This window comes from Mauremys mutica, chromosome 24, assembly GCF_020497125.1.
Source record: "Mauremys mutica isolate MM-2020 ecotype Southern chromosome 24, ASM2049712v1, whole genome shotgun sequence".
Lineage (NCBI taxonomy): Eukaryota > Metazoa > Chordata > Testudines > Geoemydidae > Mauremys > Mauremys mutica.
Window position 1 is genome coordinate 8,895,513 of NC_059095.1, and position 143,431 is coordinate 9,038,943.

General features: G+C 51.8%; 1 protein-coding gene across 4 annotated transcripts; it reads right to left on the reverse strand.

Annotated features, from left to right (window-relative positions):
* Positions 1-19,514: 19,514 nt before the first annotated feature.
* On the reverse strand, positions 19,515-106,375 carry NRTN (neurturin). 4 transcript variants are annotated; one of them, XM_044998861.1, is made up of 3 exons: positions 105,588-106,375; positions 32,814-33,048; positions 19,515-20,723 (listed from the first exon to the last, which is right to left on the reverse strand). In XM_044998861.1, exons 2-3 carry the CDS (start codon positions 33,019-33,021, stop codon positions 20,275-20,277), a joined length of 657 nt encoding a protein of 218 aa, XP_044854796.1. In that variant the 5' UTR covers positions 33,022-33,048; positions 105,588-106,375; the 3' UTR covers positions 19,515-20,274. The 4 variants fall into 4 exon arrangements, with proteins under 4 accessions (XP_044854796.1, XP_044854799.1, XP_044854798.1 ...); XM_044998864.1 differs by lacking the exon at positions 105,588-106,375 and adding an exon at positions 98,391-98,643 and having other exon boundaries at positions 32,814-32,957; XM_044998863.1 differs by lacking the exon at positions 105,588-106,375 and adding an exon at positions 68,932-68,993.
* Positions 106,376-143,431: the final 37,056 nt, after the last annotated feature.

The following is a 143,431-nucleotide window of genomic DNA, read 5'->3' on the forward strand; positions in this document are numbered from 1 at the left end:
TAAACAAGAGCGCAGGATCGGGGGAGCATTGCTAGGAAGCAGCATGCTTGCTTCCTCTTTTTAAGTGCCCAATTTCTCCAGAGGCTTAGCTCCCTGCCTCCTTTCAAACAGGCCTTGTTTTACAAAACTGTGGTCCAGGGAAGCAAAAAGAAAAACACACCCAAGTGCAATCACAGGGTGTATGCAAACAGTGCCACGAGCTTGAGAGAAAAGTCTCCTCCCAAATTTGGTTCCTTCTGTAGATCTCCCGGATGGTGCACAAGGTTTTTAATCAAGGGCTGTTTTGATGGGTGTTGACAAAGACACCTTAGAACATATGGAACTAGGCCGAACAGCATCATCCAAATTGCAACATGCAGGGAGGTGCAGTTTCGCAGCCTCGGGGGCGGGGACTGTCTTTTTGAGATGTACTATTAGCTAGATTGGATGGCGAGGCTGTGTCTGGTGGGACTTGCCCTATGTGGGAGGGGATTGGTGGTATTTGAGGCTAGGGAGTATGGGCTAGTGGGTGCAGCATGGGGCTGGGAGTCAGACATTCCAGAGCATATGTTACTGACACAATAGCCTTTCCTCAAGCAACCAGAATAGATGGTTCATCTGTATCAATCGCCCCAGCGTCCTCATTTTCTCTGCATGGCCCTGGAGCACATGAGGAGCAATCATACACCCGTGGGAAGGAGGGTCCTGGCCTTCCCATATAAAGGGAAACATGGAATGGACATTGTGGGGGAAGGAGGACCAGCCTCGCACTTGCCGCCTTTGACAGCCATGCTGCAGGACCCCTCAGATACTGCACTGATGGGAGCCAGGTAACAGAGAGACACAATAACGCAGGCCACCCGTTTTCCCAGCAAACTGACTGGAGAGATAATGAGGGCTCCTTCCAGCAGTCAGGAAATTGAATAAATTCTGGAAGTGGGAAACTGAGGCAGGGCGCTGATTCTCGGTCGCCCGGCATGCTATGCCGTCATTTGCACTAGCGCAAAGTGCTACCATTTGGATCCGGAGGAAGAGCCGTCAACAAAGTCCTTTGTCTGCTTTCATGTTCCACAATAGTTTGTCTAGCGCCGATGGGCCTTCCTAGTTGGCCAGAACATAAAACCTTCTGTTGGAGATCAGCACCCTACACTAGTGAATGTCTCTCTCCTGTCTGGTGACTTTACACTGTCACAGAGGCTTATAATATGTCCGTTGAAATATGACCTTACGCTATGGGATACAAATGTTGTAAACGAGATTAATGCAGGGAGCAACTTCCAAGCGTTCAATAAGGTCTAAATGCTAAATGCATTTTTATAATCTTAATCCCTATTTCAACAATACTAACATGCAGGTGAGCCAGACCGTTTCCAGATACGCACGTGTCAGTGTCCCACCAAGGCATAGGGACCTTGGCATGAGCTGGCACCTGGTTCGCCAGCATCGCAGCTACAACTGTAGGGGCTTTGGGGCAGGAAGCAGCTTTATGTCCTGTGTTCGGACAGTGCCTAGCGCAATGGAGGCCCGGTCCGTAAAGGGAGGCTCCTAAGTGCTACTGCAGTATCGATAATGAATGATCATCATCAGTGGCAAGTGGGAAGCTCCCCGTGGTGAGTGAAGGTGCCTAAACCAAGCCCCTGTAAGGACCAAGGCCCCATTGTGCTCCGTCCGGTACAAACACAGAAGAAAGATGGTCCCAAGTTCTGCAGAATTAAAGAGTTCTTTTTATAAACAAATTAAGTTTCGAGCCCTCCGCGATAGGACGAAACGCTTCCACACGTGATCCCTGTGCAAACCAATACAGTGCGCTCGGCCGGAGCTGGCAGTCAGGCAGCTCGCCTGGTTAGATTGCGGCTCGTCGCTTTGCCAAACAGTGCAAGACACCAGTCAGTGTCACTGCTGCTATCCAGCACCACTAAGTTTCACTCTTCCACTGCTTGGGAAGTCTCGGAGCCGCTTGGTAACTACTGTCCCTGGACCTATCTGATAACCCTCTCCACATCTCTTGGGTCAGACTTTGGCTGGTAGGTGTAGTCCTCTTGCTAGAGGCTGGTCGCCTCCAGAATGCCCCACCCTGGCCTCAGGGTGGGCCTGCAAGCAGCCCCCTGCCTCAGTTTCCCTCTTGCAGAAGCCGCAGTAACAACACAAAGCCAGTTTTTGCAGTATAAATAGCCCTTTGTGGGGTTAACTTATTACAGAAGTCCCACCACCACAACTGAGATTTCCCCAGCACAGTCCAGACAGTACAGTCCATCTTCAAGTCCCAGTAGCCCCCCCGCCAAGTACAGATCTGGCATTTCTCACCCCGCTCACCTTTCAGGTCTGGATCTGGAGTCTCTCACTGTGCCTCACCCCAGCCCCTCTCCCTGGGATGCTTCTCTGCCCTGCTCATGCTCAGGTTACCATCTAGCTCTGTCGTGAGACACCAGCGGGGTCACTCCTCAATCATTCCCCAGTCTTTAGCTCTCTCAGGCCCTCCGGCTTCAGCGCTCAGAGAGCCAGCAGGCATCTCCCTCTGCAGCTGTCGGCCTTCAGCTCTCTCTGGCCTGGGGAAGTCTATAGGTGACCCACCCCTGACTGCCTGCCGCTTTCACCAGCCTGATCTGGCTCCACTACTCACTAGGGAACTCTGACCGCTCCCTCCTCCGAGGGCGTCCCTTCCTTGAAGCGCTAAGACCATCTCTCCTGGTCTCTACTTCTCTAGACACCCCCAGCCCTTCACTCTGGAATCCCCGCTTGCCTTTGGGCTGTCTCCCATTGATAACTCCCGGGTGCAGCCCCACCCGCTCGTGACACCAAACTGGGGTGCACCTGGACTGCAGCAGGAGCGCTGGGCCCGATTTCATTTACGGGGCCAGCTCCCCTGTTACACAGCTCCTCAGCAATAGTTCAACTCCTCTCCCTTGGGATGTGCCACATACACCACAGACAGCCCAGATACTGGAACGCGGGACACCTGGGTCTGCCAGTGACCTTGGGCGAGGCGTTTCTGTCTGTCGCTGTTTCCTCCTCCACACCCTTTGCTGTCTTGCCTATTTAGATTGTAAGCTCTGTGGTGCAGGGACTCTCTCATCTGTATCTGTTCAGAGTCTAGCACACTGATCTAGGATCTAGGGCCCTGATCTAGGATGGGATAGCTCAGTGGTTTGAGCATTGGCCTGCTAAACCCAGGGTTGTGAGTTCAATCCTTGAGGGGGCCATTTAGGGATCTGGGGCAAAGATCTGTCTGGGGATTGGTCCTGCTTTGAGCAGGGGGTGGGACTAGATGACCCCCTGAGGTCCCTTCCAACCCTGCGATTCTATGATTATAGGATGAAGCTCCACGGTGCTATCATCATAAACATAAACCTGGCGTGATGTGGCTGGGAACAAACCAAACCCAGAGGTGTCCAAGACCCGCTGCAGTTTGATTAATCCCGGGAATCCAGCGCCAACTATGTGAAACAGACAACAGCAGCATTTCAGTGACTGAGCCACCAGCCCTTCAATAGCATCAGCGTTTCTGGCCGAGCAGCGTCTGAGGCAATAAAAGGCTTTTGCAGTTGGTTAAATGCCAGGATGAGGTTGAGCCTCCATTGCTGGAACAGAATCTAGATGGTGCAAGTGGAGGAGGAAAATCCAGCAAAACATCACACTCAAAAGAAAAATGAGGTGTCCCTGGCCTCATGGAGACAGCAACTTGTCGCTCGTTTGTGCTTTCGAACCTTCTACTGACACCTCTTTGGGGTGGGTCTCGTTTGATTTCATTTGCCTCAATGTTTAAGGCCAGAAGGACCATCATGATTGTCCGGTCTTGGTGCTACGAACCCCAAGTGTTTAAAAACCATGAGGCCAGGAAAAATTGTGAGATTGGCTTGAAAAATCACAACATTTTTCAAAATAAACTCTGGGGGACTTTTTATTTATCACCCAGTGCCAGCGCTTACGGAGTTCAAGTTTTCAAGCTTTTCTCTCCAACCATGAGGATTAAAAACTTACTTTGTATTTAAATGACAGCTGAGATTCTCAGCTAATCACATGCTGCCAGGAGCTGGGGCTTTAGGAAAGCACCAGCTGTCAAGAGACTCGTGATAAAATTGCAAGCGCTGGCAATACTGCAATCCAACCTCCTGCATAATACAGGCCAGACAGTTTCATCCAGTGGTTCCGACATTAAGCCCGACAACTTGTGATTGAGCTGAAGCACCAGAAAGAACCACCCAATCTGAATGTAAAGCCTTGATGTGACAGTGAATGTGCCACCTCCCTTTGTGGATCTACCATATCCAATGGCGAATTACCCGCATTTTGCACATCATTTGAATTTTTCTGCCTTCAACTTCCAACCATTGGCTCTTTGCCTGTTAGCTTATAGCGCTTCTAGTGTCAGATATGTTTTAGTGGACTTGTTTTTATGTATCAGCTGGGAGAGTTGCACAGGATCAACATGGCACGACTAGGCGGAGGTGAGCTCAGAAGGCATTTTGAAGGCTCAGCACCTGCTGGAAAACAAGGCCCAAGGACAAGGTAACGTCATTGCCAAAGAATGTCCCTGAAAGGAAAAAGCTAGTGAAGAAAGGGAGGCCCCAGTGATCAGAACTCTCATCACATGACTAAAAGGCTGGGTGGGGCCTGCCCCCCGAGGGACTCCAGCTGACGTCTTTGGGCAGGACTCTGTAGCTGAGATCCTTGCAACAAGACGGCTCGGCTGTGTCTCTGAGCTGCAGAGCAAGAACAGCTTTGGCTGTTAGCACTTACCTTGGATGAGCGGAGGAGGATGTGCAGCCACTCACATGCCTTGGGCATACAGTAGTAATTATGAGTGAATGGCTCCCTTCTTTCCCATTGCATAGACAGTGCTCCCAAGTAGGGTGGCTGACACATCTCCATCTAAACAGCTTTTTGATGGAAAATTGGGCTTTTTTGCAACTTCATGAAATTTTTCACAGCAAAGTGGCCGCTTTCCACACAAAATTTAGATTTTTCATCAAAAACCGGAATGCCCCAAAACAGAAATATTTGTATTTGCAAATGATGATGCAGTGCTTCATGGGAGATGTAGTCTGGTTGCCTCATATCCTCATTTTCCTCGATGGGCCGGGTTTCCCACCTGGACTAAATCTCCCATGATGCACTGCCTCCCTGCTTCAAGATGGGAGACAGCCATGCATCATGGGAAATGTAGTCCAACCAGTGAATCCAGCCCATAGAAAAGAATGGGAGCATGGGGCACCTGAACTACAACTCCCATGAGGCACCACAGCAGCACTTCCAAAGCAAAATATTGTTGTAATCCAATTTTCACTGCAAAAAAATCAAAATTTTGTGCAAAAACACCCCCTTCCTTCATTTTTCCTCACCAATTCAACTCCCCTGGCAGAGCTTAGTACAGGCCCAGGATCCTGTGGTCATAGCTGCTGACGGTGGTGAGGAAGGTGACAGTGATGAGGAAGGCCAACCCCCAGCTCTGCTTCCTCTGGCTCCTAATTGGTAGGAGATGAGGAAGGGATGATGCGTCTGTGCAGGAGTTTCCAGATCTCAGCTCCATCCCCTTCCTTACCTTGAAACGGGGCAGAGCCGGCAGCCAGCCTCTCACCCCTCAGACAGCCATGTTGGCAGTTGGCTCCATGAGCCCTGGCAGCACAGAGATGGCCGTGGTGTGGAGGCCTCCACCCTCCGAGGCAGCCCCCACGGCCCATCAAGGGGGCTGCAGCCTGGGAATTACTGCCTGAGCCTCTCACATCAACTGTCATTTCTTTAAACTGTTGCGCACGTCAGATTTTCCAGGCAGCCTTTTCCAATTTGATCATTAAAAATCAAATCCTCCCCTACGGTTTTTGACACAGGCTGGCAGTGAGAGCGCAGACTTTTTCTGCTTCAGGCATGCACACACACACACAAAGAGATTTATGAGTCTCCGAAGATGGTGCCTAAAATATTTACAGAGTGTAGCTTCGAATGTGAGTGATGGAATCCCTCACAAGCCAGCCGCCGCTGTCAGGAATCTGGGTGGCAAGTGGGGAAACGTAAACAGACCTTTTTTCCATTCCCCCAAACGCTATAAATCTTCTGGGCCAACAGCTTTTCCTATTTTTCATCTAAAATCCATTCCCCCACCTCACCCACCTCCCGGCCAAAGAGCACAGATTCGCTGCAAGCTGCGGGGAGGATCAGGCTCTTTCGTTTAGCTTGGGCGGTCGGCAAACAAGCCCCAAGGTGCTTAGCTACCGTCGCCCACAAGGCGCTGGCTATTTTTAGAGCAGCAGTAAATTAAATCACCTTTGCAGGAAAGCGTTAGGACTTGTCTAGGCTAGAAATTTTTTTTGCTAGCATAGCTGTACCAGCAACCCCTCCTAGTGTACATGCCGTTTATACCAGCATAAAAGTACTTCTGCCAGCCTACTTTAAGCCAGTTCCCCAAGAGACATGGGTTATGGCTACACTTCAAATGCGACAGTGGCCCAGCTTCCGCACTGTTGTGCATCCACCTCCCCAGGAGGCGGGAACGAGGCTAATGGAAGAATTATTCCGTCAACCTCACGCGAGCTACACAGGGACTTCGGTCAGCTCATCTACGGCGCTCAGGGGTGTGGGTTTTTCACAGCCCCGGGCGACGGAGTTGGGTCAATCTAATTTCCTGGTGTAGACCAGCCCTCAGACTCATAGACTTTAAGGACAGAAGGGACCATTATGATCATCTAGTCTGACCTCCTGCACAATGCAGGCCACAGGCTCTCACCCACCCACTCCTGTAACAAACCCCTAACCTATGTCTGAGTTATTGAAGTCCTCAAATCGTGCTTTGAGGACCTCAAGCTGCAGAGAATCCTCCAGCAAGTGACCCGTGCCCCAAGCTGCAGAGGAAGGCGAAAAATGCCATAATAGCAGAGTCACAGTCATGGGCGGCAGGTATCGTAGGCAAGGGGAGGCTGTGTCTCTCCAAATGGCCTCCCCGGGCCCCGCCCCCAGGCCAGCAGGCCTCCTGCAGAGGCTCGGGGCCACTGGGGCAGCTGGTGCTGTGCTGCCTGCCCAGCACTGGCCGCCCGAGCACCGGGCCTGGGGGCCGCCTGCAGCCCTGGGGCTGGGGGCACGGCTGTGGGCGCTGAGGCTGGGGGGATGCTACGGGCTCCTGAGGGGGAAGGGGAGATACAAGGGGAGGGAGAGGGAGAAGAAGGGGAAGGGTGGGGCCTTGGGCACAAGGGGCAGGGCCAAGGGTTAGCCTCCCCCAGCGGCCGGGTCGCTGGCTGCCCATGCGCACAGTATATGCCAGTATAACTGCATCTGCACTAGGGCTTATACGGGCATGGCTACACTACAAAAGCCGCTTGTGCGTGTCTACACTTTGCTCCTTGGGTCGGCGGTGCACGGCCTCACCAGGGGCACAGCACCGGTTGAATTCTGGGGCATTGCGGGGCGGCTTCTGAAAGCCGGCAACAGTCGCCGTCAGCAGCGCAGTGTCTACGCGAACAGTGCATCAAGCTAACTACATCCACTCTACGCCTCTGGGGGAGGCGGAGTTATTAAGTCAGGGTAGCGGCAGGGCCGCCCAGAGGATTCAGGGGGCCTGGGGCAAAGCGGGGGAGCTGCGTCGCTTGTACTCACCCGGCGGCAGTTTGGGTCTTCGGCGGCAGGGGGGCCTTCAGTCACTCCGCGTATTCGGCAGCACTGAAGGGCCCCCCACCGCCGAAGACCCGGACCGCCACTGCATTTTCAGCTCCGAACGATCAGGCATATTCAGCCTCAGCTCCACTGCACCTTGTGCAGCTGTTTCTATCAATGCAAACTACGACTGATATGGGAGCATTTTACGGCCACTCTTGCACTTGCGTTGCGGAGGTGTAAATGACTGCACGGGGCGTAGGGCGGCAGAGACGCAGAGCTGGGCTTGCTCCTTGATATAAACAACAGAGTAACAGAGCACATAATGCTCTCCGCAGCCACCTTGAGGCTTCAGAGCTGGTTTCCCTCAGTTCTGCTCCGGCAGGACTAAGTCTTATGGAACTAAAGGTTTCCTGGTTTGTTTCCAGCTGTAGTTTCGTTGATCTTCGTGCCAAACACAGCCAGTAGGGCATGATCTTTGGCCAGTGACTTGTTTGGCTTAGAAACGAGTCCATCATCAAAAGGAAAACTCCAGTGTAGCAGAAACGCTAGTGTAGCAACTCCATCAGAACATAAGGCAGGTTTTTTTCCCTCGCTCATGAGCATCTTGACCATCACCAACAAGAACAACTCACACGCAAACGGGAGTTTGGCGACATTTGGCTTGAAAATACGCCTCTCCCCCTGAAGCTGCCGGGAGGTCAGGTCTCAAACTCTTGCTAATTTCAGTTTAACAGCTTGGGTGATGAATCACTTTCAAACCAGAGATTTTTTCCCCCCTAAATGCTGAGCCCTCACGCATCCCCTTGCCTTCAGTGCGAGCTGCAGCTGCTTGGCAAACCACGACACTTCTATTTAGGTACCTAAGTGTGGATTCAGGAGCCTAGTTAGCACTCTCTGAAATATGGCGAGCTCGGCCCTGGAATTTAGCTGACAAGCAGAGCTTGGTGAAATATTCTGGATGACTAGATTAGGCACCAAAAAATGCAGTTTTGGGGTTGGCTGAAATTATTTGTGAATTCAGGTCGAATTTGCATAATAGTTTCAGCCAAAAAAAAATAGGGGTGCGGGAAAGAGCTTCAGAAGGGAATTTAAGTGCCATTCACCAAAGCACCAGAGGCGGTGCTCCCTTTGTACCACTAGCCCAGAGGTTTGGGCACACCCCTGAGATGTCAGAGAGACCCAGGTTTAGGTCCCGATTCTGGAGCAGGCGTGCAGGTCTCCCCTCACAGGAGGGTGCCCTAAGCACTGGGCATTTAGCTATTCGGGGAGCTCACTTGATCTCGCTTGTTGAAGCTGTCTGACTTTGGGCCAGAAAGAGAGGGTAAGAATCACTCGGCAGCTGGGGTGGGGGACTCTCCCGACGTGGGGATGCCTGGTCCATCCCCGCTCCAGGGACTAGTTAATTATTTTAGTCACGAGGGTATTCTGTGCCAAAACAACAAAAATTCTGGGGGAGGGATAGCTCAGTGGTTTGAGCATTGGCCTGCTAAACCCAGGGTTGTGAGTTCAATCCTTGAGGGGGCCACTTAGGGAACTGGGGTAAAAATCTGTCTGGGGATTAGTCCTGCTTTGAACAGCAGGATGGATTAAATGACCGCCTGAGGTCCCTTCCAACCTTGATATTCTATGAAAATGCTGCAAATTTTATTTGTCAATAAATAAATGTGGAGGCCTCAGCACGGCAGTGGGGAGCACAGGCCCCTGGCTGCACAGAGGTGGGAAATCACCGTACGGCTCCCCCTTTGGGGTACGGACTCAGCAGTGAGGCTGCACCCAACCCTGACACAGCGTAAGGACCGGGCCTGCCCCAGAAACACCCCAGGGCCCTGCCCCTCTGTGCCAGGTGCACCAGGTGTGGGGCAGGCAGGATCAGCAAGGCAGGGTCCAACAGTGGAGGGGCTTAGTGTGGGCGAGATCCAGGTGTGGGTTGAGAGGGTTCTGTGTGGAGCAATCTGGATGCAGGTGGCTCAGTGGGGGATCTTGATGCACAACGGCTTGTTGGGGGGTTCTGGGTCCAATGGAAACGGGACTCTGGAAGGGGGTCCAGGTGAAGGTGGTTGGGGCTCAGCATGGAGGGATCAGGGTGTGTGGAGGGATAGAGCTCGGCAGGGTGGATGAGGCTCAGCAGGAGGGTCTGGATGTGAGGGGGTCTGGATGCACAGGGGTTGGGCAGATGGGGGAAGAACTCCCTGTACAGAGATCCCTCCCCCTGCAGCTGAGGAGCACTGAGTGCAGGAAGTGCAGGGGTGGGGGAGAAGGGAAGAGAGTGTGCAGAGCTTCCTACAGCTGGGGGAAAAATCTAGGGGTGAGTCTGATATGCTGATATGGCCCCGGATGCCGTGCAGGGGAAGAGGAAGTCCCGTCCTCCCCAGCCCAGCCAGGACTAGCAGCTGAGCCAGGCGCAGGGTAGGAGCCACCAGCCGGGTCTTCCCCAGTCCCGCCCCCTGTCCACAGTGATTTACATCTCTGCTGGCTGCCTTGGGCACTCAAAACATACTGCTGGGGAGGCTCATGTGACTGCTCTTGTAGATTCCCTTTGTTCCCCTGTCAGAAAGTCATTTTTCTGTGGGGAAGCAAAGAAATCTGCGGGGGACATAAATTCTGTGCGTGCACATTGGTGCAGAATTTCCCTAGGAGTATTATTTATACTAAGTTGAACAGCGTCAGCAGGAAAGTTTGACAACAACCTGGCTTGGACTAGCCTAGTGGTGAGTGTTGCCTCCTCAGAGGAGAGAAATCCTCATGCCAAGTCCCTGCTCAAAGGAGGTGTTCAAGTCCCAGTCCCCACGGTAGTGCTCTAGCTATTGGGTAGAAGTGGGCCGCCCCGTCCGGTCCTTCTCCTTGGTTTTGTGACCTAGCCCTTCATTTCCTTTGCTTTTATTTCAAAGGAGGCTAAAATGCCCGAAAATTAAATGAACCATTTCATTCCAGGTTGAATAAAATGTTCCATTTGACCCCAAAACAAAACTGTTTCGACTTTTTCAATTTGCTAAAAATTGAGAAAAAAGTTTGGTTTCGATTCGACAGGAATCAACCTTTTTTCTAATATTTCAAAACCTCCAGCAAACTGAAAAATCCGCTCCGCTGCCAACAACGCCAAAACTCCAGTGCTGCCAAATAGTGAAGCGGATTCTTTCAACGCTTGCTGAAAAGTATCCTGAATAATATTGTCATACGTGGGAATTTTCATCTATAGATCTCCAAGAGCTTTACACAGAAGGGTCAGTATTATTATCCTCATTTTACAGATGGGGAAAGGGCAGGGCCGAGAGCTTAAATGACTGGACGTGTTGTGTAACCTTAGGCAAGTCAGTGGCAGAGTCAGAAATGGACCCCAGGAGTTCTAGCTCGTACTTTGTAGCTGTGCCGCTGTCGAGCCATAATGTAGACAATTCCTACATCGATGGAAGGGCTATTTGCTGTCAATGTAGTTAATCCATCTCTCTCAAAGGCGGTAGCCAGGTCAGTGGACGAATTCTTCCATCAACGTACCTGCATCGACAGAGTTAGGTTGATTTATACATGTAGCTCAGGGCAAAAAATTTTCACAGCCCTGTGCAAGGAAGCTAATTTTTAAGTGCAGACCTGGCCTTAGCTTTATGTGCTGTCCTCTGGAAGATGCAGCCAGAGAGATAACAAAGGGAACGGCTTGCTGCACTGAGACTGAACAAATGAAAGCACTTCTTAAATACTATTGCAAATTAGGACCAGGTTCTCTCCCGCTCTGAAACCTTTGCCCAGGGCCGGCTCTAACTTTTTTGCTGCCCCAAAAAAGAAGAGCGCCGCGCCGCCCGAAGCCCCGGCCCCCCGAGTGCCACGCCGCCCAAAGCCCCACCTCCCCGAACGCTGTGCCACCGAAACACGCCCCCCCCTCTGAGCGCCACCTGGCGGAAACAAAAACAAAAGAAAAAACCCTCCAGCGCTGCCCTGATGAACCAAAAAAAACCCCAACAACCGAGCGCCGCCCTGCCCCAAGGTGCCGCCCCAAGCATGTGCTTGGTCGGCTGGTGCCTGGAGCCGGCCCTGCCTTTGCCCAATGGGCCTAGTGAGGTCCATGTGACTAAAGCCAACAGGGAGGGCTACCATATGGGCAGCCTTGTTTCTCTTTATACCCAGCTCTCGAAGTTGCAAAGTTAATAGCAAAATAAAATGAATGCAGCATCCCGTTGCTGTTGATTAGACAGAGACAGAAGTGAAAGAAAATAACTGGACAGAAATCAATACAATCCTCACTTTATTTTCACCTTGTCTTAAGTATGTAACAGCATCACAGCTGGCTTTAGGTTGTTTAAAAAAATATTTCATACTGCATTTTACTCAATGTTCAGAATAAATGGTAAAATGTAATAAATGTAAACTGCACTGGCACCATTTTTGCTCAATAAATAAAAAAAAAGAAAGAAAGAAAGAATGCTTTATGTAGACTGCACACTACAGTATCTAAATAAATAACATAAGTTACTTTGAATAAATAGAGATCATCTCACATACAGATGCATTGCATCAACTTCTTGCAGTTGGTCATTCGAGCCAACAATGCGGGAATGGAAGTGACTGAACAGATGAAATTGACCAGCACTGAAGAATGGACCGTGGTTACTAGGAAGAACCCTGTAAAATAACTTGATCCTGTGTAATTTACAAAAAGAGAAATGAAATATTGTTTCCCATTCCCATTGTGTTTCTTTCAATTAATTTGAAACTACTCTCCTCTTTGAAATGGGGACTATGCCATAACCGTATTCCTTGCTCAACCAATATTGAAAGTATTCAGTAACCCTGTTTATTAAGAAAACAGATTTTTTTTCCTCCCTAAAAATAATTTGTCTTCATAAATTAGGCAAACCGATTTAACACAAAGTTTCTGGAACTATTTAAGTAAGGAATGGCCCGTTTGCCAATGGTTTCACTCAAATGAAAACAATGAAATTGGGCTGCTGCTCACACATACATCAATACAAATCAGAAGTGACTCCAATGCAGCCAGTGGAGTTGCAACTGGTCTAAATGACAGAAGGATCAGTCTCCTAAACACCTCTGTACTTCACAATCCTTCTTGCACTGGCCAATGCTATGGATATATAGTAAAAACACAATGAATTGTGCTTGTAGCTCATTAGCAGACAGAAGAGGGTAAAATAATCTACCACCTCTCATGGCTTGATCACAACTGCCAGAATTTTTTTTTTAAATGCGTCGTGTCTGGAAAACTTGTCATTTTTCAAACGCTATGAAATATCTTTGCCCTTTATTGGTGGGTATATTTAAAGCTAATGGCCGATCTGCAGCATACAGATATGCAAGTTGCAGAGGAAAAAAAAACCATAACAGATGTTATTGTTATTAACAATAAATAATTCATGGGATGGTGAAGAAAGAGCCAGGCGGCAGATTTGGATGTCGCTTTCACGTAGAGGATTTTCCATCCTTTCGCCCTTTCTGCATTTTAGACATTCTTTGGGAGGCGTAAAATCTCTTACTGCAGCCGAGAAGGAGATGCAGAAGCATTTGTCAAATAATAGAGAGAGAGCCTATTAAAAACAGATTTCAGTGAATAAGCAATGGAGGAGCACCCAGAATGTGACCGATTGAGCAACATTATTACATAACACAAACAGAGGGACTTACAGTTCCTCTGTGTAATGGCCCCAAATACAGCCCTGGACAGGACACACACACATCAAAATCCTTTGGCGAGAGGGAGGGAGCTTGGCATTCGGAAACCCAAACGTTAACACTCACATTCAAACAAGAAATCAAACCAAACCAATTCAGCCGGCCACATTTGTGGTACAGCACCGCAGAGATCAGGCATTCGAGTGCCCTCTGCTGTGCTACTGAATCATTTCCTTGGTACGTCACTAATAATGGGGCTCTGATTTTTGGAAAGGAGTTTTACTAACCGACGCCCTGCCTGCAAACGCCAGGCAGAATCACCTTGGGCTGGAGCAGGTTGGTAGCCAGAATGACACGGCAGTCAGCAAGGCTTTCAACGGCTTTATTGGGCATTCAGGTAGATCAGAACATTTTCATCAGCTTGAAGATGAGAAAAAGCAGGCTCAGCCGTCGGCTGGAAAACCGAGGCGAACAGGGCAGCTGTAGCGCTGAGTTAATGGATGGCCTCAACACTCCATATAATGAAACTTCAGTTTCCCTTGGCAACCCCTCCTGTCACAACAATTCGGTGCCGGCCAATCCAGACAGATCTCAAAGCACTTCACGAACCCATCGTACAAACGGTGGCCAAATTCTGCCCTGGGACACATACAAGTGACATGCAGGTATCTGAGGATGGGACTTGGCCCAAGGAGTCACTCCCACTCCACCCCCCAAAAATGCAGCCTCCTCTGGGATGCAACACACCAGCTGTTTAGCAACACCACAGACAGGAAATGGCTACAGCTCTTATCCTGAAGATACTGAGATCGGCTCAGGAGAAGTCATTCCACAGTCCCTCCTTCTGGGACATCTTTGCGACAACAGTGCTGAGATCTGACCATTTCTCTCCAGGGCTCGCTCCTGTTTCCATGCCTCTCACTACAGCTGCAAGTCTCCCACCTGTCTATTCATCACGTCCTCTTCTAGAGTGATGTGATAGCTGCCACCTTGGCTGGCACCCTGGGGACTGAAGCAGGGAACCTCAGAGGCTAAAAGCACAAGCTGCTAAAATTCCCTACCCCAGTACGTCAACCCACAGAATCCCTGTTCCCTGTCTGCTGCATTCTGGCCCCAGCCACCGATCAGCTTTTCTTTCTAAACCGGAGACTCTGCAAACGAAACCAGGTTCACTTTTAGAGTGGAGTGGGCTGGGAACCAAATGTTCAAGAGGCCATTTGCTCTTCTTCAGTTTTTTTAGAAGTCAGAAGAGCGCGTCTCTCATCTCTTGAAAATAGAACATCCCGTGATCCCAGCTCCCAAGCTGAATGCTATTGCATCTGCTAGCCAGGCCCATGGCCTGAGGCGGTATGAAGGGATTTTTTTCATTCAGAACTGTTGCTGTGACACAAGCCATGCTCGGAAAGAATAATTGAAATAGCAATTGTGTAGGCAGTGCTGGTCAGACTGTTTGCTGGGAATAAATCCATTGAATATTTGTCAGCTTTCGCCCCCCCTTTTCCCCTTCCCCACAATGAATCAATCCAGATTTCTGCACCTGCATTCATTACTTACAAGCCTTTACCTTTCACAGTACTTAGCTCTGTAATTGATCGAGCACCCACTGAATCCATGGGAAAATTCCCATTGTTCACAAGCGAATGCAGGGTGGTGCATGAAGAAGAGACATTCCCCAACCAAACCCTTGTTCCTACCAATAGCCAGGACTAGCAGATGTAACAGGAAGGGGATAAGAACAAAGGAAAACAAGGAGCTATTTGGGTTCTGAACGACTGCACCCAAACACTATGGCCACCTCTCATATTGCATCAATTCTTCCATTCCCTGACATCTTTCATGATGGCTTATTTTTCTGCATGCCTAAAGGAACTGAAAACCATGAAGAAATTAGCATTGATCTTCCCTAGGGCTCTGCCACGGACCACATGGATTACCGAAGTGCTTTCTTGTCTCCAAAAGTGACATTCAGTTTACGCACACATGGAATCTCTTGACTGATGCTAGCAGATCACATTTCCTCCGGATGTAAATATCACCCTACACTGATTCTGACCAAGGGCTAATCTTCGTCACACTTGTCTACAGTGAATAGTCATAAAAAAATCACACGTGTCTTTGATTTATCTATCACCTCGGTGACATTCTGATCTGATTTATACCTCGGGCAATTCTCCATGAAGCCAGTAAACTGGATTCTCCAGTCACTAATGCCAATTTCGCACTGATGCAACTCCTCTGACTTCAACACAGTTACTCTTGTGAATGGAGAATCTTAGCTCCTTGGAGTTGCATAAGGAGGTGGCGGGAGCTGGCATAAGTCATCACAGAATTTGGCACATCAAATAAAATGAAAAGCAAAGGCCCGAGACACAGGTGGAATGGATTCAAGGGACCAATTCGCCTCCCATGTACCACAGTGCAAATCAGCAGCAATCCCACTAAACAACAGACTTGCAGTGGAGTAAAAAAATGGTGTAAGTGACCGTAGAATCAATCCCAAATAGGGGAATTCCACCACACAGCCTCAGGCTGAATTCTCGTGCGCAGCCTGCATTAGGAGGTGGAACGTCTTGTGCTATGTTCGCTGTATTTTTTAGAAAATATACACATTGGCTTTTGTCACTTCTGAACTAGCAGGAGCCTGGGTTAGCCAAACTTGCTGCTGAAGAGACTTTAAGTACACCATGTTCGCATTCCCAGTAGGGCATTAGACATGGTTTGTAAAGCTGGGTATATGGGAACCCGGCAGAAGCAAAGCATTGCGGTAAACAGCTGCCGTTTGCAAACTGACCGGCGGTTTCCCATGTGTGTACAAAGCCAACAGATGGACTCTATTCCCCTCTCCTCCTGCCAGTTTCTACATCTGGGCTCCTCTTTCAAAGGTGAGGGTAAAGATTAGGATTCCAGAGCCCAGCAGCCTGCTTTTATATGGAAGCAGGGTGCAAGTGAGTCAAAGCCTGCTGAATGATGATGTTTATATTGCTTTGATACATCTTGGCTCCGTTCAGCTAAGAGCAGCTTTTGGATCCAATGCAAAAAAGCCTGATCTTTGGCAGGGGTCAGAAATCTATGCTATTCACGCGCCACGTTACATTTTGCATGTCTTGCAGGAGATACGCACAAGAAGTACGTGGGTTCCCATTCACATTATAGGCCGGGATTTTCAAAGTCAGGCTCCCAACTCCCCCTTGACATTTTTTTTTGGAGTTGGGTGCCTAACTCCCTTTGTCTCCTTTGCAAATCCCAGCCGCAGCTGCTCATTATCTATGCGAACAGGAAGGAAGAAACACGTTTTCCCCTGACTGCTGTGAAAAAGAAACAAGAGGGACAGATTCCGACCTCCGCCACTTTCACGTGGGGCGTCTTCCGATTTATATCGGTTGTAGCTGGGATCAGAGCCTGGCCCACAGTTGGGCAAAAGACGGGGACGTCAATAACAATCAGAGAATTCCAGGCCTGTTAATTTTCCATTGCCTTGGTGAATGCCCAGGACATGACACCAATATTCGCCTTCTGTTTACCATTTGCATTAGCTGGGAAAGGAGCCAGGAGGAGAAAACCAGCTACTCCACGCGACAAATATAGCCTGTTCAGAGACTGCAAAAGTCTGGAGTCTCATTTATTTCCCCACATAGTAAACAACACTGACCCGGCTGTAAACGCTAACCATAGACAGAAAGGGCCTGGTTCTTCTCTCACCCATGATACAAGCGACTCTACGCTAGTGAAGTCAATGGGAAGCACTTGTGTACGTGCCGTGGGAAGAACGGGGCCTGGGTTCTTTGGAGACAAGGAACTGACGAAGCAGCAGACCAGCACACACAGCTCACCACCCTCTCGTACATTCAGCCAACTGGGTGGGAAGTGCTAAATCCGAGTCCTTCTAGGGTTCGGGCTCAGGTGATTGCGCTGAGTGTTTCCTGTTGCATTCAAAGGCTGCTGTAAGTTGGGTTCTTAAGATTCCTATGGATTTCAGCCCCATCTTATCTGTAGAGGTGCAAGCTCTAGGGTGGCCAGGTGCCTGGTTTTCGACTGGAAAGTCCGGTCGAAAAGGGGACCTGAGAGTGTTCGGTCAGATCTATTGACTGGACACTCAAAGTCCAGTTACTGGGAGTAGGGGAGGCGGGGATGCGCCGAGTCATCACCCACTCCAGCTCCTACTCAGCCGGGCCCGCCTCCTACCTGTGTTGGGCAGCAGCAGCTCCCAGGCCTGGCTCTGCAGGTGAGTCCCGCCTGACACAGGTGGGGGGGGGGGATTGGAGGGGAAAAGCAGCAAGCAACAGGGGGGAGGGGGAAGAGGAGGGGCAGGGGTGGGGCCTTGGGGGGAACGGGCGGGGCAGGGGAGCTGCCGGCACGCCTGCTGGAGTGTCTGGTTTTTAAATATTACGAAGTTGGCAACCTGACATGCGGCTCCTGATGGACTTGTTGATTTCAACTGCTTCTGGATTGGGATCTGGCCCTTCTGATCTGCCACTGAACTTCTGTTACAGCTCCAGCTAGGATGTTATTGCTGATATGTATCCGAATTTTATCGCTCTGGTCTTCCACTGTATCACCACCCAATGCATGCCTAGCCCTCAGACTAAAACGCCATCCTATGGAAACACCCATCTCTCATCCTCCAGAGTGTTTCTAAACCATTTTACACTGAGGACAACCTGGTCATGTGAGCCGACAACAGCAACGGTGGAGGAAATGGAGAGTTGATCCAGTTACCGTAGGTTGGCATGAGCCTTAACACAAAAAGCTGATGAGAGGGAAGATGGGAAAGAGATCGTTCCAGTGAGCGGGCAAACAAGAGGTGACTAGAATGGATCTGAAGGCCTACACCAGCTCTTGTGAGATGGGAGGCTTTCTGCTGATCTCAGCGGGAATCGGATCAGGCCCTAAGGGGGGTGGAAACACCAAACGTTTGTCCATTAAAAAGCCACATTTGAAGTAAAGTTGTGTATAAATGCTAGGGAACTCCTTTTCCTTTCACAGGACGGCCCAGGCTGGAGCAGCCCCCCCAGTTTTTTGCACAGCCAAGTGGAAGGCTGGGTTCAACAGTCACCCCAGTCTTTGGGAAAACAGAGCCCGCGCCTGGTATTTTCAAAGGCGTTTGATGCCCAAATCCCAATCAAAATGAACGGGAAGCCCCAAGGCAGCGTCAACACTCAGCCTTACTGGCTAATGATTCCCACTGCACGGAACTCAATGGAATTTGGGTGCCTAACTCCCTTAGGCATGGCCTACACACAGATTTTGTACTGGTATAACTATTTGGGTTAGGAGTGTGATTTTTGACCAGTACAGTTATACCAGTAGAGCTCCTAGTGTGGACACAGTTATACTAGGATAAAAGTTGCTTTATAGTTTATTCTCCTTCCCTATACTAATATGAGCACCTTTATACCAATATAAGCATGTCCACACTAGGGAAGTTGGACCGTTTTAATTACACCAGTATAGTCAAAGCGATATGACCTTGAAGTGTAGACGAGGCCTTAGGCTCCTTTGCAAACCCAAGTCTTAGGCCAGGTCTACGCTACACACTTACTTCAGTATAACTTCATTGCTCAGGGATGTGAAAAATCCACGGTCCTGAGCAACGGAATTATACTGACAACCTCCCCGTGTAGCCAGACATTGCTACTGCCTCTCGCGGAGGTGGAATTATTAAGAACTCTCTGCCGTCAGCTTAGAGTGTCTTCACTGGACGCGCGACAGCAGCACAGCTGCAAGTTTGTAGCATAGACCTACCCTCCGTGTCTAATGAAGTGTGCAGACCCTGCTGGAGCATAGGCGCCAGTAACTCTATTACAGCAGTGTCCCTGAAAAGCTAGTCCAAGGAGAGGCATGATGGTTTATTTCAGCAGGACAGCAGGCCTGCCAGATGGAAAGCAAAGGAGGTGCTCAAAGCAGTAGAAACACGGGAAATTCCTTCTCAACGATCACACTTCCTGACTACCTGAATGTCAATATGCCTGATGCGGAACATGGAGATTTTCAAGGCTGCCTAGGAGATCAGAACACCCAGTTCCCATTAAAATTAAGGCAGTTTTGAAATTCTCATCACCCCCATGCCCCACGCCAAGCCTCTTCCTCGCCCTCTCTCTGGTTAAACCCACCAACCGGACAGGTATGTTAAGATCACTCTCCTGGCCCAGGTCAATAGAATGGCTGGGGTCGGGGGAGGAAAGCATCCAACAATTGTTCATTGACCTCACTAGAACGTTGGCGTAACAGCTGTGAAGGAATGATACTATTCCGTATGTCTGCGATTGCCATCAATATTTATATCTCTATCTCTCTATATATTCCTGTATATTTACAGAGCATGAATATACTGCATGTCTACAATAAAATAAGGGTAAGATATGATCTTAGGATATAAAAGAATATTTCTTGACCGTTCAATCATTTATCCACACCCAAAAAGGTTCCATCCACGTGAACTCGGTGCCCTGGTGCAATTCTCTTTAGGCCGCAATCCGTCTCGGAGGGGCGCCTCTGAGAAGAGGCCTCAGTTTTCGTAGGACTAGGAATGTGGATGCCAATCTGACTCCTCCTTTCCGACTGGATCGCAGTTTCGGAGCTGGCCGTCCAATTGCATCCAAAGACAAGGACGAGTGGCACCTTTTGGATCTGAAATACTTGGCCGGCAAAGCTTTCCTGCTAAATCCCTTTGTGCGAGCAATAAAATAAAAGCACACGTGGATGCCAGGCTGGCGTGACGGATGCCGGCATCCCTGAGGAAATCAGCAGGTGTTTCCTCCTTCTTCTCCATTCCCCAGCTCCTCCTTCTTAGAGCATCCCAACGCTCAGGGGCACCGGGCCAGTGGGGGGAGCGCGGAGACACCTGTCGAAGTGTCGAAAGGCTCCTCGATTTCTCTCAAAGCACAACCCGGCATCAAGAGTTTCCCTGTTGCCCCTAGAGTCCAACCACAGAACTGAGGTAGACTTGGAAACAGTTGCCTTCTTGACTCTCTGAGCCTGGGTCCCCTCTTAGTTCCGTTCGCTCTCGGAGCGCAGCAATATCCCTTTAGGCCCTCGCGCTCTTGGCTTTTGGGGCGCTGCCTTACCGACATCAACCTTCCCAGGTTCCCTTTCCCCGCTTCACACGCAGCCACATTCCTTGGCCGACAGCTCGTTGACGGTGTAGTAGCGGTTGTAAGTGTCCAGGAAGGAGACGTCGTCGTCGTACGCGAGAGGCCTGCAGCAAGGCCGGGCTCTGACCTTCTCCTTTTTGATCTTCTTCTTGAGCCTCATGTTCTTCAGGGAGAGGTCGTAGTTCCTGACGGCCGTCTCGCACGTGCCGCTGCAGTAGCGGAACAGCACGGTCTCGTCTGACTCATAGCCCAGGCCCAGCTCGCTGACGCTCACCTCCAGCTCCTTCAGGGCACAGGGTTTGTGACGGGCCCGGGCTCGCTTCATGCGGTTCCCAGGCTTGGGGAAGAGCGGCAGCTCATGCCCCCCGGAGTTCATGGACTGGCTGTACCTCTCGACCAGCGTGGAGATCAGCTGTCGGATTTCCCCCTCCGTGTAGCTTTCAAACAAGGTACTGTCTGCAACAGAACAGGGACAGGGGTTAGCGAGCCAGGCCGCGGGGAACAGCAAGCACAAGCCCCGGGAGCTAGCCACCCAGATCTCAATGGAATCTGGCCATCCAACTCCTTTGAAAATCCCAGCCCCGAATATTTCTACGGACTGCGGGTAAACTTTCCAAAAATGCTTAAGCGACTTAGAAAGCTAAGTCCCATTTACTTACAATGGGATTTAAGCTCCTAAATCACATAGGTTCCCCCCTCCTTCACGTCCGCAGGCTGAATGCACAAGCAGGAAAGAGCCTGTAAAAGGGACAGGAGGGAGTGATTAGGAAATCAAAGCTCCAATCATTTGCGAAGCCCCTCTGCAATGCCGACTACATGCTACACAAATCTAATCTTCCATTCAAGACACCGAATTACCTGCCTAGCATTTCCCCTTGTGAAGCAATTGGCCTGTGCAATGAAACCCCAGCCAAACTCCGGCACCATCAAAGGCTGACATTCACCCCTCTCCCCGACCCTGCTTGCTCCTTAGAGGTCAGAAGGGCCTGCTTTATTTAGCAGAGCAGAGGCCTTATCTACACTAGGGCTGAAAAAATCACCAGTTCAAGTTCTGTGGTTTAAGAACGAGTGCAAGTGGGATTTGGGCTCTGCCTATCGTACAGTTTAACCCAGGGAAGCCAGAACCCTGCCCTTCCTGGCGATTGTTTTGATGCTTTAGTCCGGTCCCTCTGCACAACACAGGCCAGAGACCCTCCCACAGCGAGCCCTGTACCGAGCCCACCTGCCTGCCGTTGAACCAGGGCGTCTCCTTCAGAGCAAGGCGCCCGCTTGAGAAAGGTGCTCACGGGTCCCGTGTAGTCAGACCCTGAGGGTGTTCTAAACCAGTTTGCAACCCCACGTTGCGGGTAGCCCGGTTGGACAGGAGCAGGGAGTCTGCCCCTTTCGTGGGGCCGCAGGCGGACAGAGCTAACCCATTTCATTCAGGAAAAGCCACTGCAAGGCAACAACTTTCAGATACCACCAACCCACTGCCAGCTAGTGCACCCATCCACTTTGTTTTTTTTTTTTTTAATAATTGGAGATATACCAATCGCCTAGAACTGGAAGGGACCTTGAAAGGTCATCAAGTCCAGCCCCCTGCCTTCACCAGCAGGACCAATTTTTGCCCCAGATCCCTAAGTGGCCCCCTCAAGGATTGAACTCACAGCCCTGGGTTTAGCAGGCCAATGCTCAAACCACTGAGCTATCCCGCCCCCCAAGTTCTTACTGGAGTCCTTCCTAAGGGCTGAATGAATTCATCCCAGCAGAGGCCACCGGCACCTTGGCCTCTCTAACACATGGTGAGCAATTACCCCGATGCTCGGTATTTATGGGGCCCCTGGCTTTGGTGGAGGCTGAGCTTTCGGATGTGTACAACATCCCCGAGTGCTCGCAAACCATCACGTGCCCAGAGCGGCTTACGACACGTCCAGGCCCCGGGGGAGGGAGCGGGTTTGGGGGATGCATATTCCAGTGACTGGTCTCCGCCAGCCACTAGCCATTTGGCAAAGGCCCCGGCGCGAATCATCCCATTGGCCTGTTGGGGGTGAAAGGGACGAAAAGCCAGTGGAGCTGGGGAGGAGGTTATTGAAGCCAGCTGCTCGGCATCAGCTTTGCCCCCCACCCTTCCCAGTCCCGGGTGGGGGGGGAGCGGGTTCTCTGGGGCCAAGACCCATAGGTGGGGAAATGCTTTTCCTGGCACCGTCCCCTCTATCAGCCTCCCCGAGAATACAAGGCTGCATGAATTAAGGGCCCATTCCCCCCATGAGGGTTAGTTGCAGGGACAGGGTCTGCCCAGGGTCCTACAGCTCTGGGAGTCACATCGCTAGGCAGCCAGACGCCAGCGCAGCAGCAAGTGCCCCGTTTGCCGATTCGCCGCCCCAGGCCGCCAGCTACAGCTCATCGATCCAGTGGCTTGGGTGGGGCAGAACCCCGTTTCCATGGCCACAGGGGCCCCTCTGTGTAAAATGGGTGAGATAGTTTAAAAAAAAAAATTACAGGGATGAGTCAAGATTCAAGAGTCTTATTGAAACAGGATGAGAAATCTTTCAGCCTCAGAGCGAGAGGCTTTAACGACGGCTTTTCCGTTCAGCCCAAGGAGCCAAGCTGGCTCCAGATGGCACAGATGCTCTTCGCTTGGAGGATGTGGCCAGGGCCCAAGAGACAGGAATGCTTTCGGGGAGGCTGCCTTCGGCCTCGTCTACACTTGAAAGGATTGGCTGCTTGACCGACACCAGTAACGCACCCGCCTCCCCCCCGCCCGACCCCCTCAGCAAACTCCCGGTGCAGATGCAGCTTATACTTCCGAGCGTTTCCAAAGCGATCTCACGTTGTGTTGTGTCTCCATGGCTTTCCCTGAGCTAAGCACCGTGTGGTTGGGGAGGTGTTTGGGTAGGAGACCTCCAGATGCTTTGGCCAATGCAATTTCCCTTTGAGTGAATATTGGCCACCATGGGGCTTGCTTTTATAGGACATGTGAACAGGGGCGGTGAAGCCCTCCCAAAAGTGTGGGGGGGGGGCGCCAGGGGACCCCTGTCGCCTCTGTGGACCTGCCCCTGCCCCTCCTCTTGCCCCCCCCAGGGCCCCACCCCCAACCAAGCCAGAAGCCGGAGCGGGGCCGGGATGCCTGGGTGGGCCCCTCCACCTGCCCGAGGTAGGGGGTGGAGCCGAGAGCAGTCCTCAGCCTGTGTCGTTCCCCCCCCCGGGCTCCCATCCAGGGCAGGTGGAGGGTCCGTGGCTCCCCACAGCTGCTCAGGCTCCTCGGCCAGGCTCCAGCTGCCAGCCTGGCCAGGGCCTTGGGGGGAAAAGGTGGGGCCCACGGCAAAAAGTGGATGGGCCACGCCCGTCCACTTTCAACAAGCGGGAGCGCCGAGACCCTCTGGCCCCCCTGTCCGGCGCCCCTGCATGTGAAACTCCAGTCTTGACCACTCGTGGCAGTTTCTGTAAGAATTAGGGATGAGTTAACCCTGGCATCCAATTCCAGTTCCGGCAATTACATTCTGTTTAGCCAAATTCCCTCTACAGTTTCACTTGAATACAACAGTTCGGATTGTGTATTGATCTGCTAGGTGATGTAGCTGGGTGGCCTCAGCCAGCTGCTGTGTCCTATCCCAGAAGCAGCTACATTTCAAGGGTGGGTGACATCATCTCGGTGTCAGTTAATTCATGAATGCCGGCAATCTGTGATCGTCAGGTGAAAGACCCATCGGAAGTACCAAGCCTTCTCGTGGGGCCAGTTCCTGGTTTTACTCAGTCCTTACTCGCGCGTGCTTGGGGTGGCACTCTGCCGGTTGCCGGGAGGGCGGCAGGCGGCTTCGGTGGAGCATCCGCAGGCACGTCTGCGGGCGGTCCACCAGAGCTGCGGGACCGGCGACCGGCAGAGTGCCCCCCGCGGCGTGCCGCTGTGCTTGGGGCGGCGAAATGGCTAGAGCCGCCCCTGGTCCACGTGCAGTAGAACTGGGCAGGAAATGGTTTTCCCGGTCTGCAAAAAGTAGATTTCAAACAATTTCCCCATTGGGACGAAACGGAGACCTTCAGAACCGGTTTTGGAAAACCACAGAGTGCCAGACCCATTCCACAAGACCCTGTGGTTAGGTGCTCACCTAGGATGTGAGAAACCCCCGTTCAAGTCCCCACTCCACCTGATTCAGAGTAAGGACCTGCAGCCGTCTCACATCCCACATGAATGCCCTAACCCCTGGGCTAGGGTCTGTTCTGGGACAGTGCACATGCTGTCTATTTCAGTTACACACTAGACCCGAGGAAACCATCTAGATAAATGAGTATTTTCCAATGAAAAACCATTGTCAAAAAATTCCCGACCCGCTCTAATCTACAGGCTATTTCTAGGATTTGGAAAAGCAAATTTACTTTTTTTTTTTGCACTAGTAACGCTGTAGTGTTTACATGCACATGGGTGTTTTTACATTAAATTGCATCGACTGCTCCAAATTTGCCAACCTGAAACCCATGTTGCTAGAGAAAATTCTTTTCACGGGGCACCCTCTCCTCCCAACACCACACTGCATAGTGACCCAGCTGTCTGCCCTGCTAGGAAGGGACTACAGGGATGGCTGGTGGGCCACAGACAGATCACAGTTTGAAACTGCTGTGAACCCAGTGCTTGCCTAGGCCCCCACCTCATCCAGATCCTTTCAAAGATAGTTTCCATCCCCTTGTAAACTGACTTTCCCTCACAGTGAAATGGGTGCAGAGTGCAGAGCCTGTCAGCTGATTACAAGACTAATTGCTGGTGATTCGGCTAAAAGTTCCCGTTATTACAGCTGGATTTAGGTCCTGTGACCAATCTTGCAGCCTATCTAGCATCCCTTGAGATGCAGGGACAGAGCGCTCGCTGTAGCACCTTGGTCACTTAGGCCTTGTCTACACTACAAAGTGAAGTCGGCGTAAGCCGCCGTGCATCGACCTAGCTGTGCACGTGTCTACACTTAAATTCGCCTCCCACTGCCATAAGCTCTACATTACGGAGCACAACCTCCTCGAGCGGCATTGAGCCACGGTTGATGTAGGGAGGTCAATGAGGTGCAGAGGTAGACGTTGTATTACCTATGTCAACCCTAACAGTCCTCCAGGAGCTGTCCCACAATGCCTGACACTCGCTGCTCTGGTCACAATTGTGAACTCCACTGCCCTGGGGCCATAGAGACTGTAAACTACCCACACCCCTTTAAAACCCTGTAAATTTTTAAAATTCCTTTTCCTGGTTGTCTGGCTTAACTCTCAGCTCTCCCTCGTTGTGTGCAACCTCCCAGCTGACCATGCCGGCTACACACTCTGAATACACTCTGGCCTGGAGATACTGGATCTCCTGGGCACGTGGGGAGAAGAGGCAGGGCAGGGACAGCTCCGAAGCAGCTGTAGAAATGTTGACATCTACAAGCAGGTGGCGCGGGAGTGCAGGAGAAGGGGTACGACAGGGCCCTGCCGCAGTGCTGCATGAAAGTGAAAGAGCTGCAGCAGGTGCACCAGAAGGCCAGGGAGGCCAACAGTTGATCTGGTGCCAAGCTGCAGACTTGCCGCTTTTACAAAGAGCTGCATGACACACATGGTGGAGACCCACCGCCACCCCGCACACCAGCACGGATACCTCTGAGGAGCCTGAGTCAAAGGCCCCTGCCATGAACAGTGAGGAGGAGGAGGAGGGTGGATGGCACGCAACCAGAGAGGTCCAGCTGTCCTGCAAGCTGTTTGAGACTTCACCTTAGTCCAGTACATCCCAACATCGGGATGAGCCCGATGCAGGGGAAGGATCCCCAGGCAAGTGTGTAAATTCATTTCCCATTACTGTGATGGCGCCCCCTACTGAGCAGGACACAGCTATCAACTTTTCATTACTTTACTCGCACTAGGAGAGGTAGTGGTACCATGAAGTGAGGTAGAGCTGCTGTTCATGCCCCTCCAGAATTAGGCGAGGGGATGGGGGTGTGTGGAGTGGTTCGTTTATGTACACGGGGATGCCCCTTGAATCCTGCTGAGACAGCGCGATGAAACTTCCATGGAAGTCCTCTGCAATCCTCTCCCAAAGGTCTCCAGGCATGGCAGCCTTATTTCTTCCTCTGCAGTAGGACACATTCCCACGCCAGTCAGCAATTATTGCCAGGGGGCCTGCCAAAGCGAACGGGCTACCAGCCTATGGGCCCAGATGGCTTTGGGACGCCAGCAACAGCTGTGGGATGGGAGGGGACTTCTGAATCTTAACTTCCGCTTTCCGTCATGACTCTACTGTCCACAGTACTTCTGTGCGTTTCATCTGTAGCTGATGCCATTGCGGCCTTGAGAGGTTCCCCCTCCACACCCGCGGAGTGCCCAAGTTAGAGAAGGAGAAAGAAGAGGTCTCGAGTTGACCTGTTCAGTGAGATCCTGCAAGCCAATGTTGCATCAGACCACGAACAGAGGACCTGGCGGATTAATATAGCAGAGTGTTTTAATATGGAGATATACCTCCATATTAAAACACTCTGCTATATTCATCCGCCAGGCCCTCTGTGGATGCAGAAGGAAAGAACAGACAGGAGAAATGCCCAGGAGGCCCAGCAGGGAAAGGAGAGGGAGATGCACCAGGACGTAATGGATCTTCTCCAGCAACTAACGCAGAGGCTGCAGCCCCTTGTGGACCTACAGGTTCAATAATCCCAGGCTTTGGAGACCTTCATGGTCACTGCTCCTGACACCCTGCGACATTTCATGTGGCATCAGGAGCCACATCCCTACCTTACCCCTCTACACAGGGGGACATTAAGGAAAATCACAGCTTCACCTACGCTGACCTGGGAGAGCCACAGTTGAAGTATGTGTAGCTAAAATGGACATGAATGCTCCTTCCCTTTCTTTAAGCTGTGTTCCAAAAAAAAGTCCCTGCTTCTAGCTTTGTGAACAGTCCTTTCTCCTTAGAGATGCAGGCATCATGCACCTTCCCTGACCGGTCAACACTGGTGCTGGTGAAGGATCCCTGGTGATCCACCAGTGCTTGCATAACCATAGAAAAACAGTCCTTTCTGATGCTCTAGTCTGTGGCAAGGTGGTCTGGTGCCAAAATAGGGATCTGCGTCCCGTCTATTGATCCATTCGATAACCTCATTGCTGGAAATCCATCCCTTATGTCCTGCCCATTGCTGAGAGTCACAGTCCTGCGTAACAGGAGATGTCCCTGCACATCTACATGACAACCACCCCTGCAGTGGATTTTCCAACACCAAAATGATTTCCCACAGACCGGCAGCAATCTGCTGTGGCAAGTTCCCACAGCGCGATGTCAGTGCCGCTCTCACGTTAGTGTCCCTGGACTGGAGGGCTGGGGCAAGCTCGGTGCACAGATCCAGGAATATGGCTCTGAGCATCTGAAAGTTCTGCAGCCACTGCTCATCATCCCATGCCTGCATTCCGATGAGATCCCACCAGCCACCGTTTGTAGCTACTCTGTGAATGCCACCAAAAACCTCGCCTTGGTTCTCACGGTGTTCCACAGCAATCCGCTCTCCAGGAATCATCATGTTCCCCGTGACTCAGCTCATAGCTCTCAAATACTGGAGGATCACCAGTCCTGTGCTTGTCCTGGGGGGTTTTGCCTTTTCTGAGGGTTTTCACCTTCCTCTGCAGCACGGGGCATGGGTCACTTGCAGGTTTAAACTAGTGTCAACAGTGGATTCTCTGTAACTTGAGGTCTTTAAATCATGATTTGGGGACTTCAGGAACTCAGCCAGAGGTTAGGGGTCTGTCACGGGAGTGGGTGGGTGTGTTTCTTTGGCCTGCAATATGCAGGAGGTCAGACGAGATGATCATGATGGTCCCCTTCTGGTCTAACTCTCATGACAATAGTCCAGAGCAGTGTAGGCTCCATGCTTCTGTCAGAAATGGTGGACAGCGACAAGTCCCAGGCTGGTTTGTGGGATTTTCTGAATAGGCATGAAAATTATGGGATGGAGATAGCATTCCGGGGTGGAGACAGTTGCACAAGGGGACCTTGATGCTGCGGTCCCAGTCACCCCTGCGCGACCTGTTTCTGCCCCGCCAGTGCACTGGATGGTGGTGAGCTGCACGGTCCACCGCACGGTGCATCGAAACAAGCACTCCTGGTGAGCACACACTGCGCCGACACAAAGAGGCAAATGTGCCCGCGCACAAGTGATATACTAACTTGAGCTGGCAAAAGTCTGCAATGCAGACGTGCCCTGAGGTAACTACGTAACCAAGACAGTTACAGGCTTAATTGGAGGCAATTAACTTGTTATGGTGGAGCTTGTTGACACTCGGGGGCAGGGATTGGGCTAATGAATTCATTAGCTCAATACAGAAAGAGAGAGAACTGGCAGGAAGTTGCTGGGGGGGAGCTTGGAGAATGAGCTGGAGAAACTGCAGAACTGGAATTAATTTGCAAACTGGACACCATTACATTAGGCTTGAATAAAGATTGGGAGTGGGTGGGTCATTACACAAAGTAAAACTATTTATTTCCCCATGCTAATTTCCCTCCCTACTGTTACTCACACCTTCTTGTCAACTGTTGGAAATGGGCCATCCTGATTCTCACTACAAACTTTTTTTTTTTCTCCTGCTGATAATAGCCCATCTTAATTGATTAGTCTTGTTAGAGTTGGTATGGCAACCCCCATTTTTTCATATATATATCTCTTTCTACTGTATTTTCCACTGCAGGCATCCGATGAAGTGGGTTTTAGCCCACGAAAGCTTATGCCCAAATAAATGTGTTAGTCTCTAAGGTGCCACAAGGACTCCTCGTTCTTTTTGCTGATACAGACTAACACGGCTACCGCTCTGAAACTGGGTGGAAGGTTCCTCCTCCTGACACATGCCTGTACTACGTACAGCAATGCTGGGAATCTAGAGATTACAGATACACGTGGGGAAAAGAAACAGACTGTGTGTATATCGCGAATAAGAGACCGCACAAACGGGCCAGGCCCGCGGCACACTGGGTAGCCGAGGGAGCAGCCCGTGACAGAAGCCTAAGCAAGTCGCTGGGTGCCCGCGTTCACCCTGGCTGAGACGTAACCTAGATGGGCAGGGATGGTCTCCTGAACGAAGAACTTCCACTGCTGAGCCACAAGGAAAAGGCTCCTTTAAAGGAACGTTGTCCTCTCACCCTCATCCCACCTTCCAGCTCCTTGGTTTGAAAAGATCAGGTCAATATCTCTTCCGAGCTAACTCCAATCCCGCTCCAGAGTTCTGCTGGAACTCCTCCTCCTCTCCACGCCCCTCACTTTGTCTTGTTTATTTTCCTAGCCGACTTTCACCGCTTGCAGCAGCTCAGGCCACCCCTCCTCGCATGACACTTGAAGTGCACGCTTAAAAAAAAAAAAATCAAACATTTGGTGAATCAATTAAACTAACTCCCGTTGCGTTCATGACTTCCAGATGCCGTGCACACAGCCACGTCGGAGACGCTGGGAGGAATCGCAGCGAAGGGGGAACGGGCAAGCCTGTGCTGCAGCGAATGGGTCGGGCACAGCACGCTCCCGCTCCCGCAGGCGTCACAAGCAATCTAAGCCATGGGGGAAGAGGGCAGGGAGCAAAGAGACGTGGCACCGACCAATGGGACCACAGCGCTCGGGTCTTGGGCGGTGGCTATAAAGGGCCCGATTCTGATCTAATCAGCCAGGTAAAGCAGGAACGACTCTGCTGGAATCAAAGGAGACGATTCCAGTCTCACTCCAGTGTCACACTGGTGTAACTCAACAGAAGTCCATGGAGCGAGCCCTGATTTGCACAGCTATAAGTGGGAGGAAAATCTGGCCCATAGGAGTTAAACTGATGTGAGTTCAGATCAGACCCAAAAACTCTGACACCATTAAAGCCGGCTGTCACTCTGGATCAAACTATGCACTAGGGTTAAACATTCAAAAAAAGGACACTCCACGGGGGGGGGGGGTGTATTTGCTCGCGCCTCTCAGCCCAGCCCCAACTCCGCCCCCTCCCTGCCCCATTGTACCCCTTCCCCAAATCCCCGCCCCGGCCCCGCCTCCTCCCCTGAGCGCGCCGCGTTCCCTCTCCTCCCCCTCCCTCCCTCCCAGCTGCGTGAAACAGCTGTTTCGCGGCGCACGCGCTGGGAGCTAGCGGGGGGGAAAAGCAGGCACTCTCTCGAGTGATCAACATTCACTCTCTTTCTTGAATGATCAACTCTTCTTTGGGGAAAAATAATAATGGCAAAATCCCGGACATTTTTAGATATTTAAAAATTCCTCCCGGACGGCGATTTAAGAACCAAAAAGCCAGACATGTCCAGGAAAATATGGACGTATGGTAACCTTACTATACACTATAACAAGCCTAGGCTATTCTGTCTTCAGTGCAAACTCTCCAGGCCTGACTCTCATCTTTCTTCAATAAGATCACAACCTAATCCTCACAGCAGACGGCATCTAAACCTTCCAGACACAGACCTTGATTCAGAGCTGGGGTGTAAGAAGCAGGAAGAAGGCAGAAAAGGCAGCAAAAAGGTGCATCTGTGACCCAAAGGTTATCGCCCCCACAAACTTCACGACCCGGCTCCAAAGCATGGACACGCTGGCACGCTGCAAAAAACCAGCTGCAAAGTCTCCTTAACGTTACCAACATGATCTGACTTTCCCTTTGCCTCATGCTTGGAAAGGGCGGAATCATCTTCAACGAAATTAACCGAACTAATTCAGCCGACGGCTGAGAGCAAGAATGGAATATTTCAGCCACAACGGTTAAAGTCTGGCAAAGTTGAAAACAGGGGCCGTCTGATAACAGGATGCACGAGGCCACCCTTGACTCTCAGCATTGCCACTAACTTTCTGTTTTTACTTTCGGCTCCTCTAGCACCTTTCAGCCAGCTTAAATCTCTCCTCAACTGCGATGCCTACAAAAAACTTTTCAACAGCCAGGCTGCTGATGTGCTGAGACACTGCCCATCGTGACCAACCCTGTCTCATTGTTTCCTTGTGCTACCCCGTCTGTCTGCATCCCTCTGTTGTCACTTGTCTTAGACTGTGAACTCTCTGGGGCACAGAGGGTCTTTTTGATCTGTGTCTGTGCACCGCCTGGCACAGTGGGGTTGTGGGGCCTGATTAGGGCTCCTCTAGGTGCTACATTAATACAATAAATAATATTTTCACTGGCAGAGTCAGGAGCAGACCTGGATCTCCTGACTCGCAATCCCCTGCTCTCGCCACTAGACCGTACTCCCTCTCAACGAAGCAAAGGCATAATTAACCCATTTAGAATTCATCAAGGACCTAGCAACCTCAGCCTGAACACCAGAGGTCGGGACCAGAATTTCATTGTTCCTCCAAAGAGCAGCAGTCACCTCACAAACACCATCCCGGGGCACTGGCTCAACACCTCCTGCCCATGCTCCTGGAAAGATCACCTCTCAAAGTACCCACCAACTCTGACTATTCTTTAGGGAGCAGAGCACAGCTGGCTACAGCTGCAGGCCCACAGCCCTGGGGCTAAAGACAGCGGGCTGGGTTTGATCTGGTTTTTAATCACATGCTGTCCATCGTATGCGGAATACGCAAGACCACATGCTGTCACACGATGGATAAGGAGGCCTCCGGTAAAGCAGAAGAGGAACAAAACCCCTTGTCTGGAGGGGTCAGTCTTGGATGAGCTGAGAACACAATGATCCCTGCAGCTTAATTGGTCTGAGAACCTAGTGGTGGCCCAGCTCAGATGCTCAGGATCTGTCTACACTGCAATGGAAGTCCTGGATTAGTAGAACTTGAGTTAACAGGCCCTGGGTTTGTTTACCTAGGACTTGAGCGTCTACACTCATTTGTAACCCCAGGTTAGGAATTGTTGAACCCTGGCTCCCAAGTTGGGGCTCCAGCATCTACACTGCATTATGCAGGCATGAGTCCAACCAGCCGTATCCCAGACTTCCTAGCGCCCTCCCAAAATGTGCCCGCTCGAGCCAGTTGTTTGTGATGCAGTGTGGGAAAACTTGACTGTCCAGAGGACAAAGAAAGTCAGCTTGTGGGACTGTAGGATACAGCAAAACCTCAGAGTTACAAACACCAGAGTTACCAACTGACCGGTCAACCACACCCCTCATTTGGAACCAGAAGTGCCCAATCAGACAGCAGCAGAGACCAAAAATGAAAAAAAAGCAAATACAGTCCAGGGCTGTGCTAAAGGGAAAGCAGCATTTTTCTCCTGCATAGTAAAGTTTCAAAGCTGAATTAAGCCAAGGCTCAGTTGAAAACTTTGGAAAGAACCATCGTAACGTTTTGTTCCGAGTTACGAACCGCCTCCATTCCCGCGGCGTTCGTAACTCTCAGGTTCTACACTATTATTGGAGGACTCGGAGCACGAGTCCAGTGGGGCTGCGTCTACACTGCAGAACAATGAGGCTTGAACCCTGGGTCTCGGCTTGGCTCAGGCTCAGACCCTGCAGGGAACGGCTACACTGCAATAAAACCCCATGGCATAGCTGGAGCTGACCATTATCCCACCCGTTCCATGTATACCAGGGTCTGGGGAAGAAACGCTCTCCCCCAGCAGTGCCAGCGGAGGAGATGGCTCTGAGCAGATGGAGTCAAGGCAAAGCATGCTATAGCTTACATTGAGAGATCAGTGGGTCACGGTGCTCCAGGGCTCGTGGGGATCTCCGCTGGCCTACAGGCAAGGCAGAAGAGGAGGCTGACCTTGACGGCGAGGAAGGGAAGGGGCTGTATTTCCGGCTTCCGTTGAGCATGTCTCTACAAACTAAAATGGACAACATGGAACTGAGGAGCATCGAGGCAATGGCTGCAAACTTCCATACCTTCATCTTAGAGCAAGTCAGAACATTGAAACTCTGCAAAACAGGCAAAACAAATATCCTTATTACAAAGCCTCTCCCCCGGCCCCCAACACCTCCCCGCAGACAGGTCCCCAGTAATAGCGGTCGTGCCGTGGGCTTCTGAGCAACCATCCCTGGGGATCTCGGAGCAATCATACGCATTCCTTCGGTCGGACTCACCCCCCTCCCTCGGGTCAGTATCATCCTCATCCCTATTTTATAATGGGACACTGAGGCACAGAGAGGGGACGTGACTCGCCAAGAGCCCAGCAGCGAGTCAGAACCCAGGCGTCCCGATTCGCAGCCCCAAGCTCTCAACAACGGACCTTATTCGTGCCATCACTTTCCTATCACGGTAGCAGGCCGCTCTGCTTGTGGGACAGAGGACATTTACAGAGAATCAGCTCTGAGGAGCAGATTGTACCAGGCGCTAACGAGGGCGGATGGGGGAAGGAGGGCACACGAACGCACGTACTCTGCCCAGTGCGAGAAGGTCGTGCAGAGGCGGTGCAATGCACACACTTTCTGTGTGCCCGGCGACCCCTCCTCACCCTAGCCAGCAGAGCCACCTGGATGCAGGAGGAATCTCAGCTGCACCTTTCAAAAGGCAGGAGATCTCCCTGGTGCTCCCCCAGAGGAATTCTGGATGAGGCGAGAAGGATTCTACCTGGGATTGCAGGTGATGGATCATTTCCCGTTCCGGGCAATGTACAGTCTAGCCTGATGGGTTTAAATCCCTTTAAAAAAAATAGAACCAGGGGCCAGCATGTTTCTCCTCCAGATAAATATCCATAATTCAGTACCAAAAAACCCCAGCCCAGCCAGAGCAGCAAGGATGTGAGTGCTGAGTAGGATTGCTAAATCTGATCACTACCTCCGGAACAAAATGGGTCTAGAAGCTGCTGCCAACAACCACCCACGGAAGCAATTCGCACTTCGCTTCTTTTCCAACGACCTTTTGCCAGATCCTTCCTTTGCTCTGTGCCTCGGGGAGTCACTTACTCCAGCGCAAAGCAAATGCCATTCTGAGCCAGTAGCACTTCACGCCTGCTTTGCCCTGGTCTCATGAGGAGAGAAAGTCTTCCAAGCCCGGCCCCTTTACAGCAGTGTCTAGGGCTGGGCGGGAAATGATTTTCCCCTAGAGGGAGAGTTTTTGAGATATCAAAAAAATTCCCCAGCCCAAATTGGGAAGAAGAGTCAAAATCTCAAAAATTTTGGAGAACTGAAAATCAAATATTGGTTTAGGTGAATTAAAAGATTTTAATTCCATCATTTTGAAACATTCCGTTTTGATAGTTTTGAAACATTTTGTTTTCAACCTTTTTTTCTTTTTTTTAAAGCTCTGAATGTCCTCAGATTTCAAGATGAAAAACGGTTTCAACTCAAACCACCTGCATTTTCCATGCCAAAAATGTGGACGTGGGACATTTTGACAATTTCAAAACACTTCTTCCCAATAATTTCTCAGGTCAGGAGATTCGGCAAAATCAGCCCTGTTTCGCCAACGGTTTTGGTCTCAACAAATTGACATTTTTCAGCCAAACACAGCTGGTTGAAAAATTCCTGACCAGCCCTGTTAGAGACATAGCCCTGGTCTACACGACAGAGGATTACTCTGATATAACTACATCGCTCAGAGGTGAGAATAATCCACTCCCCTCACCAAAGTGGTTACACCAACCCAAGCACCAGCATGGATGGCACTAGGTCGGCAGGAGAACTTCTCCCACCAGCGTAGCTACTGCTTCTTGCAGAGGTGGATTAACTTTGCCAATGGGAGAGCTCTGTCTTGTCGGCATAGAGCGTCTTCACTTAAGTACTACAGGTGCAGAGTTTTAAGTGTAGACCTGCCCTTACACAAGTTTCACTGCTCTTTATTGTCTGCCCTGTGAAAACAGCTCAGCTAAGGGAGAGCGAGCTAGAATCTGTTCTTCCTTGGGCGCTGTCAATAGAATTGTTTACAAAGTTCCAAGCACTTACACCTGTGCAAACTCCCTGAGGACATTTGGGTTCTGCAGAGACATCGAGGGCCTACGTTTCAAAGCAGGGGAATCCCATGGATAACAGAAGGGCTAATCTGACACACCAACCAACCCTTTGTTAGTGGTGTTGATGCATGAGAAGGCAAGAACCGCAGGGTGTGTTTACATTGCAATTAATAAGCTGCGGCTGGCCGGCCCATGTCAGCTGACTCAGGCTCAAGCTAAGAGGCTGTTAAATTGTGATGTAGATATTCAGGCTCGGGCTGCAACCGCATTAGGGACCCTTACACCAGTGCAGAGTGGGTGCAAGCCGAGCTCATTCTGATTAGAACCGGGAGACATTTTGGAAGAAACTTTTTGTGGTGAAAAATGCAGCTGCAGCGACATCAAAACCTTTCACGAATCGGTTAAAGCAACAAACAAAAAAGAATTCCAAAGACACTGAAACGTTTCAACATTCTCTAAATGAAGTGCTTTGATTTTCTGGTGCGAAATGACTTTGTCACAAAATGTCCTTTAATCATACTGTATATATTTTTTTAAACGCAAAAGTTTTCATTTTTTGGCCTGACCCCAAATGAATTCCCCTCCTCCGCCATTTTTTGGAACATCCAATTAACCGCAAAATCTATTCTTTGCCCCGTTCTGATTTTGATCTGGTAGTTTCTTACCCGCTCTTTGCACTGGGGTAACTGGCAAGGAACAGAGGAAAAGTCACAGGAGTCTTCAACACACAGCCCTACGATATCGTTTTTTACGGTCCTTTTCACAGCCGTTCCACAACTGAATGCATTCATTTAGAAGGGAAAATGAGATGTTTCCAGATGTGCCACCTTCCGGTTGTCAAATGCCCTGCACCTTGTTCTCCAGCTAGCAGAGATTCTTGCGCTCATTACCAACAATTCTTAATAACCAAGTCATAATTACGGGCCAAATCGTAGAGTCCTCACATGGGTCTGATTGTCATTGACCCTAACTCCCTTTTACACCTGACAGTGAAAGGGGGTTAATAGTGAGTGTAAACGTAACAGATCCAAAGCAAGGCCTTCGTATATGGCTACGGGCCTTGGCATCAATGAGAATCAGATCCACTGACTTTAATAGGAGTGTTGCCTACACAAAGTCTAAACAAACCACAGGAAGTTGGCCCAATAATACCAATAAATTATATATTGGGCATCCCGTGCCAACCCACAAGGTCTCCGAGCACCTAGCATGCACAGAGCCAATAAACAAATGAGAGAGCAGAACCGAACGCCGCTCCCCTGAGCTGGCCTCCTGCCCTCCGCCCACGCCCAGCCACACACGTAGCCGCCGCCCAGAGCCAATCCTCCCCCACAGCAACGGCAAGCTAGCGCCGAACCAGACATCTCTTCGGCCTGGCTTTGGAAGGAGGTGGGCTCTGGGGTCTGGGCATATGCCGAGAGGGAGACGGTAACTAGCGGGGGTCATGGGCCCGGGCAGTCAGCAGCATCTGATCAGAGCTGCTTTTCTGGGGCACAGAACAGGACCAGGAAGGGGTGTCCTACCCCCTTAAGGGTCAGCCTGGGAGCTCACAGCAAGAACTGCCTGGGTTGAATCAAGGAGGCTCCCTCCTCCGCCCTCCCTCGGACTGACCTGTTTACACAGGGACAGGGAGCCGAGCTGGAGAGAGAGGACGAGAAGCCATCCAGGTTGCCACCAGCGGCGCTCTCCTGGCAGACTCGTTCCCAAGCGCGGGCCAGGCATGTAACGTTCCGAAAAGCGACTGTAAAGGCGGCTCTGCATTTATCGTCTCCCAGCGACCCCAGAGCCCAGCAGGCTCAGCTGACAAGCCCGGAGAGGTTTGGCTGAAACGCCAAGTGAAGTCTTACGGCACGTCTACACTACGCAATTGATTTGACGCTGACCTCCTTCTGTCGGTGCTGCGCATGGTCACCGGAGCGCTTCCACGGACTTCAGAGGGGCAGTGCGGGGATCGGAGAGCCTGCTGGGAGCTCCCTGCCAGGAACCCGGCTGCCCCCGGGCGCTCCCGGCAGGGACTGGGGGACTGAGAGCCTGGGCGGTCGCCGTGCTCACAGCTGGAGTCTCCTACCCACCCTGGGGTGACAGTCCCAGCTGTGAGCTGAGCTTGGGGCTCCCGGCAGGGAGCCTCCCCATTTCATGGCTCCAGCAGGGCCCTGTGACCTCGTCACAGCTTGTTACTTAAAGCTGCACAGAAAACACCTGCAGTTCAGTGGGGCAGGTGGGCTAGGACTAGCCGGGACGGCAGGAAAACGGTATTCGGGCTGGAGCCGTGAACCAATTCCTCTACAGGGGTGCTGTCAATGGGACTGAAGCAATGTCCGTCGGTAGAGACCGTCTGATCTCGTGCTAGTGCCAATTAGCTGGGCCGAGGGCGTACTCTGGAGGCTGCCACGTCCATCCCAGATCCCCAGGCGCGAGAACCCACCCCCCACTAGGATTCCCACAGCCGCTGCCTTCTCCCTGCCCTCCACAAAGTCATGTCCCGCGTGCTCAGCCTGGAGAAGAGACGCATGAGGGGCGACCGGGTGACACTTGTCATGGATGGTCTACGTTTACTTATTCAGGGCACTGGACTAGATGACCTCTCGAGGTCCCTTCCAGCCCCGGGGTTCTATGAGGCTACATTTCCCTCCATTTCTGACTGGCGTCACTACAATGTTAACTGCTGCGGATCAGCTCCAGCCTCCAGAATCCCCATCCTCTTCGCTGTCGCTCTAATCCCGTCACCTCCCTCCCGCTCTCCAGTGCCTTCACCGCTTCCGCCTCCCCCAAGCCTGGCCAAGCCCCCGCACCTCGGTCACCCACCACTCTCCTGCTCGGACTCTGCCCTCTGCCAGTTCCACCCCGGTCTCCTCCACTCCCCTTCTGCAGCCGGCACCTCCAGGTCCCCCAACGAGCCAGTGGCAGAAGCAGGAACAGAGTCCCATATCCCGTCTAGCTGTTGATGGCTGCATACTACCTCTCACCCTGGTATCTAGGCACACACCGTAGTATCCTCTGTTCTGAACACTGGCCCTCAAGGAGTAGTCTAAGGGGGTGTCCACACTGCAGTGTAAAGCCCGTGGCTGGCCCATGCCAGCTGACTCAGGCTAAGGGGCTTGGGGGCTGTTTTACTGAGGGGTAGATGTTCGGGCTCAGGCTGGAGCGTCCCAGAGCTCAGGCTGGACCCCAAGCCCAAATATCTACCCCACAATTAGACAGACCCGCCAAGCCTGAGTCAGCTGGCCCAGGCCAGCCACGGGTGTCTAACAGCAGTGGAGACGCACCCAAAGATTGTGAAGGGGTAAGTTCTGTGCTGCTCCCTACCCCTGGCAACGTCTTTCCTGCTCAGTACCCCGTGCCGCTTCCCACTCCTCCTGCTTCTGAAAACCCCAACTAGCTCCACCGTCCCTCAGACAGCGACCCTGCCAGGCACTCCCCTTACACATCTTTCCAAAGCTCACGTCAAACAAACCAGAGCAAACAACTAGGAACGAATAAACGGCTCACGGCTCCAGGCATCGCACATCCACTCTCTATGCATGTCTCCAGCCCGCCTGCTTCTTGTCTTCCCCAGCATCGTGGGGACGGGGGCAGATTGTAAGCTCTCGGGTACAAGGATCACACCTTTCTTTCCTCGGTGGAGGGCTTGGCACATCTGCGGTGCTGTTCCCACGTGCTGCTCAGTAGCAAACCTGGTCATTTCCGCTCCGCATTAGCCCGTCTAACAAAGCACTTGACTTTATGCAGACTCCTGTGTCAAGTGGCTGCCTCTGTGCGTTTGTTGGAGCAGGGCAAAATCTGCACAAGCACCTCCGTGATTTAGGAACCTCCGCCCCATTTTCAAAAGCGGCAAACATTTAGGCGCCTCAGGCCCATGGCCGTTCAACGCGACGTAGACGCCTAAGTGAGTCAAGGCAACGTTTTCAAAAGTGATTTGGAGCCCTAGGAGCTAAGGGTTTGTCTTTGCTAGAAGCGCTGCAGCTACGCCGCTGTCGCACTCCAGTGTAGACGCTCACTGCCATGACGGGAGAGGTTCGCCCGTTGATGTAGTTCATTCACCTCCCTTGGGAGCGCTAGCTCAGTCAATAGAAGAATTCTTCCGCCAACCTAGCGCTGTCTACACTGGGGGTTAGGTCGGCATAACTGTGTCGCTCAGGGGTGTGGGTTTTTCAGTGTAGGGACGCAGGGACTTAGGCTCTTTTGAAAACACTCCCTGTGCTCATGTTAATGCCCAGCTGGCTCTTTCTAAACAAGCCGCTTCTCCCCAGGGGATCGTTTCACAGCATCTGGCCCTGTGATGACTTCTTGTGGATCTTTAGCGCGTCTCCCCAAACCATGGGATTTCCCGTTAATTACAACGGCTATCTGCACCTCCTCCCTTCAACCACCAGGCCCCGGGGCACCTGGCAAATTGCTAATTTCTCTCCCGCTTGCCTTATTCTCGCCGTCTCCAGCCGGACCCAATAAAACCAAGGAACGCGATTATCCTTGCTCCGGAGGCCGGAGTCGGTTGATTATAAATGTTATCGGAACTGAAGCGCCCGTCCTCCCTTTTACGTTGGATTCAGAACACAAAGTGCCCCATGCGCCCTCTGCTGGCTCTGCGGGAGAATCAGCCGTGCAAAGTGAGAAGTGGAGCGAATAGAAATGTGGCTGAAAAATGCCTTTTTGGGAGGCTCCAAAAACTACTTATGAAGTTGGGTCAGATTCAACGGACAGTTTATACAGCTGCAAGGCTGGTTTGATTTGGTTGCCCATTTCCCGCCCACTCTACAATCTGCTGGCACGGATGCAGATGAGCGCCCAATGTGCAGGGCAACTGAGAATTAGTCCTTAAAGCAGAACCGGGGGTGGAGGGTGGAGAGACCGATCTGGATTTCAGACACACACCCCTACCCCCAACATCTTGCAGAGCTGGGACCCAGCTACGTGCTGAACATGTGCTGGGGGTGAGGAGAGACAAGAGCTGGACCCGGAGGAAGGCTGAAGCAGCCACTGCAGTGCACAGATTCAGGCCAGCCACTGGGGAGCAGGTAGGACTCCCTTGTCCAGCCTGGTCTTGCTTTCCAGCCGCCACAGCAGGCCCTAGTGCAGACACCCAGCCCAGGAGAGGGGCAGGACCACGCGCATCAGCTGCTTGAGTGGAGTAGAGGACAGGCCGGGGCACTGTCAGCTGGGCGGGGCTCAGGTGGGCCTCAGCACGCAGGGCACCAGCCACTGAGGAACTGCCACAGGGACGGCAGGAGGAACTATTGGGAAACCCCTTCCCAGCCTGGAGCTGGCTCCCCCTCCTCCGGTCTCTAGCTCCCCTTGCTCCGCCTCCTCCCCCTCTCACCCCCGGCCGTACGTTCTGTTGAGCCTCTACCATTAGGGGCATGGAACAGCTTCCATATGAGGAGAGATTAGAAAGACTGGGACAGTTCAGCTTAGAAGTGAGATGGAGGGGGATATGATAGTGGTCTATAAAATCATGAGGGGAAACTGAACAAGGAAGCCTTATTTACTCCTTCACATAACACAAGAACCAGGGGTCACCCAATGAAATTAATAGGCAGCAGGTTTAAAATAAACAGAGGGAAAGATCTCTTCACACACACGCACCGTCAACCTGTGGAACTCCTTGCCAGGGGATGTTGTGAAGGCCAAAAGTATGACTGGGCTCAGAAAAGAACTAGATTAGTTCCTGGGGGATAGGTCCATCCGTGGCTATTAGCCAAAGTGGTTCAATCACTGCCCTGTTCTGTTCATTCCTTCTGAAGCACCTGGCGCTGGCCACTTGCAAAGGCAGAACCCCGGGCTAGATGGCCCAGTGGTCTGACTTAGCTCGGCCATTCCTATGTACCTCTCAGTCCCCGGTAAAGGCAGGCTTTCATCAAGCTGAATTGGCCTGCGATTTCCTCCCTGTTCCTTTCAGCTCTTTGCAAACTCCCAACACGTCTCCGTTTTAAACAAACTCTCCAACCTAGAGCCACGGAGACAAAAAAAAAGGAGCATTTGCCAAGTGGGGAAAAAGTGAGTTTTAACTGGGGCAAGAAATGTTTATTGTAAAACGTAACTTGACAGAGTCTCCTTTCATGTCAATAACAACAATGGAGCTAGGAAGCTGCTATCTTGCCAATAACACTTTATTTTATAGGATGTAAATAAATTACATATTAACTAACACAGTAATTATAGGCCCCGCAGGTTACAGGATAATTGTCTAACCCAGCCAGAGTCTAAATATTTTAAGTGGACTGTAAACAAAGCCAAGCTCAAAAAAAGAATAGTTTAGCCATATAAGGAGGTGAGATTGTTAAAGGCAGCCATGGTACCAAAAGGTTAACTGTGTTTGGACCTGATCCTGCCGGCACCAAGGGTGCAATTTGCACAGGGATAGCACAAGGATTCTACACATCACATAGGACCCGCTCAAGTCCTATTTCGGGAGCTTAGTAAGGAAGTGGTGCATAAGGCTTGTGTTGGTTCTCTGCACAAAGTCTGTATCACAGCAGCCGCCGTAATCCCCAGCTGAGATCCAAGCCCCACCGTGCTACACACTGTAAGAGACAGTCCCTGTCTCAAAGAGCCGACGATCTAGCTAGACGAGGCAGAGCACAGGCCGGGGGAAAGGAAGGTTTCTTCTCCCCAGTTAACAGAGAAGCAAATTTCACCCAGCACGACCACCACAGCTGCACCGGCGCGCGGTCGCGCCGGATTTCGAGCCGCGCGCCCCTCGAGAGAGGGAGCAGAAACGCACCTGGCAACAGCGGGCACGAGGAATCCATCCTGCGATGAATTGCCCGAGGGCTCAGAAAGGTTCACAGGAAGGATTCAGCTGATAGCTCGGAAAAACAAAAGACAGAGCAAATTGCTCTATGTTCTTGGACAATCCACTGCCTCCCTCCCCCCACAAGGAGAAAGGGGTGAAATTCAGCACATGCCACAGGCCACGCTCAAGGCCGCTTTTCATTCCTTTCTGTAAGTAGCATTACAGTAGAAATGAGAGACCCCAACCAAGGTCAGAACCCATGACACTAGGCCTTGTGCATCCATCTCGTAAGAGACAGAGCCCACCATTTAAATGGACAAAGGATGGGAAGGGGAAACAACCTGCCCAATGCCAATTAGGTCAGGGGTCGAGCTGGGCCCTTTACCCAGGTCTCCTGATTCCCAGTCCAGGGCCCCCAACCATAACCCCCCTGCTGCCTCACTTGCTTCACTTTCATCTGAAGCACTCAAAGCACTTTGACAACTAATAAAGCATCACCACTTGCCCTGTAAGGCAGAGAGGCATTATTAACCCCAGTCTACAGATGGGGTAAACTGAGGCCCAGAGGGACGCATGCCTTTCTCCAAGATCACAAGGGAGTACATGGCACATTCCAGAGCAGAATCCAGTTCTCCTGCTTTTTAGGCTTGTGCCTTCACTACAGGAACATCTTTCCTCTACCCTTGGTAGAGACTCCACACTGGCCCGGGGCATGGAGTGTCAGAGATGAGGGACCTCAAGCTCAACATTGCCCTCTAGTGGCTGCAGTGCAGACTCGCAGTCATCTGGACCTCAAGCGGCAGACAGCCTGGACTTGTAGGTCACAGGTCTGGGTCCCCATTGTTGCGTGGGACTGGCACGGCTGCCAACAACGAAAAGCTCAGTTCTTAGCACTGAAAAGCGCCTGGTGCCTTTGAACCGCAGCGATGGGACGTACGTGACAAGGGGGTTGCTCAGCTATCTAGTGACCAGTCCCCGTGGATGCAACCGAGCAACGGTAACAAACCCACGTGTGGCAGGGAAAATACCAACTGACTAGGTAAATCAGGCACAAAAGTGGGGAACCAAGTCTAGAACCCCCGGTCCTTGGAATCAAAACACAGGCCTCTCTACCCTTGAGCTAATAGAGAGCTCCTTCAGCTCACTTCTGCTGTAGGGCTAAGCTGCAGCCACTAGAGGGCAGCGTGGCCACCACTCAGTCACGCAAAGCTAGCACATCACACAATCACCACTTGGCGTCTGGAGCCAGAGTAAATAACCCAAACCTTGGCAGTAGAGAAATGAAACAGAGCTTCAGCACAGTGTTCAGGGGAATCATAGAAGCTCAGGGCTGGAAGGGACCTCAGGAGGTATCTAGTCCAACCCCCTGCTCAAAGCAGGACCAATCCCCAACTAAATCATCCCAGCCAGGGCTTTGTCAAGCCGGGCCTTAAAAACCTCTAAGGAAGGAGATTCCACCACCTCCCTAGGGAACCCATTCCAGTGCTTCACCACCCTCCTAGTGGAAAAGTTTTTCCTAATATCCAACCTAGACCTCCCCCATTGCAACTTGAGACCATTACTGGGATGCTGGACTTCCTCCGACACCAAGGTGATGACTATGTCTGAGAGAGTCAACACAGAGTGGCAGTAGGGGGTACTGGTTAGAGCGGGGCCTCTGGGTCAAGAGATGCATGTTCTCCTCCCAGCTGTTTTACTGCACGGCCTTGGGAACGGCCCCTCAGGAGACAGTTTCAATTCCCTGCTCTACCCCAGACTAGATGTGGGGCAAGTCGCTTTGGGCTGAGAGCCATCTCATTTCTCCTGCTGCACAGTGGGGATGACAGCACTGCCCTACCACACAGGGGAAAACATATTAAAGATTATTATGCTATGGTTAAGAACAAAAGAACGGCCATACTAGGTCAGACCAATGGTCTATCCAGCCTCGTATCCTGTCTTCTGACAGTGGCCAGTGCCAGATGCTTCAAAGGGAAAGAACAGAACAGAGAAATTATCGAGTGCTCCAGCTAGGCCCAGCTGCTGGCTGCCAGAGCTTATGGGACACCCAGAGCATGAGGCTGCACCCCTGACCATCTTGGCTAATAGCCAGTGACTGATCTGCCCTCCACGAACTTATCTAGCTCTTTTTTTGAATCCACTTATAGTCTTGGCCTTCACAACATCCTCAGGCAATGAGTTCCACAGGTTGACTGTGTTGTGTGACAAAGTACTTCCTTTTGTTTGTTTTAAACCTGATACCTATTAATTTCATTGGGTGACCCCTGGTTCTTGTGTTATGCGAAGGGGGAAATAACACTTCCCGATTCACTTTCTTCACCCCATTCACGATTTTATAGACCTCTATCATATCCCCCATTAGTGGTCTCTTTTCTAAGATGAACAGTCTCAGTCTTTTTAATCTCTCCTCAGACGGAAGCTGTTCCATACTCCTAACCATTTTTGTTGCCCTTCTCTGCAACTTTTCCAATTCTAATATATCTTTTTTGAGATGGGGGCAAGTGCAAATACAGGCAGTATTCAAGGTGTGGATGTACCATGGATTTATATAGTGGCATTATGATATTTTCTGTCTTATCTATCCCTTGCCAAATGGCCCCTAACATCCTGTTAAATTTTTTGACTGCCGCTGCACATTGAGCGGGTGTTTGCAGAGAACTGTCCACAATGACTCCAAGATCTCTTTCTAATTTAGATCCCATCATTTTGCACATAGAGTTGGGATTATTTTTTCCAATGTGCATGACTTTGCATTAGGGCTGTCGATTAATCGTAGTTAACTCACGTGATTAACTCCAAAAAATTAATCGCGGCTAATCGCAGTTTCAATCACACTGTTAAACAATAGAATACCAATTGAAATGTATTAAATATTTTGGATGTTTTTCATATATATTGTATTCTGTGTTGTAATTGAAATCAGTGTATATTATTTTTTATTATAAATATTTGCACTGTAAAAATGATAAACAAAAGAAATAGTATTTTTCAGCTTACCTCATGCAAGTACTGAAGTGCAATCGCTTTGTCGTGATGGTGCAATTTACAAATGTAGATTTTTTTTTGTTACATAACTGCTCTCAAAAACAAAACAGTGTAAAACTTCAGAACCTACAAGTCCACTCAGTCCTACGTCTTGTTCAGCCAATCGCTAAGACAAACAAGTTTGTTTACATTTACAGGAGAGAATGCTGCCCTCTTCTTATTTACATCACCAGAAAGTGAGAACAAGGATTTGCATGGCACTTTTGTAGCCAGCATTGCAAGGCATTTACGTGCCAGATATGCTAAACATTCGTATGCCCCTTCATGCTTTGGCCACCATTCCAGAGGACATGCTTCCATGCAGATGATACTTGTTAAAAAAATATTACGCTAATTAAATTTGTGACTGAACTCCTTGGGGGAGAATTGTATATCCCCTGCTCTGTTTTACCCACATTCTGCCATATATTTCATGTTATAGCAGTCTCGCATGATGACCCAGCACATGTTCATTTTAAGAACACTTTTATTGCAGATTTGACAAAATGCAAAGAAGGTACCAATGTGAGATTTCTAAAGACAGCTACAGCACTCAACCCAAGGTTTAAGAATCTGAAATAACTTCCAAAATCTGAGAGGGATGAGGTGTGGAGCATGCTTTCAGAAGTCTTAAAAGAACAACACTCCAATACGTAAACTACAGAACCCAAACCATCAAAAGAGAAAAATCAACCTTCTGCTGGTGGCATCTGACCTAGATAATGAAAATGAACATGTGTCGGTCCACACCGCTTTGGATTGTCATTGAGCAGAACCCATCATCAGCATGTTTGCATGTCCTCTGGAATGGTGGTTGAAGCATGAAGGGACATATGAATCTTTAGCACATCTGGCACGTAAATATCTTGCAACACTGGCTACAACAATGCCATGTGAATGCTTGTTCTCACTTTCAGGTGACATTGTAAATAAGAAGCAGGCAGCATTATCTTCTGCAAATGTAACCAAACTTGTTGGTCTGAGCGATTGGCTGAACAAGAAGTAGGACTGAGTGGACTTGCAGACTCTATAAAATTTTACATTATTTTATTTTTGAATGCAGGTTTTTATGTACATCATTCTACATTTGTAAGTTCAACTCTCATGAAAAAGTGATTGCACGACAGTACTTGTATGAGGTGAATTGAAAAATACTATTTCTTTTGTTTTTTACGGTGCAAATGCTTGTAATCAAAAATATATATAAAGTGAGCACTGTACATGTTGTATTCTGTGTTGTAATTGAAATCAATATATTTGAAAATGTAGCAAACATCCAAAAATATTTAAATAAATAGTATTCTATTATTGTTTAACAGCGCAAATAATCACAATTAATTTTTAAATGCACGATTAATTGCAATTATTTTTTTAAATCGCTTGACAGCTCTACTTTGCATTTATTACCATTCAATTTCATCTGCCATTTTGTCACTCTGTAAGCCAGTTCAGTGAGATCCCTTTGTAACTTTTCACAGTCAACTTTGGACTTACCTATCTTGAGTAATTTTGCATCATCTGCAAATTTTGCCACCTCACTGTTCACCCTTTTTATGAAGATGTTGAACTGCAAAGGTCTCAGTACAGAGCCCTGGGGGACTGCACTATTTACCTCCCTCCTGTGTTGCCTCTAATTTTTCCCACCCATGTGCAGAATGAATTTTGTTATGTGCACCAATATGGAGGTGATGTGTGACACATCACCTCCATATTGGTGCACATAAAATTCATGTGGTGGGGGTGGGGCTGAGAGGTTCGGAGTGTGGGCGGGGGCTCAGGGTTGAGGTGCAAGGGGATGAGGGCTCTGGCTGGGTGTGCAGGCTCTGAGGTGGGGTTGGGGATGAGGGATTTGGGATGCAGGAGAGTGTGGGGGAGAGGCACCTGTCCCCACTGCGGGAACTCTGGGGCTGCAGGATAGGCACCCCTCCCCCAGACCCAGTGGATCCAGGCCATTCCGGGGTTGGTCTGGGCCGCACTATGCCTGGGACCAGCCTGGGCCATGCCTGGGGCTGCACGTGGGCCTGATCCAGCCATGGCTGGGCCCATGCTGCTCCAGCCACGCCACCGTGACCCACCGGCTGCCGCACGGCCATGCAGCTTACAGGGAACTTAGCCTCTCTCCACTGTGAAAACTGACCATTTATTCCTTCCCTTTGTTACCTATCTTTTAACCAGTTACTGATCCAAGAGAGGACCTTCCCTCTTATCCCATGATTACCTACTTTGTTTAAGAGCCTTTGGTGAGAAACACAGGCGCCGACTCCGTGGGTGCTCCGGCACTGGAGCACCCATGGGGAAAAAAATAGTGGGTGCTCAGCACCCACCAGCCACAGCTGATCTGGAACACCGCCAAACAGCTGTTTGGCAGCTGGGGAAGGGCTTGGGGGAGGGCAGAGAGCGGTGGGCGGAGGACTTGGAGAAGGGACGGAGTGGGAGCAGGAAGAGATGGAGTGAGGGTGGGGCTTCAGGGGATAGGGTGGAGCACCCTCCCCACAGGGAAAAGTAAAAGTTGGCACCTATGGTGAGAGACCTTGTCAAAAGCTTTCTGAAAAGTTCATACACTATATCTACTGGATCCACATGTCTGATACCCTCAAAGAATTCTAATCGATTGGCGAGGCACGATTTCCCTTTACAGAAGCCACGTTGACTCTCCCCCAACATACTGTGTTCATCTATGCATCTGATCATTCTGTTTCAACCAACTGTCTGGTACTGAAGTTAGGCTTACCAGCCTGTAATTGCCAGGGCCCTCTCTGGAGCCTTTTTTTAAAAAAAAATCTGTATTACATTGGCCACCCTCCAGTCTTCTAGTACAGAGGCTGATTTAAGTGATAGGTTACATACCACAGTTAATAGTTCTGGAATTTCAGATTTGAGTTCCTTCAGAATTCTTGGGTAAATACCATCTGATCCTGGTAACACATTGCTCTTCAATTTACGGGTTTGTTCCAAAACCTCCCTACTGACACATCAGTCTGGGACAGTTCCGCAGATTTGTCACTGAAAAAGAACGGGTCAGGTGTGGGCATCTGCCCACATCCTCTGCAGTAAAGACCCAAGCCAGGAATTGATTTTGCTTCTCTGCAACTACCTTGTCTTCCTGGAGTGCTCCTTTAGCACCTCAATCATCCACTAGCCCCACTGACTGCTGGCAAGGCTTCCTGTTTCTGATGTACTTAAAAAAATATTTGCTGCTAGTTTTTGTGGCTTTAAGCAGCTGCTTTCAAATTCTTTCTTGGCCTGCCTTATTATACTTTTACATTTGACTTGCCAGAGTTTATGCTCCGTTCTATTTTCCTCGCTGGGATTTGACTTCCAGATTTTAAAGGATGCCTCTTTGACAAAGCACTTCCACTGTGGATGCAGCTTATACTGGCAAAACCCTGCACTTTTGCTGGTATAGCCTGTTCCAGCCTCCCCGCTTCACCACACCCCCTGAGTAAAATATGTTATACTGGCAAAAGTGCAGTTTTGCTGTCTAATTGCATCTATAAAGTCCATAATAATAGTCTTTTCCTCACAGGGATATTTTAAAGTTTTATTAGTGTTTGAAGGTTTGGCTCTCCTCTCTGTCTGAATCCGGAGCGACTTCCCTGACGTTCATGGCATTACACAAGGGTTAAATTGGCGTAAGTGTGCAGCAAATCAGGCCTGGAGCCTTTCAGATCTTTTGATGAAAGGTGCTCTGGGAGCACAACGCCACGGGGGATCGGTATGTCGGTTTCAGACGCGATGTGGAGACGGACTGAGCTAAACGCAGGATGTGTATTTCTAGCATCCGCTATTCTATGGCACTCCAGAGAGATGGCCCTGGGTTCCATAAAGGTCATGCACCCACCGCACGCTTTAAATCAAACGGCACCGTACAATTGCGAGCATTGTTGGAGACCGCGTCATGCTAATCAAGGCGTCTTGCGTGGACTTTATAAACGGATAGACACGGAGCAGGGTTTTCCATCACCGCAGAGTAACACAGGGAGCCGCTATCGGGACAGAGCACCGCGAGCTAAAGGTTTAGAACAAGATGCCAAGGAGATTATTGCATTTGAACCGAGGCTGCTCTCTCAGAGGCCCTCCCGTGGGAGGGGATGAGAATTTGCCTCTTGAGGAACTGAGCGAAAATCAGAGGCGGGCCCGTGAATTGTGGACTACTGTGAGCAGATTTTAGATGGAGAGTTGGCTGATTTGGAATTTGGCCAATGCAGCATCAATCAACAGCCCCGCGCTTGGGATAAGCGAGACAGGATCTATAAGGACTACAGACGATTAGGGCCTAAGGTAGCCAACTCTGTAATGTTTTAAAGCCGGATACCCTGCCCCTGAGGCCCCAACCTGCCTCTTCCCTCAAGACCCCGCCCCTTCCCCCAAAGCCCCACCTCTGCCCCCTTCCCTGCCCGCCTCTTCCACAAGGCTCCATCCCCCATTGGCTCCTCTTTTCCCCTCCCCTCATTGCTGGCAGCTTTTCCCCTCTCTCTCCCTGCTCTGCCCGGGACAGGAGACTCTCGCCTGTGGAGCCGGGGCTGGGTGCGGCAGCCCCCCGGCGCAGGTAGGAGGCGGCCCCGGCTCAGTAGGTGATGATTTGGTGCCTCCCCACCTCCCCTGCCTGCAGTTCCTGGACTTCGGTGTCCAGTCGGTGGGTGTGATTGGACACGGTCAGGTCCCCTTTTCGACTGGACTTTCCGGTTGAAAACCGGGCACACCTGGCCACCCTACCTGAGCCTCGGATTCACATTTCCGCCGAAAGCCGCTGCCGAGCACGGTATTGCTGCAGACGAAGAGCGCCACCTGCTGGATCCCCAGAACTGCGTCCTGCGCCGCCGCCCTGATCCGTGGAGGACTCTCCGGCTGCTTCTCGGCCCTGCCCGGCCGCTTTTAGCTTGGAAGAGCTGGCCCGGTTACAGCACAAGGGGGCATGGCTGCGGGCCACGTGAATGTTTGCAAAGAGACGATCTCAAAATACTTTTTCCAGAACAGGAACTAATAAACTGTCAGCAACTCAGAGGCCCAGAAATAGACAAAGGGAGGCAAGTGTCCCTTTCGGGCGAGGCAAACGCTGCTTGTTTAAAAGGCTTGCGGTGGGATTCGCACCAGGAATCGGAATGCTGGCAGGAGGGGATGAGCCCCCGGGGGTCACCATCAAAGGGACGGAGTGCTTCAGCAAGAACAGAAGAAAGAGAGATGAAAGAGCCAGCTATTTGCAGAGGCTGCGCTGCAGAAAGGCAGCTAATTCCCCCCTCTGTAACAAGCCAGGGCTCCGGGGAGTGGAAAGCCTTTGTAGCGGTAACCCGAGCACCCTCGCTTCAGGAAATCAGCCAGCAGACCCACACAGCGGGAATGCACTCGGGTAGCTTTACAGACACCAGCGGCCGGCGTTCCAGCCTAACCTTTCTATTCAGGTTAGTAAGAGGAGGAGTATGGCAGTAGCGCCTAGTAGTGCCAGTCATGTGCTCGGTGCTGTACGAACACAGAACAAGCAGGCAGCCCCTGCCCCATAGATCTTACAGTGTAAGGTTCTTGTCCCCGTGGGATCTGAGCACGTGACACTGCTAGCAATGCAGGACCCCATGCAACTGCATCATACACTCTTCTCTCCAACACGCTCCAGGAACATTACGACGGACTCAGAGAAGGGCGTCCCAGCGCCTCACACTTGGACGAAGCAGGCAAACGTCTCTCTCCCCCACTTGATGTCCATGCACAACCAGAGCAGCTGTGACGCAGCTTCATCTTCATTCCTCCACAGCACAGGTAAACTGAGACCTCCCTCTGGGCTGGAGTTTGCTGTGGCTTTTGCCAATGTAATCTGGAGCAACTGCACTGAAGTAAAAAAGGGATCACTCTGGGTTTGCATAGGAGTCTCTGAGATGAGAATCTGTGTGCGTCTCTCTCTCTCTGGTGGGTCTTCATTACAAAGCAGGTAAGTTCCAAGGACACAACACTTTGGCCTGCAGCCTCACCATCTCTGCATAGACCAAAGCACGTCTGGTTCTTAAGAAGACCCTTCAGTCTTGTCTACATGGGGACACTCAGTAAAAATTAATTCAGATTAATTTTCAAAGTGGATTAATTAAACCTCAAACCCCTGTCTGGACACTCTCATTTGGCACTAAAGCGGCTTTAGGAAAATTAATCTAAATTAACTGAAGGTGTGAATTCAAAGCAGATTAGTTACTAATCTGCTTTGAATTCACTCCTTCAATTTATTTGGATTAACTCTCTGAAGTGTCCCCATGTAGACAAGTCCTTCTCTCAGTCTGATTTCACACAAAGCAAGGCCACCAAGAACTTATAAAGCAAATCTGGAACAAAGGGAAAAGGCACCACTGTCTGCACTGTAATTTCTGGTTCATCCTGGCCAAGAGAAACCAAAAAATACTCAGAAGATTTCCAGGCCAATTTCAAGAGTAGTGAGCTTCTGAAAGTCCTTGAGTAAACAACTGATCTTCAGCTTAGCCATGTTCCATGTGGTTTGTCCAAAAGTAGTCAGAATGTCCAGTCACTTTAATCCACATCCCACTAGCGGAACATTCTCGTCTGTTTTACCTTTTGCATCAAGGAGTTGAGATCTCTGTAATTACACTAATACAGTTCTGACATCACAAATCACAGAATCATAGAAGATTAGGGTTGGAAGAGACTTCAGGAGCTTTCTAGTCCAACCCCCTGCTCAAAGCAGGACCAGCACCAACTAAATCATCCCAGCCAGGGCTTTGTCAAGCCTGACCTTAAAAACTTCTAAGGATGGAGATTCCACCACCTCCCTAGGGAACCCATTCCAGTGCTTCCCCACCCGCCTAGTGAAATAGTGTGTCCTAATATCCAGCTTAGACCTCCCCCACTGCAACTTGAGACCACTGCTCCTTGTTCTGTCATTTTCCACCACTGAGACCAGCCGAGCTCCATCCTCTTTGGAACGCCCCTTCAGGTAGTTGAAGGCTGCTATTAAATCCCCCCTCACGCTTCTCTTCTGCAGACTAAACGAGCCCAGTTCCCATAGCCTCGCCTCATCAGACATCAAGTCTCGTTTCCATCTCGGGACCTGCCTTCCACCCAATCTGCATCGCAGGCAGAGACGGCCACCGTAGGGGAAACCCCAGTATACCTCAGAAAGGTCTGGAGGCAGAAGGGCATCAGGCACACAGGCTGGGATTTCAAAGGTGCCTAAGGGAGTTAGGTGCTGAACTTTCACTGAATTCCAATGGATTGGGGGACCTAAGTAGAGATGGGTGAATTACTGATTTTTCAGTTTGGCCAGCAAACTGAATATTCAGTTTGGGTCCAGAAATGTTTGGCGCATGTCAGCAAACTGGAAGAGTGCATGTCAAGCCAGCAAACATCTTGGCTATGTCTGCACTGCACGAAAACACCTGCGGTGCCGAGTCTCAGAGCCTGCAGGGCTAAAAATGCAGCACTCGGGCATGCAGGGCTAAAAATTGCAGTGGAGCCATTTGGGCTTGGGCTGGAGCCCAGGTTCTGAGACCCATTCCCCGCCCAAGGTTTCAGAGCCCAAATGGCTCCACTGCAAGTTTTAGTCCTGCAGCCCGAGCAACCGGACCCAGGCCAGCCACAGGTCTTCTATTGTAGTGCAGACATCCCCCATGTGACCATCAGCCAAGTAGGTAGGACACTTGCCTGCAATGCGGGACAGCCAGACTTGAATCCCCACTCAGCAGCAAGATAGCTGGAACCTGAGATCATCCCCCTACCATGTGAATATGTCCTTAAATAGCCCTGGGGCCAGCCGGAACCACTCTGTAACTTGGTGATTAAAGCATTCACCTGGGAAGTAGGCCCTGGGGTCAAATCCCTCCTCTGAATCAGACAGAGAGAAGATTGGAACCCACAGCACCTACCTCCCAGGTGAGCGCCTCCATCACCAGGCAACCGAGTCCTTCTTTTGTGCATTGGCCCAATGAAGAGGTAAGGAGTTATGAAAAGTTGAACAGCAGGAGTACCTGAGTGCAGAATTGCCGATGGCCTGGTGGCGAGAGCCCTCAGCTGCCAAGAAGGAGACCTCAGTTCACCTCCTTGTTCCTCTGATGGCCTGGCTATCTCCTTGGGGAAGGAGAAGAAGCCAAGCTGGAGAACTAACCAGATGTGAGGCTGGGAAGTAGGGTGACCACATGTCCTGATTTTGTAGGGACAGTCCCGTTTCTTGGGTCTTTTTCTTACATAGGTTCCTACTACCCCCCCACCCCCGTCCCGATTTTTCACATTTGCTGTCTGGTCACCCTACTGGAAACAAGGGCAGGTCTGGTCCGCTCATCCAAAATCAATCCAGACGCTGCTTGCGGGGGCAAAGAGCGGGGAGAGTCTGGCGTGGAAGCAGCTCTGTGGGGATGACAGGGACTCCTAATTAAAACCCCCAGCGTGAAACGAGCAGCAGGCTCTTTGCCTCTAAACTGCTCGGCTATAAAGAGGCTGCCTAGCTGGGAAAGGAATCCTGGAAAGGCTCAGCATGAGGCAGGGTGTTAATAGAGAACCGGGCACCGGGCTGCAACGGAAGGCAAGAGAGATGTGATGCTGGAGTGCAGACAGTATAAACAGCCCAGGTGGCGCTGGGGAAAGCAGGAGGCAGCGACACTAACCAGAACACTGCGGCCGTTTGAAGTTCCCTAAAGAAGTGGTGCCAAGGCAGCTGTTGTAAACCTCCAGCCGCTCCTGCGTGGGTCTCCAGAACCCTTCACGCTCCGGTCTGACCTCGGGCCCGAAAGCAGAGGAGAGCTTGAGCGTTCCGACTTGCAACCTCCGGTTCTACCGCGGTGTCAGAACTTGGGCTCCATCCCTGACCTCGCCCTCCACGCGAGCGGCACACGGCAAACGCAAAATAATTCCTGCGTGCGCACATAGATTTTTTTTTTTTGGGAGATGCACGGCTACACAGAAGCAAAACATGCAGGAGCCACTGCAAGAAAAATAAAAGCCACAATAGCCAATCTCAGCGCCTGGGTCAACTGGCTTGGGCTTGCAGATCTCACGCTACCGGGCTAAACAAAGCAATGCAGACGTTCGGGTTTGGGCTGGAGCCTGGATTCTGAAATCCAGAGAAGAGAGAAGACCTCAGAGCCCAGGCTCCAGCCTGAGCCCCAAAGCCCCCACTGCTGTATTTTTCGCCCCAGAGCGCGAGTCCTGTGAGCATGAGTCAGCTGACCCGGGCTCTGAGACTCACTGCCCCAGGTCGTCTTTTTTTTTTTTTTGTGCTGTGTATACGTTCCCTTGATCTGCCCATTTGGGAAGCAGGAAGGTAAAGGCCCCTGTTTTATTTCACATCCATAAAATTTTAGGAGAAATATTGCTGGCAAACAGCAGCGCTGCGGGGAAGGATCTGGTTTTTTTGCTTTGTTCCTCATGCTCTTCTGTGTTCAATTTGTCTATAAAGGAGAGGCTGCCAGGATGTTTAGGGGTGACCCAGAATAAAGGGTTTAAACAGTTTTGCAAAGCCTAATATCACAGGAATTGGTTTCATTATTTCATGTCTTAATATTTAAGGGAAAATGTTTGCGGGGTGGAGACATCCCTGCAAGGTCCCCGGGAATGCCAGGCTAACGCAGCGTGTCTCCAACTCTCATCCTATAGACCAGTGTTTCTCAACCTTTTTGATACCAGTGAGATTTCAGGGACCAGTGCTGATCCACGGACCAGTGATCCTGCTTCTCTGCCAAACCCCTATTTCTGTGGGCCACAGGAACTGGCAGACTGGAGCAGATGCGAGGTCCATCCAGCCCAGTAGCGTGTCTCTGACAGTGGCCCGTGCCACATTCTCCAGAAGAAGATGTAAGACGCCTTGCAGGGTTGGTGGATTAAACCGTCCCCATGGAAGTCTCGGCCTGACCCTTGATTGTTAGAGGTTGGTTTACACCCTGAAGTGTGAGGTTCTCTCTCCCTTCCAACACTGTGGTTTTTTAAAGCAAATGACTATGATAAATGGATATTCTGGAAGATCTCTGCATACTCCTAGGTCTCCATCGACCAAACTTTCAGGACCACTGTGCCGGGGTGAAAGTAAAACGAAGATCGTACCGGTATGGGCCCGGAAGGGGCGGGGCCTTGGCCGGAAGGGGTGGGGCTAGGGGTGTCAGTGTCCCCCAGCCAGTCCATCTGCGCTCCCTGGCCAGCGCTGCCTGGGGCTCCAGCAGCAATTTAAAGGACCGTCATACCGGCCCGTATCCCCTTACTTCCCCCCCTGCCACTGTGAGAGTGTAACATCGACAGACCCTGGTCGGGGGGCAGGATCGAACCTGGGACCTCTGGAGCTATGTGCGTGAGCCTCTACTGCGTGAACTAAAAGCCACGTGCCTCTTAGCTAAGGCTGTGGCAGACTCATTAATCTCTCTCTAAGTGGTCACGGTGCCACTCGATGGGCCAGCGCACCACCCCCAGGAGGTGTGTGGGTTACAAGAGCACATCGGAAATTCGTTCTCCAAGCTGAGCAAAATCCAAGAGCAATGGGAGAACATAGGTATCGACACCGGGGATTCTCGGGGTCTGGAGCACCCAGGGAAAGACAGTGGGTTTTCAGCACCCACCCACCACCTGCTGATCAGCTGTTTTGTGTCAGGTGGGACTTGGGAGGCGCTTGGGGGAGGAGGCTGAGCAAGGGTGGACAGAGGTGGAGCGAGTGTGGGGCCTTGGCGGGAGGGGCGGAACGGGGGCAGGGCCTCAGGACAAAGTGGGGGTGGAGCATCCGCCTGGAAGAATGAAAGTCAGCACCTGTGTGGTGGAAAGTCAAATAGATTCCGAAATCTCCTTGTTTTAAAAACTGGCAGCAGCATCACAGGACAGGGGAGAGAGTTTCTTTTTTTATTGTCAGTGTCCCTTGAAGCCAGGATATATTCAAGGCGCGGTAGTAACAACTTATCTCCCAGATCTACAAGCCTTCCTCACAGCCGGGTCAAGAGGACTGTTTGCATGAAGGCTGCAGAATCTGGGCCCTTGGTCTTCCTCCCACGTGGGGCAGCGGGAGGTTGCAGCATTGCAGAGGTGTTTTCATGCCACCCTCCCAAATTATTTCGGACTGTTAATTCCTCGTCCTGACAGATAAGGAACAGCTGAAAGGAACGTTACCAAAGAGTGGGCTTGAAAGGCTGTCCAATCAACTTGTGCCCACGGTGAGGCAGCATGATCTAATGGATAGGGCTGGCCTGGGCGACGGGACAGCTGGGTTTTATTCCTAGCCGTGCCGCTGTCCTGCAGCATGGCCTGGTGGGAGTTGCTTCTTCTTTGCATCTGTTTCCCCTCCCACCCTTTGTCGACTGAGACTGTGAGTTCGCCGTCTCTTGCCACGTGTTCGCGCCATGCTTAGCACCATCCCCATCCCAGCCGGGGCGTCTCGGTTATCTTACAATACCGATAACAACCGCCACCTAGGCCTGGTTCCGGCTGCAGCGCTGAGAGTGCCAGCGTAGGCCCGCGCCAGAGATGTTAAGCACCACCATGTCCATATCGGTAGCTTCCTGAGCCCGCTCCCAAGAGGTCAGTACTAATCCAGAAGTAAAAGATTTACTGCAGTGCAGCCGTGGCCCCTAATCTCCACTGTGCAAATCAATTATCTATCAATACCGGGTTCTGTTTAAAAAAAAAAAGCTTTTTCCTTATGAAGCCAGAATCATTGGCCTAACGCGCTTGCCCGTAACCTTTTAAAACCCAGCTCCCTGCTACAAGTGCGCAAGATGACTACGTTACATAAGGATCCTGTTCCTTTCTTTGGGATTTCCTGGCATTGGGTAAACCACAAAGCGCGTGCCAGTCAACGGGGGATCTGAAATCTGCAGAAAAACAAATGACAGCCCATGACTCACCCGGCCTTTGTTTGAACTGTGCTCTTGGGCTTTTCATTGCCATTTACAACTTGCAAAACCGTTGTCGATAACAAAAGAATAAGAACGGCAGGGCCCCCGGCGACTTAACGAACAAAGCACACATCTGGTTGGGAGGTGCGGTTGCCAAGAGAATCCAGAAAGATCACAAAAATGACGGGTACCAGCAAAGCTGAGTGTTTATCTCCTAACAGCCCGAAATCACCCCTGCTTAAGGTCAATCTCACACTTGGAACTGACGGAGCTCTGGGTGGCTGCTTCCTCTCCTCGTTGACTCCTGCAACCCAACGGCCTGTGGATTGAGTCTCAGCCACCTCCCCGTCAATCCGAGCCCCAATCCCAGCCAGGCATTGTGTTAACTGATAGCTGATAAAAATGGAAGGCATCGGCCCAGAACTCCCCAAGAACCGTTTAGGCACCAAAATTAAGTGCTCGGCACCTGCCATTAACAATGGAGAATCCCCCCAACCAGGGTGGCCAATTTTGGTGGGACGTGTTCTTGGAGGTTTCCTCACATGACATATGAAAGATTCATCTTTAATTCCTGGAGAATCCAGGGCAATCCTGGAGGGCTGGCAACCCTCCCCATCACCCTGGGAGATACGAGTTGTTGAGCGCTTCCCGAAATCTGGCCCACTGCACAGACGACAGCCCAAGACCCTCAGCCTTAATATCTCCCCATATGTGTTGAATACGAGGAGTGGCAGAACTGAGCTGTCTGGTGTCGTACAGAAGAGGGCCCCACCAGTTTAGTTACCCGGAATCTATAGATGAGCTGTAAGGATGAGAGAGGAAGTCATGACTGCAGGCTCCTTGGCCTTTCTGTTGAGACTGCCAACAAGACAGCCAGCTAGTGGGGGTGATGCTCTATCCACTAGCTCCTACTCAGAGACCCACCAACTTCAGGAGCCAACAGAGCTTCAGAATGGAGAGTGAGGAGCCCCCCTGCCAAACCGATCCAGCCATCATATCAGGCTCGCAACACATTTCTGCTCGCCGAATTCACCGGGGGACGGCGCGGGTTAGTCTCTCTCCCACTCTGCCTCCTCCTCTTTCCTCGCTCCAGAACCAAACGCCTGCGTGCTGGCTGCCACCAGCGATGTCTCACTCAAGCGGATACAGAGCTAGCATCAAAAGAAAAACAAAACAAAACACCCCAGGGGCAAAGATCAGAAAGCCCTCAGCATTAGCCTGCTAAGCTGCACTGACATGCTGAACCAGGCTTCTCGGCAACTGGATATTTCACCTCTTAAATAGTGACAAAAGCTAATGTGAAGTCCCGATCCTCCTAGCACAGCCACACCTGCTGGTTACGAAATGTCAAGCGACCAGCCAGTCCTTCACCCTGTCCTTTAGACCACTTGGCCACTGGCTGCTTAAGATGAAAGATGCTGTGTGTTGTACCAGCCGATCTGTTCCGGGCTTGCTTTGAAAGTTTGCATCTAGTATCCTGCCGGAACCTAACAGGCTGCAAGGGATATTGCTCTAGGGATGCCTTAATAACTACAATTAGCACGTATCTGCCTAGATCTCAAAGCAATTGATTCATTATTATTAATTATTTGTATTACTGTAGCCTCTATGAGCCCTGCTCACGGACCAGGCCCCCTCTGTGCAAGGTGCTGCACAAACCGAACAAAAGACATTCCTTCCTCCAAAAAGCTTCCAAGCCAAGTATAAGACAAGACCCAGCAGGTGGATATAGACAGACAGAGGAGCACATGTACATGCGACGGGACATGGTCTCAGCACAGCCGCATGCTACCCAATGTCAAGACTTTTGTCCGCATCGCAGCAAAGGAGAGATTCGAAGCAGAGCAAAACGGCTTTGTGGGAGCTCCTCCCGAGCATGAGGGGCGCTTGTTTGCAGATTTGACAACCGGGTTATAGAGGCTGCCACTATGGGTTGATCCTACAGGTGGGGGAAAACCAATGCACAGAGTGGGGAATGTGACTCGCCCAGGAGTTCTGATCAGAGACACCTTGGGGATTTGAATGCAGCTCTCCTGCTCTTCAGCCACCTTACCCACTGTACCAGGCCGCCCTGCCAGGGAGCGGAGCAAGCCTGTAGAAGTACGTATATCAGATATGGGACTTCAGAAGGCAACCCCCATCCCGATCCAGTTTTCTGAATTACGCACAGGCTTAGCAGAATTTGATTTTTTTAAAAATCATTTTGACAGATAATATCAATGTTTATTCTGAGGCACTTTTTCCTATTTAAATGTTCACCATTGCGCAAAGTGATGGGGTTTGTGCATCCTTTTTATTGCTATCGGTGTACGTTTTCACAGTCGTGGGAAATAATTCTTTTGTTTAAGGCGGTAAGACTTTAGCTTCAAAAAGTTAAAGCTTTATAAAACTGTTAAAACACAACTGGTCAACCTCACGCGTCACAGGAAACAACGTAAATATCCTTAAACCGTAATACGTTCTCAAGCAGCATTTCTCTTACGTCACCTACCTGTACATTTCGATTCATATCAATGGGAAATGTTTTCCCGTCAGTTTATGAGGGTCTGGTGTATCAAATCTTTCCAAGCCTAATTACACAAGAGTCTTCAAAGCAGAGCCAGTCTGCCAAAATAGGAAGCGAGCTCAGTTCTAACAGAACAGAGTCACTTTGGCTTATCTGTTATAGGGCTGGAATAGTCACGTATACTTTATATCTGTTTCAAAAAATAGCGTGAGGAATACAGAATGTTTGGAACGTGCCTAGGAGATAAATTGTCTTACAGCACGTGTAATCGCTGTAAAAAAAAGTGCTAAAAATCTTGTTCTAAAGATGTTATGAGCCTGCTTTTCTGTTGCCTTTGGCTTCAGGCAGTCATTTACACCAGGGCAAGTCCCTGCATACTTTGCTGAGTTACAAGCAGGGGCGGCTCCAGGCCCCAGCACACCAAGCACGTGCTTGGGGCGGCATGCTGCGGGGGGCACTCTGCCGGTCGCCGGGAGGGCGGCAGGCAGCTCCAGTGGACCTCCCGCAGGCGTGCCTGTGGAGGGTCCGCTGGTCCCGCGGCTTCGGTGGAGCATCCGCAGACGTGCCTGCGGGAGGTCCACTGGAGCCGCGGGACCAGCGGACCCTCCGCAGGCACGTCTGCAGGAGGTCCACCGGAGCCGCGGGACCGGCGACCGGCAGAGCGCCCCCTGCGGCGTGCCGCCCTGCTTGGGGCGGCGAAATTGCTAGAGCCGCCCCTAGTTACAAGGCGTATCTGCCTTCTCTCAATGGGTCAATTGTGTAGCTGATGATCCTTATTGGGCCATCAAGCAGGCTAGGCAGAGCTAACACCAACTTGTCTGGGGTGTCACCCCGAAGCACAGCACAAATTTGAAATACAGACAGTATAGAGTCAATACTCACAACTTCAACTAAAAAAATGACACATACATACAGAAGCATAATCATAACCAGCAACCCCTAACCTGGTCTTAGACACCTTATATGACCCCCTTTACCTAAGATTTGGTGCCATTACAGGCCCTTGGTTGCAACCATGTTCTATATGGTCCCAGATTATATCAAGAACGTCACAACAGGCAAAGACAGCTTTGCTTCTATAGAGAAGCCATGTGGTCTATTGGCTAGCAGCACTGACCAGAACCCTAACAGACCTGGGATTTAGTCTCAACTCTGCTGTGTAACCATGAGTGTGTCTCCATTTCCACTGCCAGCCCTGTCTAGATTGCAGCAGAGGTTTGCGTAGGGCCTGGCCCAATGGACTTCTAGGCACTACTGTAACACAACAAATACTGCTCGTGAATGTACAGCGCTGACCCGGTGCCGGCAATAAGATAACGAGCCACAGACTGACTGCAAAATCAGAGTGAATGGTGAGGGCTTTATTATCGTGTGTATTGTGGAAGCATCTACACGCCCCAGTTGTAGGCCAGCAAGGTGCTAGGTGCTGCAGCAACACAGAACAAAAGCCAGTCTCTGCCCCAGAGAGCTTACAATTGAAGTAGAAGACACAAGACAACAGGTGGCTACAGAGAGCAGAGCATAAGGACGCACTGCTGCTGGTCAGTAGTATAGGCAGTGGTCTGAGCACACCAGCTGCCTCGCCTTTGTCAAGTGCAATATCCAATCCAGAAAGTACCCAGATTGACTCTCAGATCCCAGGGGGAATTTTCAGCGCTGGCCTTTAGAAAAAAATCGTCTTTCTGCTTGTAAACTGAGTAGCTTTGGCCTAGGAAATATTTGACAGAATGATGCAAGTGTAATACTGTCGGATTACTGTATGCGATTGGGTCACTGGAGCAATTACTGTATGAACACGCTGGTTCGGTTTAAAAGCGGAGCTTTCGGGAAACAAGCAGGAAGGCCACACCATGGTTCCAGATAAGCAACCTCCTGGGAAACGCATCCGGGATCATAAAGAGACAATGCCTGAGCTATTAAAAGGGATGATGCACCTTCCAGGCCCCAGCCACGTTACAAACCTCATTTTGCCAAGGCTGAGAACGAACACATCGAAAGGACAAACAGCTAAAAACTCTCCGGTCTGAGGTAGGACCAGTTGTTCCGCAGCTGTTTATGGGGAACAGACTGACACAGGCAGCTGTGTATGACTCTGAAGTCACACCCTCCTCAGCTTTCCAGGGGGATGGTGACCCAAAGGTAAGAGACTTGCATAGGGACTGTTAATTGTTTTAAACTTCCTTTTATCGTATGCTTTGCTTTGTTGCTGCTGTTAAGATTAAACAATACTTTAGTAAGAGAAAGCGGCCTGGTCGCCTGCATTAAAAACTAGTCACAAGTTCCTGAAGGGAAGACCCACAGGTACCCAAACGCAGCCAGATTTGTTAGGGATAAACATGGTTGATACCGGGTCCTGGAATACGATACCCTGAGTCAAAATGGAAGGATCACATCACTCCATCCAAGAGAGGTAAAGGCACAAAATCTCACACTTGATGGGGTGCACACAGGGAGAACAGAGAGAGGGTCAGAGGTGCAGCTAGTCTGGTAGCCATGACAGCCAGGAATGGGGACAAATCGGAAGGGCCAACCTGGAGAATATTTTCTAACCAATTATTTCAACTACACATTCACTTCCATGAATACGGACCCTCACAATGTGATTTCACCAAGTTGCTTTTTAAAATTAGATCTAGAACTTAGCTAATAATTGATTTTTCAGGCTGGTGGCTGAACCTAAAAAAAAAATTAAGTTTCAAACCGAAACTGGAGTTTTTTTCAGTTTTTCTTGCTGAAACAAGAAACCGATAAAGAAGAAATGTTCGGGTCGAACAAAACGGTTAGAATGTTAATTCAAAACGACGCTTTCAAAACAAACTATTTTGATGTTTCCAAAGTGTTTGTTTACAGGGCGCTTGTTTGCCTGTTTTCGGAGGAAACATTCACTGAATTCACCCTGACTAAATGAAAAGTTCAGTGCCCCCAAATGGATTTTCCAGCAAATCTACTCCTTGTTGAAGATATTCTGCCCAGCTCTAATAAGGACTAGAGCTGAGTAAATAATGTTATTTATGGTTCAGAGGCCAAACCAAAATATTTGAAAGAAAATCCAGTTTGATTTACACTCAAACAATTTTTTTCAAATTTATTTTTGTCCTATCAAAAAAATTTCATTTTGAAATGACCAACAGGTTTGCTTTTTCATTCAGATGTTTCAGGTGTTTTTCACCTTCATTCGTGTGTGTGTGTGTGTGTGTGTGTGTGTGTGTGTGTGTGTGTGTGTTAAACTGAACAAATTTAAAATCAAAACACTGTTTCAAACCAAAGAGTCAAAAAGAAACATTTCTAAAGGGTAGAAAGCTTTTTAAAAGACGCCCAGCCCTGTTTTAAAGATCTCAGGTGACATAAAATCCACCATATTCCTTGGTAAATTTTTCCAATGGTTAATTACCCTCACTGTTCAAAAATGATGCCTTATTTCTAGTCTGGATTTGTCTACCTTCAGCTTCCAACCACTGGATCTCATTATGCCTTTACCTGCTCTACTAAAAAGACATCTACTAATAGAATTCTCTTCCCTGTGTAGGCACTAATAGACCATGATCAAAACACCTCTTTACTTTCTCTTGGATCAACTAAACAAATTGACAGGTTTCAGAGTAGCAGCCGGGTTAGTCTGTGTCCGCAAAAAGAACAGGAATCCTTGTGGCACCTTAGAGACTAACAAATTTATTTGAGCATAAGCTTTTGTGGGCTAAAACCCACTTCATCGGATGCGTGGAGTGGAAAATACAGTAGGAAGATACATATATACACAGAGAACATGAAACAATGGGTGTTACCATACACACTCTAACGAGAGTGATCAGTTAAGGTGAGCTATTACCAGCAGGAGCAGGGGCGGCTCCAGGCACCGGCACGCCAAGCTGGTCGTTGTGAGGGCGGCAGGCAGGCTGCCTTTGGCAGCACGCCTGCAGGAGGTCTGCCAAAGCCACGGGACCAGCGGACCCTCTGCAGGCAAGCCACCAAAGGCAGCCTGCCTGCCGTGCTTGGGGCGGCAAAATGGCTAGAGCTGCCCCTGAGCAGGAGAGAAAAAAAAACTTTTTGTAGTGGTAATCAAAATGGCCCATTTGCAGCCGTTGACAAGAAGGTGTGAGGAACAGTGTGTGTGTGTGTGTGTGTGTGAATAAACATGGGGAAATAGTTTTACTTTGTGTAATGACCTATCCACTCCCAGTCTTTATTCAAGCCTAATTTAATGGTGTCCAATTAGCAAATTAATTCCAATTCAGCAGTCTCTCATTGGAGTCTGGTTTTGAATTTTTTTTATTGTCATATTGGGACTGTTAGGTCTGTAATCGAGTGACCAGGGAGATTAAAGTGTTTTCCGACTGGTTTTTTAACGTTATAATTCTTGACGTCTGATTTGTGTCTACCAATGTGATATATGCCATCACGTGCCAGCAATGCCCCTTTGCCATGTACATTGGCCAAACCGGAGAGTCTCTACATAAAAGAATAAATAGACACAAATCAGACGTCAAGGTTTATTGAAAGTCTTATGCTAGTCAATGTTTTTCTTAAAGCGCCAGCTTCTGGAGTCTGATTATGTGAGTTTCTCAACTTCTAATTAAAGGGGGAAAAAGTAAGTTTCTAAGGCCTCGACAATAGGGGACATGAATCCTAGAGGCTTACAAAACCAAAGGGAAATAGAAACCCAACATGTATTACATTTGTAATATCTGCTGATTTTTAAGCCAAGCTCATAATTTTGGGGCTTGGCGTGATTTTTGAACCCCATACTGTGATCATTCATAAGGACAAAAAGTTATCCCTCTCCTGGTGCCAAGAGCCTCTCTCAAAATCAAGGCCTTGCTGGAACATCAAAGAGAATTTCCACCTGCCACCCTCTTTATTTTAGTGCCTTAAATGGGAACCGAGCTGCTTTGAACTCCTGGGCCTTAGTGACTCACTCGGCATTAAACAATTTCCACTCAGGATCAACATACTAGTAAAATAACGCCAGCATTTGCTGTGAGGGGGCTTCTCAGAGCCCACACAGCAAAACCCGACTCCTGCACGGCGCGGCCTGGCCACCGAGGATGAGCAGCGTGACGCAGTAGAGCCGGTCCGAAAAGCCGCCTGAATTAACAGCTCGCAAAGACAGTAGAGAAAGTCTGTCAGCCCAGAATCCAAACGCAGCCAAGCGCCAAACGCTGGGGCGGATGGGGCTGCAGGCTGTTCAGAGAAATACATTATGAGGAACGAGGGAAAAACGTTCCTTCGGGAGAACTGGGGGAGGAGGGAAAGGAAGAAGGGGGGGGGAAAGGCGCGCGAAAGGAACTAAAATCTCAAGTTACCGACCCACTTCTGGGAAATGAATTGCTTCTAAAACCCCCTGAATCGAAAGGAGAAAGCAGGCAAATCCCAGGATGAGGTAAAAGCTGCACAAAGTGAAACACGACCCACACAGGGAGCCAGCGCCGGCTGCAGCAGAAAGCTAAACTCAGATGTTCGAAAATCAGGAGTCCTCCCCCCCACCCCCAAAAAAGCATGAGGGTTTTTTTTTATAAGGTTACAGTAGGTGTTTTGGTCTGGCTTTTGATTTTTCCTTCCTGTGTGTGTGTGTGTGTGTGTGTGTGTGTGTGTGTGCGCGCCCGCCCCCCCATGCGCCCCTTCTCCCAGGGCCCCACCCTGCCCTGCCTCTCCCTCAAGACTCCCCCCACTTGCTCCTCTCCTCCCTCAACTCCAGCATGAGTTGCAAACCCCAGCTCCAGCAGGCCACCTGGGAGCAGCCGCACGGGAGCAACCGGGCAGCCCCGCTGGCGAGCTAGGACACGGCCCGGCAACCTCCCACCTCCCTCTGAGCTGCCTGCCCAGCAGCGCCCTTCCCCGCCCGCTGGAGCCCTCCCTGCCCCGGAGCTGCCTGAGAGCAGGGCCGGGGGAAGCGCTGGCTGGCGGGGCAGCTCATGTTCCTTCCATCCCGGGGAACGTTCCATGCCCGCTGGGAGCCCCTTACCCCGCTCGCCGTGCCCTCCCGCCTGCACTCTGGTCTCTGCCACAGCCCTGCAACGTGTATTCCTCGAAGGGGCCTCTCGAGCCGGTGTATGCGTGTCGCCACAGGAGCCGCCGCTTCAGAGCCGGGCGACAGGCTGCCACGCTCCCCCACCCACCCGCGGTAACCGGACCTTTGGTGTCCGGTCAGCACATCTGACTGGACCCTGCCAGGTCCCCTTTTCGACCTGACTTTCCGGTTGGAAACCCTATTTATTGAGGATGGCGATTTCGGCCCTTCCACGGCTGGAGCTCTCACCCCCACATCTGCCCACTCCCCGAGCCCAGCAATTAATTCTCCCCACCCGCAATCCTGATATCAAGCCTGTTCCACCAGCCCAGATCGGCCCGGGGCAAAGCCGTATTCCCCACCTGCCAAACCAGCCCAGATTATCCCCCAAAGCTTCCCCAGATGCACACAGAAAAACCTTCCAAGATACACAATACATGGGGATATGCCTCCCACACCCCAACCCCAGATGTCTCCTCCATCCCAGAGGCACACAGCAAGATTTCCCCCATGCACACCTGATCTCCCAGCCCAGGAGGTAGCAGCCATAGCTCCTCTGCCTGGAATCCCCTACAGCATTCTCTCCCCGCGTCCTCCGCGGGGAGTCACCAGGGAAGGGCCACCATCTCCATACATGACCCTACCCAGCCCTAGCAAAGAGAGCTTGCCAACACAACAACAGGTGCTGTTTGCAGGCTGGGAGGAGGTGGCCAGAGGGAACCAAGGCTACCTCAGTGGTACCAACTCCTTTTTTATCGCGAAATGCACCATAATTGGTATTTTTTCTTGAAGCTCCAGCTGCCGGAGTCCCAGGATTACACATCAACCTCAGCTCCCATTGAAAAAGAAAAAGTTAGTTTCTAGCCCTTGGAGGACTAGCTTGAAAATGAGACCAGAGCGTGACCCCCTAAAGGTTTATGAATCGGATACAAGAACCCCAAATGTACTATTCTTCAAACGGCATGATTTTTAAAGCCATCTCAGGCTCATGGAGGGGCCCAAGCCGTGACGTTTGATCTCCTGGGGCTGGCCCTGCTGCTACATGTTCTTGGAAAGAATATTTTAGACCCACGCACATGGCGACTTGTTATTGTTTTTTTTTTTCTCGTTCTTCTCGGGCCATCTCCACCCGAGCCTAAGCAAAACCAGAGCTTCAGTGCGCCCCAGATGGTTCCGCTTTCCCTCCCATCATCAGTGCAGACCATCCAACGGGAAAGAAAACACAAAAGCCTTTTCCTCCCAACCCCCACTTTCCCCCGGCGCCCCTCCTCAGAGGCCAGCCTCCCCAAGACTGACGCCTTTTCCCTCCACACCACCTTCTCTGGGGAAGCCTTTTGGATGACAATAAAAGCCTTTCTGCAGCGCCCCAGTGGATATTCCGCCTCCTTGTATCTAGTGAAGGCACAAAACCGCAGCAGCTAAACGCATCCCAGATTTGCAGAATCACAGACAACAAGGAGACCACAACTATGTGAGGGGATTTCTTGCATTCCAGGCAGGATGGAAACACCAATCGGCAGGACATGCTAACCAGCAGCCAGCTGTGCCGTCCCTACCCTGACATGAAATTTACATTCGTTGTGAATTACAGTTGGGATTGTTTTACATCTCCGAACAGCTGTGCAAATGCAACGAGGTCCCTGCGACACAGGAGAAGGTGGCTCCGGAAGCAGCCGGTCAGTATCTCCATGGTTTGCAGCATCCACCCAGTACCAGTCTCCCCCCAGCAAACGTTCAGCCTGGATGTTGAAATGGCTGCGCCGCGACTCCGTTCTTGCCCCGCCGGCCTTAGCGTCTCGCGAGTCAGTTTACGAGCGGGAGCATTGGCAGAAGCCGGGAATTTTAAGCCAGTTTTGCAAAAAAGTAAGTCTCAAATTTGCCATCACAAGCGTCGTCTGGGACACCTGGCTGAAAGGCCACCTCGCCCCGGTGCGGTCATTTGCACCGATGCAAAGAGAGTGCAAAGGGGTGTGAATTGCTCCTGTTCTGATTTGGTATTGGAGCGGGGTAGCCATTTCTTAATCCTCAGGGCCCCAAAAAGGAAGTTCATGGCAAAACAACAGCTCTGGTGCCTTCCCTCACCGCCAGAGCTCTCCTTCTGGCCCCCTCTGTTCTCACAGCCCGTCTCCCAGCTTTTCCTGGCTGGAGCTCAGCCACTGGCCGCTAGGCCCAAACTCCATCCGGGTTTCCTCAGTGGAGCCTCTCCCTCCCTGGGTTCCTCTGTCACACCACGGGAGTCCTCACACTCTCTGCAGTGTCTCTACCATATTCTGAACCTTCCCTCCCTTCATCGCAGCCTCCTGATGCTCTTTACGGGGCAATCACCCGTCTCGCTCGGAGGTGTGACTCATTCTCCAATGTAATCAGAGTTGCCCAGCCCTCAAGGGTCAAGCCACCCTGTTACAAGTATCATCTTAATTTATTATTTGTATCCCCGCTGTGCTAGGTGCTGGACAAACACGGAACAGAAGACAGTCCCTGCCCCAAAGAGCTTCCAATCTAAGACAAGAGACAACAGGTGGATACAGAGTGGGGAGCCCAAGCAGACGACACGGAGCAGCATGACAGGCAGTGGTTACATTTTTGTCCCAGGGTAAATCAATATATAAGGTGCAGGGGATGGAGAAGCAGACTTATCCAATCATGAAACAGAAACATATCACGTGACCCATGTGTCCAATCAAAACTGTGCTCATTTGAATACATATCACGAGCGATGGGTCAAGAAATGCAAAAACGGTCTGGCAAATAATGCAGGATAAAGAATAAAACAAGAAAATTGTGATTCCTTCACAGAAAATTCACACCCAGCCCTAGGAAAACCTGATCTGCAGAACCCAGCCAGGTATAGTCACAACCCATTCATCTCCTAAAGCAGGCCTTGCCTATAGTCAAAGCTGCATTGGTTTAACCTTAAATTGGCCTAAAAAAACCAATTTAGTTATATTGGTGCAGAATAGAGTGTGAAAACTCTTAATTTGATTCAAACCTGGTTTATATCAATTGAGCTAATCCAGTTCTTTACCAACCAATGGCTGATTTTGCATGCAGCCCCAGATTTTGTTATGCCATTGTCTGCAAAATTACAAAAACCTCTAGTATCAGATCTCTTCTCCCTGCGTAGCTAGTTATAGTTATAGTGATGAAACCACCTTATTACCTCCTTTTCAACAAACTAAGCAGACAGGAGTCCCTTAAATCACCGTGCCAGGGGTGTTTCCCACACCTCTGATGATTTTTGTATTTCTTTTCTGAATCCTCTCCAATTTTGCAACATCTGTTTCAAACTACAGGCACCAAAAAAATGGACACGGTATTCCAGCAATGGTCTCACAGATGCCACATAAAGAGACAATATCACCGCTACTCTCACTCCATATTCCAGTGTCCATACATCCGAGGATCACATGAGGCCTTTTTCCCACAGCATCACAGTGAGAGTTTGTAAGATGTATATTAAGATCGATGTGCATTTGATTGTACAGACACAGTATTGGACTGTAGTAAAGTCATCATGCTAAGCTGTGCCAAGTTTCCCAAGCAAGCTGTATTTCCCTGCCCACAACTTTCCTGTTCACAATTCACCACTCATCTCATCTGCAGATTTTAATCATAGAATACAAGGGTTGGAAGAGACCTCAGGAGACCATCTAATCTACCCCCCTACTCAAAGCAGGACCAACCCCCAGACAGATTTTGGCCCCAGATCCTTAAATGGCTCCCTCAAGGACTAAACTCACAAGCTTGGATTTAGCAGCCAATGCTCAAACCACTGAGCTATCCCTCTCCAGCAGTTTGATCATCCAGTTCCTCCACTGTACAACCCTCCTCCCCACTGGGGTTAAATTTACCGCTGGGCAGAGGAGACCAGCAGAAGACCTAGGCGCCGCTTCTTGCAAGTCACACGTTGCCTTCGAAGTGGAACTTGAGTGGTACACGGGCCCCTCTGCTTTGGAGCGAATCTAAGCCCTGTGGGAATAAGGAGCCGCAGGCAGGGTCCTGATGTTCACATGGGAGAAGGTGGCACAAATCGGATCCATTTCGGAACCAGGATCATATTAAATTCACCATTGTGTGCCGGATACTAGGGAGGAGCCAGCTGGTCGGAACACTTCTCCATTTCCCCCAAAGGGGGAACCGGGGGGGGGCTAAGTTCCTATTTTACATCCTTTGACCGTGTGCGGTTCGCCTGGCAAAGCAGACAAGCTCCTAACCATGAAGAAGGGGTTGTTACACAGACGCCCAGCCTAGCTATCTGGGAGGCAGCCGGGTCGCCTTTGCATTCCTTCCCAGGAGGTCCAATTCTGGTTCTTATTTCGCTAATCAGGCAAAATATGCAGCTGACAGAGTTAGGGAGGGAATCTCTTCGCAGACTCTGTTGTCTAGGTCCTTGCCCCTGATGCTGCTAGATTTCCTCCGTGAAGCCCAGTTCGGGAAGTGATACCCACCCTTCTTTACAAAGCGTAAGAAACGAACGGCACTGGCAGAAGGAGAGAGCCATAAAGGGGAACGGCCCCGTGCAGAACATTCCTTCGTGTCGCTAAGGACCCACGTGGATGGCACATTTTATTTGACCATTTCCTCGCATGGCTGCCTTGCGCCGTCATCAGTCTGCCGGGCCCTGATGGCCAAAGAGAAACGCCCCTGGGCATGGTCTGTGTCCTTGCACACAAGAGGAGAAGATGCACCTAGGCTCAGATGCTGGCAGCATGGCCCATTAGGTAGGAAGACTAGGGTGGGAATCAGAAGACATAGGTTCTAATCCCTGCTGATCTGCGATGTGACCTTATGCAAGTCACGTCCCCACTCGGAGCCCATTTCCCCTTTCACCCGTGGTCTGTCTGGTCTTTGGGGCAGGGCCTGTATAGCTGTACAGTGCCTAGCCCAATGGGCTGATCTTGGCTGGTGACTTGTAGGCACTACTGTCATACCAACAGACATGATGCTGTCTTCTTTCCATAGGCCTCCCTTTGCCTCCATATTTCATCCAGCCCTGCTGATGGCACCCTTTGGCTGTCCAGCCCCATGTCCATAGATCGGCAAGGCCAGCACTGGAGGTAACGAGGGTGATCAGCGAGGAAAGGGTTAGAAATGCTGGCAGTTGTCTTGCAAATTGCAAGCCTGGTAGCAAAGAAAACCAAGCTCCCCGCCTTTGAAGTTAAGCTCTCTCATGTCAGCTGTGGGCTTGGCCAGCCGTGACTGATGAAGACTCCGTCCCAGCCACGGGACACGACTCACTTTGCTCTCCCACCCCGCTGGTCCATGGTTTCTCTACAGCATCTTTCCTAACCACGCACCACCTGGTTGCTGTGGCAACGACTGTGATGTCACACCCCATGCCCGCCTCGTGTTGGAATAAGTAATAGAATGGCCAAGGCAATATAGATCCTGCTGTCATTCCCACGTCATCAGCAGTAAAGAATGAGGGAGGAGAGAAGAGAAATCTCTGGGCATGGCCCAACAACAAGAAGGTTGCCAGAGAGAATGGTCTCCCCTCAGGCATCTGCATTCTTTAAACACAGATCAGATCTGGTGCCAGCAGATGTTACACAACAGATGATTGCTTTGGCATGGTGTTATTTACAAAGGAACTCAGCAAATTAGCCACGCAAGATTTTATTCGGTTGCAAGATAATAAGCCACAAATGCCTGTTGAGTGCCTTTGGGTGCTGGAATGTTATCACCAGATTGGCGGGTTCAAGGGTTGAGGAACAGCCAAAGCGGGAGGAGACACCAGCCTGGCTCCCATGCTGGATCCTAGGGGTCTGGAGAGATGGGGCCAGAGGGTTGGATGGCTGGAACAGTCAACTGAGTGAGTAGCATGGAACCACCTTGTTATCGAAACGATTCTGGGAGGCTCGGAGAAATCCACTAGCCCAGTGGGTTCCAAGAGGTAAAACCAGCAAGCACAACCCTCTTCTTGATGTCTGGCTGCCCTGTTGACAGGCAGAGGAAGACCGTGCACATCTGAGTGCTTGTAGGTTGAACTAGGAGCCTACAGGTGAGGTGAGCCAAGTGTTACAGTCACCGGGCTATAGTTAAGGTGACCCACTTATCATTTACACGGCAGTAGCGCTGAGAGGTCCCAACTAAGATCACAGCCTCATCGTACGGGGAGCTGTACGTCCACAATGGACAAGTCAGACTCAGGGTGGGAAGTGACTTGGTCGCCCAGCAGATCAGTGGCCAAGCCAAGAAGAGGACCCGTGTCTTCTGAATTCCAGCCCAGCGCCCTGGCCACACCTGCTGTTCAACCCTAAAGGTTTCCATTCCAGAGAGCCACGTTCAGATGGAAAATTTCAGCTCAAAAGGTTTAGCCATTTTTTGAGGACGACAGAAACCAACCAACCATTTCCGGCATTAAAAGAAACAATGGTTGTGACTTGTTAGAACAGTTCCCGTGCCTAAAGAGGCTGGGGTTAGAAGCCTGATATTTGGCAGAGACCTGCTGCCTAGGTCACATGTCTGCTTTCCTGCAGGCTGGTGGAAACAGGCTTTCACTAAGCTGAGTGAGAGCGGGTTAGCGTGATTTCGACAGAGTGCAGGTGTCCGTGACATGCTAAAGATGATCCTGATGCACCAGGGTTGCCCTGGTACCCTGTGTAGAAGGGTATATTGGTGGTGTGTACCCTTCCACGCTAACGTGGATCTGCACAGGGGCGCCTCCAGGTTAAGTGGGAAATCCAGGTTAAGATGCATGGTCTGCGCTGGCACACATGGAAGGAGAAATGAGTTCGCTAGAGAGGCAGCATGGTCTAGTGGGCAGGGTGCTCATCTGGGATTCATGACAGCTGGATTCTAGTCCCAGCTCTGCAACTGACCTGTTAGGGGATGTCTCCATTACATGCTAAGCTTGTGACTTGGTGTTTCCAGCCCTGGGCATCTGTGTTACTTTGTAAACCTGGGTTGACCTGGGGCTGGGTCTCAGATCCACACTATGCGGACCTTCTGACGGGGGGTTGCAGCTTTACCTGTGTCCACACTGCAAAATGACAGGACCTAGCCCTGAGATGCAGCGGGACCTGGAGTCTGAAGGCACGACTACACTGCAGAACAAAAACGTCTGCAGTAGTGAACCTTCGAGCCCAGGTCAGCTGACTTGGGCTCATGCAACAGGGCTTTAAAAAAGCCACAGAGATGTTCCTGCTCTGGCTTTGAAGCCTGATGGGGGCGAGGACTCAGAACCCAGGTTGCAGCCTGAGTGAGATCATCTATTTTAGCGCCATGATCCTGGGCCAACTGACTTTTGGTCTGAAAAACTCGCTGCTGCTGGGTTTTTTCCTTGCGGTGTAGACCTACCCTAACCATCCACCCCAGCAAGGCCCTAGGACCTGGGTCCTGAGGGCTTGCTGACCTGAGTCAGACTGATTTGTGTGTGGACGGAAGGAAGGCTTGGGCTCAAATCAGAGTCAGAGGCCTGTCTAGACTAGGGCAATCAGCACCGTTTGAAAATACATTAGGGACCATGATTTTAACTAGTGTTCGCCAGTCATCGCCGGAGAGTAGAGTCAACCACGACAGGCCGACATGCTAGTAAAGGTGTCAGACTTGTCCACATTAGGTGCCAAGCCGTGTGCAAAATCGTATTAGCCAACATTTTCAAGCCTACTCTACTTTCCTCCTCTAGACGCAACCTTTGTATTTGTACAGCCCCGAGCACAATGAGGCCCCAGTGTCAGACCCTCGATGCCACATCCCATGCACAGCGCCGGTCACGTTGTTGCCCTCCCCTGTCCTTCCAGGCCAAGGGCTGTCAGATTATTACATTTCATCCTCTTTCCCATCGTTTCAAACTTTCTACATATTACCACATGTTCCTGACTCCGGCCCAGCAGAAACAAGCCATCCAGCTCGAGTTTAGCTGCGTCCCATGGGGCGAGTGGACCATTTTTTCCATGGAAAGTGTCATTTTTCATGGAACAAAAACATGGCAAAAGTCACAGGCCATTAAGTTTCCCAAACTTATTTTAATGGCCCCATCAACCAGGGGATTTACAAGTGCTAGAAATGCCTCCGTGCAGAACCCAAAGGAAGAATTTCCGTTCACTCCTTCACTTGTTGGAGCTCTGCTTTGAAATACTCCAAGCAACAACAGGATATAACGTGACCATTGGGAGCAGCGGGTACTAGAAAGGCGGATCAGGAGCTTAGAATCCTCCATCTGACTGTCCTGTGTCCAGCCCTGCTCTGGCATTCTCACTACCTTCAGTTGTCCAGCCGCTGGTCCAGAGATGAGCCGCAATGTTCTGCTTCCTAAACGCCTGCACCAGCAGGTTTCGCTCGGAAAGGCCGTTTCAGAGAGGAGGAAAGGCCAGCTGCAGTCTCCCAAAAGGGAACGTCTACCCAGCAGAGAGGGACGCTGTGTTGACAAAACCAAAAGGGAACTTCAAAGCCACATACCTGACTTGCAGAAGCAAGAGTCCTTGCTGCCCAAGGGGAATCGCTTTAAAGCCACTCCGCACTCTCGTCTCTGCACCCAGGCAGGGAATAGCTCAGAGAACCGGACAGGGGAGAGCAGAGAAAGCTTTCTTGACCCTCTAAACACACCCAATATACCCCTCTCCCGGCCACCCTGCTATTGTCCGCACTAGAGCTGCCAGACACTAGGCTTCTGTAATCCACTTAATTTCAGACCTGATCCTGAAACCACTTTGAGGTTGTGTGGCCTATTGGATCTAGACTGAGACTCTAGAAACCTGGGTTCTAGTCCTACTGCTGGGTAAATGTGGGCAAACTACTTGGCCACTCATTTTCCCCCTGTAAAATGGGACACCTCTCTCCTTTGAAAAGCGCTTTGAGATCTACTGATGAAAAGAGGTGGTGTTATTTGAAATCCACCAGGAGACTATGCCCTGTCCCCCATGGCTAGTTATTTTCCTTAATAACCTTTTTATAAATTGCTGCAATTCCAAGCGCACTAAGTACACTGGGCCGCCTTTGACTCTGTGACCAGCTCTTCCAGCCTCCTCCAGTAGCTCAGCGAGCAGGAGCTTCCCTTTACAAAAGCCAGGGTGGTCGGGCCCGAACATGGCCCAGGGTTGCACAGCCTCACTCTGTCCTAGGGCTCGCACCAAGATTAGACTTATCACATCTAATTGCGCCTGGCATTTTCCTTGGCTCCTTCTCTGAAACTAGGCCCCCGACAAGCAACTTCCCTGCTCTTCAGGAAGCGTTGCTAAATATCACAGGGAAACCAAAATTGCACTAGGCATTTCCAGGGCAAATGCAAAGAGCGTCCGATCTAAGTTTAGGCAGGACACAACGAGCGAGAGCAACAGTACTGGAGTTTGGGAGGGACGGAGCAGTTCTCCTTAGGGAACTGAACGTGGGCCTTTCAGCACGACAGCAAAGGGCTCCACCACTGGAGCTAAAGAAGCAATTCAAACAGCTAGTAGCAGTAGTAGATCATTACCCTTTTATATGGACTAGCCACTAAAGGAGAATATGTCAAGGTTACTGAGTTATGGTATGTGTGCATCTTGATGGGACCATTTAAGCCATTGGGCCAGAGCCATTTCTTACACTGGTGTAAATCAGGTGTAAGATCAAGGAAGTTAGGTGAGCTCAGAATCAGTCCCATCACTTTATTCCGTTGATGATAAATTAACTCTCTTCTTGTAGGTAACAGGGCAGAAGTTACTGGTTTTAAGCACACTATGTGGGCTCTGTGCCAATTCTTGTCTCTTCCATCCTGGTTCCACACTGTCAGAGCTCCACTGACTTGTGGGAAGTGACTCCTGAGCATTTCCACCCCTGGGACTTCACACTTAGTTTCTTTCAGCTGAATAACATCTGGTCCTGATGATTTATGCTCCAGTTCCACAAGTTCATCGGCAGCCCCCACCACAGAGAATTCCCTCCCTGGCACGGTTACGCGCCGAGATTTCCCATCAACCGAGCCGGAGGGATTGCAAAAACCCTCCCCAACTTCCAGGAGAAAAACTGATGCAAAAAAGTCAATAAATTCTTGCACCTTTGCTGCCTCTCTAACATCCTCTGATTGCCCCATCTCAACTCCCGCTTCCTCCCCCAGTCCTGAAGACGAGTTCTGTGTAGCTCAAAAGTTTGTCCCTTCCACCAACAGAAGTTGTTCCAATAAAGATATCACCTCACCCTCCTGGTCACCAGTCAATCGCCTACCTTACTATCTCCAGCTGTCTGCCCTGCCTCTTGGGGACAATCTCCCCTGTCTGGCTTCTTCACACACTGATTCAAGGGGAGAATAAACAATTAACATTCCACAGTGTTTTGCCCTCATGGGGTGAGTGATGGCCCAGGGTGTCAGGCAGGGGAGAATTGGGCCCAGACGATACTTGAATTTCTAGCGAGTGAAACAAACAAATAAACCCTCCCTCCTTCTACCCCCGCCCAGAGCAAGCTCCCTCCCGAGCCTTCATCCATCAGAAAGAAGCAGTTTTCCCTTTGCAGGTCACTTTTCAAGCCTGGGTCCTACAGCACAGGTTGCCTATCAAAAGTGTCTTGGGCCAGACACAAGGCCAGTCGTCCTGGTTCACTGCTGTGGGGGGATCGCGGCCTTTTCCTCACTAGGACTGCACATTACGACATAACAAAAGTGCCAGGACCCCTCCCCCCATACATTCAGCCCTCCTCCCTGATCCAGCCCTGGACCGAAAGAGGGTGATCGCAACCTCCTGCCAGCTGTTCCCAATCCCCCCGCTGAGAAGCTCGGCACTAGAGATTAATTCCTAATTTTTCCAAAACAGATGCCTAAAATTGGGCTTCTCAACTTGCATTTAGACACCTAAATATGTGGCTGATTTACCAACTCAAGAGCTCCCATTGAGGCCTTTATTTAGGGGCGCCGGTGTGGATGTAGGGGCCTGACTTACAATTTTTATTTTTTTTAAATCTGGGCCTTAACTCTTGGCAAAGCTGCAGAACCCAGACTAACACCACTGCTACCAGCCTCATAACGCCTGACCTGGAACATTGTTCAATCCCAGAGTTAAGTGCTATTTATGGCCGGGGCAGGTATTAACAAGCATGTGTTACAAAACAAAGCAGAGATGCTTCCTGCAGAGATCAAGAGGTTTTTTCCATCGGTGCAGGAAATCCACTTCTCGGAGCGGTGGGTTGACGGAAGACGTCTTCCATTAACTGGCCATATCTACACTCTCAGGGCAGCATAGCTAATGTGCTCGGGATGGGGGGTGGTGTATTTTTCACACCCCGAGTGCCATAGCTACAATCAACCTAACTTTTAAATGTAAACCAGATCGAAGATGAGAAACATGCAGATAGGACGATATATGTGGAGGGTTAAAGTTAGTACATTGGCCATCCTTCATGCTGGGGGGATTAGAGCTTGCACGCCACAAGGAAAGCAATTTGTAGTTCTGCCCTTTCCCTCCTGATCCTTTCTGCACAGGAGTTGCCGGCTCACGAAAGCTTCTACCGAGGATTGAATTGTTCGGCTCTGCTCAGGACAGAGGGAACCCGTTAGAGATTTGCAAATCCAATTTCTGCTAAACCCTTCCAGTGGATTCTGGCCTGAGCAAAGCCCGATATCATGTTAGCATTTACCGTCCTCGCTCCTGAAGCATCTTGAACCACTTAGAGCAACGCAAGTGCAAACAAACGCGAAATTCCTCACAATGGGACAATGCCTTGAAGAGAGACAACGGCAACATGAAAGGTAGGCGAGAAATAGCTAACGAGGGTGGAGAGTCAGAAAAGTTTGGGGAGGAGGAGGTGGCAGTTAGGAAAGGATCGTGACCCGCGTGCACTGCCTACCTGCGGCCAGTCTGTGATGCATTCTGGAGTCTCTGCCCGGAACCACTCTGGATGAAGCTTTGCAAAAATCCCTTCCCTGAGCAATCACTCCCTCTCTCACGTGACCTAGGAGCTGCTGGCAGCTGTCTACTGGATGTGCAGTTGACTGTAAAGAGACCTTCGGGCTGAAGTCTCTCCTGCTTGTTCTCAGCCTCAGGTGGGGGCGGGGGGGTCAGGTTTGATGATACCTTGGAGATGGACTTTTTAAAGTCAGATCTATCCCACAGGTCCATGACTACAAACAACATAACACAACCCCTCTATAGCAAAACCACGACCTTCGGTCTCAAAAGCAGGCGCTGCTACTGCTGCTTGAGCGAAAGAACCCACGTTTCTTACTACAAAGGCTCCAGCTGACTCGCATGCTTCTAGACACGGACTACCCACAAGAGGGAGACAAAGACTCATGGATGCCAGAATGGCTGGCTCAACCACGAGCCCCGCGTTGCCTTTACACCCAACGACACCAACCGTGCAATGGAGCCCGGCCATCCACAGTTTGCAGCCTCTGTGGCACTCTCGCCCCTAGAGGGCGCCACAGGCACTTCAGCCCCAGTCGGGCACGGTTTCCAGTAGAACGTAACATCATGGGGGAGTCGCTGCCATTTAGCGACAAGCTCTGCTGATATGACAGCAGGCCTGCGTGCTGGGGCTCAAGGGACAGAGTTCTGATCCCGCTCCCAGCGAGTGTGTCTGATCTGCAACACCTGGCTTTATTCCACACGGGAACAGTACAGCTGATGTGAATCAGTATTCTGGAGAATCGGCTTATTCGAGCAAGGAGTTGTCAGGGTATGTGCCCTCCTGATCAGTGTTACGTGAACTGAACCACTGCAGGTTTCAACATGTTCCCAACAGTCTCCGTCCACAGCGTTCCTTATACGTCACCAAGCCATTCCCGAGCGCTGTTAGCCTCACTCCAGCAATTTCCAGATTACAAAACTAAAGTGCTCGTCTGCTCTGAAAAGTGACCTACAGCAACCGACTCATGGGGCTGGCGTAGGTGCCAAGTATTATTAGGATCCATATTAATTATGATTACCATTCCCAGAACGTTTATTATCTCTCAGGGACTCCGGATCAAACATGTGCACTTTCCAGGTAAAGGGATGAGGTTTTTGTTCTAACTGCCAGCGCTGCCAATTCAGCCTGGGATCCAATTTCCTTCTGGTATATCCTTCGTCACCTGCAATCAAGAGTCTGAGGGTCCATTTTTGGCCCTTAATGACACCTGTGCAGTCGCCAGTGAGTCTGCACAGGTGTAATTGATCGACTGGAATATAGGCTCTAAGGGACACATTTTTCAAGGTCCTCAGGAACCCTAAAGGGCAGAGAGGGGCCTACTTGGAATTTCCAAAGTCCCTCTGGGGGTTAGACACCTAGGTGCTTTTGAAAATCCCACTGGGCACCAATCTTTGGCAGGTGCCGAAATATCTTTAAAAGTCTGGCCCGACTAGGGTGACCAGACAGCAAGTGTGAAAAATCGGGACAGGGGGTGGGGGATAATAGGAGCCTATATAGGAAAAAGCCCCAAATATCGGGACTGTCCCTATAAAATCGGGACATCTGGTCACCCTAGGCCCAACGTTCAAGCATTTCAGCATGTACTGAGGTCAATGAGACTTAAGCACATGCTGAATCAAGGCATCAGTACGCGATGCGGAAGATGCTGCATAAGGACACATAGGCTCCAGCTCGTTCTCTCTTAGCTTTGGTAGCTCGGCAGTGATACCAGCAGTGGAGAGGTCTTTGCGGTCAGTGCAGCAAGCAGATCGGACCTGGATGCACACAGCAGAGAGATCTGATAAATAAGAAGGGGCTATTTTTATACAGGCCCTTTTCAGAGCAGAGCTTTACTTAAAAGTGCTGGATCATACCGAGAAATGTGCCTTCACATCTGCTCCAAAACATGTTCCTTATGTGCTGCTGGCCTCTGTCTTAATTACACCCTCACTGCTCATATCAGAGCACTGTAACCTGTAAATATTCTCCTAGGCCCCAGTCCAGCAATGCTTAAGCCTGTCTCTGATTAGCAAAACACTTAGACACATGCTCAGCTTGAAGCATGTGCTTAGTTAAGTGCGTTGCTGAACAGGCTAAAGGGGGGGTCCCAAAATTTATCTTAGGGTTTTACACTGGTTCCCCAGCTCTGTGCCTTACGGATTCATTTTCACTGGGTGTACGGGCCACGTTTTTCCCAGCTGAATCGGAGTTGGTTGTTTTCTGCCCATGTTACTAATCTCTCTCTCTCTCCATCCTGCTCCTCCCAAATTACTATCATCTGCAAGCCTCATCAGCATGTTGTTTACTCCCTCTTCCAGATCATTCATAAGCTGCCTCCCCAGTGCCTTTAATACAGAGCTATTAACGGTTTGGCAACCAGGGCCGGCTTTAGCAAGTGCGAGGCCCAATTCGTACTCACCCGGCGGCGCTCCGGGTCTTCGGCGGCTCTTCAGCAGCGGGTCCTTCACTCGCTCCGGGTCTTTGGTGGCACTCAAGGACCTGCCACCAAAATGCTGCCGAAGACCTGGAGTGCCGCCGGGTGAGTAAAAATTAAAAAGGCGCCAGTGCAGGGCCCTCTTAGGCACAGGGCCTGATTCCGGGGAATTGGGCGAATCAGCCTAAAGCCGGCCCTGTTGGCAACACACCGATGTGCGACGTGCCAGAGAGAGAGTAACTTACATAGGTGCAGGCATAACTGTGCTTGTATACAGAGTTTCATGCCATGATCCAGCTCTCCTTGTTTCAAGATTACACAACCCCCACAAACCCGATGCATTAATAAACACAACAATAGCGGGCGGCTCTTTGCAGGCCCGTGTGAAAAGAGTTGGCAGGGTCTCATTGACAACCTAGCGAAAGCCATGATCATGTCTGCATCAGCAGTGGAAGGACCATGCAGGCTGAAGCCTTGTCAGACTGTTGGCGATCTCTCACGGGCCCGGCGTTACTAGAGCACCTAAAATTTCCAGCTAAGATTACAGGCCAATTGCGCTAGATGCTGTACATACACACAGCGAGAGGCAGTCCCTGCTCAGCATTAGACAGCTGATGAAAGCAGAGACACAGAACTTCCTCAAGGTCACGCCGCAGGCAAGAGTAGAGCTGGGAACAGGACCCGCGCTTCCTGCAATGCAGGGCTCTATCCACTGACCTACGCTACTTCTCAAGCTTAGGGGGCAGTTCACGCTGATGCTACCTGTGCTGCACCTGTTATCCAGCTAGAGAGAGACCTTCCCACTCCCCACGTAGTCTTCAACCTCACACCTTTCACCAGAGCTAAAAATCAAAGCAGGGAATCAAGAGGACCTCCATGGCAATACTATGACGCCCGCCAGTTAAAATGACCCAGGATTTCTCTTCAGCCGCACAAGTACCAGAGGATTAAAGCTACGGTGACCAGATAGCAAGCAGGGCCGGTGCAACCTATTAGGCGACCTAGGCGGTCACCTAGGTGGAACCACTCCCCGCCCCAGCTCCCCCCTGCCCCGCCTCCTCCCCGAGCACGCCGTCACTGCTTCACTTCTCCTGCCTCCCAGGCTTGCAGCTGATTGGCACCGCAAGCCTGGGAGGCGGGAGAAGTGAAGCGGCGACGGCGTGCTCAGGGAGGAGGCGGGGCAGGGGGGAGCTGGGGCGGGGAGCTGCCGCACGGCTCCCTGGGCTGAGGGGGGGGAGCTGCCACTGGGAGGGGCCCCTCAGGGCAGAGGGGGACGCGCCTCAGGGCGGAGGAGGGGTGGGGAGCTGCTGCGGGGGAGGTGCCTCAGGGCGGGGGCGTGGGGAGCTGCCACAGGGCTCGGGGAGGGGGTTGAGCAAAAGTGAGCTGGGGTGGGGAGCTGCTGCGGGGGGGGGGGCCTCAGGGCAGACGGGGGCAGAGCTGCCACGGGGAGGGCGCCTCAGGGCAGAGTGGGGGGGAGCTGCTGCGGGGGGGGGCGCCTCAGAGCAGATGGGGGCGGAGCTGCCACGGGGAGGGCGCCTGAGGGCAGAGTGGGGGGAGCTGCCGCGGGGGGGGGCGCCTCAGGGCAGAGTGGGGGGAGCTGCCGCGGGGGAGGTGCCTCAGGGCAGGGGGGCAGGGAGCTGCCGCAGGGCTCGGGGGCGGGCGCAAGGTGGAAGTTTCGCCTAGGGCGCGAAACATCCTTGCACCGGCCCTGAGAGCAAGTCTGAAAAGTCCGGACTGGGGTGAGGGTGCAACAGGCGCCTGTATACGATAAAGCCCCACATATTGGGGCTGTCCCTAGAAAATCAGGACGTCTGGTCACCCAAGTGAAAGCGGCAAGGGAAAGGGGACAGACGCCTGAGGCTTTACCGAAGCTTTGCCCAGCACGCCAGGAGCACAGTCAGCCGCGGAAGGCCTTGGAGCGTCTAGAGAAAGATCTCCCGGGCGAGGGAAATAATTGTTACGCATCAGAAACGTGCTTCCCTGCCCGGCCTCGCAGGAGCCTGCTGAGCCCGGAGAGGGACAAAGAAAAGATGCCACCACAATCGCTGCAGCTAGCCCGCCTGGCTCTGTTTTTATCTTACGATGTCAGCAAGGTCCTTAGCCATCTGCCCACTTCCAGCCCCTGAGGAGTTCAATGTTGCATGCCCCGCCCCCCCGCATCCTAAAATCACAAGTCAGGCCCCCACCATCATGAAAGTGGCTTAAAATAACTGGTTTTTTTTTTAAAGCAATGACATTTGGGTTTTCTAACTGCCTGCTGGCTATGGAGCCCCTGGGGCACGTTTTCAAGCTTTTCCCTGCAACTGCAAGGGCGAGAAATGTACTTCTGTTTGGACATGAAAGCGGAGTGTCCCTCCTAATCACATGACTCCAGGCACTGAGGCTTTGAGAAGATACCAGACCTCAAAAGAGGCTGGCCATGCCAGCACCCCGTTGGCCGACTCGGGTGCTTTCATGTTAGGCAGATGCTATAAATACTTGACCAAATGTATGACTTGTACGACAGTAGCACCCAGAGGCCACCGGCTCTAACGGAAGCCCCGTTATGCTAGATGTTACACAGACATCCCGTGAGAGGCAGTTCCTCTGCCCTGGCTGAGTTTACATGTACAAACGATATATATGAACCGGAAGCAAGACAGTTAAAACCCACAGGGGAGAATGAACAGAACACATTTAGAGTAATTATTCTTGTCAGATCTTTGGGGCAGGGACTGTATTTTACTTCCTAGCATCCTTTCTGGTCTATGACTGGCGCTCCCAGGTGCTACCGTAAGTACAAAGAAACCCTACCACACAGGACTTACACAGCATTTTTCAGTAACTGATCTCAAAGTCCATTACAAAGGGTGGGTAATATTTTCCCATGTTACAGAGGGGAAACTGAGGCCTGGAGAGATGAGATTTGCCAGGAGACCTTAGCCAGGGGCATCTGGCAGGAGCAGAGACGTGGGAACAGAGGGGAATCTTGATACCAACTGCCTGACCACTGGATCTGTGCAAGCAAACCAGCAACATCTGGACCCCCGCCCGTCCCAGCTGTTCTAAATGCTCCTGTTGACGTGCCGCATGAGACGGACTGAACTCCCCTCTGATCCACCAAGCGGCGTGTAACCGGGTCTTTTCCTGGGCCGCCCCCCTGCTGAGTCTGTGCTCCCTTAAGAAAGCACTGTGAGGCTTTTTTTCACTGCAGCACCCGTGGCTTTTATTTACAAACAGTTCCCACCACCAGTGATACTATGTACAAACTTACAAGGCTTTTTGTCTCCTCTTTACAGGGGGTCTCCCTTCAGCCTGGAGACTACCCCTTCCCTGGCTGCTAGCCAGCCTTTAGAGCTCTTCAACGAGCAGGCCCCCAGGTGCAGCCAGTTCCAAAGGCCAGGCACCAGCCTTTTCCCCAGCCCCAATCTAGTTCTCCTGATTGGGGCTGGCTGAGCAGGGGCTAATTAGGTGCTTTTGCACCAGCACCCTGCTACACGGCCCTTTGCACAGAAACAGCAGGGCTCTGCACTAAGGGAACCTTTGCTGTCATCAACGTGCCTCATTTTAAGCACTTCGGTGGGGGCTCCTCACGGGTTTGAAGGAGGGCTGCTACCTCTGAGATGCAGAAAAACTGGCCATTGGCCACCTCCCCACCAACAGAAAGGGTCTTAGTGCCGACTGCAGCTAACTATTCCCCACACCTGGGGCCGCAGCCCTCCCTGCTTGCCAGGTCACCTAGACACACAGGAGCCCCCACATCCACCCCATCCAGGAGCCTCAGCTTTCGAGGGAGCCTCCTACTGTCCCCTCCTAGGAGATTCTGACTCCGCCACCCAACTCCTCACCCCTCCTCAGCAGATGGTGGACCCGGCACGCAGAGTGAGACCCAGATGCCGGCCAACTCCTAGCCACGCGACGTGTGCGGTAGTTCCCAGATCGCTCCACGGCCGCGTGCGCACGCAGCTCGCAGGGAAACGTTGGCCCCAAGTGTAAAACAACCCCAACATGTTACATTTTTGGACCAGCAACTGGCAAGGCAGTACAAGAACCGGCCAGGCTGGTTGCAAACCGGCCAGGTGGCAACCCTGGGTTGAAGTTAGGCCCATGCTTGCCAATACGGCCCTCCGTGCACGCGGTTGAACTGACTTGCATCACATGTGAGTCTTATCAAATAAGCCCATCAGCATCGCTCAGGCACATGTTAGAAGAGTGTTATAACACCTGCATATGGGTGCACCACAGTCTGCCACTCAACAGGGGCATGCTATGAGAATTCAACCCCACCCTTAAGGTCTCCAACATGCCGCCCACATTGTGGGATTGAGGCTCTCGTGGCAGAAGACCAAGATCCAGAATGGTGGAGCCGGGCTACCAGAACCCCCAGGGCAGGTGGGGTCGAGCGCCGTGGAGAGGATGGACCCGTTCGTCTACCTAGGCTGCAAGCGGCGTTCAAATGGTCACAGCAAACCGACGTTCTTCAACTAATAGATCTCGCCACCCCCTGCATGACGTCCACGTTTGGCGTATGGACGCAAGAACGTCTTTGCACCGGGATCTCCCAAACCTGTGACCTGTATTGCTATACGGGTCAGAAACCTGGCCCCCTCTTACAGGCATTCCACATGCGGCTAGAGGCATTCCATATGCACGGTCAGCACCAATTCCTGAGCATAAAGTGGCTGGACTTTGTGCAAAAAGCCGCTCTTCTTTTAGTCCCTCGTTATATTCGAAAGCAGAACTGCCTGGCGCCTGGCTGGACAAAACACCCCAATGCACCACGCTCTCAAGTTCTCCATCAACGTGCGAAGGGGTCCCCGCTGTGACCCTACCTCGCACTGCTCACGAGGCCGCCCCAGAGATCCGTGGATTGGCCCAGATCTGAGAACTTCACTGCACAATGCCTGGTGCGACGGCCTCAACTCGTGGTCAGTCCGGTGCGACGGTCCTTAGCGGACGGTGTGCGTTTCCTGGCTGCTCCCTTGATCCCAGTTTAGGGCAACCAAGCCAAAGCTTTGGGGCTGGAGTTCCATACTGCCCACCCTACTGCAGGTCCCAAAGACTGCTGACACCTGCCCTATGCGTCTGCCCCAGAGAAGTTCTCCCATGGCCCCCCAAGAGCCCACATCCAGGGCCTGTTTGCAACCAGGGCGACGCACCGGGGCAGGGCCAGTCCCTGTCTAGCCAACCTGATACCGAACACGCCTCATTACAGAACCAGGAGGATGGTTCAGACATTCAGCACTCAGAGAAATCCAACTTGATCCTCCCAAGAGCAGCGGGCTCCTTCTCGACAACAGGGCGGGAATAGGTTACCCCTGCCTGCCAGAACTGGCATTAGCAAGCGGCTCCGTTCTTGCACAGGCTACTTTCTCCAGGGAATGATTCTTTTTAAGCCCCTCCCTCAAGCTGCCACTCACTTAGGCCCCGCCCACATCCCTGGCACGAGGGTGTCATCCTCGCTGGGGCACGAGCTGTTTGTGGCCTCTTGCCATATCCTCTCTCTTGGCACCATCCCTTCCAGCCAGCCCTGCAAAGCTGCTAAGCCTCAAAAATGTGCTCTCACTAAGCAAGTGCCACTTAGCTAAGGCAGCAGCTGCCCTACTGAACTGGAGTCTAGCACTTACCTGGGGCTGACATTCAGGGAAGCTACCGAAGATATTCTGCCTGTCGCCTGCATGTGTAGGAGACAGTGCGTTGTGAACGTACACAAGATGCAGTGAGCCTGCTGTGCAGATGGGGGTGTACGCACTGAGTTCCTTCTGGGAATGTTCTGCTTTATACCCTGGAAGGGGCTCCCATCACGGCCTGCTCTAAGGGGATTGTAGTATTTGCTTATAGACATCGAAGGCTTTCTTGGAACACTGCAAGTATCAACTCCAGCACACACCGGCAGGACTTCACTTCCTCCTAGCCTTCTCCATGTTCCCCTCGCTTCCTCTGTACCCCCTACCCTGGTCAGTTACAACAACATAGAATCATAGAATCTCAGGGCTGGAAGGGACCTCAGGAGACCATCTAGTCCAACCCCCTGCTCAAAGCAGGACCAATCCCCAACTAAATCATCCCGGCCAGGGCTTTGCCAAGCCTGACCATACAACATACAACAACACTAAGGTAAAAATACAGCACCATCTACCAGTGGCACCATCCTCCGTCAGCTCAGCAGTCAACACTGATCTTGACAGTTCGTCTACATGGCCCCCTTACCCCACGCTCTCCCCCAGGTGTTTGTGTCAATCTCCCCTCCCCAGGGAGAGGTGCATTAAACCCAAGTGTACTGACTTGGCTATGGGGTGGGTTAGAAGCCAGGCTCTGCTTTAACTTAGACTGAACCCCCACCCCACCTTGCAGTGAGAGCAAAGGCTAAATCATTCGAGTGCTGGTGGTCCTCCAATGCCCTTCCCATAATACCCCCTGATAAATTCTCCCCCCAACTGATTCAGCAAGAATCCTAGAGCGTCTCAGCCCGAAGAACCAGGGCTCTGTCCTCAGACACACATGGGCAAGTGCAGAGAGGGCACAGTAGCCGAGATACGGCTTTGCCGTGGGGATGTTCACACCCAGGGGCTAAGCTACCCTGGCTGCTCAGACCTGGAGGCCAACGGGCCCAGGCTAACAGGGCCAGACTCTCCATGGCCCGGCCCCTTGTGCAGCCATTCGCACTATTGCAAAGCAAGTGCAAAGGGGGTGTAAATGCTCCCGCCCCGACTGGGCAGCGCTCTGCACTCGCGTTGCACGGATGTGAAGGACCACTCGAGACGCAGGGTCATGGAGAACTGGGCCCCATGAGCGCAGGGCTGGGTTTGTGCACTGGTTTTGCAGACGTGAGTATGAATGGGACACAGTATAGACTCATAGACTTTAAGGTCAGAAGGGACCATTATGATCATCTAGTCTGACCTCCTGCACAACACAGGCCACTGAATCTCACCCACCCACTCCTGGAACAAACCCCTAACCTGTGTCTGAGCTATTGAAGTCCTCAAATCGTGGTTTAAAGACCTCAAGGTGCAGAGAATCCTCCAGCAAGTGACCCGTGCCCCACGCTGCAGAGGAAGGCAAAAAACCTCCAGGGCCTCTGCCAATCTGCCCTGGAGGAAAAATCCTTCCTGACCCCAAATATGGCGATCAGCTAAACCCTGAGCATGTGGGTAAGACTCACCAGCCAGCATCCAGGAAAGAATTCTCTGTAGTAACTCAGAGCCCAGCCCATCTAACATCCCATCACAGACCACTGGGCCTATTTACCTGCTGATAATCAAAGATCAATTGACAAATTAATTGACAGTATGTGTTGGGTACAGGCTGAGTCCTTCCAGTTGCCTCATCTCTGGTACAGCAGGGTAGTGTATTTTAACAGGAACTCAGTGTCAATCAACAGACCTCACCCTGCAGGGCAGGTGGAAACCAGAGGACAGCCGAGACGCACTGGCACTGCAGCCCGGCAGCACCCTCAGAGGGGGTGCCCATGCTCCAGAGAGAGAGCCCTGCACCATTGCCAGGCCCTGTCAACCAGAGATCCCCTTTGCCTTTCTCCACCATTGCACAAGGACCCCTGGGAGAGGGCAGTGCCCCTCCTACGTCCCCGCCACATGTAGCTGGGTAGGAACTTTGATGCTTTTCGAAAGGTTATTTAAGATCCAGTGAGACCCAAATATTCCTCTCTGAGCAGCGCAGCCGCAGTCTGCAGCTTGGCGTAGAGCAGAGGTGGGCAAACTACGGCCCGTGGGACCGTCCTGGCCGGCCCCCCCAGCTCCTGGCCCAGGAGGCTACCCCCGGCCCCTCTCCCACTGTCCCCCCTCCCCCGCAGCCTCAGCTCGCTCGCTCCACCGCCGGCGCAGTGCTCTGGGCGGCGGGGCTGTGAGCTCCTGGGGCAGCGCAGCTGCAGAGCCAGCCTGACCCGGTCTCTGTGCTGCGTGGTGGTGACAGCGGCGTGGCCCGGCTCCAGCGCCACCAGCCACCGGTGCTCCAGGCAGCCGGGTAAGGGGACAGGGAGCAGAGGGGGTTGGATAGAGGGCAGGGGAGTTCAGGGTGGTGGTCAGGGGGTGAGGGTGTGGATAGGGGTTGGGGGGGAATAGGGGGTTGAATGGGGGCAGGGGTCCTGGGGGGGGCAGTCAGGAAGGAGGGGGGTTGGGTGGGGCAGCGGGAGGCAAACGGGGCAGGGGATCCGGGGACAGTCAGGGGACAGGGAGAAGGGGTGGTTGGATGGGGCAGGGGTCCCGGGGGGGCCGTCAGGAATGAGAGGAGGGGTTGGATGGGGTGGCGGGGATCCGGGGGCAGTCAGGGGACAGGGAGAAGGGGTGGTTGGATTGGACAGGGGTCCCTGGGGGGGCCATCAGGGAACGGGTTGGATGGAGCAGGAGTCCGGGGGGGGGCAGACAGGAGGTGGGGGCTGGGCCATGACCTCCTCCCCTAACCGGCCCTCCATACAATTTACAAAACCCAATGCGGCCCTCGGGCCAAAAATTTTGCCCGCCCCGGCGTAGAGGGCGTATTCGGCCGTGACTTCAGGAGACGGTGCGAAAGCAGCATGCGCAACGGAGAGAGAATACACAGCAGCCCGGCTCTAAGACAAGCCAATGCTGGGTCCTCTGTCATCACCACCTGTCTCTATGTATCGGGGGGCTGTGGAAATCCACCTCTTTTTGCTTCCCCCACCCCACCCTCTGTCTCTTGAGGGCCCATCCCTTACTGTGAGTTTACATGGCCCCTAGGTGCTCTGATCGCAGCTGGGTCCTCCAACCCCTCCTGTAATAGAAATAACGCCGGCGAGGCGGCAAATCCTCCCTCGCAACCTCCGGGACTGTGTAGACGCAGCCGGAAGCAGTGGTTCTGCGGCATTTGGAGGGAACTCAGCTCCGGGGACGTTCCCCGACCAAGGGTGGGGGCCTAAGAATTCTCCGTCTCGGCCTTAACTCGAGCAGAGCTCCTGCTCCACCGTCACGTCCGACTTCCATTGCAAAGAGGACGCCGTAGGGCTAGGAAAGGGCTTCGGGTACGTCCACGTGGCAGCTGCGTGGTGTGATTCCCAGCATGGGCGGATGTTCCCATGCTCGCGCTGCTCGAGCCAGCGCGCTAAAAATCGCAGCGGGACGCGAGCTCATACTAACTCGGTACGTCGACACGTGCTGCCATCGCGCCTCCCAGCTGCCGGGTAGACATACTTTCCGCGGTCTGATACGGAGAAATCCTCCCCTTTGCATTTCCCCAGTACCCACCCTCTCTAGGATCTAGCTTCAGGTTGAGAGGGGAGTTCAAGTTCCTGGCAACACAGAGCAGAGGGATTAAAAGATGCACCCAAAACTCTGTGAGAAAACAAACGAGCAGGGTCTATTCTTCAGTCCTCATTAGAGCTTGTCGCCACTGGAGCTGCAGCCCAAGTAAAACAGCTCCCGTATTGTATAGGGCAGGCTTAGAGGTCAACAGCCGGCAATAAATATCCTTTCCAACAAGCCCGAGGAGGCCACAACCAAGAACAACATTAGCAAAGGCAAACGCTGTGCAGAAGCTCAGTTCCTGCACGGAGATTCAAGCCCTTGCTCCCTTTCCAGACGGCGGGAACAGGAACGTCGCAGCCAGGCACGTCGGCCCAGTGGAAACAGATCTGGGCAAGGAGGGGTTGGTCTTCTCTCGGCCACTGAGCTGTTTAATTGAATTTGTTATATTTCCTGGGCTAGATTCTCAGTTGTAAATCTGCACCGCTCAATGATGGTAGCGTATGGAAAACTGTGCTAACATGACAAGCTTTCTCTTTAAGAGTTAGGACTTCTCGGGGCCGTCTGGCAGGCTAAGGGGCTCTGTAGGGAAGTGTGTGATCTGGGTCTTCTGCAGTCAGCCTGCAAAGACCCAGGCTAGAGCAAGGTGGGGTGAGTTGTGCCTTATTGCCTTAAAGAGCAGCCTGCTTTGTCTCTGTCTGGTTTTGTTTCTTGGGGGTTAGGGTTCTGGATTCTAATAAAATAAAATAGAGTCGCATCACCACCTTCCAGATTGTTTTCATCTAACTTCGCTATGCAGATGCTGTGAAAATAACAATGATGTACAGCAGCTGAGACCTGGGGGCCCTTTCCTTTCCAGATCAGTGGTGGGAGAAGTTGGCTTGATCCATTTTCAAGCCAACTCGCAGACAAAATGAAATTGACACCTGAGCGGAGGGCCACCACAAGGCCCCGGTAAATCTTGAAAATTATTCCTATGTAAATTGCTGTAGTCTGTAGGAGCTATGTAGCAAGGCTTCACTGTGCTACCAGCTGTACAAAGACAGAATGAAAGGACCCTAGGAAGCCCGGAATTTAAGTAGTGCCTGGTTCTTGGCCCGGCCCCCTCTGCACAGGAATGAATTTCACCCGCACTTTGAGTGCGATCGTTCGATTCATGCAGCACAGAGAGGGCAGGCTGGGGTGAGAGGAGCAGAGAAAGTGGAAGACGGGGCCAAATAGACTGAAAAATAGAGAATAGGGTGGAGCAAAGTGAAAGACAAAGATGCGGGGGAGGACGAGGAGACAGAGAGTGAAAATGTCTAATGAAAAAATAAATATCTTCTTGTGCCAACCTCGACTTTGTGGGATTCTTCTACCCTTTCCCCAGTCCTGCCAACCCCCAAGCGTCCACAACTCATAAGCTAGACACCCCCCCCAAAAAAAGCCCTGAGATTTTAAAGAATAATAATTGCTACTTTATTTTTATTCACCTTCTGGCTTTTGAGCCTTAGAGGGGCATGTTTCCAAGTTTTTCCCTGCATCATAAGGGCTAGAATCTTCCTTTTTTACAAAATTAAATCAGCGATCCGTGCAATCACAGGACTCCAGGAGCTGGGGCTTGAATGAAACCACTAAATATCATGAGACTCACAAAACGACCCTGCATGAATCAGCAACACCGCTTCCTGTTAGCTAGACGAAGTCTTTTTTTAAAAAAAAAAATCAGAGCCATCTTTAAGCCACTATTAAAAACCTTGTTCACAATTCCACACCCTGGAGTGAAACGTCAGTCATCAGTGAATTTCCAAATTTGAGCAGAGACAAGGAGAGCATCTTTTGCACTGTTTGCTTAGCTACGCTCTCACTCGGAGATGAGGACAAGGCTGAGACATGTTATCTATATATTGCCCTAGTGCCTAGAAACCAGCCAGGCTGGGTCCCACCGCGCTGGGTGCTGTACAAGCATATAGAAAAGGACAGACACTGCCCAGAATTGTTCATAATCTAGGGTTAGATTTTCAAAATCGCTCAGGGTGTATTTTTCAGGTGCTCAGTACCCAAAGGTGAGGCCAGGGTTTCAGCTCCCAACATGCCAGGATCTACTCATTAGCACAACGGGCACCTTCTCCAGCGTAACAGAGGAACGTGGTGGACGAGGAACTCTGTGGTTTGATCCCAGCCACAATGATTCATTATGTTATGTTCAGGGCTGGGAAATCAGAGCCCTTCACTAGCCACCAATCCATTTTAAAATATATTCGGGCTCCCACCGTTTTCTCGGGCAAGTGTCATGAATAATCATCTCCACCGTGAGCTGCACATGTGGCCGGCCGTCTTTGCTAATTTTCCTCCCAGAAATTATTCCAAGCCTGGCAGCGATTTGGGCCTGGGACCGTCTTTGTGCTCTGTGATTGTACAGCACCTAGCGCGATCCAGGACAGGGTTCTTGGGTAATGCCACAAATAATAAATGATAATAATTAAGTGCAAATTCATGGATACTGTGGCCACAAGAAAATACAACATGGGTAGGCTTGGCAGAATTCTATTTTTTTTTAAATTTCAACAGGTATCGAAGTTTATTGTTCAGCCTTTTTATATCTATTTAAATTTTCCACAGTTGCACAAAATTTGCGGGGGGAGGACAATTGTTTAATGGCAGTAGCCCCTGAGATTCAAAAAGTTAACGCTTTATAAGCCGGTAAAACACAAACTGTCAACAACCCGCGTCAAAGTATACAAAGTAAATATCCTTAAAATCAACAAACCGTGCCCGCTTTTCCTAGTCATTCGTCGGTCCATTTGTAACGAGCTGAATTCAAAACTCAAAATCTCTGGAATTTGCCTGCCTGCCGGCCATGTCGGTACCAGGACAGTAGCGAGATGACTTGGGTGCACCGACGTCTGCTGGTGAGGGAGACAAGCTTTCGAGATACACAGAGCTCTTCTTTGGGGCGGGATTTTGACTGTAATTAGTTCTCAAACAACATTTTTCCTGTAAATGTCAATGATTGCCAATGGAGGGGGGATGAAATTGATGTTGACCGACATTTCCTGATACAAATCTAATCCTTACAAGCCCAAACATGGGACTCCTTCATGTCAGGGCTAATCCGGCTCCCCTCTCTCCTGTCTCCTGCCTGGCACTAGCATATCAAAAGCCTCCAGCACCGCCTTGCAGAGAAGCAAGGAGGTCCCGCGTCTCGAAAACAGAGCCTGATTAATGACAGCAGCACTCCGAGGATTAAGTTTATTTAGATGAACGAGCTGAGCCCAGCATTGCTGCAAAGGGAGGAGAAGCCCTTGGCCAGATCTCCCCTGGCACCCTCCCCTGCGTGTGCAGCTTTAAAGCAGATTGGAGGGCTCAGAGCTGAGGGCCGCGTGCTGCCAGGCCACATGGGAACAGGCCGCAAGGGGACGCTTCCCAGCAGCAGGATTCGGCACATGTGCTTTGGGTTAGACAAGTAATGAAAGCCTGCAGCCACTGGAGGGGAACCAAAAAAAAACACAACCCAACACAACCGTTGTGGATTGCGCATCAGTAGCCCCAAACCCCTGTGTCAGAGACTTCGTCAACAGCGGAGTCCTACTATTTACCTCTTTCTTTCTCCTTGCCCCGGCCTCAACCCGCAGCATATGCCGGGTGAGACAGAAAGACTAACTATCCCTATGGTTTTTTTCCCCAAATTAATTATTTATCTCGCAGTCGCGTCTGGAAGGCCCCCCCCCCCGGGGGGGCCCGGTTGCGCTCGGCCCTGTACAGACCCGTAGGAGAGCCCCCAAAGCGTGCAAAATCCGAACAGGACCAGTCTCCGTTCGGCGTCTAGCCCTGATCTCAGCTGGGGCCCCTAAGCGCGGGTCGGAATCCGGAGAACAGCAATAGGCAACGAGGGCTTGCAGATGTAAGGTCCTATCTCGTGCGACCGGACAGCAAGTGTGAAAAATCCGGATGGGGGTGGGGGGTAATAGGAGCCTATATAAGAAAAAGACCCCAAAATCGGGACTGTCCCTATAAAATCGGGACATCTGGTCACCCTATGCGACCTTGAAATTAAGTGTTAAATAGGTGCCCATCTGCGCTGGAATCCTTACGAGGCGGGGAGGATGTGGATGTGTGTCCTGGATGTATGTTTCAACTGAGCCTTTTGCTCAAAGAGAAGGGGGGAGACGGGAACTGTATTTCCAATCTGACCTTGGGGTAGTTGTTCACCGAGGCAGGCCAGAAGCACGACAGTGGGATGTATTCATGAGAGGGACTGAGATGCAGGGGCCCTTCCCTTTCATGGGGGAGGCAGAGAAACCCAATCCAAGGGGGGCTTAAAGCTGGAGTCAACTTCCCAAGCAAGGATCTCTGCACCTGGGTATAATAGTCTTCCCATTCTCAGTCTGGCACAGGCACCGCGCGCCGAGCAGTCGGAGCGCCAGACTCTCTCCAGTACAGTGGTCCCCAACGCAGTGCCCACGGGCACCATGGCGCCCGCCCGGGCATCTCTCTGCGCCCGAGTACTGGCCCGCGGACCAGCACCCGCCGAAATGCCGCCGAAAAGCGGCAACCTCCAGAAGCGTCGCCGCCGAAAAGCAGCGTCATCAAGAGCCGCCAAAATGCCGCTGCTTTTCAGCGGCGATGCCTCTTGACGTCGTCGCTTCTCGGCGGCATTTCGGCGGAGGCTTGCCCGCCGGCCACGGTGGCTCGTTGCCCGGCGCCCACCAAACGAAAAAGGTTGGGGACCACCGCTCTAGTACGTACCCAGGCTCCCTGCTGGGCTTGTATTTGGGCAGCGAGCCGGCGTGCAGCCCGCCGCCGTCACAGCCTCACCCAAGCTAGCTAGGCCAAAGCGAGCTGGGGAATGCAACACAGACAAACCCGTTAAGGCCCAACACTGAATGGAACAAGCACGGTTTCCAATCCAGAAGCAGAGACACAGATGCCAAGACCAGAAGGAACCACCATGATGCTCAAGACCTCCTGCCTAACACCCCCCAATAATTCCCAGAGCAGATCTCTTAGAAAAGAAAACACCCAATCTGGAGCTAAAAACTGCCAGCGATGGAGACTCCACCGCAACCCTTGGTAAATTGCGCTCCCTGTTAAAAACGTGCGCCTTATTCCCAGTCTGAATTGGTCTAGCTTCAACTTCCGGCCGCTGGCTCGCCTTCCATCTTTCTCGGCTAGGTTGTACGATGAGGAAAGAAGGACGCATTTTTAATGAGGCTTTCACAGCGGCGGCTGTTTGAAAATCGCTCAGGGGGCTGGAAGGCCAGAGGCAGCCGTGGCAGGAGTGGATTGGCATCTGAGGAGGTCAAAAGAGCATGAGGAATGCTCTTTAGCACGGGAGGCTGGAGCTGGTGACATCAGAAACAAGTTAATTTAGCCCACTGACAGCATCTGTGTTATACGTGCTGACAGGGGTCGGGATTCTCGGGGGCGGCTAGTGATTTGGGGGGTGCCTGGTCCGACACATTGGAAGAGAACAGATTTGCAGAGGGGCTTGTAGGCCTTTAAGAGGTCTCAGGTTGGGTACCCCGAAATCACTAGACTGGGGGTGGGGGGTGGCCAACATGCAGCTCTTCAGAAGTTAATACGCGGCTCCTTGTATAGGCACCGACTCCGGGGCTGGAGCGACAGGCACCGACTTTCCAGTGTGCCAGGAGGGTGCTTACGGCTCAGCCCCTGGCTCTGCCCCCCTCCACTCCTTCCCGCCCCCTCCCCTGAGCCTGCCGTGCTCTCGCTCCTCCCCCACCCCCAGAGCCTCCTGCACGCCACGAAACAGCTGATCGGGAGGGAGGGGGAGGCGCTGATCGGCAGGGCTGCCAGTGAGCAGGAGGCACTGGGAGCGGGAGGTTGGGGGGGAGCCGATGGGTCGGGGGGGGGGGTGCTGCTGACGTATTACTGTGGCTCTTCAGCAATGTCCATTGGTAAACTCTGGCTCCTTCTCAGGCTCAGGTTGGCCACCCCTGGACTAAACACTCCCAGCAACTTTGGCCAAAGCATATAGGTAAAAGGAAGCGGGTTGTTGGTCACGTGCTTAGGGCCCTGGGCAGAAAGTCATGACTGGGGGGTCTGTTCTCAGCTCTCCACAGACTTGCTAAACAACAAGCCGCTTCACTTCTCTGTGCCTCAGTTTCCACACCTTCAAAATGGGGATAATGTTTCCCACGCCTGCAGGGGACGTGGTGGGACACATCAACAAACACAATCCTGGGGTGATGCGCATCACAGAAAAGCCTATGAACATCCATAACCCGCTCCCCACTTCTATAACCCGTTCCGAGAATTAGGCAGGAAGCCCTGAGACCACAGTGCACGAAGACAGCAGGTCTGACCACACCTATATGCTGCAAGGCACAGTCCTACCCTTGCCAACTCCCTCCTGTCCTGCTCCCAACTCAGATCTGGGCTGGGAGTTACTGGCATTCCCCGGCTCACGCCTCTCTGGAATCCCTCTGTTTTTCCTCTCCACATTGCGGAAACAGCTGGAGTAAACGCTTTGTAAAGCATTCAGCTGGCTAGCTAGAGAAGGGGATACAGCTGAAACCGTTGGCTAGGATTTATTTTGTGTATTGTTGCAGCATCTAAGAGCCCATCATGGACCAGAACCCCACTGTGCTTGGTGCTATACAAATCCAGAAGAAAAAGACTCTCCCCACCCCAAAGACCTTACAAGGCTTTGGAACTGCCGATTGCCTAACCGAGGCCGCCAACGATCCAGTCCACATGTGGCACTCAAATCACTCAGGGGTAGTGAAGTATCGATTGAGGTGCAATAAAAAGTCATTGCTCTCCTTGGCTCACTCTGGGAAAACCGCTCGAAAACAATCTGTCCGACCATTTATGATCATAATGCACTGAGAGGTTTGGGGACAGATTTTCAGGTGGCGTAAGAAGTCAGTGGAGCGATGCTGATTTACACCGGCTGAGCATATGGCCCTCAAACCCTCCCTGCTTTGGATCAACTGTTCCCCTAAACTTTTCTCCTGAAATGCCAAACCCTGCAGGTCTCGTAAAGTCATCAGCTCTGGCGCTCGCCCTGTGAGTCAGCCCCAGTGCCTAATGCCTATGGCATTTCCTAACCGTAAGCGTTAAGTAACCAAAACGCCTGCCACTTGCAATCACCATCTGTGGTGCACACTACCTGTGGGAACGGGCATTAGCGCGGTTGTCGTTCCATCTCCTGGAACCTACTCCTTGCTTAGCAGGGGAGTGTTGCTATATTAGGACGGTCAGTTTCGGCAGGGCCATGTGAAAGAAATATAATAAAACCAGAGAGTCAAAAAAACCCTCTGACTCACGTTGAGTTCAATCAATCAACCAGCCAATCACCTGCCTACAGTGGAGATGAACCAGCAGGGCTGAGTCTCTGTCCCAAGGGAAGGAAGGAAAAAGAGACAAATCACAGGTCAGACCTGTGGGCCATCTAGCCTGGTGTCCTGTCTTCCAACAGTGGCCAATGCCAGGTGCATCAGATGGAATGAACAGTAGAGGCAACTGAATGATCCATCCCCTGTCACCCACTCCCAGCTTCTGGCAAACAGAGGTTAGGGACTCTCAGAGTGTGGGGTTGCATCCATGCCCGTCCTGGCTAATCGCCATTGATGGACCTATTTCTCCATGAATTTATCTAGTTCTTTTTTAAACCCTCAAGTACCAGAAGGGTCGCTGTGTTCGTCTGGATCTGTTAAAAGCAGCAAAGAGTCCTGGGGCACCTTATAGACTAACAGACGTATTGGAGCATGAGCTTTCGTGGGTGAATGCCCACTTCGTCGGATGGCCTTTTGGCCTTCACAACATCTCCTGGCAACACGTTCCACAGGTTGACTGTGCATCGTTTGAAGAAGTACTTGCTTTTGGTTGTTTTAAACCTGCTGCCTATTCATTAGTAAGGAATCACTGCAACCAGACTCCCTTAAAAACTTCCACGGTTCACATTTTTAAACCTCCACCCAGCCCCAGCGATACTGGGAATTTTCCTTCCCTTCACGCAGAGGTAAAACTGACCTGACAGCCCCTGCTAAGCTCTCTGGATACAATGAGGAGAATTCAGAGGGGGCTTAGAACTGGCTAATAAACTTGCGAGAAGGTGACAGGTTTGTGAAGGCAGGCAAAGTGCAGATGCAGATTCTTCCATTTCTTAAAATAATATTTAGACAGGACACATTTCCCCACCCCCCCCAACACGAACAAACCCCGCCATGACCAGCTCTGGCTGTGTTTGTGTTTCAATGCAATGGGATTGCTTCATACTTCGAGACAAACTCCCCTGGCTAGACGGAAAGGACCTCTTGACACCAACCCAGCCGCGTGCACGGGGGTTTTCCGCCAGCTGGATGGGAAGCGGGATAAACCCACTTAATGAAATGACACAATCTCGATTTAGGGATGCGCTGCACCCCCTTGGCACTAACGAGACAAGGTGCCAGGCGAGGGAGAATCGACTCCATCGACTTCAGGGCGTGCCAGAGCCAGCCACGGATCAGGAGACTTGAAACATTCTCTAGCAAACTTCACTACAACAGAGTCCTTCATTCTGGACAGGCTCCAGCAGACAGATGGGAGCACGATCCCAAGTCCAAGCTCTGATCAGGCCACATTCTGTCCCCTGAGGATGCAGCGAGTGTAAATGAAAGGCCTGAATTTGACCCATTGACTTCAATACCGGTTTTGCCTGAGTAAGAGCTGCCCCCCAAGTTACAGGCCTGACTCTGCTGCCTTTGCTCACATTGGATCTGGTCCCTAGCGAGATACTGCTCAAAGTCCAGGAAGGGACAGAAGAACCTTGGAGTTAGGAACACCAGAGTTACGAACTGGCCAATCAACCTCACCGGGAACCAGAAGTACCCAACCAGGCAGCAACAGAGACCAAAAAAATAAAGCGAACCCTGTACAGCGTTTTGTACATTCAGGGTTATAAGTTCAGTCCTTGAGGGGCCATTTAGGGAACTGGGGCAAAAATCTGTCTGGGGATTGGTCCTGCTTTGAGCAGGGGGTTGGACTAGATGACCTCCTGAGGTCCATCCGAACCTTGGTGTTCAGTGCTGTGTTAAATGTAAGCTACTCTAAAGGAAAAGCAGCATTTTTCCTTTTGCCCAGTAAAGTTTCAAAGCTGTATTAAGCCAATGTCCAGGTGTCAACTTTTGAAAGAACCATCCTAACGTTGGGTTCAGAGCTACGAACAAGCTCCAGTCTCAAGGTGTCCCTTGCTCTGAGGTTCTGCTGGAATGGGACTCCTGGAGCCGGAGTCAAGGGGGGCAGACTCCGGCCCATCGCCCCAGTCCAGCCCTCTTACAGGAACAAGTTGTGATTGTTTTGCTCCTGCTCTGCTAGGACCTAGCAAAGATTTGAGCAGGGACAACACCACATACCCATTTGTATTTTTTAAAATAACCCCCCTACGCCCCCCCCCAAGGTATAAAAACGTGAAAAGCAGCCAGCAGTTCCCCCACCCCTGCCGCAGGGTCAATACCTGCCCTTACAGTGGCTAGTGACCCCAGGACAAATCCGCCCGTTTCCCCTTTCAATGAACCCAAACCATAAAACATGGTCTAGGCATCTGGAAATCTGATGTGACAAAGAGGCACCGGGGACACCACCTAAGCCAAGCGACCGGAGCGGGGTGGTTTATTTCAGGCATATGTAAAAGCAGCAGCAACCTCTGATTTACCAGCCTGCTGCCCAGGACACCCATAACCGAAACGCTCCGGGAAACTGGGCTAAGATCCCGTTGGCTTCTTTATGAGCTTTCAAAAGGGGCGAGGGTGGGGGGATGAGAAGCAGCCAATCAAACCTCGCCTGTCCAGGTGCTGACCCACCTGTGCTTGCCCGGGGGGGGGGTTACCCCTCCAATCCGCCCCCCGCTGCCCCTGCAGACCGGTAGCAGCAGCCCAGGGAAGCGGGCTCTCCCTACCTTTAAGCCCGGCCAAATCCAGACTCCTCAGTTGCGTCTCCTGTTGAGTCCCAAGGGAGAGGAATCTCTCCGCTCCCGAGCCATGAAGAGCAGGGTCAGGTGCCCCGGGTCCGCGCCCTCCATGGAGGGAGCCAGGCAGCGCAAGGACCAGTCCCCACCCGGCCGGTGAACCCCTCACGCCAGGCTGGAGCAGCGGGCAGGCTCCGGGTCCAGCGCATCCTCACCGGGAAGTCCCATGGCGGCCCCGTCCGGGCTCCAAGTATCCAACCGGCGTCAGGGGCATATCGCAGCCGCCCGCCTCCCGCTCCGGACGAGGGTCGGGCTGGCTGGGAGAGGAGCCCCCGGAACCCTGCACCCCAAACACCGCGCACGTGGCTGGAAGCCGGCTGCTGCTCCCTGCCCGCCCAGCCGGAGTCCCGGAGGGTGGCAGGCGGCTCTCCGGTGCCCGGGGCTGCCCCGCGGCCGCTGGGATCCCCGCGGGAGGAGAGCGCAGGCAGCAGCTCCGACCCCTCGTCCCCTGGTGATGCCCCAGGGATCGGCTCAGCTCTGCCCGGATTCCTCGGCCCTTCCCTGCCTAGGAGCGGGGCAGCTGCGCTACCCTCCGCCCGGCAAGTCCCCTCCGGAGCCCAACAGCGGCGGGCGATCCCCGAGCGCCTCCTCCTCCTCGGGCTCCAATTCCTGCTGCGGGCAGATCCTGCTCCGTCCCGGGCGGTCCCCGCAGCCCTCGCCTGCCCTTCGGCGCCCCGAGCGAGCAGGACCCTCCGAGTCCGGTGGCTGCGCTGGGCACGGAGCCGGAGGAGCGCGCCGGGGAAAGGTGCAGCTACTCTCGGGGCTCGGCAGAAGATGCGAAGGGAGGAGCCGCGCTGGGGCGGAGCCCGGCGCGAAGGAGGCAGCCGGGTGGCGGGTTCGGGGCGGGCTCCTCCCAGGCTCGGATTACCCGAGCTGCCAAATGGGTTACTGGAGCCCTGGCTGCGGGGCTGGAGAGCTCGGCGAGCCGGGCAGGGACAGAGACGGTCAAGGCGAGGCGCTAACCGCGGGCGAGCCGGGGAACGGCCCCCGCTGGAGAGTGACGGGTATTATCTGCGAGCCTGGGCGGGGGGCATTCATCGCTCTTAACCCGGCCGCCCCCTGCGCTGGCTCCAGCCTTTCCCCCGCTGCCGCGCCGTGCGCCCACAGGCTGGCGCACCAGCCGCGCCGTGCGCCCAGAGCGCTGCGCCCTGGAAAGCGCACAGAGCCCCGGGCCCCGGCACCTGCCTGGGGGCAGCTCCCAGCACGGGTCTGGGCAGCTCCGGCGCAAGGCTGGGACGCCGGGCAGAGGGGGGGAAGCTTTGCTGAGCTCGTCCTGCCGAAACCGGCCCCGAAAACACGCGCTGGGCTGCGCCTGGCCGGAGCACGGTCCTCACCTTAATCCCCCAGCAAGGTGGATTACCCGGCGGCCCACGCCCCTCGCCTCTGCCCTGGCCTGCCCCGCGGGTGCTTCCGGGCCAGGCGGGGGTGTCTCACTTCGGCCATCTGTTCCCAGGCTGGGAAGGGAGCGAGGACCCCCTCAGGGCAATGCAAAGGTGTGAAAGGCCTTATGCAAACTCGGGGAGCTGAGGTCACCCCGGGCCTGCTCAGAGCGGCAGCCCTATTTCTCACCCGCTCATGCCTGGCTCATCGACGTAAAAAACAATGCAGCCCTGTCCCTGCAACTACCTCTGATTTCCATGCAGACTTGGAGACAGTTTCTTGGAATAAAGGGGTTCTCCAACCCTCAGTGGGTCACAAGGTGGTTACAGGGGGGTTGACAGCCCTGATCCCCCATTAAATCCCCCCCCCGTTTTAATTTATGAGGGGGGTAGGGAGTCACATGCTGAGGCTTGCTGTGTGCCAGGGGTCACCAGTACAAGAAGTTTGAAAACCCGCAACTATGATTGAGGAGCAGCAGCACCTGGGAGACTGCTTGCTGCAGCTGGCCTGAAATGTCCCATATTTGAGGTCCCAGTCTAACAACCACTTAGGGTGATGAACTTGATGCATGCTCATAAATAGTCCCATCTGACCTGATTCTCCATCGCCCTGTGTTCTGAGCACTCACTTGGGCCAGTGGGTGCAGAACACGAACATTGAGATCTGGTAGCATTCGGTGCCCGTTTTGCACTGGTGTTGGTGACTGCAAGGGTCAGGGCAGTAGAGAATCAGGCTGGAATATCAGGTGCAGTTCTGGCCAATACCAGAAGCTGGGAGCGGACAACAGGGGATGGATCACATGGTGATTCCCTGCTCTGTTCATTCCCTCTAGAGGAACTGACATTGGCCACTGTCAGAAGACAGGATACTGGGCTAGATGGACCATTATCATAGAACCATAGAATCTCAAGGTTGGAAGGGACCTCAGGAGGTATCTAGTCCAACCCCCTGCTCAAAGCAGGACCAAAGCCAACTAAATCATCCCAGCCAGGGTTTTGTCAAGCCTGACCTTAAAAACCTCTAAGGAAGGAGATTCCACCACCATTGGGCTGATCCAGCATGGCCGTTCTTGTAGGACATTGCAGAATGAAAGGTGGTTCAGAGGAGAGCAGCGAGGATGATCAGGGACCTGGAAAACCTCCTATGGAGGGAGATTGAAAAGATTGGGATGGTTACATTAGAAAGAAGATGAATAAGAGAGGCCATGATGAAAATGTATAAAATAATGGATGGGATAGAGAAGGGAGACCCAGGAGCTTCTGTTTTCCCCGTCGCATGACCCAAAAACCAAAGGAGAGAAATTCAAGGGTGATGAAAGGACATGCCCTTTCACACAATTTGTGATTAGACTGTGGAACTCACTGACACAGGAAGCCATTAAGGCCACAAACTTAATATTTTAAAGGGACTGGACACTTACGGATACTAAGAATATCCAAAGTCATGCCACAGGGTTTAAGCCACTCTCTCTATTAGAAATCAGGCTGAGACTGAATGTGGGGGGCATATTTATCCCACATCTGCTACCATGGGGTTCTTACATCTTCCTCTAACACTGGCCAATGTCAGAGATGGTATGCAAGGCTGGATCAGAACCAAGGTCCACCCAGTCTGACACTTCAGATGTTCCTACTCATTGACTTCAATGAGGCTACCTTACATGGCTAAAGTTACTTATGTGTACAAATGTTTGCAGATTTGGGGTCCTGATCTGTCTGCCCACCGGTTATTATGTTTTAACTAAAAGTTAGGAGTGGGGGCCGTACACTATTCTATTTTAAAAATTCTTGCCACACTTTTTTAAACAGGTCAACAGCAGAAATTGCTGTAATTTGAAACTCAGCCTAGATGCCATCTGTGTTTAGATGTGTAAGTGGAGAGATAGGGGGGTAGGTACCTTACCAGGCCCAGGTGATGGGTATGAAATGTGAAGGAAGGAAGCAGTGAAAGCGGGCTAAAGGAGAGACAAGGTGGGAAGGGGGGTGGCTGATGATTTCTCTCTGCAGTACTGGAAGTGTGCGGCTGCGAGAAGCAGGCATGGGCTGATGTCCTACGGCTCGCTGGGTGCAAAGCAGACAGCCAGACTCAAAACTGAACTGAGCCAGAGGTCGAAACTCAAAACAAAGCTGAACCTTCAGCCTCTTCAAAGTTCAGAAATCCGTAGATAACATTTGCACACATTGGACTTCACGTTGCTTTTCCTGGCAGCCAGCAGCACCTGAAGTGGAAGTGCCAGAGGTGGTACTCTCTCTGAAGGCAGCAGGCAAGCCTGGGATTGAAATGGATGCTTTCTGCAACCAACTCACCTGGCTGCAACCGCTCCACTAGCTTCCCCCTGCTTTCCTTTCCGACTCCTGCCTGCAGCTCCTCCTAGTGGTCAAGTGTGTCTTGCATCTGCTCTCCCCCTCTGCTAGCATTTTGGCTCAATGGGGCAGCCTTGAGCAAAAGGGTGGCCCCATGAACTGTTCCACCCCAGCAAGCGCCGTGACTCAGAGACGCCCCTCTGAGTCACCCCACCAGCACCCTGCTTCCTCTGTGCTCCTACATCACCAGCCCATGGCTATTCCCCAGTGCTGGCTCAGGGGAGTAAGGGATGCAGATACAGGCCTGCCCATTCCCTGCGCCACACATGCTCGCTGCCTCTCCAGGAAACACTAAGCAGGGCAGTAGCCCGTTCCCCTTACATGGCTGGGTAAGGGTGGGGGGGTTCTTATCCTTTATGCAGCTGTGTTGCTCCAGTCACACCCTAGCCCACACAATCAAAATACCGCGTGGTGGGCTGCTCAGAGGGGACCACTGGCATGGGTGGAAATACCAGAAGCATCCCTGCAGAACCTGTTCTTCCAGCCCAGTTTTGCAGACTCATCCGAACCGAACCCGCGAGCCACTTTAGCACGTGCCTCTCAGAGACAGGCTGTTGTGATCTTTCTGGGCGTGATGTTTTCCTGGGCAGCTTGGAAGGGAAGGGGGGAAAAAAATGCAGAATGGTGATTGGAGTGTGTGTGGGGGCGGGGGGACAGAGCACAGCACACGATTGCCCTTGCTGTCTACTGTTTTCTGGCAGTTAAAGCCAGGTAGCCATTAGAAACAAAGGCACAAACTTTGAACAGAGGGCAAACAAACTACCAAGGAAAGTGGTTGTAAGGATTCACCCCGGCGGTGCCTCCTGCTGGTGATTTCTGGGAATTAGCTCGGTCCAGCTTCGGAGCGCCCTCTGCAGGCCGGTGATCCGCCTGTCCTCTGGCCCTGTGTCCCTCCCTGGACCCGGTGCCCTTTTACCTGAGGTGCTGCCCCCTGGCAGTAACTCCTTTCTCTCAGGGTCTCCCCTCCCCGGGGAACCCCCACTCACTATCCCCACCTTGCCTCAGTACCAGGCTACCCGTGCCCTGGGGCAGGCTGCAGTACCAGCCACTCACCACTGGCAAGGTTGGGTTTGGGCCTGCTGCCTTGGCCTACCCCTGGGCTGCCCTCTGCAACCCCCAGTACCTGATGGCCTTATGCTAGGCCGCAGCCTGGGGCTTTCCAGGCTGGAGCTCCCCAGCTCGTCTGCCTTTCCCCAGCCCTTCTCCACTCAGGAGCCCGGTCTCTAGCTCCCTGCAGCCAGGCCCTTCTCCCTCTACAGGCAGAGGGAGACTCCCAGGGCTCCTGGCTCAATTATAGGGGCCAGCTGGGCCTGATTGGGGCATGGCCCCAACTGAGCCTGCTTTCCCCAATCAGCCCAGGCTCCTTGCCTCAGCCACATCCCTCTCCTGGGCTGTTTCAAGCTCCACAGGGGCAGAAGTGGGTAATCACTCTGCTACAGTGGATCTAAAAACACACACACACACACACACACACCCCTCCACTCTCACAGGTACATATCTGGCCCCTTACCATAGGGTCAAAGTGTCTCACAATCTTAGACTTGCAACAGCCCTGCCAGGCAGGGAGATGCTTTTATCCCCATTGTAGAGATGGGAACTAAAGTATGTAGGAGGCTACGTCCCACTGAAATCAATGGAAGTTAGGAGCCCAAACGCTTTTGAGGATCTGGGCCCAAGTCATAAGTGGCTGATGAACATATGCTGGGGGGAGGGACTTCCCCTTTCCCTGCATGGCTGCTCTTGGGGGAGATCAGACCCACAACTGGGAACCTCCCCCAGCTGCAGGACACTCCCCAGCTGCTGCCTTCAGAGCCCAGCCCTGAAGGCAGTATTAGAAGTGAGAGTAGCAATCCCACAAACCCCCCTACAACGGCTTTGCAACCGCCCCCCCCCCACCACACACACACACAAATAACTCCCTTTGGGGTCAGGACCCCCAGGATTACACCACTATTGAATTTCAGCTGTAAACATCTGAAACCATGACATTGACTATTTTTAAAATCCTGCGGATGGTGAAATTGACCAAAATGGATGCTGAATTTAGTAGGGCCCAAGAACTTAGCAGAAATCTGTGGCAGAGCAGGGAACTGAACCCAGCCGTCCCAAGTCCTAGGCTTGTGCCTTAACCCAAGTGGCGGATTCTCCATGTCTTAAAGGCTTTCCATCAAAACCGGCTGCCTTTCTGGAAGATGAGCTTTAGTCAAACAAGTGACTGGGCTCAGTACAGGAGTAACTGGGTAAAGTTTGCTGGCCTGTGCTGAACAGGAGGTCAGACAAGATAATCCAGCAATCCCTTCTGGCCTTAAAAACAAAACAAAAGCTATGAATCCACGAATTGAGCAAGCCTATTACAGATGAAATGGTCAGGAATCCGCTCGCACTTTCAATCCCGATGTGCAGCACAATGCGTTCTGGTTTATTAACGTCTCTAGCAGCAAGAGCTTCTCACGGTCTCTTTCCACGGCAGAGCCTGGGCAAGACCAAGTCAGGAGATGCCAAATACCAGGGTGAGGGACGTGTACAAAATGCCAGCTGGAGAGATTTTTCCCGTTCTCCAAACCAAGACCGCGGCGATGCTCGAATATGGCAAAGACACACTGCTGGGAGATGTTATTTTTAATAATAAATCATCCAGGTCAGCTCTGTACAGATTGATGTCAAGGAATTTAAATCCTACAAGCAGCAGCAACTTTTAATTTAAGTCAGATCTGGGCCCTGGAAATCTTACAGGCCCTGTTGATTTAGAGCAGTTCAAAGGGCACGGGTTGTTTCAGTTGCATTTACTGAACGGTGGCCAGGTTCCAGAGGGGACTTAATTCTTTTGTGCGATTTCCTGTGTCCAGGGAGCGGCTTTGCTGTGGCTGCCTGTGCATCCTGCAGCTCAAACCAGGATCTTAGTGGGTTCTAGTAGCCAGTGCTACTAGATGAGCCATAAATGAGTGCCCCTCCCCAAGGCAATTAGGGACAGGCAAAGCCCCTTAATTGCTCTTTGCTAAAACCCAGCTAATTCTATTGCGGTTCTTATATGCCCCCATCCCAGCACCAGAGGGTCCAAGCACCTTATAACACACCTATGAGGCAAGGAAGTACCATTATCCCCATTGCATAGACAGGGGAACTGAGTCCCAGAGCACTTGCCCAAGGCCCCACAGGGAGTTGATGACAGTGCTGGGAAATGAATCCAGATCCCCGAGTCTCAGTCCAGTCCACACACATACCGTTTGCCCGGAAAGATCCCACTTTTGTAACCCTGTCCTCCCCTGTCTGTCTCACCTACCTGTCACCTCTCCTTAGATTGGGAGCTCCTTGGAGCGAGTACAGTCATCTACAGTAAGTTTGTACAGCCCCTAGCACAACGGGGCCTGTGGTGGGACACACTCACCTTTGGAGCGCTCCCTTGCGTCCAGGCGTAACGTCACTGGTATCAGCGTCAGTGCTACCTGCTGGCTGGCTGCCTCTGGCTCCAGACCTTCCGTGGCTTAGCTGCTGGGCCGGTCACAAAGTTCAAACCCCTTTCAGGGTATCGCTAACAACACCAAATGAACCTGAATAATTCTTCTGCCCCTTTCAGCTACTGAACTCCTCCCTCTCTACTCGCAAACCCTACCTCAGGGCTTCCCACCCTGCCCCAGTAGTGGGCTGCTCCCTTTGTCCTCCTGTTAAACCCTCGCCCTGGGTTCCTCTCTGACAGAGAAACCTGTCTCCCCTGCAGTCTCTTCCCCAACTGAGCTCCTTCAGTCCTCTTATGACAGAATAGCTCTGCCCTCTGTGGCCGGGAGCCAGTTAGCTACTCACCTCTCCAGGCAGAAAACCTGACTAATTGGGTGCATTTGCCAGCCTTGCAGGTGATGGGGGTTAAGTCCCATCACGAGGCCTCAAACTGATTGCAGTAGCAGCTATTGGCCAAATGTTTAATATTAAGAGAGTCACATGAGAAGATCCATTTTTTCTAATGCTGCCTGAAAACAAGACCTTTGCTGTTGTCAAAGCCTTACCTCTCCCCAAAAGAAGCAGGTAGGATGGACTAGGAGGACTTGACTGAAGAGCTGAACAAGCAACAGGAACAAACATTCTAGTTCAAAGAGATTCTGTGTCCAAAGAGGAGTGGAAAGCATAGCTGGTTTTTCTTCAGTGCGTGCTTTGAGCAGAAGTGAAATAGTTATTGTCAGTGTTGATATATCACATTAGGCTTCAGAGTTAACAGAGCTTTATGTGGCGGCTGCTCGTGCCTCTGTTTTAGGTGTCTGTGGATGCAGGGAGACATTGCTGCATCAGTTTTTGAGCTGGCCAACATTTTTCAAACAAAATTCAAATGAAAACAACTATATATATTTTTAAAAAATCAAAAATTTTTTTGATTTTACAAATCTTTTCAGTTGTGCAAAAATGCTTGTCAGAAATTATCAAGATGTTTCTTTTTCTCCAAAAAAATTGATTTTTTTCAAATTATTTTCACTTTTGGTATGCCATGGTGTAATTTTTGATTGGGTACAGGGATGTCATGTGATGTTTTCCTGAGTGTTCACAAAAATACTTGATACACTCACCTCCACCCATGTCTCACACAGGAGTCTCTTTGTAGTTTGGAAAGTTTTGGTGGGGGTTTGGCAACCATAAAAAAAATCATTTCCCCCCCCCCCTCCAATATATTTATTTCAAGAACTTTGAAATAGAAACATTTTTGTATTTTTTTTAAATTTGTCACAAAAATAAAGAGAAAAATGTTGACCAGCCCTAACTGGTTCAAATGTTGAAGTTTATATTTGCATCCCTAGAAGTCAGAGGGGCTTAATCTTTCTGGAGCAGGCTATAGGTTGACCAGACAGCAAGTGTGAAAAATTGGGATGGGGTGGGGGGTAATAGGAGCCCATATTAAAAAAAGCCTCAAATATTGGGACTGTCCCTATAAAATTGGGACATCTGGTCACCCTAGCAGGCTAGAACCTAGCACCAATCAAGTGCTATAGTAGTGCTCTATCCACAAATCCATCCTACATGGCTAAATATGCCTGCCTGCTTTTCACCATGCTTTGGGCACTGCTAGACGGTGAAATCAGCTATGTTCGAATACCTCTGATGCATGTCAGACTAAATATCAGAGGCTACTGTCCTGACTGCGTTATTCATGTTCATGTTTAATTAAAGAGAAAACTCAGCTTTTAAAATTTGGATGAAGCTACTTCAGAATTTCCAGACTACCCCATCCTGAGCTCAGCGACCCATTGGGCTGGGCATCATAGATACACATAATAGAAGACATCTCTGCCCTAAAGAACTTACAATGTAAATGGACAAGACAGAGAAGAGGTGGGAAGGGAAACAGAGGCACCAAGAGCAGAAGTGACTAGGCCATGGTCACCCAGCAGGTGAGGTGCAGGGCTGGGAATGGACAACCTATGTCTTGAAGGCCTGTGGTGGGTTGTCATGTTACGCATGAGAAGCTCAGGTATTTGACCAGCCTCTGATGTCTGCCCAACAGCCTCAATGCTAGTTCAGGTGGCTCTGGCCATCTGCTCCGTACGCCGGAGTCCATACAGTCAGAGTGTCCACCAGCTTTATGGGTTAGAGCCAACAAAAGCTGGATGGAGAAGACCTTGTGGAAGGCCTCATACATGTTGAAGGTATGTCATGGCTTCCAACCTTGCAGTATAGAGCAGGCTGCAACATTGAAAGGAGACCAGGAAATGGGTGATCTGAAGTGTGCGCTGTATGCTCTGTGAGCAGGAAAATTAAGGCATGAACGAACGTCTTGGGTGCAGTCACCTCTCCACTAGACCGTGCTTACAGCATCAAGGCCTGCTTGCACAAACAGCTGCCTTTGTTCTCCCTTTATGCCGCGTCCAATGTTCAGATTTGGAAAAACATTATTCCATACAGGGTTTTATCTCTCGATCTAATTAGGCTGCCTAATTTCATAATTACATGTTCTCATGACGCAACCAATTTTAGTACATAAGGTTAGACCACAGCGGGAGATGGGAGCTTACAAGCGGAGCCTGGAAACACTGGACCATCATATCAACAGTATCGATTCCCTGGGGAAATAGAGCCAAAGATGAGAGAATTCTGAATACTGGGCCACTCCTGACTGTTCCTAACTGGGAATACGCTGCCAGCAGTCATAGATTCATACAGTTTAAGGTCAGAAGGGACCATTTAGACCTTCTAAGTCTGACTTTCTTTGTATCACAGGCCGTTAAATTTCACCCAGTTATCTCCATATTGTGCCCAATAATTTGAGTCTGGCTGAAGCGGATCTTCCAGAAAGTCAGCCATCAAGTGATGGGGAATCTGCCCCTTCTCTTGGCAATGTATTCTGTCCGTTATTCACCCTCCCCGATAAAATGTGTGCCTTACTTCTAATTTGGACTTGCTAGCTGGGCTGGATGAATACACACCACAAACGAGGAGACTGTGCGTTCGGACGCTAGTGTACTAAATAAAATCCCTTCTTCCGAAGGCTGATTCAGCTACATGGTAGCCATGAACCACGTAAACCCAGTTCCTGTGATAAGCCTCAGTTCAGCAAAGCTCTCAAGCATGTTCTTAAATGTAAGCGTACAAGTAATCTCTTCCCTTTCCACAAAGTGCTGGAGTGTACGCTTGATTCCTTTGCTCATAGGGTGACCAGAGAGCAAATGTGAAAAATCAGGACGGGGGTGGGGGGTAATAGGAGCCTATATAAGAAAAAGACCCAAAAATCGGGACTGTTCCTATAAAATCGGGACATCTGGTCACCCTATTTGCTCACTGGGGATGGGTTACTTCTGCTTCGCCAAATCAGGACCATATTTAACTGACTTGGTCTGAACCTTTGAATTTGTTCAGGTTAAGGACTGCACAGCTCTTTCCCCACCTATAGGGGTCCCGCCACCGTAGGTGCCGCGCTACAGAAAAGCTGAAATTTTCTAGTTTAGGATGAAGGCCCCTTTTCTTTGGAACTTGCAGCGCTCTGGTGCTGTCCTGCCAAAGGGCAAGTTTGAATCTGAAAGGGACATTTTTGCTTTTTCTGGCTCAGCCACTCCAGCGCGTCCTGATCTTGGGAGAGGTCCAGCCCCAGAGAATTTGGATACGGTAAGGAGAAGCCCGGCCAGATGGACTCTCGCCCTGCCTTTGGACAGTCCCTCATTGTCACTGGATGGCGTGTGATGGTTTCACGTGAGGCGGTCTCACCGCCCTGTGATGGGCCAGAGCATCCATCTCCCCCACTGCATCATCCTGGAGTTTCCAAGTTCTCTACTTCCAGCGAGATCTGTCTTGAATCTGTGTGTGTGAACAATGTGTGTCTGTGCACTACTACACTCTTCTACATGGAACACAGCGTGTACTCAGAGACTTACTGGAGAGAGGGCCATGCCTTTGGAACCAGCAAAAGTCAGTTCTATTCCCACATGCACATGGTGATCTAACAGCCTCGGGTTCTGAGACTGGACGGGTGACCACGATGCCTTTAACCACGGTCCAGATTCTGCTCTTGCTTAGCCCAGCCGACATCGGGAAAGACTCCTCTGAAGTCATCAGAGTTACAACGGTTTGGAAGCAGGGTCAGTGAGAGGAAAATCGGCACCAGTGCTTCCACGCCGCCGCTGCAACCTCTGCACACTTTGCATTCAGTTTAACCCTGTGAGCGTGCGTGCGAGCCACAGGAAAGTAGCGTGACAGCTATTTCAGCCGCACACAGTATCTGCGGGGATTGTACTGTGTACCTGGTGTATGTTACACGGTTGGCCAGGGATTGTATTTAACTCTGAGGGCGGGGGGTAGAGTTGCACATACTGGTTCAAACTGATTTTTCCGGAAATCAACAGCGACAGAAGGGGCTTTGGCTGTAACAAGGCTGGGTTTAAACTGGCTCAGGGCTTTCTTTCTGAGCCAGTGAACAGACAGGACCTTCTGTCCAAGGGGAGCCCAGCCCCTGTGGAAGGGATGGAGAGACCTTGACCCACCAGGGTCCCATAGGTGAGCTCTGAGCATGTGTATAGGAACTTTGATGGCTTGTTATACGTTTTCTCCGCCACGCTTTTACCTTAAGACTAAAGGTACTTGCTTAGAAAGAGCTGGGTGGTAACAGCTGACAATACACGGGTCAGAGCCCCTCAGAGAGAAAGCAACACACCGGTGCTGGCCTTTGGGGCAGATTGGCTCACTGGGAAGATCAAAGTGTATGGCAAGGAGTTGGGCAGCCTTAAAACCCCCAGTCAGGAGGAAATGGGCCAAAGATCCCTGCCCAGAGACAGGTGGCAGCTGGAGGCCTGAGACCTTATTGGGCACTCCTGGAGCGGACCGTGGAGTGGGAGGGATACACCTGCAGCTGTGACAAGTAGCATCTCCTCGGAGACAGATGCCCGAGAGAAAAGTAGCTGCTATAATAGAGAAGCAAGGGTGTGTTTCCAAATAGGACCGAAGCCCGTCGCTGCTTCATGGGAATAGCTCCATATTCCTGCTCTGAGGCTCCCCAGATGCACCACACTGGCATCTTTCTGCTAGATAATTTGCCTGCTTGCGCTAGGTGCTATACAGACACACAGACAGTCCCTGCCCCACAAAGCATCCAAATCTGTCCAGCAGGCTTCGCTTCCCCTTGCGTGGCCCAGAAAGCCATTTGCAACCCTACTTGAATTTGGATTTACCAAAGAAATAAATCCGCCCCACTTTGCTGTTGCTTGTTCAGGGCACTCCCCTTGTTCTCTCATCAGGCTGGTGGCGCCCATAAAACACTCTTGTTTTGGCACCAACAGCAACATCCGTCTGCTTGAATTATAGCGGTTCCTATGGCCCAATGAAAGCCATTCCGTTCCCAGAGCAGGAAATTAAAGGGCTGCTGTGACCGGGCTTACTGGCCACACTGCTGTAAGGTGGTGGTTCCACCAATCGCTCGGCACAAGGGGTGTTCCAAAGTGGAAGCTGTGATGCTTCCAGGGCAAATGGATTCCAAAGGCTGCATTTCCCTCCTTTGATTTATGCCATCGGAATTCCCTGGCCTATGCACCTTGTTCTGGCATCCCAGGCTAGAGGAAAATGAGCTGCAGATGTGCCCAGCACACCTGGATTTCAGATTTCCGCACTGATGAATGGGGAGAGGGGAAGAGTTCTCTAGTGACAGCATGGCCCAGTGGGTAGGGCACGGAGATCTGGAGATCTCCAGGGGCTATTCCCAGCTGCGTAACCTTGGCCAAGGCACTTTGCTCTTCTGTGTCCCCTCCCATCGTTTGTCTGCCTCATCTATTTAAATTGTAAACCCTTCAGGGCAGGAATTGTCTCTGGTGGTAGAGCAGTTTTTAAACTAAGGGCTGGGGGAAACCCAACAGGTGCAGAGGAGCACATGGCTCGGACAGAGACATCCCTTAGGGGAGGATCTACTAATGGAGATTCTCTACGTCCTGGTAAGGAGGAGAGGATGGACGATGATAAAATACAGGTAGGATCCGATGAGAAACAGCCAAATGAAAAAGAGGCCCATTCGATTACATCACGTAATAGCAGACCGATAAAATGTGGCAATTTTTTAAAGTGCATATATACAAATGCTAGAAGTCTAAATGATAAGATGGGTGAACTAGAGTGCTTCGTATTGAATGAGGATATTGATATAACAGGCATCACAGAAACGTGGTGGAATGAGAATAAGCAAAGGGACACAGTAATTCTAGGGTACAAAATATATTGGAAGGGCAGAACAGGTTAGGGTGACCAGATGTCCCAATTTTATAGGCACAGTCCTGATTTTGGAGTCTTTTTCTTCTATAGGCTCCTATTACCCCCCTCTCCCATCCCGATTTTTTACGTTTGCTGTCTGGTCACCCTAGAACAGGTCGTGCTGGTGGGGGAGTGGCACGATATGTGAAAGAAAGCGTGGAATCAAATGAGGGAATAATCTTCAATGAACCGAACTGTACATTGTCCATTCACAAATCAGGCATATTTGAAACCGAAAGGGTGGGGACTGCGGAAGATAAATACCCTGACAAATTACACAACACTAGGGCTGGTCCTGGTGGTATTATTCATTGACATCATTCATTCATTAAAAGCCAGCTTTTTAAAATGTATCTCAGGCTCTCGTTATCTGTATGACACCTAGAGGCCCCATCATACAGGGAGCTGTGCAGACATATATTGAGACACGGAGCCTATCACAAAGAGTGACTCTAACTAGGCAAGGTGGCCAGGGGAGGAAAACAGGGAGGAAGGTCCAGATCCATGAGGTATTTAGGTACCTAACTCCCCTTGAAATCAATGGGAATTAGGCACCTAAATACCCCTGAGGACCTGGGCCGACATGGCTTGCTTAGGGTCATGCAGCAGGTCATTGCCTGAGCTGGAGCTTAAACTCAAGCCTCCTGTGTGTCAGTCCTGTGCTCCATCCACTAGGCTACACTGCCAGGTGGATGCTGCTGCAGAATCACTACCTGAGTGCTATAGATGCCCAGAGCCGATGTGGGGCCTTGACCATAGATAAGCCTCATATTGCTCCAGTACAGCATCATCTACAAGTATCTTGTAATACAAGCCCTGAGACACATTCACCTTAGAACCTTTTCTGTTACACTCACAGCTGTCTCTCCGAGGGGCTTTGGTACCATGTATGGGATGAAGTGTGATCCATACGAAATATCTTGCCTTGTGTCACCTCCTCATTCCAAGGGGAGAGAAGACAAGGAAAATACCCTTCCCGCCACACCAGTGCAGATGTTGCAGCTAAGCCTCTCCATCTGTCACAGGCAGGGGACATTCCCAGAGGCCGGAGGAGTACCCACCTGAAATTAATTATGGGAAATTTCCAAACAAAATAAATAAAGGATTAAAAACTGAGGAGAGGGTGAGAATCTGGAAAGGTCTTCAGAGCACATGGGAAGCACGACAATTTCACATGGCATCTTCAGTAGTATCTGAACTGGTTGTACAGTTCAGCTTCTATAGGGCCAGATGGGGATTCCAGTGGGGTGCTTAATCCCTTTAAGGTTTGTGCCGGACTATATTTAAGTAACTACTCGCTTAACCTCTCTGTGAATGCTGCCAGGTATGAGTACCCCTTTAAGAGCAAGGCATGATAGGAACCACTTCTCGGTATAAAGCAGAAGGCGCCCCCTCTGGTAGAGGTTCGGAACAGAGGACAGGTTTGAAGGAAGCAAAGGGCTTGAAGGCCCAGTCGGCGGGATGAAGCTGACTTAATGGGTGGTTTATTCCCTCTTTTCTCCTGTCTCTCCCATGTTTGTTTCTGTAAGTATTAATATGCTGGGATTGTTTTCTATTACACACACTGAGTCCTTGCATTTCATCTGGGAGGTCTGAGATCCTGATGGCCCCCTATCATGGGAGAATATCATGAGAGATCCTATAACAGTGTAGCACATTACTCTTCCATTGCCACAGTGCGAAGAGCCCCAGTCTCTTTCTGGGTCGGTACTGTCATGTCGGGAGGGTGTTTATACTGAAGCCGACGGACAAGCTTGAGGCAGCAGCTATTAGCAGTGCTGAGCTGAACATCGCTCTGCTTGGAAATCTCAAACATGCCAAAGACATTGTCTTGTTGGCTCGGTTTGGCAAGTCGCTGTAGCTGTGGCCAGTCTGGTCGGGCAAGAAGCACATTGGGCTGGTTATTAATCCAGATAAAACAAAGTCCTTGGCCATTACCAGCCTCCATCTCCAGATTACAACCAGCTCAGACAGGCCACTGTGCAGGCAGCAACTGTCAAACACTTGGGAAGCACCATAGGTTGTGCTGGAGGATGCTTGAAAGAAGTGGATACATGTATGGCACCAGCTGGCTGCCATGTTTCAGGCCTTTCAGCAGGCACTGTACAGGTGGCATGACATCAAGCTTGCTACAAAGCTGCAGCTCTATAGACCCCTTCCCCCGCCGCCCCCCGCCGCTTATCCCAACTCTATGGCATAGCGGTGGAATGGGGGCACCGAGGAAAACTAGAGAGCCACAGATTGACTTTGTTGCCTTCCTCGGCTGCTTCAGATTAAGAGGCAGGAGAAGCTCAGCAATGAGGATAGTCACAGCTGAGCCCAGCAAACACCTCCACCAGCACCTCCACCTCCATCAGCACCCCCATCACCACCTCCACCAGCACCTCCACCAGCACAACCATCTCCATCACCACCTCCATCAACACCTCCACCTCCACCTCCATCAGCACAAACACCTCCACCAGCACAACCATCTCCATCACCACCTCCATCAACACCTCCACCTCCATCAGCACCAGCACCCCCATCACCACCTCCACCAGCACCTCCATGAGCACAACCACCTCCATTACCACGTCCACCTCCATCAGCACAAGCACCTCCACCAGCACCTCCATGAGCACAAGCACCTCCATCAGCACAAGCACCTCCATCACCACCTCCATTAGCACCTCCACCTCCACCAGCTCCTCCATCAGCACCTCCGTCAGCACCTCCATGAGCACAACCACCTCCATTACCACGTCCACCTCCATCAGCACAAGCACCTCCACCAGCACCTCCATGAGCACAAGCACCTCCATCAGCACAAGCACCTCCATCACCACCTCCATTAGCACCTCCACCTCCACCAGCTCCTCCATCAGCACCTCCGTCAGCACCTCCATCAGCACAAGCACCTCCACCAGCACCTCCATCTCCACTAGCACCTCCATTACAACCTCCACCAGCACAACCACCTCCACTAGCACCTCCATTACAACCTCCACCAGCATCTCCATCAGCACCTCCACTACCACCTCCATCAGCACTGCCACTTCCACCAGCTCCTCCATCAGCACCTCCACCAGCACAAGCACCTCCACCAGCACCACCACCTCCACCAGCACCTGCATCGCACAACCACCTCAACCAGCACAAGCACTTCCATCAGCACCTCCATCAGCACAACTACCTCCATCAGCACAACCACCTCCACCAGCACCTTCGTCAGCACCTCCACCAGCACAAGCACTTCCATCAGCACCTCCACCTCCATCACCACCTCCACCTCCGTCAGCACCTCCACCAGCACTGGTTTGACTTCAGAGGCATTTTTGGTACGTACGTAGTATTAGGCTGGAAGATCAACAAATTACGAAGCATGTGTACCAAAAAATGCCACTATGCAGCCAGTGACTGAGCAGGCACCAAAAGCTTCAATGGAGAGAGAAGATCAGCGGAGATGAGCACAGCCTGAATAGCCAGCCAGACCATCTTAAAGGACCTAGATAGAGACTGATCTAGGTGGTGCTTTATCTGCTCCATCCATCCCTTTGGGATTTGCCTGTAGCACGACACCAGCATCAGTCATCCTGCAGATTGCATCACAGGTCCCTCTCTCCACTACCCCCAGGCTGGGCAGCGTTGCAGCAGTCAGTCAATCAGCAGGATGCAACGCAAGGCTCTCAAAGAAACGTCACCTCTGCTGGGCCGCAGAATCCCCCGCATGTGAACGAAGACCACTCCGCACGCAGCCCCCGGGGGCCGCAGAGAGAAAACAAACGCCACCAAGGCAACAATGTCCTGCCAAAACAAGTAGCTGCTAAACAAACATCTTAATGCAAAGCAGCCCTAAATGGAGCGGATGGAAATGTGCCTGGGAAAACGTAGCTGAAATTACAGGGCTGGAGCAAAAGGACACAGAGCAGGGAGGGCTTTGGAAAGAGAGGACAGAAGCGGCAAGATCGGGTGCCTCCCATCTTTTTTTAGAATTAGTGTTTTATTTACAACAGGTCGAATACGAAGCCATCAGACAAAGGTCATAGGATGACCACTTGAGAACTCAGCCCAGAGCTGTGAGCAGAACAGTTGTTCGCTACCTTGCTTGGGGATTTATACAGCCGCCCATCACCGGGGTATCTGGGGGCCATCTATGTAAAAGCAATAGCAAAGGCAAAGTCCCAAGGGGATTTCAGGGAGTCTCTGGGTCTTCTCCCTCTTCAGGGCCAAAGCACTGCTTGGGGGAGGCTTTTTGGTTTGGACTTTTAGATTCTATTGATCTCATTTTTGGTTGGTGGGGGGTGCACGGGGTTGTGAGCATAATTCTGGCGGTGGAAAGACGTTAAAGCCAAGGCAAAAACTCTGCAAAGGTATAAAGCTAGCGGTGTTCTGTGTGGATCTCAGGCGAGTTACTCCTGATTTACACGAGACGAGGATGAAGCCCACCGAATAAGTCAGGGGTGTCAGGCCACCGGAGATTATTGTTGAGTGAGTGTCATCAGCAGGGGCGGGCGGTGCACAATGCAGAGACAGAGACCCTGCCCCAAAGAAATTACAATCCTGATCAGCAGGACAGTCCATGGAAACAATGCATCCTCCAAGGAACTGCTCCCAGATAAGCAGACGACGCACCAATGTCAGTAATTCTTGGCTCTTATATTGCACCTTTCACTGGAAATTTCCCTTAGAAAAGGAAGGTGAAGATTATTATCCCTATTTTACAGATGGGGAAGTAGACGTACAGAGAGGGGGAGTGACCAGGGTCCCTTAGCGGGTCAGTGGCAGAACCCGGCCTTTTGACTTCCAGTCCAGTGTTCAACCTTAAAGCAGTGCAGGCTCTTCCCCTGGCGCCTTCCCTTCTCTTGGGCCGTATGTGCAGGAGAAATGTCGAGGAAGGAGGGGGCTGAAAGAGGGGAGTGTAATTGTATAGGGATAGGAGGAGAGGGGGTGAGATGGAAGAAGATATGAAGAGCATGAACCAGATTGTGGACCTTGTGCCCTGCTCTGGCAGCACCTAGGAGCTAAAAAGGACTTATAACAGCCAGCGGGAGATTACCCCCAGTGCAGAAGCAACATAGGACTGACATACACAATCCTACACTGCCCCCTCTTGCAGTGCCAGGCCTAGGGACATGCGAGGGCCAGCGGACAATGAGGACCATTACAAGTTAGAGGAGCCCCTGGGGCTGCTCTAATTTACGTCCTGGGTCACACCAGACCGGGCAGACCCTGGGAGGCACAAAGGTGGTTTAAAGCCACCTTCCCACCTGGGCTGAGCCTTCTGTGCCAGAGCCACAGAGGTGAGCAGCACCAGCTGTAGCCCTTTGGGGTCTGTGTTTGTGCAGCACCTGCCCGTAACTGGAGCTCCTGGCTGCTATGGCATTACAACTCATAAATAATCTACCTAGGCATCCCGTGCTCATCACCCTGGTGCCTGAATGCCTAGAAGGAGGGTGGCCAGGGTACAAGGAGGAAGAGAGTGCTTCATTGTACCTTATCTGCCTAATACTGTGACGGCTGCAGCCGTCTCTCCCTAAGCCGAGGCCTGGCCTCCTTGCAAACGTCCCATTAGCATTTCTGTTCTGTTGGATAACCAGTGCCTGATCTTATGGCCCAGCCTGGAATGTTCATGCTTTTAGAGATACAGGTCTGGGCTGAAAATAGCTCTCCCGGTGACGCTGCTGCCTGATGTTGCCGCTCCGGGACAGATGTTCCTTTGGACACATGTGCCCAACATGTGTGGCTGCTAATAAAAGGGTTGCTCCTAGCAACAGGGACTTAAAGCTTCCCACGCTTCCTTTGAGATATTTGTAGTGGGGCAGATTAGTGAGGGCAGCAGGCAGGTTAAAGCCATGGGGACAGGAGCCGGGGGAATGAAAATGGCTGGGGTAGCTCTTGGAATGAAACAGGTGGCATTGTCCAAGGCCTGGCTGGTGGGAAATGGAGACCCGCTCGCCTCAAACACATGGAAATGACACCAGATCCTATGGGACTCTCTCAATGACAGGCAAGGTAATAATTGGAGATATACCAATCTCCTAGAACTGGAAGGGACCTTGAAAGGTCATCAAGTCCAGCCCCCTGCCTTCACTAGCAGGATCAATTTTTGCCCCAGATCCCTAAGTGGCCTCCTGCAAGGATTGAACTCACAACCCTGGGTTTAGCAGGCCAATGCTCAAACCACTGACCTATCCCTCCCCCCAGGGAGGGAGGGAGGGGGCGGATCCAGCCCGGTTCCCAGGCGCTCCCCTTCTCACCAGCAGAAGCAGCAGGTTGCTGGAGGAGCAGGAGCAGCCTCTCCCAAGGTGGAGGGTTGCAGACGCTTTCACCCCGCAGGATTTGGGATGATTCATCTCCTGGAACGTCCAGCCTTTCCCCCGCTGAGCTGGAGAATTCAGCCCAGTTTTGATCCATGAATTTAATTTTAAAGGTTTCCATGGAACGTTGTCTGAAAATAGCATCTCCAGGCAACCTCCCCTCGGTGCTGCTCACGCCCCAAACCCCTCTAGCCCCCCCCCCACCCTGTGCTACTAGTGCCTCAGACCCCCTCCCCTCCAGCCCCCCCTGTGCCGCTAGTGCCCCACCTCAACCCCCCTCCCCTCCAGCCCTCCCCCAAAGGACTACTGCCCAACCATCTCCCCTCTAGTCTTCCCCCCCCGGCACCACTGTTGCCCCAAAGCCCCTCCCCATCTAGCCCACCCCCCAGCACTGCTATCGCCCCAAACCCCCTTCTCCTCTAGCCCCGCCCCGGTCTCACTAATACCACGAATCCCAGGCTCACAGCCAGCCGCCTGGGTCTGCACCGGCCCCGGCCAGCTCTGTTACCTTGCCGGCAGCACACCCAGACCAGGAACCTGTCGCATTACTGGAGACAGAGGCCCTGCCCCGGCTCCCGTTGAAGTAATTGGCCCCAGGGCAAGCCTCAGTCCTCACCCGCAGCAGCTGTAGTGCGCCCCGGCAGCTGTGGCCGCACCCCTCGGTCCCCCTCCGGCAGCACCGTGTTCATCCCAGACTCACCGCCCCAGAGCGCCTCCTCGCGGCGAGACCCAGCACTGCAGGCCTCTGCCTTCCCCCCGCCCCCTTCTGGGATCTGGGGCCATGTCACAGGGAGAGTCCCCAGGGCCACCCGGGGGGGGGCAAGTGGGGCAATTTGCCCCAGGCCCCCATGAGAGTTTTTTGGGGCCCCTGGAGCGGGGTCCTTCACTCGCTCCAGCGGTCCCGGAAAACTCTCACGGGGCCCAGGCCCCCAGAGCTTCTTCCGCTCCGGGTCTTCGGCAGCAATTCGGCGGCGGGGGGGAGGGGTCCTTCCACTCCGGGACCTGCCTCCGAAGTGCCGGGTCTTCGGCAGCAATTCGGCGGCGGGGGAAGACCCCAGGCCCCCTGAATCCTCTGGGTGGCCCTGAGAGTCCCACCCCTTCCAGGTTAACCACCTCCCAGTTCACTGCTCAGTGGAATGAAAACTCCTCCACCCTTCCCGGCCGGCAATTCACCCCTCGCCCAGGTTCTTCGCCCTGTCAGACAGCGCCGCCCAGGGCTCTGCCCCACAGGCCCAGCTCCTCCCTCCCCTGAAGTCTCCCAAATCTGCTTCAGGAGTCTCCAGCTTTCCCGTCAGAGACAGCCCCAGCCAGGACCCAGGCTCCTTCCCGCAAGCCCCTCGCTGGTTCCTTTCCCAGAGAGCGGAACCTCCCACCTGCCTCTCCCCTGGATGGGTTGGTCTCTGCGTCTCCTTGCCCTGGGGTCCTTCCTTTATAGGAACTGCCCAGCCTAGATCTCCGCAGCTGGTTCTAATCTTTAATGACCCGCCTCTGCTAATTGGGTTCAGTGGCTCCCCTTAACCCCGTCACTGCCAGAGCAGCGTTGATATCCCCCAGCACAGCAGGACGATACACCTAGGGGCCAGATGGAGATCAGAGCCCCACCGTGCCAGGTGCTGTACATACACACAGTGCAAAGAGACAAGACAGACAGCAGGCGGGAGAGGGAAACAGAGCTGTGTAGATGTTCAGGCTTGGGCCGGAGCTCGGGCTCTGAAGCCTGGGGGTGGGGACCAGGCCCCACACCCTAACGTCTACAAGGCTATTTTTAATGCCACGGCACGAGCCCAAGTCTGTAGCCCTGAGCTCTGAGATTCGCTGCCGCGGGTTTCCGCTTGCCGTATAGACGTGCCCAGAGAGGGGAAGGGACTTGCCAAGGGTGGCTCAGCAGTTCAGCAGCAGTGCTGGGAAGAGAACCCAGGTCTCCTTCACCGTCGTGCAGCTCGCTCACCATTGTACCACACTGTCCCTCCTCTTTGCAGCTCGAACCTCGAACCCCCCCCGTAAGTCCTTTGCTGCCCCCCCTCCCCCGCCCCCAGGCCTGACCGCTAGCACTGCAGCAGAGAGATGGTTCTGACCTGTGGAGAAGCATTGAGAGACGGCAGGCCTGACTGTCCCTTCTTCTGTCACCATGTCAGCTCGCCCTGACTCCTGTCCCCGATCAGCAGCCAAGATGAGAACCGGAGCCTCCAGCCATTATGTGCTTAAAACTCGCCAGATCCCCGTCAGCCTGGGCACAGGCTAATGCGGCTCCCCCTGGAGTCAGCGGGAACTTTTATGCCAAGGCTGAATTAATAGTAGCTGCTGGTGCAGAAGAAAGCAGAGAACAATGCCACGTGTTTGCAATTACTTGATTTTACAGAGGGAATTAAATTATTGGGAGTGGAGGAGCTGATGGATTTGATGCTGTTATTGTCACCAGTATATAAAACTGCAATCCCTGCTCTGCGTCTGTTTCAGAGCCGTAATGATTTCCATGTGCTGCTGCTGTAACTCGAGGAGCTAAAGACCTTGCAAAGGGCATTTCACACACATCTCTGTCCCCCACGTCCACGCCGCTAGTTTAAATATTTATGCTGCCTTTTCAAATGGAAGGAGCTCACAGATGACTGAGACCCTGCCTTCATGAGGGAAATTTGCACCAGTGAAGCCTGACCATGAGTAATACCTCACTGTTATATAGTGCCATTCATCAAAGGAGGTCAGTGACATTATTCCCATTTCACAGGTGGAGAAACTGAGGCACAGACAGGTGAGGTGACTTTCCTAAAGTCACCCAATGGCAGAGCCAGGAATGGTATCCAGCTTTTCTGAGTCCCAGGTCAGGGCTCTATCCACAAAGCCATACTGACCCCCTAGCACAGGCACCTAATGTAGACACAATGCACCAGAGCAAAATGGGGTTTACACCAGTGCAATTTAGGACTTGTCTACACAGCGACATCCGTTAATCCGAATTCACTAAAGGTGTGAATTTGAAGTGGAGTAGTTAAATTGCATGAAACCCTGCGGGGCTGCTGTGATTCAGAATCAAAGTGGCCTTAATTCGGTTTCGTTTAATTTACTTCCGCTGCGAATTTCCCTCACGTAGACACGGCCTGAGTAAATGCTCCTAAAACGTCGGGTAACTCTTCACATCATAGGGTCCAGTGCTGCCCGAAGAAGTCCAGGCTAATCTTTACCAGGTTTGCACGTGGGCTGAAACCCATCCCAACATGGAATACTCCATGCAATTTACGCCCCGCTTACCTAAGGGGAGGGTACCGGGCGGGTAACTGTGTCATGGGTCTCTGCATCATGCACCCCCTGTAGGCATCAGGAGCTCTCTAACCGGGCCAGCAAAGGGGGGGGGGTCATTGAGGGCAGGTTGGGGCTACTGGATCTAAGGATTTACAATTGATGGCCCAAAAGCCACATCGGGGGGCAGCTGCCACTGACTACAATGGGGTTATGCTGCAGCCTGCGTGGAAGCTGGGCCATCAGATTGCATTCCCCTTGCACTGTGCAAAAAGGGGCGGCTTTCACCCTGTGCTTGGGTTCCACCTTGACGCTTAGTGATGGGGCCGGGGGGGCGGAAATGAAGCTCTTTGCCTGTGAAAAATCCCTGGGTGATGCCCCTGGAGACTGGGCTCCCAGACCGGCTCCCCCAGCCTCTATAACAGCACCGCATGCTCCTCCCGCCCCATGGCGCTGCCCTGATCTGTCAGAATAGCTCCCAAGGGCGGGAAGGGCAGACCAAGTCCTACCGATCTATTCACTCCCTGCCGGGAATGACGTTAGGTGGCTTTCAACGGGGGCTGCATTCGAACTAACTGAGCCAATTGGTTTGGACAAACTCAGAATCTACATGCGCCTGCACCGCAGCCTCACCCCCTCGGCAAAGGTTTGCGGAAGGGCAGGGCCGCGCTTGTTTTAAAATGACCGGACGTTGTTTTTGCAGGCGGGTTGGCTCGCCCCGGTTCCAGCCAGGGCTGGCGCTGGATTACCAATGCCGGGAGAGAAGCCGATTCTGACGTCGCCACGAGCCCCACATGTAGGAGATGTCACAAGGAAACCGGTTCTTGCGAGATGTCGGGACCAAGACGAGGATAAGCCTCTGAGCATTTCAGCCTCCGGACCTTGGGTCCAGTCCAGCTCTCCCCAAATACAAGTGGGAGGGAGGCTTTCCACCGACTTTGATGGGAGTTGGATCAGACTCCGGCTGAGGTTATCCCATCTCGAGCTTGTACCAGCAACCTCGTAGCAAACGCTTCAGAGTCACGTTCCCAGCCCCCCTGAGCACACGCCTGACTTGGTCCCACCCAAAAAGCCCCCATAGCACACAACTGACCCGGTCCCACCCCAGCATAAGGCGAATCTGTCTGAAAAGAGAAAATCCAGCACTTGCCAGCCCTTCTGTGCAATGTTGTGCTGTTAGAATAATTGCACAAAAGTCCCCGTATGAACCTCAGCTTTGCCTATGCTAATGGCTTCCCTGAGTGCTAATGGGCAGCAGTGCACGGGACATGGATCATGGCGTGGCAGGAGACATGATAAAGGCACAGCTGGGGCCCCGCACTGCATCTTTCCAAGCCAAGCTAGTGCTCAGCACGTTTCCGCTCCCCCCCCTCCTCTCATTACTCAGAGTCCGGAGTGACTGGAGCTAAGACGGAGACGGAGCACATTACGATGGCAGCTGCATAGGCCCAAAACTCTCCGGGGACCCCAGGGTGTTCCCCAACAAACTGTCAACGATCATATGGGTGGGGAAGGGCTAGGTTTTCCAAACTGGCAGCTGAAACTGGCTGTGCAAAATATGCACATGCAGAAAGGCTAATTGCGTGTAACCAGATTTGCAGGGCCCAGGGCGCTACCTGTAGTCACAGTTATTGCTGATCTCATGGGAGTGCACAGGGTGGGGAGGAGAGGGCTACAGGGAAGCCGTCGCTGCCAGGCACAGCTAAGGAAGAAGCAGCCAGACTCCTGGAACAGGCACACCTCGCCTTCCAAGAGCAGGATGCGAGTGACGCCAGCAGCCCTAGCACCACGGAGAGTGAGGTGTGGAAAGCCCTTGCTCTCCGCCAGTTGGCAAGGTAATAAAGATAATAATTGGAGATATACCAATCTCCTAGAACTGGAAGGGACCTTGAAAGGTCATCGAGTCCAGCCCCCTGCCTTCGCTAGCAGGACCAATTTTTGCCGCAGATCCCTAAGTGGCCCCCTCAAGGATTGAACTCACAACCCTGGGTTTACTAGGCCAATGCTCAAACCACTGAGCGATCCCTGAGCACATATGGTACCTTCATACAAGATCGAGCAGGGTTCGTTCTTGGGGGCATCTCCCCACAGCAAATCCTCCTGCAGGCAGAACAGCTGCAGGAGCGTCCCCTCCACACAAACCCCGGTGGCTTGTCGAGCCCTTCAGTCGTACAGCCCCCCGCGTTGCTCACGGGCACCGCTTAGCAAAGGAGTCTGGGTTTGGAAATAGCAGGCTCGAGCCTGGTCTTGCCCACCCTGGTTCTTACCGGGCAGAAATCCAATGACGCGAGATGGGGTGAGGTGATTTACAAGTTGCCTCCCCTCCTTCTCCCACAAATTGTCATAGGTGGGGAAAGCCGGGGAAACGGTGAGCATTTCCCCTTCCCTTGAGAGCCACCTCTCCCAGACAGCCAGTCTTGAGGTGGAGATCAAACACAGGCTTTGGAAAGTTGCCGCGTAGCCTCTTTATTGACAGGGATCTGTGGATGGAAACTGAGATCCTGGTCTACAATGCAGCAGTCATCCCCACCGTGTGAGACATGGGGGACGCACCAAAGCCATCTTCAGAGTCCGGGGTGGTCCCACCAGCGCTGCCTTAGGAAGATTCTCCGTATCAGATGGGAAGACCGTTGCACCAATGCCGGCGTTCTCGCTGCAGCTAATGTCACCAGCGTTGAGGCGAAGATTATGAAATAGCAACTTGGCTGGGCGGGCCATTGCGTGCGGACGGCGGATGCTCGTCTTCCGAAGCAAGTCCTCTTTTCTCAGCTTAGTCATGGTAAGAAGACCTGCGGGGGACAGAGGAAATGCTACTAGGACACCCTGAAAGGAAGAAGGGAGGCGCTGACCCCACGAATTGGGAAGCGCTGGCTGACAATAGACTGCAATGGCGTCACCTCACACAGGTGCCTCGGCCTGTTTTGAAGAGAATCGCCTTGCTCAAGAGGCTGAGAAACAGCAGAGGAGGAAGGAAAGGGAACAGCATCTGGGTGTGCTGTCTGCAAGCAATCACCGATCACATGTGGGAAAACCTGCAGAGCCCGGATTGGAATCCTCAGCCACCTTAAGTCTCATCAATGAATCGTCCCCCTGGCAGACATCATCCTCATTTCAAGGGATAGATGACGACCTGGTTTACACCCATGTCCATGACAGCAGGATCAGACTCTTGAATCTGCACCCAACTCTGTACTCAGTTGCACCAACGTCCATCTAGATTAACGCCGTTGACTCCAGTGGAGTTACTGTATTTACACTAAAAAGCGACAAAGAGTCCTGTGGCACCTTATAGACTAATAGACGTTTTGGACCATAAGCTTTTGTGGGTGAATACCCACTTCGTCGGATGCATGTAGTGGAAATTTCCAGAGGCAGGTATAAATATGAAGGCAAGAATCAGTCTGGAGATAACGAGGTTAGTTCAATCAGGGAGGATGAGGCCCTCTTCTAGCAGTTGAGGTGTGAACACCAAGGGAGGAGAAACTGCTCTTGTAGTTGGCAAGCCATTCACAGTCTTTGTTTAATCCTGAGCTGATGGTGTCAAATTTGCAAATGAACTGAAGCTCAGCAGTTTCTCTTTGAAGTCTGGTCCTGAAGTTTTTTTGCTGCAGGATGGCTACCTTTAAATCTGCTATCGTGTGTCCAGGGAGATTGAAGTGTTCCCCTACAGGTTTTTGTATATTGCTATTCCTAATATCTGACTTGTGTCCATTTATCCTTTTATGTAGGGACTGTCCAGTTTGGCCGATGTACGTAGCAGAGGGGCATTGCTGGCACATGATGGCGAATATTACATTGGTGGACGTGCAGATGAATGAACCGGTGATGTTGTGGCTGATCTGGTTAGGTAGATATGTGGGCAGAGTTGGCATCAAGGTTTGTTGCATGGATTTGTTCCTGACTTAGAGTTACTATGGTGCGTATTTGCTGGTAAGAATATGCTTAAGGTTGGCGAGTTGTCTGTGGGTGAGGACTGGCCTGCCTCCCAAGGCCTATGAAAGCGAGGGATCGTTGTCCAGGATGGGTTGTAGATCACTGATGATGCATTGGAGAGGTTTTAGCTGAGGACTGTAGGTGATGGCTAGTGGAGTTCTGCTGGTTTCTTTCTTGGGCTTGTCTTGCAGCAGGAGGCTTCTGGGTACACGTCTGGCTCTGTTGATTTGTTTCCTTATTTCCTCGTGCAGGTATCGTAGTTTTGAGAATGCTTGGTGAAGATCTTGTAGGTGTTGGTCTCTGTCTGAGGGGTTGGAGCAAATGCGGTTGAACCTCAGCACTTGGCTGTAGATGATGGATCGTGTGGTGTGTCCAGGATGGAAGCTGGAGGCATGAAGGTAGGCATAGCGGTTGGTGGGTTTTCGGTATAGGGTGGTGTTAACGTGACCGTCACTTATTTGTACCGTGGTGTCTAGGAAGTGGACCTCCTGTGTAGATTGGTCCAGGCTGAGGATGATGGTGGGGTGGAAGCTGTTGAAATTGTGGTGGAATTCTTCCAGAATCTCTTTCCCATGGGTCCAGATGATGAAGGTGTCGTCCTAGAGAAGGGGCATCTTTGACATCTTCATCATCTGGACCCATGGGAAAGAGATTCTGGAAGAAGAATTCCACCATGATTTCAACAGCTTCCACCCCACCATCAGCCTGAGCCTGGACCTCCCCTACAGTCTCTCCTATCCCAGTGCTGGGCCCCCAATGCCACTCAGTCCTGACCCACAGCCCCCACCTCTAGTCCAGTCCACAGCACCTCCAGCATACACTTTTGCTGATGCCTCTCAATCTTGACCCACAGCCCCCCGGCTATTACAGTCCCAGGCTTGCTGCTTTCCCCTGACATGGGTCTGCCAATGCACCTCTCTCGTGGTCCACAATGTTACTCAGGGCTTAATCTGTAATGAAAGAGGTACCAGGGCTCAAGCAATTTTTTTACTTTCATAACTGATGCGGCAAGTCCAGAGGTGCCGGGGCTACGAACCGCCAAGCCTAGAGGTGCCGGGGCTGTGAACGGCCAGGCCCAAAGGTGCTGGGGCTCTGAACTGCCAAGCCCAGAGGTGCCGGGGCTCTGAACTGCCAGGCCCAGAGGTGCCGGGGCTCTGAACTGCCAGGCCCAGAGGTGCCGGGGCTCTGAACTGCCAGGCCCAAAGGTGCCGGGGCTCTGAACTGCCAGGCCCAGAGGTGCCGGGGCTCTGAACGGCCAGGCCCAAAGGTGCCAGGGCTCTGAACCGCCAGGCCCAAAGGTGCCAGGGCTCTGAACCGCCAGGCCCAGAGGTGCCGGGGCTCTGAACTGCCAAGCCCAAAGGTGCCAGGGCTACGAACCGCCAGGCCCAGAGGTACCGGGGCTCTGAACGGCCAGGCCCAAAGGTGCCAGGGCTCTGAACCGCCAGGCCCAAAGGTGCCAGGGCTCTGAACCGCCAGGCCCAGAGGTGCCGGGGCTCTGAACTGCCAAGCCCAAAGGTGCCGGGGCTACGAACCGCCAAGCCTAGAGGTACCGGGGCTCTGAACGGCCAGGCCCAAAGGTGCCAGGGCTACGAACCGCCAGGCCCAGAGGTGCCGGGGCTTTGAACGGCCAGGCCCAGAGGTGCCGGGGCTCTGAACGGCCAGGCCCAAAGGTGCTGGGGCTCTGAACTGCCAAGCCCAAAGGTGCCAGGGCTACGAACCGCCAGGCCCAGAGGTGCCGGGGCTCTGAACCGCCAGGCCCAGAGGTGCCGGGGCTCTGAACTGCCAGGCCCAGAGGTGCCGGAGTTCAGCCCTGGTACAAATTAAGCCCTGCTACTAAGTGCTGGGACTAGATGCACCACTGAAGCACCCCAATGAAGCGGCTCATAGACCTGGCTAAGGGCCAGGACTTTAACTAGTGCCAGGTCACAAGAGTCCTTTCCTCCCACCTTGTCCTAAGCATCCGTCTGCCACAGACATATTTGAGATCTCCCTGTTGGCTTTATGGCTGAAATTTTCAAAAGTGCATGGAATTGGCACCTCCTCATCTATTATTGGGAGTGGACTACATCCACCCTGATCGAATTGGCCCTGTCAACACTGGTTCTCCACTTGTGAGGTAACTAACTCCCTTCTCTTCATGTGTCATTATACAATGTAATTTTCATTCCATGCATCTGAAGAAGTGGGTTTTTTACACACGAAAGCTTATGCCCAAGTAAATCTGTTAGTCTTTAAGGTGCCACTAGACTCTTTGTTGTTTTTGTGGATACAGACTAACATGGCTACCCCCTGATACTTTTCTTCCATATAGAGACTTCTTAAGAGGAGTTTTCTAAGCGCCCCTCCTCGATTCAGATCTCATTCCGACACTTTGGCATACACGTTCCATGTTAAATATTTCTCTAGTCCACCTCCCAGATCCCAGTTAATTCATCAAGTCATGTGGGAAGGGATGTTTTAAATACATGATACACAGTAAGAGGAGACACTGGAACAGAGTGAAAAATCTGAAGGCAGCCGGAAAGTGCTCAGTACATAATGTCTCACTCAAAATCTAATATGAGCAAGTGTCCATAAACATAAAGGGAAAAATCTAAGCAATTAAGTCATTGGAAATGTCAGCTAGCCCATGGACCCCACATTCTGACATGACGGATGGATAAAAACATAGACATTAAAAATTCCTGAAAACTAACAAAGGAACAATGATTAATCTCTCCCTGTTCCAGGGCAATCGCGTTATATACACACAAAGGAGTCATAAAAATTCCATGATGACGGAACACAAAGTCCCTGAAGAGCTTCACCGATGAAATACAACGATACTTGAAGAGGTTGGAAGCATTACGTATAGGGCTGTGCCGCGGACTGGCTCCCACTTACAGAGGGTGCATGATAGACTCTTTCTCCGGAGCATTTCACAGCAATGTATAGACCATTGCGAGTAAAAAAAAATCTGCTATGCCACTGCAAAGGATCTACCCAACCTTGGCAGCAGGAATGGAGCGCAAGCTCCTGCCACTTGTGCTAAAGATACAGCTCTGTTAGGTGCACGGAAGTAGTAGGCTGTTATCCTGCATGTGAGCCATGTGCTACAGAAAGACACAACTGGCTATGCTACTGCCCACAGAATCTACGTAACCACATGGAGAAAGAGGTGGGGGAAAGTCGACGGTGCTGCCCCTCGTAGCTCCCACAAGATGAATGACCCAAGGAAACCAACTTCCAACTGGAGCAGTCAGACCTGACTTTGAAGGGCTTATTAAGAAGCAGGTCAAGGCACAGTTTGACTTAACTTGATGTAATGACGGCAAGAAGACGAGTTCCTCGATGTTGGCAATGTGTCGATTTGCTAAGGTCTTGATCCTGGGAGCTGTCGAGAACCTCCTGGGAGGTGCAGCACGCTCCTGAGTCGGTACGATGCCAAGTGTGAGTTGAAGGGGTCTCAGGCCTGGCTCCTCAAATGTATTAAGGGACCTAACTCCCTTTGGCCTCAGCATCCTACAGGATGAGGCTCGAGGGTCTCAGCTGCACCAGGCGACGCTTGCCGCTTTCTGGGTCCGCTGTGCACAGTCTAACCTGTCAGTCATGTTGAGTGGCTCCTGCCCCAGGCCCAAGCAGCCCAAACGCCACCTCAGGTCAGGGCAAGCCGTCAGGATGCAGTGGGCGGCAGGGAGTCCCTGTGCACTCACTGTCATTGCTAAGCCAGGGAGGCGAACCATTCACAAAAGGCTGAATTTCCAGTGCAGGCTTGGGTAATAATAGTACCTACGAACAACTGTTCTAAGATAACAGCTGGAAGGAGGGAGGGGTAGCTCAGTGGTTTGAGCATTGGCCTGCTAAACCCAGGGCTGTGAATTCAATCCTCCAAGGGGCCATTTGGGGATTTAGTTAGGGATTGGTCCTGCTTTGAGCAGGGGATGGGAGTAGGTGACCTCCTGAGGTCCCTTCCAACCCTGATATTCTACAAAGCCCAGGACCTCTCCCCAGATGCATGCACAACCCCTGGCCTTGGCTGGGGCTTTTAGGTGCTACTGTCACATAGATAATAATTCAATGGAGGGGGGATGCCCGTCAGCATCTCTTTTTCTAAAAAAATGGGTATTGGTTTCCATTGCCAGTGTCACACTTCTCCACTCCTGTCAGAGGGCCCCCGTCACATTCTGTCTGGAACGGACGGATCCGTCCAGCAAAGTGACATCTGGACTCCTTGAGCCAGGGATCACTTGTGGATCACACAGAGCGACTGAGATTTTCTTGCTAAGGAAAACAGTTCCCCAAAGAGATTGATGGAAGCCCTAGGACTATAGAGACACCAGGGTCTTGGCACATCTGCAATTGGCCCCAGCGGTGCTTTGCTGTGCAGTCGTTTGGCAGAGGAGCAGGTCAGGGGCTCAGCCATGCTTCGACCCTCCCAGTCGTCCTGCTACAGGAACAGCTGTTGGAATCTTAGTACCCAGCAGAGTTTGCCCCTGACGCTTCACCATCTCTTCACCCATCATCTTTGACGATACGCAGTGCCTTAGGTTGGGTCTATGCTACACAGTTATGCCAGCACCGCTATGCCAGCGAGGAGGGTGAAAAAATCATAGCTACGTCAGCTAGAAGGGTGACAAGATCACCCTCCCTTAACTGATATAGCTATGCCAGGAAACCCTCAGTGTAAAAGCAGCTCTGCTGACAGAATGCTGCTGCTGCTGTCTGCACAGCTTGTGTCTTTCTGATCAGTGGTGTTTCTGCACCATCACAACTCCTCCTTGTGTTGGCATACAGCGGGTCTGCCCTAGGGAGCTCTGCTGGCATTGCCCTGTACAGCAGACCTGGCCTTAGACTCTCAGGATGAAATTCAGCCGTGCAGAGGGTAAGTATTAGGCCGTTGGGGTTAAATGGGACTTCAGCCTTGCAACTGATCCACGACCCCAGGATGGAATCCACCCTCCATGCTTAAGCACACCTTGTACGCCTCCGCCTTGAGTGCCTCACGTTCCCCGTTTCATGTGCTCCATTGCGCCGCTGGATGGCAAGTACCTGGTGCTCCGATCAAAGACCCACACAAAGCCCGGGGCTGCAACACAACCTGACAGAGCCCAAATGCTCAGCCCGAGGTCTGTGGGACACAACATCTTGCAAGAGGGAAGCATAGCAAAACACTGCGCCCTCGAGGTAGAATTCACCACTGGGGACAGCTGGGATTCAGACCCATTCATGCGGGTAACAGACCAGGGAGAGAGATTCTTTATTGTCACATAAGAATGTTACATTTGTATTTGTCCAAATCCCTTGTTATTCTTTTGGCTTGATTTCTGGGTCATGGGGCCTAGTTTCTGGTAATGGTTGTTTTAACATTCTATCACGCCCCAGGTGTTTGAACTGAGCACTTTGGGACATAATGAAATTAATGGATAAAGTCAAGTCGCTTCAATCCAAGACAGATTTTCTTTCTTTCCTTAATGAAAAGAGGATGTTCCAAACCAAAACCACAAAGAAAACACCATTAAAAGAATTAGAAGAGGCCGTGGCTTAATAAAATAATACTCGTTGTTTGCTTCTATACGGTGCCTTTGATCTGGGAGACTCTAACCACTTGGCAAAAGTTCAGTAAGGAAGTCTCTCAATACCTCCATGAGGCACAGGAGGCAAGTATTATGGACCACTCCACGTCTCAGTTTACCCATCTGTAAAGTGGGTGGAAGGTCTATGGGCTTGATCCAAAGGGCACTGAAGTCAAGGAGAAACTTTCCATTGATTTCAGTGAACGTTTGGCTCAGATCCTATGTGACACGTTGAAGGACACACGACAAATTGGCGCAAAAGACAAGAGTCCCGACTGACACCGTGCTTCTCGCCAGAATATCCTGTCCAAACCTGTGCAAAAGGGAAAGACAGAGAGTTCTGTCTTGCATGAATGAACAGAGAGACGAGATGGGTGAGGCATTGTCTTTTAGTGGACTGACTTCTCTTGGCAGGAGAGATATGAATAAAGGCATCTGGCAGTGACAAGGATGGGAATAGCATAAACAGGAAAACAATAAGTAGAACATGTAGACGCTGGCAGACACAGACTACACCACTATGTGTTACCAAACACAGAGAGCAATCAGACTGGCAGTCTGAATGGCTTTGATTTTAGATTAAGGGAAACTATCAAACACGACGGAACCAAGATCCTCGGCTGATTTCAGAGCAGCTGCCCTGGTGTGCTACAGCTTAGCCTATATGTGTGTGTGAGACAGAGAGAGCGCAGTGTGTGCCATCTCTGCAACACACTGCCCTGGCTCTGCCTCACAAAATGGCAGACGGGCATAACAGGTGTGCACTGCCTACATTCTTCGTAAGCCTCTGAGCCGAGAGAGCTGTTCTCTCCCAAAGCAGCTACGTTCTCTTTAAGCTTGCTGCCATACCCTGAAGAAACCGCTGCACACGGAGGGAGCTTGCAACCCAGCTGTGTAGCTTGGTAATAACTCACTCACCGCCGGAGGACAGCTGTTCTGCACCTGACCTGGGCCCCCTGCCGATAAAGAGGTGGTTCTCTTATCCTAACACACTGTGAAAATGCTAGTACACTCAGGATATGGGAGTGCCTTCACTGGGCCCTGACCCACAAGGATTTGGTTTCAGACTTGTCAGGAAAATCATTAGGGGTGTGGCAAAACTACGTGAAGCAGCCTGAATGCGAGCAGCAGGGAAAAGCCAACAGGAAGACTCCATGTGCGGAGTCGGGAACTCCACCAATCGCATCTCATTGGGGGACCAGACTCTATGCCAGAGAGAAAAGCTGGTCCAGTGATTCGGGCATTAGCCAGGGGCCTGGGTTTGGGTGGCACTGCCCTGCCTTCTAAGGGTGCGGTGGTGAGATTTGCAGCTACCACGGCAACGGGGCGGTTACAGGTCCCTCAGACAGCTATGCCATGGAGGCCTTCTCGTCACTAGGAAGCAGCGTCGGGTTTTCGCCAGGCGTTAGCTAGCCTGTGTTAACTAACATGGATTATTCTGGATTATTTGTACTGCGGAAGCTCCTAGAAGTCCCAGCGTGGTGTTAGGCACTGTAGAGACAGAGAACAAAGAGATGGTCCCTGCTCCAAAGAGCTTCCAATTTGCAGAGTAAAATCCTAGGTGAGAACAAGACACTTAGCAGCTTTCATGTGTGTTAGTTGGTGGCGGGACACCCTCTCCTCCCCTGCTGTGCAACTTGGGGCCATTCTCTTCCCGTTCTTTGTCTCGTCTGTTGGAATGTAAGCTGCTGGGGGCAGGGACTGTGTATATTCGTCGCCCAGCACCATGAGGCCTGGATTTGAGTTGGAGCCCTTAGGGGCTACCAGAATGCAAGTGATTGCTGAACCAGGTCTTCATGGGAGCGGTGCCCATTCCCCAAACAGGGGACTCTTCCCATCACCAACTTCATTGCAGATGCCATGGAGGTCCCTTGCACTGGCTCCATCTAGAGCTGTGCCCGACCCCAGAGTGGCTCGTGGCAGGAGCCATGCCTTTGTATTTCCTGTCTGAATTGTGCGGTGCTGGTTGTTCTTCATTTCCGGGCGAGACGGGCGCTGTGAGCATCATGGTAACGGTTACACAAAGCAGTAACAAAATTCACGACGATCTCACTTAGTCTGGAGGAGGAAAAAGAGGCCTGGGACCAGATCCGTCGGCCCTGGGAAGTGTTTTTAAATTTTATAGCCCATGCGATCGTCTGGCCTCACCTCTGGCCTTTGTTTGAGGCACGATGCCTCTTTCAGTTGCGGCAGGTCAGCTTCTGATCACAAAGAAACCCCCCCTATTTTTCCCCTCTTGCTTTCTCCCAGGTCATCCTCCGCACTGTCACTCATTCTCTCTTCCCCCGCCCCTCCTCCAATTGAGTCAACAGCCTGGAAATTGGAGCTAAAGCTAATACGAGAGACGAAGCAAAGATAATATGAGAGCCGAATCTGGCTTGCCTGTGTCTGGTAGATTCAGCCATTCCCATGCCAGATGCAAGCTGACCTCACCAGCCTGTGGTGAATGAGGGCTTTCATGGGACTATCCCACCCTTCTAAAGACATTATCCAAGCTGCTCAGCTCTCCCGGAAAGGGGAAATAGATTAACCCTGTAGCATGCCCTAAAAGTCAATATGCTCTGGCTATTTGGAACATAGGACTTCATAGAATATCAGGGTTGGAAGGGACCTCAGGAGGTATCTAGTCCAACCCCCTGCTCAAAGCAGGGCCAATCCCCAAATCATCCTCTCAAGGATTGAACTCACAACCCTGGGTTTAGCAGGCTGATGCTCAAACCACAGAGCTATCCACAACCTTATCAGAGAAGTGGCTTATCTTGTCCAGGGTCCAGTGCCTGCGACAGTGGGCCGCACTGGTCCTGTGTGGCTTGCGACTTCGGCAGCTGGCTTGCACACCCCTGCTCCGATCCCAGCCTGGTTAGGGGAGGCTCCCAAGGAACTTTCTGCGCTGGGGCAAGGTGAAGCTGTTGAGGTTTGTGCTCTCAAGAATTATTGTCCATGAAAATCTGAAAACTCCTTGGGTTTCGAAAACCATTTTCAGTAGAAAAACATCCAATGTGACCCAAACCCAATTTTATTTTATTGTTTTACAAACAGAAAAAAAATCAGTTTCGGTTTTTCATTGGAAAATTTCAACCAGGAGGAAAGTTTTCCAAAAAATGTTGCCCCGCTCTGATAGGCCAAATCCTTCCCATTTATGTCTCCCCCGTAACATCCCCCGGGAACAAAATCTTCATTCTCACTTTTGTCCACAAAGAGGGCAAATGGAGCACTGTATGCGAGGCAGGCTAGGGTGCGTTTGGGGGACGGTATATGTAAGAGGGAACAAAGAAGCGTGGGTTCGAGTGTATGTAAGAGGGAGAAGATAAGAACGGCCAGACTGGGTCAGACCAAAGGTCCATCTAGCCCAGTATCCTGTCATCGGACATTGGCCAATGCCAGCTGCTTCAGAGGGAATGAACAAAACAGGCAAACATCCAGTGATCCATCCCATTGCCCATTCCCAGTGTGACGGGTTCCCCCAACCCCGGGGTTCCACCTGGAACTGCGGTACCACTGAGGGCCCCTGCTCCACCAGCCTGTGCTCCCTTTACACCGTATGGCTGTGACAAGCTCGCTCCAGGCTCCAGCACACGTACAAGTAGGGACACACCCAGCTGCATGCAGACGCTGCCATCAGCCCTGCATGGGAAGGGTCCAGGCACGCACCCCCTCTGGAGCGTAAACCCCAAATGATACCATCCTGCACTGCACGGGGAACTGTACAGCGTGAGCTGCATCCCCCTCGATGCAGAGAGGAATACACAACAGCTTTCTGCCTCGAGTTAGGACTCCCACACACTGGTTTTAGATCAAGCTAAAGCAAGTTTATTAACTACAAAAGATAGATTTTAAGTGATTATAAGGGATAGCAAACATATCAAAGCAGATTACCTAGCAAATAAACAAAAAAAAAACCCAAACTGAGTGTACTATTCTACATAGATAGGACAGGAAAAGCAAATTCTCACCTGAAGTGATGATATAAGCAGACTGCAGATTGCTCACAGCTTGGAATCCCCAGGTGTTCCATTCACATGCTAAAAGTCCCTTTCGCCTGGGTCCAGCACTTCCCCCAGTTCAGTCTCTGAACCTCAGGTGTTTCCAGGAGTCTCTTTGGGTGGGGAGTCAGTGAAGAACCACAATGATGCCACTCCCCTGGCTTCTATAGCTTTTGCATATGGTGGGGAACACTTTGTTTCAAAGCTTGGTTCCCACACCAGTTAGTGGAAAAATACTGACATCCCAAGATGGAGTCCAGCACCATGTGACCTGGTCACATGTCCCCGTAGTGTCACAGCAGCCATTACTCAGAGGTTGTCTGCAGTGACCTCAGGAAGGCTCCCCAGGTGGGAAATAAATTTCTTCTAAGGCCTACTGTTCTCTCTAACGGCTCATTAACTTGAATGGGCCTTTCCCAGCCAGCCATCTAGACTGAGGGTTCTCAGACTGAGGTCTGCGGACCCCAGGGGGTCTGCAAGGGAACTCCAGGGGGTCTGTGAGTCATGGCCCTGCTGATCAACTCCTCCCCCTCCCTCCCAGTGCCTCCTGCACACTGCGGAACAGCTGTTCAGCGGCATGCAGGCGATGCTGGGAGGAGCAGATATGAGGCACACTCAGAGGAGGGGGTGGAAAGAGGTGGGGAAGAGGAGGGGTGTGGGCTTGGGGAGAGAGGTGGAGCGGGGATAAGACCTGGGGTTTGGGGGTCCGTGAAAATTTTTAAATAAAAATGGGGGTCTTTGGGTTGCTAAAGTTTGAGAACCGCTGATGTAGACTGAGCCTTTTGCCTAGTGGGTGTTGTCCAGGAATAGCTACAAGTGAAATAGATACACAGACAATATTCATAACTTCAGATGCAAAAATGATGCCTGCAAACAAATAGGATAATCATATTCAGCAAATCAGAACCTTTCCAATGACATCTCACATGATTTATCTTGCATAAAATACCTCGTAACTATGTCATAATCAGATCATAATAATGTCACTGTGAAGAATACAGGGTGCAGTGTCACACCCAGCTTCTGGCAGAACCAAGGCTAGGGACACCATCTCTGCCCATCCTGGCTAATCGCCATGGATGGATCTATCCTCCATGAATTTATCTAGTTCTTTTTTGAACCCTGTTATAATCTTGGCCTTCACAACAGCCTCTGGCAAAGAGTTCCCCAGGCTGACTGTGTGTTTGGGTGAAGAAATACTTCCTTTTGTTTGTTTTAAACCTGCTGCCTATTAATTTCATTTGGTGACCCTTGGTTCTTGTGTTATGAGAAGGAGTAAATAACGCTTCCTTATTCACTTTCTCCACACCGGTCATGATTTCATAGATCTCAATCATATCCCCCCTTAGTCACCTCTTTTCCAAGCAGGTGGGATTGAGGAAGAAGTATGTATCAGGAGAAGTATGGAGGAGGGTGGTGGTGGGGATGTGTTGTGTGGGGAAGGTAGATTACACGCATAAGGCAGACCTGGCTGAAATGAAGTCTTAAGATGGCCTTACGCATAAAGTCAGGAATCTGATGAGAACATCCTATTGAAATTAGTTACTGCAAGTCCTGTTATTGGAAGGGACGGGCCAACTCCCACACATAGCCCATGAATTATGAGCAAGCTCGGGTTGAAATGTGGCCGAATAAACCTAATAATCTTTTTATGACCCTTTTTCTTTTCACCCGGGGCTGGGCGCTGGACATATGATGTACAGAGAGGGAGTTGCTCCGCATGCATCTCTTTGATTAATGGGCCAGATTATTAGCAGGTTACAAATTCAAATTGCAAAGAGCTGATTCACTAAGAGCAAGCCAGAGCCATCGGCCGTGCTGGGAAGCCCAGGTAAAGGGACCAAGCACAGCTGTGAGGCGTTTCTTTCCGTCTTCTCTGTGCCTGTTCCAGGCATAAGCCGTTTTGAGTGCATCCACCCAGGGAAAATGTGGGAGCCAAGGGCACAGGAAGCTTTGCGGTCTAGTGGTTAGGGCACTAAAGTAGGGGCCAGGACACCTTGGGTTCTACTTCTAGCTCTACTGTGCGATGCTGGTCAGATCATTTCTCCAGGGTATCTCCGCCCCTTTTGTCTCATCGCTTAAGAATGTAGCTGCCTGAGGCGGGGGCCGTCTCGGATTCCGTGTGTGGACAGAGCCCAGCACAATGGAACCGTTGTAACACACAGAATACAGCTCCCCCCCCCGTTGGAAATGGGTAATAAAAGTGGCCCCACTGCCCAGTGGTAGGAGACGGCAGGGGGCAGGGAGTTCTACCAGTGCTGCCCTCTCCATGCCACTGCTTCTCTAGGCGTGTCCAGGGAGATGCTGAGACACTGCTCTTCTCCCCATCCCCAAGTTGCTTCCAGGGGGACTGTGGAGTGGGTAAAGACCTCTCTCCTCCACCCCTTTCCCTCCGTCCAGGAAACAGGGTGGTGGGGTTGGGGAGCATCTGGGGTGATGCCCTGAGAGTCCTCGCCAGCCTCAGTAACTGACCACCACAGCTCCAGGCGTCCTCAGCCACCACTGTGCTTTTTACATCCCTGGAGCCCCACTGACTCTGCCCAGTATGCAGGGCTATTTGCATACTGGGCCGAATCAGTAGCCACTAGCCAGCTTCCCCCACCCCCCGGCGGTGGGAGCAGCCAGCCCTGCCTTCCTTCGAGCTCCCTGCCTGCCTACATGGCCCCCGCGGCTGGGCTTCCTGCCACCCCATGAGCCCCTCGGCTCAGTCAATGGGCACCCTCGGCCAACTGCCTGGCTTCCAGTCAGGTGCCCATGGATGCAGCCTGATGGGGATGGGAGCGGCGCTGTGGGGTCAACCCCTGACTCGGCCCCCCCTGGCCCAACAAGCCGCTCTCCCTTCCCTCCCCTGGGCTTGTCTGTGCCCCGGGGGGCGGGCAGATCTCCGCCAAGCATCTCACGGTCGTTGAGACTTGCAGTCCCCTTCAGGTTGTTTATGTCCCAGTGGGATTCACCCGCCTGCGGGGGCTCCTCTGAGTATGGGCCTGCCAGGGAGCAGAAGGGCAGGAGAGCAGCTCTTCGCTCTGCCCGTCACATGGAGGTGGCGAGGACGGGAGCAGGAGCCCAGCTGCGGAGAGAAGGGAGGGGGAAACAGAGACCAAAAACTGATCTTCATCTGTCAGGATTTGGGTTAGGACTCCTCACGCCAACGCATCGCGTCGGCGTTCTGGGGCCTGATCCGCCATTGCACTGGGTATGTGTACGCACACGGCGCAAGATAACAGGGGATCAGACTCCTTGTCTGGTCAGGTCTCATGGGTGCTCCCATAACTGTGCCCCGGTGAGTTCTGTGACAATTGCCGCATGGACACGTCATCTACACTGCAGCATTCACCCCTACATCCCCCCGGGGGAACTGCACTAGTAATGAACCAGGGGTCTGAGTTTTCCAAGTATCATCAGACAGTCCCATGTGAGTCCTTCAGGCCACCGTATTTCTCAAGGACCTTGCCCAGACACCACTGGGAAGTGATAACCAGATTGCTGCAGGGGTCTCCAGCCATGTCACACCTCATCAGGTGGGAAGGTCACAAAGCTCAGCAGCATTCAGGCTTTAACACGTTTCAAACCAAATGTGAGCCCTGGCGTCAAACCACCTTGTTCTTGGATTCCTCACCCGGCAAGCCATGTGCACGATTTGTTTGGATGGGCACCCTCCTACTGAGCGAATGAGCTAAGGAGACGCAGCCGTGGCACTGTGACCTACCTGTGATGTTTGGGATACAGAGGTCATCCCTGAGGCCGGAGATGGACCCTGCAGCTTTCTGGGCATCTCCAGCCCAGCCTGTGCTGCCCACTGTTGCCGCACTGGGTTTTCCTAAGACATGGCCTGAGCAGAGATGGAAGGAACTGCATCAGGGATGTACCCAAGGTACTCTGCAAAGCCAGCTAGGGGACGGATTCTATTCCTATTCCGTTCTTTTCTACAAAATACTCCAAAAGTTGCTGGTAGCTGGAGCTGTGTGGATCTGGGACAGAGTGGGGACAGTCTGGGATAATAAACTATCTGGCAGTGGAGAAAAATAGATCCTGCTGGGCTTGCTATGGCAGCGAACAAGGTCCATCTCTTCACCACAGGGCACCTGAGAACCATGGAGGTCTTTCCACTGTCCCAGGTGGAGTTAGTTGTCTCTCCAGTTGACATGGGGAGCGGTGGAGCCTCCATGCAAGATTGGGACAGGAAAGATGGAGGGGTCTGTGGCATTTCCAGGAACAGTCTTGGGTTGCTGGTAGTTGGAGACCCAAGGGATGGGCAGCACAGAAATTCCTTAGGTAGCTTAGACAGGCCAATTTCCTTCCTTCCTGAGAACCTGAACTCTGGCAGAGATTGTTTAGCTGCCCATTTTTGGAGTTTGCTCCTCCCCATATGTGGGAGTGTTAGCTCCGCAGCAGGAAACACGGCTGAGATGGTATTGCTGGCAAGAGAACAACAGCTTAATGGGATTCTCTTAGCGATGGCTCGTGGGAGGGCTGCTGTTTCGGGGGATTTATCTAATGCCCTCGATGCCGTCAAGTACAAGACCCTAATCTCCATGACAAGTGTTCACAAAAGGAGAATTGCATTAGTCCCGCTCTTATCTGTCTAATGGGGAACATATTGAAAGGAGCAGCCTGGAATCTGATCTTCACCTCCGGCAGCTGAGCCGGCCCACAAGGAGCCGTTCCTGGGCCCGTTTCCTCTAATTTGCACAGGAATAACTCGTGTCCTGATCAGAGAGTCCTAATTGCCCTTTGGATACAGATGAGGGGAGGGATCCAGTTACGGAAACGCATGGGGGGGGCTCCAGGATTGTTCTCTCCTTAGCCATAAATCTAATAATAAAGTGGTGACTTTGTGATGCTTGGAGCGTGTTTTGCTCAGCGCCACGCCAGGGGGCTGCTCCAAGCTCCTGATTTCTGTTTTATAAACAAGGGACTATTCTGGATGCTGCCAAGGTTCTTCCTTGAAAGCCAGGCGTTTTCGTAAGAAATACACACAAAGATTGCAGAGTGCCTACTCCCCTGGGCGGGCCATTACCGGCACAAGCGGTACCCTGAACAGCAGTGGGAGGAAGGGGTTGACGGTCTGGCCAAAACTAGTTTCCCTGTTGAGTCCTGCCACAGTTAAAAATAAAGGGCTAGATGGTGGCACCCTTACTCCCTGAGAGTAGTATCCTACTCATTGGGGAAGTTACTAAACAGGTTGATTAATGGGATCCCCCATCTGGCCCGACTTAATTGGGTTCCACTCACCGCGGGATGGCGCCTCCTCCTGGCAGTTCTGGGGATTACCTCTGCCAGGCCAACATCCCTTCTGGTGGTTGCACTCCATCGCTCTGTCTCTGTCCCTCTCTCATTCCAGGATCGGCAGCCTCCTCCTCGTGACTCAGCCCTCAGGCCAGGGCAGCACACGTCCGGGGGGATGTGTCATCGTCCTGTCTCACCAGCAGCCTCAGGCCGTCTTCCCTTTCGCTGCCCCATGGTGCCGCTCCCTCAGGGGCTGGTGAGGGCACCCGGGCCTGCCCCCTACTCTGGGTCCTAGCTCAGGGACCATCTAATCTGTTTCCTCTTGGATTTTACTGCCTTTCCCTGAGCTCTTTCTTTACCCTCTGGCACTCCCCCACCTCTGGGTTTGCCAGCCTCCTCCCTGGGAGTAAATGTCTCTGTAGCTCCAAACACACCTCCCTCCTCCCGGAGAATCACCGCAGGCGCCTTCCCCAGCAGCCCCCCCTTCTGCTGCCGACGTCCTGCCTTTGCAAGTCCAGCCCAGCTTGTTCCTCCTCAGCTGGGCTCCCTCACTCAGCCAGGGGATTGCTTAGCCACCCGGTCGCCCTCAGCTGTGGCCTGATGGGTTAATTAGCCCCCATCTCCGTCTGCCCGTGTGGGGCGAACACCCCATCACTCTGGGGAAGAAGACAGACCACTCCCCTAACTGGCTTTGCAGAGTACCTCGGGCCTGTCCCTGTTGCGTGTATGCCGTGATAACTCCTTCCCAGGCCGACCTCCTCCAGCCCAAGAGCGAGGGAAACCCAGTGCGGACATTAGGCAGCAGAGGTGGGGAGCAGGAGACCCAGAACCACAGGGTCTGCCTGCGGCCAGCAGCCTCACACCAGGAGTCTCTTTAAAACCATCCCAGCGGGGCCCTGCCTGTTCCCACTGCATCACCCAGTCTCCAGCCTTGGCTCTCGCATTGATAAATGATGTTGGAGCCCGGCTCTGCATTCCTCCCAACAGAGCAACGTGTGAAAGACTCACCTGACACCCTCGCTTTGGGTGGCCCTGCCAGGGTCCTCTCACACCGCGAGCCGCGCTCACCCCTCCAGTTTACATTCCACCCCGCGGATAATCCCTTTAACAAAGCAGAACCAGTTTGAACGTGCTGCCTTCCTGTTTTATTGGCCTGCCTTGCGAGCCCAGCGCTGGCTGAGCTTTCGCAGCTGTAACCTGCCTGCGGGATCAGGTTTCTGAGCCTTGCCTCGCTGCCCCGGCAGCAGCCGAGTGAGGAAGGTGTTTACTCAGAAGAGTTTGTGCCCTGTGGACCGCGCTCTGCCATCTGGAGCGAGAGGGGTGGAATGCAGAGGTGCCAAAGGGGTTTGCAAGGGAACCAGAGTTAGCCTGTCTTGCCACCCAGGCCGCCACGGGCCGACTGCTATTTTCAGTGCTCTGTGTACGTCTACCTGAGCTGGGATCTACACCTCCCATCGGTAGCACCGACGCACAGCCCATGAGCGACTGTCCTTGCTCCCAGAACGTCCGGTCTAAACAGACAAAGGGTGAGAGGAGAAACAGGTGCAGAGAGGGAAAGGGACTTGACCATGGTTACCGGCAGGTCAGTGGCAGAGCTGGGGAAGAACAATTTTAAACACCCCACCCCCGCCCAGGGCAGCGTTTCAACAAATGGTGAGTTGTGACCCACCAGTGGGTCGCAGGAAGGTTCTAGATGTGTCCTGGGTCCGGTGTGTAGCGAAGGCCTGAGGGTGGGTCAGGCTGGAGAACGGGAGCCATGACAGAGAGGCAGGTGGGCCGCGGCTGAGCAGCACTACGAGGTTGCAATGCTTGGAGGGGGGAACCAGGCCCACCCCATGGCACAGGAGCCACCGCTGTAGGCTGAGGGCTGGCCCGGCTCGCTTACCAGCCCTCCCGCTCGGGGCCTCCCCGCTGGGCTGGGCCGAGCCAAGGGTTGTGGCGCTGGGGCGGAGGGATCTGCTGAGGGGAGGAGGTGGTGCAAAGGCCATGGACTCTGCTCCTTAAGCCCTTACCAAGGGACTGTCTACACCTGGGATATTTGTAACCACCGGATATAGCTGTGACTCTGCCCAGGTGCGATACGGGGCTGACACTGCTCTGCCTTGCCCCAGTTTGCAAGTAGGCACCAGCGCAACGGAGCACCTCCAGGGGGGTTGGTGCATCACTCTCCGTGCAAATATCCCCAGGGTCACCAGAGCTTGAGGCAAAATTCCCACAGATCAGCGCATTGCGGGTCCCCCTTGGCGGATACGAGTTTATTCCAGCGCTGTGTAGTGGGGGGGCGTTTCTTTAGCTCACAGCGGGACGACTTGTGCTTTCAGGTCTAGAGGTCATTAGTTCAATCCCCGATGTGTAAGGCAAGATGGGGATTAGCATAAGTGCACTTAGCCCCTCTCTACGAGTCTTGCATCTCCCAAGCAAGCTCTCTCTTTGCAGGCCGGAGCACAGTGTGAATTAGCCCCGGGTGCAGGGCAGGCCAGAAGGGTGGCTTCTCTGGGCACCACCAGCTTCTAGGGGGTGTGATGCTGCTTGGGTGGAGCCGGGGAGGAGTTGGGCCCAGCCACGCAGGAGGGAGCATCAACAGGTTTATGAGCGGCGTGCATCCTTGTGAAGGAGTCAAATTCTAATAGTCTTACCCCCAAAAATCTCCCTTTGTTTGCCCACCGACCACCTGCGTGAGGCAAGGATGGGGAGACAGTGAATAGTTCCTGAAAATGGGACCGAAAGTCAACTCCCCAAACCTCTTGGATGAGTAGAAGTTCCCTTTCCATAGACACATGGCCTGACCTTCCTCATCCAACTGGCCACGGGGAGTTCAAGGCAGGCTGCTGGTGCCCTCTGACTGTCGGAAATCTATCGCTGAGAATGCTCTTGGTTTCTGAGTGAATGAGCAAGGCTTTGTACAGGAGTCGCCTACCGTGGCTTTCTAACCTGCATCCCCCACTATTCCCCTCCCTAAGCTAGCAGGACTCCAGGAATATCTGGCCAAAGCACCTTCTCCTCCCACAACGGAAGCGTGAAATAGGCTTCATGTCTTTGCTCTGGGATCTGCTGTCCGCTTACAGCTGTGCAGAGAAAACCTTCCCTCCAGGCCTGCTCTAGACAGCACCGATGAAGATTGCTCCTCTCCGTCGTCGCCTCAGGGGAATCATGTATGCGTGTGCTGCACTGGGCTAAGATAGTGTGGTGCTAATTATGTTTTATGCTAGCCCAGAGCATCTGCCCTGTGGGTCGACATCAGCACAGCCACACCAGTATAGACAGGATCTTCTGATCACTGTCTCCTTGGGGTGGATTCAAGCT

What these genes read in the sequence shown, in the direction of transcription:
- NRTN (XM_044998861.1), bottom strand. Translation starts at nt 33,021, where the DNA reads ATGAAGGTATGGAAGTTTGCAGCCATTGCCTCGATGCTCCTCAGTTCC. An exon ending in TGACCCACTGATCTCTCAAT is followed by an intron (nt 20,724 to 32,813) that starts GTAAGCTATAGC and finishes GTTCTGTTGCAG; the next exon opens with ACAGTACCTTGTTTGAAAGC.